This window comes from Colletotrichum gloeosporioides (assembly GCF_011800055.1).
Source record: "Colletotrichum gloeosporioides strain Lc1 chromosome Unknown consensus_11, whole genome shotgun sequence".
NCBI classification, from domain to species: Eukaryota; Fungi; Ascomycota; class Sordariomycetes; order Glomerellales; family Glomerellaceae; genus Colletotrichum; species Colletotrichum gloeosporioides.
This window is the reverse complement of record NW_025544656.1, coordinates 90839-212734: the sequence shown is the minus strand read 5'-3', so window position 1 is coordinate 212734 and position 121896 is coordinate 90839. Positions and strand designations below refer to the sequence as shown.

The following is a 121896-nucleotide window of genomic DNA, read 5'->3' as shown; positions in this document are numbered from 1 at the left end:
ACATGCTGTGGCGTAACTATTAGATCAAAACATAACCCTTGAATGTTTGCAACGTGGTACTGCGTGGGTAAGGTAGGGGCCGTGAACATTCGAGTCGTTTTGGACCTGAAGAAGGCGCGGGCCTTGCTCTCCAGAGAGCAGGAACGTGACCAGAGTTGTTCGATTAGTACAATCTCCCGAGGCCGTTGTCACGATGAAGCCAGGCCAGTCACCCTCCGAAGTATCTACATGCGAACAGGGAAAAAAATTGAATTAAAGCATCTTCTCTTGGTCCTCGGCATCTTCGCAGACGGGCTCTGCGACCATGATCTCGCCCCGCCAGATTTCCAACAAGTTGACTACCGGGAACAGCAACACCAGGATAGACAGGAACTGCCCGAATTCCCACCTCTCCTCGCTGTTGTCAGCGAGCTTGTAGCCCTGGGGGCCGGACCCAAAGACGGACGAGGCCATGAAGGAGCGCACGGCGGCACCGATCGCCGACGCCGTCATGAGGGCCAGGCCGCCCATGATCATCGGCCTGGCAAAGCGCTTTCCCCGCGAGTGGATGTACCAGCTAGCGCCCAGGAAGACGAGGACGTTTGCGACGATGACGGCGATCGTACCCGCGTAGTCGATGAACGAGCCCCCGCCGGTGGTTCCGTTGACGGAGGACCATACACAGCCGACGGGCAGCTTGGACTCCTTCATGCCCTTGCCCAGGCTCTGCAGGATGACGCCGCCATATGTGCAGTTGAGCGCCAGGTTGACGGTCATGAGGCTCTGTCGGAGAGTGCGGAGGAGCCAGTCTTGGCGGAGAAGTTGTCCGTAGATCAAGAGTGTAGCGTTGTGGACGGCCATGCTCATGTTGGAGAGACACCAGATGATGAAGAAGTGGTAGGGGACGATGCGATTTGTGGTGGCGAGCCCGAGGATGGAGATGGCGATGCCCTGGAGGATTTGCGTATCGGAGTAACCGTTCAGAAGCTTGCGGCGGATGCTGGAGGGACGTTCCTTCCGCTCGAACAAGACGATGGACCAGCTGAGGAGAAGGGCGATGGTGGCGGCGATGGTGAAGGAGAGCAAGACGGCCACTCCAGCGATACCGGCATTGCCAGCGACGGAGATGGTGGCGGGGTCGACAGAACAGTTCGGGGGGCTGAAGAAGGACATTTCGGCGAAGTGCGAGTGCAGGACTCGCGTCTAGAAAGAAATGAAGCTGGGTATCGAATTCGAGACGGGATTTTCGGCGGGCGGTGTTTGGGAAACTCGGAGATGGACGGGATTCAAGGTGCGGTACGGGACACTCTGATTAACGACTCGCAAATGCAGGCGCAGTGTTTAATTCCAAGTCTCCGTAAATCATGGCTCCATTATCGACGCTTCGGTTTGTTTGTTTGATTGACTTATTGCTTCAATGAAAGACTGACGGCCCTGTTTCGCGTGCCACCAGGGAGCGAAATGGTGTCTAATATGATGGAAGAAAAGGCATTCGTGCGTGAGGCGCGGCGCATTAACGTGTATGGTGAGGGTGGGCTGCCCCTTTTCTGACTGGACCCCACGGCGGCGAGGTTCAGCGGGTATGACGTACCAGTAAGCGCTGCAGCTTTTCGTCTGAAACGGCCACCCGCTGAGGAAGATCCCTGAAGCCGCTGGACGACTGGCTGACGGGTGCTCTCCAGCGGCCTCTGAGCGGCCGTGTTTGCGTTGCCGCTGGTGGCTGTGCCCCACTCAAGCCACCCGCTTCCCTTGTCTTGGTGGTCGCAGATCCCCTCGCATCCTCCGCGTCGCCATCTCACAATCCGAATCCATCCCGGCTGCCTCAAGGGCCCCTTGTCTTGGGCCACAATGCGAACCACCGGCGCTTTGCCTGGTGCCTGGACCCTTCCTCCACCGACAAAAGGGTCTTTTGTATTTTTGTTACTATTGGTTATTGTTTTCGTTGCGGCTGATTCGACCGAATTTGCTGCATCAGGGTTTCGCAGGGAATCGAGGCATTGAAGCCACATGAAGAGAGACACACAATTCGTGGTGAAGTTGTCCGACGACACTGTCTCAGGCCGGCCGGGGGGTATCGTCGATCCGGGGAGAGTGGACGGTCACGGACACTGAAGATCGTCATCAACCTCGTCGTTTTTCCTTCCGCTACCGTAGCCACGGACAAGCCTCAGTTTGTTCGACGAGATCGCAGCGATGGACATCTCCGATGGGATTGCCGCCGCTGGCTGTGGTCCAGCTTCAGGAGCACCTTGGCGACGTCCGTCTTCATCTTGACGAGCTCCTTCCGATTCTCAGGTGTCGCTTCGTATGTCGTATTAATACTGCAGAGGAATTGTTAGGCACGTCCATGCGAAAGCGTCCGACTCCTTCTGGGTTTTTGGGAACACCTACAAATTAGATACTGCCACACTGATATTCAGCATGATCTTCTGCGTCGCAAGCTGTTCTCTCACGTCGGTGAATTCCTTGGCTTGCAGCGTCAGCATCGTCCTCTTCCACAAGCCCAGCTTGCCCCCGGAACGGCCCTCGGTGGCCTTTTCCAGCTTCTCCTCCAGCAGACACAGGCTTTTGGCGTATTTCTTGAGGACCGTATCCAGGTCCCGAGCCGTGGACGGATGCAGAACTCCTTTAGCCGTGTCGTCGTTGCTGAGGTAGTAAAGCAATGTCTCGAGGATCGACAGCACTTCTTGCAGATCAGCCGAGAGGGTCGTGAGCACTCGCGGCGCGTCCGAGATGGCGTCAATCTGCCGGCTCACCGCAGCGCTGAGCTGGACGGCAGCCTCCAGATGGCCCGCGGTACTGCTAACGTCGACTGCGTCCGCCATCCTCCCACGCACATGTCTGTCGAGGCTTCTTCGATTGTGTGAACGGTTACAGACGACAGCAACCTCGCTGCGCTCGTCTTTTCGACCAAGACGAGGACCACACCAATCCTTAAGTAGCGAAGGCGCCGGGCGAAGCGGGTCCACGGCGCAGGAGGCACAGAAAAGCATCATGCCGGACTTCGTCCCCTGAAATGGCTGGAAATGGGTCGCTAACTCGGTGTTTTACAGGGGAGGAGCAAGGGTAACAGCGGACACCACAGCTAAATCGCTTTAGCCTTCCTGGAGTCCCATCTGCTCCAGGCGCACCCAATGGCTTCCTTGCGATCGAACTGAACGTGACGTACAGAATGGTACTTTTACCAAGGAAACGGGGACGAGTAGCCGTCATATGGTAAGCTGCATCTCGGGCCACGATTACACTTGCGAAGGTCTACTTTATTCATCTTCTTTCTAGGACAACAGAGTCTCTCTCTCTAAGCGTGGATGGTATCGGAACAAACAAGGAAATCGCTCGTTCAGTGTTATTACAAACAAAGGACAACAAAGGAAAATCTGTGAGCGTTTAGTGTTGGGCGGGCACATTGCTTTCGCCACCGTCCTCCGGGACCTTGCCCTCGGGCGGCGGCAATCTAACAATGAGCAACAATGTTAGCGCGATCAAGCAGAAGGCTGCGACACCCAAGTAGGGCAAGCCGATCCAGAGCCCTCCCATCTTCATGCCCAGGCTGAACAGGCCTGCGAGCAGCGGCTGCGCGTACGTCTGTCCTGCAGTCTCAACCAGCGAGATGATGGAAAACAGCCGGGTGCGATGCGCCGCGTCGACGTAGACGTTGCTGACGCTCTTCACGTAGCTGCCCCAACCGGTGCCCAGCGACAGGATGGCGAGGCCACCGATAAAGGACCCGACCGTTGGCGATGCGGACATGCTCAGGGAACCGATCAACAGCGCTACGGAGGACAGGCGGGCCAGGAAGAGGTCGCGTTGGTGGTCGTCCGACAGGCGCAGCGACTTGGGCATCTTGGTGGATGCGAGGAGCCTCGAGAAGGCCGGCAGGATGAGCACGATCGAAAGCAAGACGCCCGTGCCATAAAGGGACGACAGGTAGCCTGTCTGCGACAGCGAGACGTGGTATCGCTTCGAGGCGAAGATGGACATGAACTGCAGCGTCGACAGCATGACGGGGTAAGAGGTGAGCATCGCTACAAGAAGAAGTATGAGGGACGGCGACTTGAACAGCGCCAAAGACTCCTTGAGGCGGAGAATCGTGTGTTGAATGGCCCCAAGCGCGGGAGACTCAACCTCGGGCTCGTCCTCAATCGGGTCGTCGGATACCTGGGCAGCTGGCTTGGTCTCAGGAATGAGGTGGATGGTGAATATCAAGGTCGAGAAGAGGCCAAATGCGAGCCCCATGACGGGCCAAGGGCCGGTCTTCTCCATCATCCAGCCCGCGATGGCGGGGGCGCACAGGTTCCCAATCATCGACACCAGGTGAACCTGCATGAAGCTCTTTGCCCTAGTACAAGTGTTAGCTTCTCTCGACAGTCGACGGAGCAAGACTCGAAGACAAACCTGTTCTCGGAAGTTGTCACGTCGGCGAGCATTGAAAGCACGATGGCGCTCAGAACCGCATTTCCACCGCCAATCATGAGCATCGAAGGGCCAAACCAGAGGGCCTCCAGGGGAATCACCCGGGGAAACGCGCAGACCGTGGCAAACCAGGCCTGATCCAGTGCCATGCCGAAGATGGTCAGAGAGAAGACCATCTTGCGGCCGAGGCGATCAGCAACGATACCCCAGGGGAATGCACAGATGGCGCCGATGGAGGCCTGGAGAGCGCTGTACACCGCAAAGATGTATGCGACCTTGGACTGAATGGCGTCCTCCTTGCAGAGGCTCTCGTCAATGTTTTCGTTGCTCAGGACATCGTAGTAGTGGCGGCAGACAATGTCCTCGACCTTGCGGGTGGTGGGGATAGTCCACAGCCCGCCTGCGGCAGAGCCGAGGAGAATGATGGCGCAGAAGATGCCGACGATGACGTTCGGGTCGTGTACCTTGGGGACGTGGATGGTGTTGGCGGCGCGGATGAGGGAGTCGGTGCGGCCACGGCCGGCGCCGGGACGGCGTGGGCTGCCATCAGCGGCGATGAGGGGCGTCGACTCGGTGGGCTCCTCGTCTACGGAGTACCTAGACGGCGTGGCGGGTTCGTGGTCCCCGTTGAAGTCGTCGGATTGCTCGGCGCGGCGATGCATCTTGGCTGCGGTGTAACGGTTCCGAGGGCTTGGCTGTGGCGCTCCGATGCTCTCTCAAGAATGGGATGTAGTACAGAACAGGTACGAGTCAGTCCCTTGATCCAGGAGGGACTCTCCAAAGGAACGAAGGGGAGGGAAGACAGCTCAAGAAATATGAATGAGATGGCATCGCTGGGGCAGGGCAGGCAATGATGATGGTGTGGTGACAAGACGCAGAGTGCAATCTTATCCCTTTCCTGACGTGATGGGACCCCAACGTTCAGACACGCGGTCTGAAACTGAAAATAAGGCACTCCCTGCGGCAACGAAGTGCTTCTCGCTCTGCCGCCGGAGCTACTGCTGCAACCTCGACGTATCTGCGACTCGCGAGCCGTGTGCGTTTGCCGCGGAGCCGTGTGTTGCGTACCTGGGCTTGCGCAGTGCGTGGCAGCTTTTACTCAGGTATTTTGCGTGGCACGATAAGAAAGGGACACACGACACGATGCAGCAAGGGGCCAAAAGGTCCAATGTCCTGCCCGAAAAAAGCAGGTTGAACGAGCAGACGAGGAGGTAATATTCCTCCGTCTTACTGTGAGATGGCTCGCGAGTCGCTATCAGGGCCCTGCTGGGCGGACCTTTGCGCCAAAGTAGGAAAAGACAGCAGACGGGGGCAGACGTAAGTGCTCTGTCGTCATCAAATGCATCAAAAACCAAGCAAGAGAGGGAAGAAGGAATCTGGCCCGGCTATCAAAAACGATTTGCGGACGAATCCTGCGAATGAGCGGCCAAGAGAATGTTCCAAAGAAGGCAATGGGTGAGCTGTGAGAGGCGGCGGCACACGACAGGTTCGCCGCTGCAAAACAGCAACCAAAGCTACGCAAAGGAGAGGTAATAGGGCTGCATGAATTTTGGGGGCGCGTCAAAAGTCCCGACCGGCTGGGCGGCGGTAGCAGCTCGATGACATTTGACACACTGCCTGTCGCTGCTGCGGTTGCTGTACCTGGAGCTCCCCTCCCTATCTCTGTCCCTCTCTCTCTCACACACACGCAAGTCACAGTTCAGACACGCAGTACACCTATCCCACGGTCTTAAAGGTTAGTGCGGTTCTTGCGGGGCTTTCCATATAACGAAGCCCCGCAAGTACTACGCTAACCTTTAACACCGTGGGATAGGTGTAGAACGGGCGGGAGAGCTGCCCTTCGACGACGAGCTCTTCCCTGAGTCGCCAGCCCGGCAACCTATCAGATGGGGGCGGCAGCGTTCCCAGTTTCCAGGTTAGGCATGGTGCGACTTCAGGGATGGACGAGGAAGAGAGTAAGACTGATCGCTGAGGAGGAGCAAGAGAGCTCCCCCTCGGGATTGGGGGGAGCTCGGGGCGCCCAATGGGCGTGTTCGGATGCCGGCCGCCTCCCGATTGGGGATGTCATTCTCGGACCTTGCTGTCTGTGTGTGTTTGTGTGTGCTCCAGCAGTGGTTTTCAGCGGGTATTTGGAGTGAGAGCGAGTACGTATTTCTCATCACGACACATCACGACACCGAAGCAGAGAGCGAGAGAGACGGAGACAGATACAGAGCACTGACGTGGTCCCGCTTGCGTGGCGGCTTTCGACTGAGAGCATTCCCGCTGTCCAGTCTCATCGATTGCTGGTGTTCATCCGCGTTGTCGTCGTCTTACTCTCTCGTCGTGCGGTGACCTAAGAGATACGCCAACGCAGGTCCCAGGTCCTAGGGCAATGGCACTTTTGCACCGAGGCAAACAGATGCCCAATGCTGTTCCCCTCTTTTCCCTTCCCCATCTTCCCAATGACAGACAATAACAACAAGCGTCGGAATGGCAGAATCGTTGGGTAATGGGTAAGCTTAATGCGCCATTCGCAGCTCTGGGGTCTCTCCTGCTGTTTGCCGCCCCTCCTCTGCAAAGGGCAAGGGACGCGCGTTGGGATGCGCCGCGGTTGTTGGCGACGACAATGACCGCGTTTGCCTTCGCATTGCGATATTCTCTGCGGGCTGGGACCAGCACCTGAGTGAAGGTCCGCTGCGAGGAAGAGAGCGAAAAGAGTTCAGGAACTACGCATTGGCAATTCGGGGGACTGCCCTGCTACCCCATCTGTTGGAACGGGGGGAGATTGGGCCCTTCGCCCGGGTTCCTCCCCTTCGTCTTTGGGTGGTTCACGGCGGCCGCGTATCGGGCATCATCTAATATCCTTTGCTTTCTCTATCCTCAGTTCTCTCGTCCCAGGTTCTTCCTGACGGCCGGAACGATCCGCGGGTGCTGGGCCCCTCGACTGAGGACAAGAGACAAAGCACCAACGGTCCCAAAACACGTGCAAGACACGTCCGAGGCGCAAACGCCCAAACGGCGCCTCCTCAGTTCCCTCTGCCCTGCCCCCTCTCTTCTCGCTTAACTCTGTTCGGAACAGATCAGTCTGGCCCGGCGCTCGGTGCAGGAGATGACCAGTCCACCTCCCGTACGACTCCGCCTAGCAAGCCCCTGGTCCACGATGTGATTGATGCTCGCGGAAGAGAGATATGCTTCCCGCCAGGCACCTCCCGCCCTCGAGTGGGGGATCACGAAAGCAGAAGCCAACTCTTATCCACGGGGTTGTACACCGAGAGGGGAAGAATTTCAGGGCACGAGGTGTCAATGAACCGTAGACCAAAGTCTATTAGGAGCGGGGGAAGAGGGAAATGCATTGATTCCCAGCTTTGGAATGGCATTTGGCGCGAAGGGGTCTGGTCTGGCGTGATGGCGCGCTTGAGTTTGCGCGCTCTCCCACGTTGTCGTCCCTCGTCCGACTGCATTACAGTTATGAACGCTGAGTAACTGTCAATGCAAACCGAATCCAAATCCAAATCCATCCCGTCGCCGCCGCACGCCGCGCATGAGGCAGAAATTTCAGTTGTGGTGCAGGCAGGTGGGTGCAGGTATTCCCGAACTCTCGGGTTTTTCTCATTTCTCCTTCGTCGCTCCTCATATCCCACACGCACCCGGGCTGGGCTGGCTGGGACGGTTTTCCTGTTATGAATGCTAATGCTACGGTAGATGTTCCCTGCGACGAGGAGAAGAGAGAGAGCCCAAGTTCCAATTGCCCGGACATGGCCACCGTCTTGCCCGCCCGCTCCCAAGGCTGGCATGGCATGGCATGGCTGCCCCCTCCATCTCTGTCCATCGCCTTTCCCAAAACCGTCTTCCGAGCCATTTCACTCGTCACCGGCATGCTCCCCCGATCTCCCGGACCCAATTCCGCCCAAAGTGAGCAGCAGCAACAACCGTCAGTACCCAGGGCCCCGGGCTTCTCCTCCCCTTCGCGCCGGTCTGCTGCTGCTTGCTTCCCTGTCCATCTACCAACAGCATAAACATTCGTCCGGGGACTGGGACTCTCGCTACCTCCCAATACGAGCGCGCACATCCCTGGCGATAATGTAAATGAGGTTTGTTGTTGGTTGTCTTGGGAGGAGAACCGTAACCATCCTCCGTTTTTCTCTGGTTCTCAGCGAGGAAAACAACGCTCACCCCCCTCCCCGCGAGTACCTCCCTCCGTGAAGAGGTGATGAACCCAGGATTGCCCGCATCTCGCCCTATCGACCGGTACTCCACGACGAGTGCTACTATGGCGCAGATTGAACCTGGATACTGTCTCCTCCCCGCTGAACGGGTTTGACGTTGGAGATCATCACTGGCCCTGCGGGGGGCTTCGTCGTGTTGGCGCCCATCACCCCTCGAAGAGGTCGACGGAGGACCAGGCTGGAGGAGTAACCAGACCTTGTCGGTTCCCCAGCCAGCTGAGAAAGTCTCATGCTCCTTCTGCTCCTCGTACTGCTCATTCAGAAGTCTGAAGGAGCGATTTCCCAGTCACACTTTGATTTGACCACACGTTCGAACAGATTGGATGTGGCTGGGCTCAGAAGGAAGAAGACGGCCACACATTCGATAGACAAGCACATCCGTAAGGCATCTTCGCATCAACCCCCTCGTACCGTTGTGCTCGTCTGTTGGGCCATAGATGGGCAGACCCGCACCGCTGGCGAGGATCTGGGCGCTTGATAAACCTGATGGTGGTGGTCTCGTTCAACAAGTCGACGAGGTCCGGTTGGTTACAATCTTACCAACAAGCGAAACCCCCCTGCAGCCTATTCGTGAGTGCTGCGGGTAGGACGCACGCCTTGCTTGTGTGGCCAATCCGCATTTGCTCTACCCGGGACGGTTGGGAAGTAACCGCCGCGCTGCCGCCTTCTTCCACTTTGATGTGCCTTCTGCAGAGTTGTAGCAGTTCGAGGGACCTGGCGCAACATGAACCAGGCTGCCGTCTCAGTGGATACGTTGGACATTGGGGAGCCTCAATGGAGCCACCACCGCGAGATGTGGCGTTTGACATCATGGTGCGCATGCCACCGTGTCATTCCACGTCTACGGGGACCGGTGAACCACGGGCCGGGGGGCATAATATGGCAGCTCGTCCTGTCTATCCCGCCGGCAGGCACTGGGAGCAGAGCGTGGCATACGTATGGGTGGACCGTCCAGCTTGTCCACGGGGTACTCCGGAGAAGATATTGTGAATTGGAAAGCCAGGAGTCACTGCAACCGCGAAGCCAAGACTTGCTAGATAGCTGGGACTCGCGAATTGCTGCTTGTTTATGGCGTGTCAAAACACGTCTGCAGCACGGAAATAAGAGATCGTCTACTGGATGTGACCTAAGGTACTGTGGTAGTATGGCATTAATGCCACTCTGTGTCATTCATCGGTTCTCGCCCAAGTCCAGCCCAACGTCAGACCTCCGTAGTTCGATGCTCCACTTCAGAGGAGGGTCGAGACTCGAGTTCCTGCTGCTCGGGCGAGGTTCGCAATCTATTCGCCATCTGAGAATATCGCTGATCCCTGACTGTCCTCTCATCCAGGAGGCTCCGCTGCTTTTTGAGTTCTTACACTTGTCGTACCAACCACGATCGACGAGGACTGTGAGACTCGGCCGAGTGACAGCACCACTTTCCCAGATGTCTATCCATGTCTGTAGTTACGTTCGTCTTGTTAGTGCGAACACGCCGCCGGGCCTTCTCCCCGATACCCGGAAGAGCGAGAAGGAAGGCTAATGAGCGACGAAAGGCCCTCGCATTGTGTGTCCACTGCTATCGTCATGTCCCAATATCGGAAGACTGGTTGGGAAAATAACGTGGTCTACCCCTCACCAAAGAATCACGCCCCTGGGTGTGTGTCGTGAAGGCCATTTTTAGCATTGGCATTCCACCAACGCCCGTTGGCATGACGAGGGTTGCGATGTATGGGTGCTGTGACGTTGTGTATGTCCCTGCAGCATGAAGCTATTCCCGGTTCCAGCTCCTCTTAGTACCGTCAAACGTCAACATGAAGCGGTCAGCTGGCCGGGGGATTTCACCGGATTGAGCGTATGCAATTCCCCTGACAACCTCTCGAGGGCGGTTTGACGTTCAGTTCGCGGCTTTGGCATGGTTGACAAAGACCAGCAGCGCAGCAGGCCAGCTGGCTAAACGAAGTGAGTGACTACTCCCTTCCCCCATGCAACTCGTGATTGGTCAACCGGAGTTGACGCCGTTGGAGTTGGTTTCATTGGTTGCTTTCAGCATCTGGGTTTCCGTTACAGCTGCGCACGGGAACCATGTATAGCCCCAGATGGATATGTGGTCAGAGATTCGTGGTAAGGGGGGCTTGAAGCAAACTGCATATGCCTGGGCGCTTAGAAGAGGCAACTCTTTCGACGTGAGCACGGATTATCGCCAACGTCAGTCCGGTCCATGTGGACAAACCCCCGGTGCAACCCCTTCCAGGAGCGGTCGAGATTCAGCATGCACGTTACTTCCATCATGGAACATTCCAAATGAATTGTGTTGCTAGGCGAGCCCCTTGGACAACGTATCTTCATCTGGCTTCGACGCAAGAAAGCGGTTTTGGAACAATGTTTGTCATCCTGATGGACAACGCCCGCAGAACCCAAGACGGCTGAGATCGGCTGAGAGGGAGTTCTTGGCTCCTTTCATTCGCTCTCGATCTTCGCTCCTGGAAAACGTTGTTGTCATCGCTGGCTATGTTCAGGGGAGATCAAGCAGGAATCCAAGGCCAAGGGGCCTCTCTCCGTGTCCGCCTCCGTGTCCGTGTTCTCAGTTCGCTGTTCGTCAGGCCTCAATACGACATGTGCAGTAGGGAATCTCCTGTCTCCAACGTCAGGTTTGCTACACCAAGGCTGCATGCGAGCGACAGCCGTTGTTGGAACCATGTAGATCCACTGGACGTTTCCTGTTCGCTGGGCGGTTTGCTGATAGCATCAGCATCATACCATCCCTTTTGCCTTCCGACGTTATTCCATGCTATCGGTTTAGACATGACCATGATGGAGTCGCGATGGATGATTCCAAATTCCAGCGGCACCATTCAACAGCTCATCGGTCCTTCTCTGCGGCTGTCTTCAAAGCAGTGGCACAGCATCCTCACTTTGCCCAAATGAGTGGACATCGCCGACCTAAACCGCTCTGCTGGGTCGCCTCCTGGAATCTGCGAAGGATGACGAGCGCTGAGGTGCCTGCCGTGACGCTGTACGGCCACTCACCGTCTCCCCGAGCGCTTCCATCATATGTGACCGCCATTCAGCTGGCCAGTTTCAGGCCTCAATGCTGACTTCAGACTCCATTCAGGCCAGGCATGATATCTGACGAGTCTTCAGCCGCCCAGAGCTCTTCTCCTCAAGCTTCCTCGCCGCATCTGACGAGTCATCCCGCAGTGGCACTGCGGCGGCGTTGGTGTCACCGCCAATCTTCCCCCCCTTTTGGCCCCTCGCCCCCTTTTCCCGCGCCGCAATGAGCGGCTCGCCTGAAAACATCGACAGCGTGAATGCGTGTCCAGTGTTGATTCTGTGTGACTTGAGTCCTCGGATAGATCGATTTCTGTCCTACCCAGGATCGGATGTCTCTATCTGTGGACGCCCAGAAGAAGCTCCGTCGAAGTCGGCGACCAAGTATGATGCCACACAGCTGGTGACACCAATGAGACATGAACGATCGGAGAATTACTGGTCACCATCTTGTGGCTTGATCAGGTAATGCCCGACGCTGTGAAACGATCAACTGAATGAATGATGAGACGGTATGAAATGGAAGACCATTGTTTGCTGTGCACGTCCTTCTCAACTGACACCTGACATATTATCCACGTGGCAACGAGCCTGAGAAGACTTCAATTCAGACGTGTCGCGGACTGATGGGGGCTGAAGTCGCCAAGCCCTCCTCGTAGACCCTACATCTGACAAGGCGACTACGGTCAGTCTGCGCCGGCCGGCTTGGTTTGTTCTCTTTCGCCACTGTTCTCTCCTCTCCGGTGGCCCCTTGTCCCCCTCACACTGCTGGCGTACAACTTAGTGCATCTTGGTTCACAAGGGAATTAGAGGCGGAGACCAGATCGAGCCGCGTTGGCCCCGAACACCGAACATGCCTGCAAGCCCGCACACCATGGCGGGGACCCTGGTCAGCCGGTGTGCCAGCTTGCTAGCTTGCCAGTGTGCCAGTGTGTGTCAATATGCCAGGTATTTACGTCTTTACGTCCCGGGGCCCGGGTTGGACATGTCCGTCCGAGACCCTAGAGCAACGGAACGCTTCTCATAGTAGTAACTTCTGAGCAAAGAGACGTGACTTCAAGAGACGCAACGAATTAGACCTCGTGACTCGTACAGTGTCCAGTTAAAGGATAAGTTACCGCGCTTATCCCGGCAACTGCGCCAACGTCTTTGCGCCACCAACCGCAAGTATTCTCCATATCAACCTCATGCAGGACGCGCCCGTTGGGTGACAGAAGGGGAAGCAAACATGAACTGCAGGGCGGCCGACCGCAGGGGACTGATCATGCTATTAGCATGTAGGCCAGGCCAGGTCGTGGATGTCACGTACCCGCCAAGTGCTGTACCAGCAGGGGTATTTTGGAAAAGAGGAGGGGAGTGGGCAGAAAGAGGAGGAGCGAGAGGGTGAACATTAACGTCCTTTGCCTTCCCCAGATTGGATTCCCAGCTACTCGGGGGATGGTTCGCAAAGATTGAAAGAGGAACTTCAAGCTCCCAACAGCATAGACGAAGCTGATCGCTCCACGGACGGACCGCAGCGAGCCATCGGGGCCGGTCTCCTCCCCCGACGACCGTGGAATCGGTACCCATCCAGAACCGCGCTAGAGACCGGGAATAACAGGCGGGGGTTCCGGCGCTCTCCATTTTGTGTCCATGATCGAGGACGTCTCCAGTCCCGGATGCAAGCCTACGTCTTCCGAGCGTCGAGCGGCCCACAAGATGGAGGGCAGCGCTCAGATCAATCCCTGATATTGTCATTGTTGGCACTAAGGACCGTTGATGAATTTGCTTACACCCCTGCCCGGTGATGTTTCTCAGACCTCACAACCCCGGTCCGGTTGCCATCGAAACTCCAACAAGATTGACAAGGGTAGGGGAGAGCCAATCATGGACCAGGCCATCCTCGACAGGACCGCACCAACAGAGGTTGAGCACCTTGAACGAGCCTTGAAATGTGTGAGATGGTGGTATTGGACCCGACGGGACGGGTCGACATGCACACTAAATTACTATCACACATTTTGTCACATTGGACATACTACGTAATTTCCCTTTTCCCGTTCACCAGTACGGCGTATGCGACCTGCAGTTTGCTTTCTGACTAGCAGACTGGGCGCACTCCGGCGATTCGAGCGCCTGAGCATTTTTTTGATAGCCCTTGTGGATCTGCTCTCTCTTCTTCGTGTGTGCGTCCTTCGTGGATTCATTGCGACCTCGCAGTCTACGAATGGGAGAGACAAGCTGTGACCGGGGACCAGGAGGGTGACTTCAGGCGCAAGGTTGATGGATCCTTGCCAACGGTGCAGCCGATGACATACAAAAACCGATGCACATTTGGCCATCTTGCGCAGTTTAAAGGCTAGCAGCATACATAATCCATTTGTCCATCGCGTGGAGAACGATGCTAGGATACACAATTCTGCCCAGAAGACAGAGGCAGGGGTTGTTGGCTTCCGTACGCACAGGCTGTGTGGTGTTCATGGTCGTCCACATTATCCAATCATGCGAGTTTTCTCATTTCTCTCCGTCCATGAGACCAGAGACGCTTTCGAGGTTGTGCCAGAATGATTTCTTGAAAAAGTGACAGCTCCGTCCTCAAATATCAGACCGATGGAGCAGGACGGATAGATGACGTCCATAGGTCCGAGAGGTCGGAATATGAGGCGGCGACGGTGTTACGTTGTGCAACTTCTGGGACACGACTTGCAGACCAACTTCATTGTGAACCTGGAACCCGGGATGTTTTACCGGATATCTGGACTTTGCAGGAGGACCAGAGTCTGTGTCGACCTGGAGGGTATCCATCGCCCCCTCCTGTCCCCCCTTCCACCCTCCCCTCCAGGACTGGCGGCTCCTACCACCGGGGTCTAGATATTGATCGATCGTTTCTTTTCCCTGCACCATGTTCGCCAAGATGCCCCCACTTGCAGCCTTTTTTTTTGGACAGTCGCCGACGACAGGGACTAGCGGGCAGGCGTCCTCGAGTTGTCGAGACTCCAGCAGAGTTCAAGAACCTGGTCACCCGTTGGCCCACATCAACAAGCGTTGCGTGTAGCGAGAGAGAGAGACAAATGCTGGTGTACATACACCGCCAACAACAGCGTTGCATCGGACCGCAACTGGCAGGGCGTGCTCTGCGCCAGTCCGCAGTCTCTGCTGGCGCCGTTGGTCCTCCCGAAGATCCATGCCGGTGTGGTCCTAGCCGACGGTGATGCATCAGCACCTTACGAAACCCATGAATGCTTGCATGGTGGTATCTCGGACTTGAGCTGTAGGGCTTTGTGGGCTGACGATACCGTCGCTACAATGGATGGACGGTTCTAAAGTGGAAAGCTCATCGTGGTCGGATACGGTATCCGTTCGATGTTGGCGTCTTTTCCCTTGACAGTTTTCTTCTACCTTACCCCACCCCTTGTCACGTTATCGTTGTTGATATGCGGGTAGACATCCATCGCTTGTTAGGGTGCCTGCCGCCTTCCTTTTACCTTGAGCTTGATTTCTCTTTTCTCCCGGTCTGTGGTAGCGCTCCTGTCTCAAAGCCCGCGCTCTTTTGTCCAACATCCCTGGTACCTGGGCTCTGCTAGCATATAAGAGCCAGTGCGGAGAACTTAACCTCGTTCCTACCCTCTTTTCTTCTTCATCGGCCTCCTCATCCATACGACGAAGACACTGTGACTCTCTCCCACCTCATCCTTTGCAAGTTCGTCTCTTCGTCTTCGCCCATGTCGCTGTCGTCTGACTCCATCTAGGGACATCCGCACAGGAACGCTCAACCTCACTAGACGTCGGAGAGCCTCTCAAGATGGCCATCAGCGTCCAGGAAAGACGCGCTTCACAGCAAGCAGCTGAGCGCACGACCCAGCAACCTTCTCGAGGCTGCCACCAGCCAAAGCGAGCCCCGAACCTATACGACATGGAGACCTTTGGGGGCGAACAGAATCTGTACTCGTCTCCGGCGGAAACCTGGGAGCCCAATCCTCAAAGTCCCGCATTGGCCTTTCGCCGATCCGGACGTTCTCGTCACCCTTCAGTTGACGCCAGCCGCTTATTCACTCCGATAAAGCGACGGCTTCCACACCCAACCAAAACGGAAAACTGTGAACCATCCACGGCACCGATGGCCAAAAAGGCCCGAACACCAAGCCAAGACCTTGAAGGCTCAGAATACAGAACACGACTTCTCTCTGTCGATACACTTCTTCAACAGCCTACCGCGCTATTCCCTCCTCATCACCGATACGTCCAGCAGCCCACGCCTCAGCCTGTCCAACATCAAATACACTGTTTTGTTCCTTCACCATCCAACTCACCGATTCCATCTTCGCTCGTCGCAACTCGAACTTTTCCACCGCCTCATCACCAACCGTCCATGTACCCCCCTATGCAGAGCCATGGATATTCTGCGACTCCTCAGTCCAGGCTCATAAGCTGTGATGGGGTTTCGTCACCTATAATGCCCTCCGCATCGGCCAATGTACACGGCAATCATCAGTCCGGGCAATACGCCAATACCGGTTCCAGTCCATCATACGAGGGACAGTCCAACGGACAGTCCAACAGACAGTCCAACAGAAGCTCAATGGCAAGCTCAGCAAGCAACACCGGCGCAAGATCGCTGGATCGTCAGCCGGAGGAGAGGCTAGATCAAGAGCCTTCGATCAACATCGACGGTCTGTTACAAAGGCTGCAGAGTATGACCCCTGAATCCCGAGAGGAAGAGTTTGGTCAATTGGCCGCAGCAATACTGAAGAATCTCTTCGACTCGAGCCATTGGTGCAAACAAAAGATCCAAAAGTCCAGAAACGCAACCGAGACATTGCTGAAGGCCATCATAGAGCGCGACCGAAGTGAGCCCAGTGGAACTGGTCGCCGCGCCTGTTACTATTGCTTCGAGATGTTACGAGAAGACAGATTCGGCAAGGACCAGCCCGCCAACGCCATCCTGAAAGCCAACGGAAACTACAGACCGTTCAACGAGAAGCGCAAATATCCCGAATCGACAAACATTGAGCCCTTGCGGCAGTTCTGTATGGATTGCGGCGTCCGTCTCCACTTTTACCGGCGCTGCCGGCGCTTCGTTTCGGAGACCGGCGCGGCTTGGTGGGCCTGCCGCTGCCGGGTGCTACGCCTGGTTGTGGACGATGAGAATGAACCTTGCCCGGATTGCAACTGTGTTTGCCCGCTCAGGAACCCTGACGAAGATGATGACACCTTTGAGTCGGACGAGTCGGATGGGTTGGACCCTTGATTGACAGATGGCAAGCTTGTCTAAAGTCGCAGTCGGCTTGCGACGGCGATGCGTGAGGGGAAGAAGACGGCCTAGGAGCACTACGCTCCTGTCTACTGTATCATCAGCTTTTCTTTGTTTCTTGTATTCGGTTGCTTTCTGGCGAAATTTGTTTTGGCGCAGTCGTCGAACTTGAGAGGGTGTGTCTGATATCCACGGAGGACAACAGCACTCCGGCAGATTTACACGGAAAATTTGGATTGGTGGGAGGCAAGTTGTCTGAAGACGGTGAGGTATTTTGAAATTGGACCGGAAGGCTTGTTTGCTTTGTGTGTGAATAGATTTACTGCATGACTTTGGATTGCCCAAGTGTCTTTTCTATGACTGCCCAAAAGATTATTCTATGTACGCCGAACCCATTCTAATATGTCTATGTTTTGATATCGTTTTGGCCGGATCGACAGGCATCGATGCCAACTTAGTTGTAGCCTGATCTCCCCTTGGTCGACACCCCGTGATCCCGAGTACGGTTGTAACCGCTGCGACCTTGAGGGACCTCTCGATGTCGTTCGCTTTCTGCCATCTTGACGTACTGAGAGCCTTCGCGAGGTCTTCCGCTGGCGTCTCTTTGCCTGGGGCTTGATCTCGAGGTCTGGCGACTTGAGCTGCGGGAACTCTGGTAGTCCATAGCTAGCTAGTAACGATGCGGGTGACTGGAAAGAGGTGTGAGCAGGGTCTTCTCACAATCGGTCGCCAGGAGTACTCACATTGTGCAATTTAGAGTAATGTGCAAGATCGACTGGTGGGCGCTAATTGGCTTGGTGTGAATGCTGGGTTCAATAGGTTTGTCGATGAAAACACGTGCAACTTGGCAGCAGTGATAACAAGTAAATGTCCTTCTCGACAGTGCTTTATATAGAAAGAAAAGACTCGTATGAATAATGGAAGCCTTTGACAGTCACAGCTATTGGTGGCGACGCGGCAGGGACTTCCATGGCTTGTATATTCCTCCGACAACTGCGCCTTGAGCAAAGTTCACAAGGCGAGAGTATACCTGCGACTCTTGGAGCGGCGCGCCCTTGCATTGAACAGCGCAAAACCGAAGGAAGGAAGTTGATAGGTGCAGATAACTCCATGCTGCATGGAAACAGCCCACTTGGCATGTGCCTTTGGCTTGATGATTACTCGGCCGAGGGGCGCAAGCTCCGTCTGACCTGGGATTCCGTAGCACGGGTCCAGGCGAGACTGGTCTTCGACGCATCGCAGCGTTCGATGTTCGGACATGGAATGCCAGTAAGAAGATGACCAGAAATTGCCCGACCTGCGAAGCCTGTGATTCTTCCAGAAACCGGACGGAAGGGGACGCGGTCTCGTGCAGCGAAAAGGGCTAAACCGGCCGGTGGGCAGGGAGCTTGCCATGGCACCCGGAACCCTTCCTAGAGGCGCGAAGGTGACGGAGAGTTTGGACGTTTCCCACTCAGAAGGGCGAGGTTTGAGATCTTCGACATGCGAACCATGTACACGGACGGGCCACGGCAGACTGTGCCGAAAAAGCTTGTGGCTCACCCTGTCCTGGGCGCGGACAACGTCCGTCGATGGAATCCTACCGGTCTTCTCCCGTCCGTGAGCAAAGTATCAGTGCCGGCAACTTTCCAAGAAATCAGAATATCGAAGCAAAGGCCGCGAAAAAGCGTCTCAGGTCCGGGAAGAAGCTATGGCATGGAAGATGCGCGCCGCGAGGAGAGTCTGAAAAGTGGGCGGTGGTCAATTCGCAGACGAGGCGTCGAAGGATTCTCACCGGTCGCGTGGCAGTGACAGAGCTTCTCTTCCTGGCGTGGCTAATTCCCCTGGCTTGGCTTGCATCCTGCGAATCCTATCATGGATGATCCCAGAGAAAGACCTCTCTCAAGAACAGCCCTACCGTGGAGGCTTAAGCTGACAGCTCAAGTTCAATCAATCAAGAACTCCATCTCTGCGAGCTTTTTCCATGACAAGCTTTGCCAGCTCTCCAATACGCGTCATTCGCGTACCGAAGCGCAGACCGCATCGAAGCCTGGGAAAGGTATCCGCAGTTTTGTAATGAAACCATGCTGTTTTTCTCGGGATGGTTACCGGTATCATAGTTTTTATTTCTTGCGATGAGGAACAGTGACTCATCAACCCAAGCCCAACCGTTGCTGCCAAACAAGAGCACTTCCGAAAACAACCAGACAAATCTGCGGGCGGCTAAGTTCGCTTGATGGTGCTAGTTCTCACGGATGCGGCCCGGCAACCTCTTCTGACGTCAAGCACCCGTCAGAAACATTCTTTGCTTCCACAGGCTTAGCGGGAAACCGGCCATCTCGCTCGGACTCAGATACAGGATTCACAGGACGGCCCGTCGCTGTGTTTTGTTTGAAACGGAACCGGCACCCGATTCGAAGATGCAGGAAATCTGAAGCGGCATCCGAGCTTTCTCCCCATCGAGACCCGAGACTAGCGACCTTTTCGGCCCGCCGCATATGATGGCTCATCGATGTCGCTAGACAAGCTAACTCTCTTTCATAAAGTCCAGATCTGCCATCGTCCCGGAAGATGAGCAGGCACGCATCCACTTCAAGTCAAGTAAGTGGGACAAAAAGCATTACACAGAAGTGGTTTTTCCCTGCGTACCTACGTCCTGTGCGGTCAAAACGTGGTCGGAATAAGGGTCAAAGGAAGTGGTATTTCCCGTAGAAAAAGCAACGATAAAAGAGTGAGTTATTACATAATCTCTCGCTTGGTGTTTTGTTACAACAGAAGAGGATGGGGATACAGGTAGAAGTCAAGACATCCCTCTACTGGATACCTGATTCATACCTCCTCTGACCCCGAGAGTATACTTAGCGCCGTTCTCAGAAGATAACGAAGGAACGCATCGCGAATGGGATCGAACCATTGTTTCGCGAAAGGCTCTGGATCGCGAACACTTCGAGGACAGACGTTGCTGTGGAAAGTAATTTCTTACGGATGGTCATATCTACAAATTCCCCGAGACATGGGCTTTCCCCCCAAACCGTCAGCCCGGGGTAGCCAGTGGGGAGATGCCATCAGTGCCTACAGTATAGAGCTACATCTGAGTAGTAATGAGGGAATCTCGAGAGACCTCCAGAAGTAGAGGAGGCCGAAAACGTTAAGCATCTAGCCTCACAAGCGAATAAGAGGGCTGCCCCCAAGCCTTTACATCACCGTCCATACCACCAAGCAGAGCCCCGCAACGTCGTTGGACGCCGTTTTCGGACAATCGATCGTACCGACCAATCTCATTAGTGACCGAAAATGGGGTTGTTTAGTTGCCGCCAGTGACAGTTGGGTAGGACGAAGACAGCTTCGCTCCAGGTATTTTGGAACGGATGCCGAGCGTAGACGAGACCGGAAACATAAGCGGATGGAAATTGACGATCAGGACGAAATGATTAGTAGCTGTACGTAAAGTATTAAACAAGCAGGACGCTCGCTGTTCGTTGCCCATCTTCTCTCTCCACTATCCGAGCCTTTATTCTTCACACAATTCGATAGTCCAGCAGAGAGCATCGGCTTCAACATCACCATCACGATGCAGACTCCGATTTCCAACGTGTCCGCCAACAGGAGGTACCTGTCGATCTTCTTCGCTGGTGCCACCCTCCTCCTCCTCCTTGCCACGGTTCACGTCTCGCGTGAGGGTGTGCCGGAGTCTATCAAGCAAACGACAGGATGGAATAAGTGCGTCCTCTCGCCCCAAAGCCTCTCATCATACGCAACTGGTAGGCCTGTCATGCTGACATTTCAATCGCAGTGGCGGCAGCAATGGCCACACTTACAGGCCAGGACATGTGTCTACCTACGGCGGCAAGCACGACAAGCGGCCGACATTCGCCGACCTGGCCAAGGACTCCGGCACGGACAAGGTGACGGACCACAACTACGCCGTCCTGTACGACAAGTACCTCCCGGCCTTCCGCGACAGCCACGTCAAGATGCTCGAGATCGGTCTCGGCTGCGGCATGGTAAGTCCGACCCCCTACATCTGCTCCCCGTCCGCAAGCTTACGGCGTCGTAGTCTTACGGTCCCGGCGCCTCGTTCTCGACTTGGATCCAGTACTTCCCCCAGTTGGAGATCAACATCATTGAGTATAACGAGGCTTGTGGCAAGGCATGGGCTGCCGAGCATCCTCAGGCGGCCGTCCACTTCGGCGACCAGGCCAACCCGTCGTTCCTCCACGCAGCGGGTGCCGCTGCCACGGCCGATGGTCTGCTAGACATCCTCATCGACGATGGCGGCCACAGCATGCGACAGCAGGAAGTCAGTCTCCACGAGCTGTGGCAGTACGTCCGCCCCGGCGGTATCTACATCATCGAGGACCTACACACCAGCTACTTGACCTCGTGGCAGGGCGACCCATCCAGGACCGACGCGACGAAGCGCACCTTCATGCGCTTTCTCTATGAGATTATGGACGACATCATGAGCCTGCCGGCGTACGAGGCTCATGTTGAACCCGTCGGTGCCACCAAATACCCCTTCTCGCATGAGATTGCGAGCATCGACTGCATGGAGGCGATGTGTGTGTTGGTCAAGAAGGAGATTGGAGCGCGATAAATAGTTTGTTCAAAGGGATGCGACGAGGAGTAGCGGGTGGGATGGGATAGGAGTCCGGTTGTTTTCTCCCTTGTTTGACAGGATACTGGCTTGCATCGATTCAAGTACTTGTCGAGTCAAAGCCAGCAATGCTTAAATATAATTTATAATTACATCGCCCACAGTGGCGTCCAGCCAGCGCGAGAATACCATTAGGCATGTGGCGGCTGCTATCGCCAGCGATTGACTGGTGTGCGGGGGCTTCGTCTTCAGCTTAGTGAGTACAACGAAGCGTGGCGTTGGGGATAGTTTAGCCTAAGGAGGTGGCGCTTGTACTGGCAGTCAAGAAACGTGAGGTTTTGGAGATGTGCTGGAATGCACGGCACGCGTTGGAGCCCCCTTGAACTATCATGCAAATGTTTGGAATGAGGCCGGACCCTGGTGCACCCTTGGGTTGTGCTGGCTTGGGCATGCCGGGTCTCATCATCCCTGGCCTCCCGCCGAGAAGCCTCTCTTCTCCAACCCAACATCCTAATCCAAGATGCCCCTTGAATGTGCAGGAAGGAGGATGGAAGTCGCCCCTTCTTTCATGCGAATAAATGCACTTCCCTTTTTAAGCAGTGGAGGTACTAGATCGAGACTTCCGTGTCCGCGGCGGGAAGCCACGCTTACAAACATTCAAGGGCTGCAGCGTACATTCTGGCAACGCCCCTCCCTCATCCCGTCCTACTTAATCTACCTGAGCCCCCAGCTCTTCAATCTTCTTCTCTTCATCCTCCACTTTTTAAGAAAGCAGCCGGCCTTTCTCGTGGATCCACAATCGGAGCATCATCACACCTGACTCTCGATTCAGCAACCAACCTCCACCATGGGTTTGCCCGCCAACAACCGCCGCGTCGTCCAGATGCTCTGGCTGGCTGCCGGATTGCTCTTCGTGCTCGCATTCCTGTCTGCCATGAGCGGCTCCGCACCCCAGGCCAAGGCGTGGGCGGCAAACAAGGTCGGCTCCATCACCCAGCTCAGATCAGGCCGTCCTTCCCTGCGTGAGGCCATGGAGAGATCCGAGGCGATCTGGAAGAAGACGGTCCGACAACGTCACGAGATGATCGCTGCCGATTACGGTGATGCTTCCAAGATGCCCTTGTATGAATCCCCTCCCCGTTATCCCACGTCAACAGATCAAGAAACCCAGAGGGCTAACTATATGCCTTCACATCCATCAGGTTCCCTGCCCACGACTCGGAATCTTACAACACGAACCCGTACACGATCTGGGACTTTACCCCAGCTTCATGGAGCTGCCCTCACGAGGTGGAGCGTATTGGCCGCATGGGAGATGGCGGCAAGTGGGTATGCGGAATGTCGCACTACGTCAACTTCCCCAAGGACAAGCAGTGTGTCGTGTACTCGTTTGGTGTTCGTGACGAGTCTAGCTTCGGTAAGTTGCCCGCCACAACATTGAGTATTGGCGATGGTGTTTCCTGACAAAGCTCGCCATTCAGAGAACGAAATGCTGAGCCGCACGCCTTGCCACATCTGGGCATACGACTTCTCCGTTGTCGACTTTGGCGAACAGCTCGAGGCTTCCAACCGTGCTCGTGCCAAGTTCCTTCAGGCCGGTATTGCCGGAAAGACGGACCTAACCGCGGACCCTCCTTTCTACAGCATTAGCGACTTGATGGAAATGAACGGTCATCAGTACATGTACGCATTGCTGCCCACTCCTGACCTCCATGCTGGACATAACCGCTGACATGGCGACCTCACAGTGACATTCTCAAGATGGACATTGAGGAGGCCGAGTATGCGGCCATAGATTCTTTCTTGGCCGACTTTGCCGGCGGAGAGCTCCCCGTCGGCCAGCTCATGATTGAGATCCACTTCTTCTCAGTGAGGGACTCCAAGACGTACCTCGACTGGTGGGAGCGCATGGAAGCCCATGGCCTGCGTCCTACATGGACCGAGCCCAACCTGCTCGCCGTCACTCTGGGTTTGGGTGTGAATGTGGGTGTGAGTCCGAATCTCCCTCTGTTGGCCGAGTACACGTTGGTCAACGTCGAGGACCGCAACAATGTCCTCTTCCATGGCAGATAAAAGCCACGAGCATATGATATTTGGCGTGGGGTTATTTCAATGCTTCACGGGCGTTGTCGGTACATGCGAATGAATGACAATATGGGGACATGGATATTCTATTAGTTCAGTCAATGTGTGAATTAAGGACTTGTTTCCCCCCACGTTCGTTCGTCTATGACTTCCAGTCACAGACGTTGATGATCGTGTTCCGCACAGCTCATGACGTCGCGGCCCGTAGTCGGCGATATCACGGTCCCTTGACCCGGTGTTGTCATTCTATGATCCTTGACAGAGACGAAGCTGAGATGGAACTAAAGGCAGACGAAAATTCAATCGTTCGGTCAAACCTCGGCCACCTTCCAGTACCGAATTATTATTCTGTAAATGGGTGTAGAGAAGTCTAAATACTCCAATTCCAGGGATCGGTCGTGGGCGAACGGCAAAAAAGAAAAAGGGGAAAAGGTTTCGTTTCTGCTACGAAAACGCTGCATGTCAGCTTGTCAGTCCCGTGCGCTAAACCTCTTCTTCCCCAACGCTCCCTGGTTTCCCCTTGCGACAAGCTCGATCCTCATTTGCCGTGGTCGAAAGTCTGGCCTATCGTTGCCCTGGCTTCCCCTGGCTGTAATGCGGTCAGCCAGTCCGAGGAGGGTCGCGTCCGTCCCCGATGTCTGCGCGCGGCGACAAAGCTTATTTGGACCCTGCTCCGTCCAAGTTTTGACTCCGCAGCTGTAGACCGGATGGCGTCCGAGTGTCACGACGGGCGTAGGCGGAGTTTCTTGATGGTGGCAGAACCGTTCACGTACTGATGGGATGGCTTGAGTGCAAAATGGTGGTAAGTATGTCATTACGATATCTTTTTTGTGATGATTTTACATGATCAAACGTGCAGGGGGCTCTTTTTTCATTGCACCAAACACTTGCTGGGCAGTCCGCACGGTCCAGACTTGACATCCTTGTCGTCAAGTTCCTTCGGCGCCCGGCTCTCCGTCGCGGGCGGATCCTTCTTGACCGGAACCGGCTTGTCCGCTCCGTTGGTACCGTTGGTCGTGCCGTTCTCCACCTTGGCACCGTCCTTGCTGCCATGCAGTCAACCCACGTGCTTGGCAACGGTCTCGTAGAAGGACTGGCCCTGGATGCGGGCGATCTCGAGCTCCTTCTCGGAGGGCTGGCGAGAGCCATCGGCGCCGGCGAAGGTGCCGGCACCCCAGGGACCACCGCCGTGAATCTCGCTGAGGTCGGCCATCAGGGGGAAGGCCTTGGCGTAGCCGAAGGGGACGTAGATAATGCCGTGGTGGGCGAGGGTGGACATGGCGGCGATGGCGGTGGACTCCTGGCCGCCGCCGAGGGAGGCGGTGGAAATGAAGAGGCCGGCGAGCTTGCCCCAGTAGCCACCGGAGCTCCATTGCTTGCCGGTCTTGTCCCAGAAGGTCTTCCACTGGGCGGGGAAGGTGCCGTATCTGGTGGGAATGCCGAGGAGGAAGGCGTCGTAGGCCTCGAGGGTGGAGGGGTCCTCGAGGACGGGGATGTCGCTGGGCTTGGGAGGAGCGCCCATCTTGGTGAGGACCTCCTCGGGGAGGGTCTCAGCGATCCTGTTGATTGCGCAGTGGTTAGGTGGATTGCAAGCTTTTAGGGGCGGAGAAGGGTTTGTAGCAAAAGACGTACTGGAAGAGGTCGGCGGTGCCGCCGGCCTTCTCGATACCGGCCTTCTCGGCCTCGGCCAGGGTACGGATGTGGCCGTACATGGAGTACTGTTGTGAGGGCGCACGGGATTAGCATGGCGGTCTTAAGGGCAGGGTTGGAGTTGAGTTGGCGATCGCGGCGGGGTTCAGGGCGCCGAGGTGCGGGCAACGCGTATCGAGGCGTCATGATTGTGTGCGGGAGTCGTCATGTTGTCTGCAGAATCAGGCCTTCGATTGCAGCCAGAGGCAACGATGGGCATCTACTGCACACAAGGCATGCGGTAGACATGGAAAGGGAGACAGCTTGCCAAGCCACCGTTGAGATTGGGTGAGGTAGTGAGGTGGTAAGGTGGTAAGGTGGTGGGTGAGGTAGCAGGTGGGGGGAGGGGCAGAGAACGGGACAGAAGAAATTGCCCAATTAGGAAAGAAGAGCTATGGGTCGGGTGTTAAGTAGGTACTCACGTAGACGATGGCGATCTTGGGAGCCATTGTGGCAGGTGTGTGTCTCTGTAGAACGGATAGGTAGGAAAGGAGGGGTATCGATTGCAGTGAAGAGAGGAAATCAGTGCTCAACAAAGAGGAACTGGAGAGAGGCTGGAGTGAAGGGTGTCGTCTGTTGGGAAGGGGCACATCTTCTTATATCAATCTACCCAGTAGGCAAGACAAGGTAAGGTACGGATACGTTACCACGCAAGGCCGGCAGCTTGGCCAGGCGCGGAAACGGCCAGAGAGGGGCTGGAAGGGTTTGGATACCTTACCTTACGGCGGTGTTGCATCATCAAAGGGACGCTAGACTCGGGCAGGCCAGCCAGACGGGCGTCAAGGTAGGTACTTTCCATAGGTTGAGGTGGGATCTGAGGTGGACGATGACTTGCGGTTTCATCCAGCTTCAACGGCCAAGAGCTACATGCTGCTCAGCTAAGGTGCTGTAAGCAGGCGCGCGACAGTTGACAAACAGCCAGGTGCGGGTGCGGGTGGAGAGGGAAGGAAAGCAGCTGCCCTGCCCCTGCCCTGCCCGGCATGGGGAGCTACACCCCTCCAAGCTGGTCCATGCTCCGCTGCGGGGGCTGGCTTGTTACTGTGACATGAGCACCTGAGGTAAGGTGCGTAGGTAAGTACACTCCTTGGGTTCGTGATCTCAATGTATTCTACTCTGTACCTAAGTAGGTCAGTACTTTACCCGCCATACTGTTTCTGTGCAATGAAAGTCTCACTCAATACTCATCACAGGAAACAGACACGATGCGAATCAGAGCCGCGGGCGAGGATGGGTTGCGATAGGCACGTCAGGTCGCGATGCAACATCCAATTCAGCCATGATGCAAGCTACCCGGAGAACACCTCCATCTTGCCCATCGAACCCATGTCAGAAACCACCCGAGCCGACCTTGTTCCAGTAGCTGCCCTGCAACAGATCGCAGTGATCCGTGGTCCAGCAGCCGGGGGGGCTGAATTTCTGAAAGAGACGAGGGTGCTGAATAAGTGCTTAACAACGCCGTCAGCTATCATAAGCCTTACGAATACACAGGCAATCCCTTTCCTCGACCACCCTGTCGGCCGTGGGGTAAGGGCGGCACTTCCATTGCCACTTTAGTCTCACCAACCTGGCAGCCAACGGTGGGGTGGGGGAGGCTCTTCTTTTGTGCACAACTGTCTCTGGAGGAGCGCAAACACTTTCGGATCGCGGGTGTATCACGGATTGCCCTCTTGCCGTCCCCTCAAATTGGCATGACGAACCGCGAGACGAACCTAACATCAGAAGCGTTCCTCATTTAGAGTTGAGGCCCTCGAAGGTCAAAGCTCAGCCAGACGGCGGGATGGGATCAGGTACCAAAGCCTGTTTTCCCTCCATTGTTGCCAAGTGCCGGAGCCGAAGGCATCTTTTGCGAGCGACGTCCGGAGTTGGCGGTGACGATCGATGGTAGGACGAAGAGATTAGTCTTGACTGACAAATGGCAGTCCATCTCCTTCTACGGAGCTCAGAGCACAGTAAGCCAATGAAAGAAGGCTGGGGATTCCAGTGTCTGGGACATGGACTGCATGGAGCGTCTTTTCTTCATGACTTACACGTGGGACTCCTGTTCCCTCTGACCGACCATCGACGGTTGCGCCCATCGAAATCGTCGTCTGATATCCATGGATTGGATAGGTCCATCAGATCACAAAGCAGATGGTCGCAGATTCTGTCAACCGCCGTCAGCATTCAGTGGAGAGACACTGGACCCGACGACGGAACACGCTGCGGCACCACACACATTGTCGCTGTCATCCCTCGCGCGCGGGTCTGAGTTAAGCGGTTGCTAAGCTGCACCAGCGCCATGATCCAAGGATGAATCAGCAACACACAGCGCTGGACCCTCACCTGCCGCCGTGATAGGCCGCCCTCGCCGCCGCTGGTACGGATCCGCACATCGTAACCCGCAGTTGCCTCCGTAGGCACGCTCATGAATCGCTGGGTAATATCTTCGTCTTCATTCTCAATATCCGGCTTACAAGACTTAGGCCCTGTCCGCTATCGAGATCTCTCTCGATGTCTCGAGGGCTAGGTCCCGCTTGGCTTCGCTGACGGGGGTCACGGAGTAGCCAATGCTCACATCGAGCCTTATCCGCACCACGAAAACGAAACGCATGTCAACATACGATGCATCGACGGACCCTCACCGCCAACCTCGCCGCACTCTTACTGTGCAGCTCTCCGGCTCACAGATGCTCGGTATGGTGCGAAAACGAGTTCCACTCCCATTTGCCAAAATTGGCAAGCGCCCGCCGACCTTGATGGGGTCCGGACCGACACGCTGGATTTCTCGGTGAGTCGGTCGGTGGATTGAGGTGTGCGCTCTCACCTGGGACTCACGTTTCACGCCCGTATTCAGCAACGGCTTCACTATGCCAAACACTCTGCCTTGTGCATCTGTGATTAATATTCTTACCACGTCGAGCGAGAGGGGTGAGAAGTGACTTTTAATCCCCCAAAACGGAAGGGGCCATTAGGTGCATCCTCGGCCACCTTAGTGGACGGTGTCAGCATTGGCATCCAAATGGGAAACTCGTAAGTGTCAATCATTCATCTAATCTGATTACAGTGGCTCCATCTTTCGCATTCTGTCTCGAGTGCAAATCTTTAAACAAGCATCTCAAGTCTCACAATGGGCCAAGAAGCCTCCAAGCCGAAGCCCGGAACCAAGCTCCAGGTCATCGGGGCCGGCCTCCCCCGAACCGGCACGGCCTCCTTCAGCAAAGCCCTCGAAATCCTCCTAAACGGACCCGTCCACCACGGCGGCACCCAAGTCACCCGGGGCCCGGAATCCGAAATCCGCTCCTGGATCGCCGCCCTCGAGCACACTCCGATCACATCAGCCGAGGACGAGAAAGTCGTCCGGGAGACACTGAGGAACCACCTCCACGATGGCTTCGCCGCCGTGCTCGACGTGCCCGGCATGCTCTTCCTCGAGGAGCTGCTGGAGATGCACCCCGGCGTCAAGGTCATCTGCACCGTCCGTGACCCGGACGCTTGGGTCCGCAGCATCCAAAAGACGGGCAACGCGTCTCTGCAGGCCTTTCTGTCTTTTGCACTGTTTCTCGTCCCGACCATGCGCTGGTTCCCGCGGTACATTGATGCGATCCCCAAGGGCCGCTGGGGCGAGCTGTTCCCCCACGAAGCTCCTGTGCCGGACCGCGGCGTGTGGGACACCCATCAGGCGTGGCTGAAGAGGGTGGTTCCCGCGGATCAGTTGGTGTTCTACCACGTCAAGGACGGGTGGGAGCCTTTGTGCAAGGCTCTCGGAAAGCCGGTCCCGGATGTGCCGTTTCCGAACATCAACGACGGGGACGCGATGGATGCTTTTGCGAAAGAGCAGATCATGCGCGGGCTGGCTCGGTGGGCGGTTGTGTTTGGCGGCGTCGCGGCAGTGGCTTGCGGTTGGTGGTGGATGCGGTGACTCTACAAGTGCGTCTTGATAGCCGCGATCAACGTGGAACAGCTTCCTCTTAATATACACGATTGCATTGCATTACTGGCCACTAATTCAGGCCTTTAAAGACCGCTCTTGCTTCAGCTGGAAGATCTTGGCCAGCGTGAAGCAGAAACATCCCACCGTCAGAGCCGCCGCTCCGTACCCGATCATGGCCTGCCACTCAACCTCGCTGTACCCTCCCAGGATCGCGCCAGCAATAGGCGTGCCGATGAGGATCGAGATGCCCGACGTAAAGTTCATCATGCCCATGCGCGTCCCCACGCGGCCCAGGTCCGGCGACAGACTCACGATGACGCTCGGCGTGATGCTGACCATACCTCCAGAAAAACACCCGTAGATAATGGCGAACACAATCAGGCCCGCCATGTTGTTGATCCCCAGCCACGCAAACATCATAATCGCCGCTCCCGCAGCAAGCGACGTCTGCACGTAGACCGCGCTGATCTTGTCCGCGAGGTAGTTGGGCACCACGCGCCCGGGAATGCTCCCCGCGCTCAGCAGCGTCACAAAGTACGACGAGAAGGACGCCGGGCCGATGCCGCGGCTGACGGCGAACAGCTGGATGTAGAAGAAGGCAATGTACATGGACAGGAACGCGAAGAAGGAGCCGACCATGACCAGCATGAAGGCCGGGTCGCGCAGCGCCGTCCTGTCGATGAGCGACCGCTTGTGGCCCGACGGCGGCAGGCGGGTGTGCATCCACAGCGCCGGGATGACGGCCAGCCCGAGCAGGATGAAGCCCATGATGCGCGTCGCCCACCCGAAGCCGATGACGGGCTGCAGCCGCCCGAAGATGATGGGGAACACCATGCCTGCGATCGGGGAGCCCGTCGCCGCGATGCCGATGACGAAGGAGCGGCGCTTGAGGAAGTACTGGCTGAGGATCGCCGTCGAGGGGAGGAAGGTGAGCCCGCAGCCGAGGCCGATGCACACGCCCTGCGCGAGCAGGACCTGCCAGTAGGTCGTGCACAGCGAGGTCATGAACTGGCCGAGGAGGATGAGGAAGAGCCCCGCCCAGAGGAGCTCGCGGAAGTAGCCCGCGTCATACAGCGGGCCGGAGACGGGCCCGACAAGCATCAACAGCGCGCCCTGCAGCGAGCCGATCCAGGAGATGGCGGAGGGCGTTGGGGCGAGCGTCGTCTCGTAGTAGGTCTGGTACACGCCGAAGGTGTTGACGAGGCCCCACGTGGCGGCGAGGACGACCCAAGACCCGAGGACCTGGAGCCAGGCCTCGAGCCCGCCGTCCGGGACGGCGCCAGGGTCGGATGTCGTGGGTGCCGCTGCCGCGGAGGGCTGGGTTTCGGGGTCGTTGTCTGAGTTCGAGCCGGGCGTGAGAGTCGTTTCGGAGGGGTGGTTTAAACGGAGGCCCGGGGGCGCGGAGCCGTGCTTCTCATCGGCTTCGGCGGCCGGTTCTCGGGCCGAAGACATGTTCTAGGTTTTAAGAGCTGGGATTTTTGCTCGTCGTTTCGTGGTGATGTTGTCCCGAGAGGGGGATCGTTGGTTCATGCAAGCCTCCTTGGCGGATGAACCTTGCTCGTTGCGACGTTGCGAGGGCGATCCTTTCGAAGATCTAGGCGGGAAATCTGCCCGGCGGCTCAAGTCGATGTTGTAAGTGAGAAGGAGCGATTAAACATTAAATAAGTGTTTGCCCCCAACGAGCGTGGTCTTATCCTGATCTGACGCCGAGCAAAAGGAAACGAAAGGTCGGAAGATGTATTAGAAATCGGGAAGTGGAAGCGGCAGCGGCAGACCGACGGACATTTAAACAAGGGATGGGAAACAATGGAACTCTGCGTATTGCACCATTTGCAAGGGTCCACTGTTCCCTATCTTTGGGGCCATGTAAATAAATAAAAAATCTTTGTTGATGGATTTGAGATGCGCATCCGCCACCTCGTCCCGGCAGTGCGGACGCCAGGACATGGGAGGGTTGCGATCGGGAGGCTTCTCCCGAGGAACTGATGGTTTGGAAGTCTAGCTAGTACACCTTGGTACTAGTAAATGCATTCAGAAGCTGGGAGAATATGAAAGTGATACCTATCGTAGCCAGTCCCCGACAACTGAGAGCCGCGACTGGTCTATTTCCAGCAACAACCAGCTCGCCCAAAGGAGGCCAAACATGTTAGCAGGGTGAAAGCAACAAGAGAATCAGAAGCAAGCTTGAAAGATTGCCGACGTCAACTCCCGTCCTCTGCTCGTCTCCGCTGTATTCCCACCGGCTAGGCCGAGTCTAGCTTAGGCCTCCCGGTGCACTGACGACTGGACCCTTGGGAACTCGAATGATTTCCACATTTTGACGACGACGACGATAACGGAGGGCCCACGGGGAGGGTGTTCTCGGCGGTATGCGGCCGCCGAGGCCGGTGCGGACGGGCCCATGCCGGAGGCCATTTGCATCCGAGACATTCGGTCTGGTCTCGTTGGAGGTGATGTGAGTGAGGCTCATACGATGAAGTCAGCCAGAGCTGGCGCGCAAGTCTTGGACCAGAGGTTGAGCGGTGCTCTGGGGCTCCAGCTCTGACGTGGTAGGTGACCAAAAGCTTGCTGTACTCAGGAAGGAAGCTATCAGGTCAACTGCAGAATGCCAAAGTCAAAGAAAAAAAAAAAACACCGGGCCCAGCAGTGCTTCGGATGAAGCTTCCAAGGTTGCTTGCGCCAGGGCGAGGTCTCCACACCTGCATCCGAGGGTACTCAAGTAATGAAGTCGCAGCGGATATCATTGGGCAACTTGGCCGAGCGGTCTAAGGCGCCAGACTCAAGCGACGAGCTTATCCTTCCAAAGGATTGTATTCTGGTATCGAAAGATGCGTGAGTTCGAATCTCACAGTTGTCATTTTTGCATTTCATTCTCATCGGGATGGAGTCAAGTTACTTTACTTTTTGATTCGTGACGCTTACAGGCAGGCAATTTAATGCGAAACGATGAGTGGAAATAGTAAAGAAAGATCAATCATCAGCTGCCACTAGCTATGATAATTCTTCACAGGAAGGAAGCTAGCTGCCCAGTGGGAATTATGCTTAACTCGTTAGGCTTTGAGCTTGGCTTTGGCAGCCTGCAAGTGCGAATGTTGGCGCAAATCTTGTGGGCGCATGGGTAAAGTATCTCATTCACCACCGACCTCACTCAATCCATCCTTATTTTTGCGACCGAATTTCGGATTTCCACCATCGCAAGTATTATTACGAGAACAGAGGATACACGTACTTGGGAACTGGTCGTCCTCAAGTCCTTTCGCCCAGGGTACAGACGCACGGGTCACCGTCTCCCGTCGCTCCGCCGTTCTCAGACACAAAGTGTCGGATCTCCTTCAGATCATCGACCGGCCAGCGACGCCACGCACCGCCGTTGAGGGGGAACATCAGCCCAGAGGGTGTTTCACGTTGGCCGAATAATAGGGACATGATGTCGCGTCCTCGGCTGGCGGCCCAGAAGTCTGGGTTTTGGTTTTCTATTCTTCAATGATCGATTGAAGCTTTCGACAGTTTGAAGTGTGTCTTACGGATGCTCTTCGAGAAAAGGCAAACACACAACCATCGTCGTCAGTCCTCACTCATCAAGAGCTCCCTCCATCATACGACAACCGACGCCATGAACCACGGCAGCGCGCCTTACTCAGACACCCGCCGCGGCGTCTCGCCTCACAATGACTCTATGACCGACATCAGCGTGTCGCTGCTGAGCGAAGACGACAAGCCGTGGAAGCAAGCAGACATCGAAGACGGCGGTAGTTGTGCAACAAGACGAAGCCGGTGCGCCAAGAAATGCGAGGCCTTTAGGCGCTGGCGCTGGGTATTCGACACGGCTCTGATGCTCGTCGTCATCGGCCTCCTCGTCGAGAGGCGATACCTCCAGTCACCCGCCCGCGACAAGCGCCTCGAACCCGTCGGCGACCTTACAGGCTTCGCGCCAGAATGTTCGTCTCTTTCCATCCCAGTTGAACCTCCCTCACCATATTTAACACAAGAAACCTCATAGTCACCCAGCAAATAACGACCTTCCACCCGACGACAGACTTCGTCCCCGACGACCCAAAGTCGCTCTTCACCAACGCCTCCCTCCAGGAAAACTGGCTCAAGATGGTGCCCCGCGGCCTCGGCTACCTCGAGGTCAAGAACCCGCGCGCCCACAGCAACCTCCCCGTGCCGCTGCCCGAGTTCGCCCCGCGCACCGTCTTCACCACCTCCATGACGCACCAGCTGCACTGCCTCTACGCCATCCTCGAGAGCTACGCCGGCCTCTCCGTCAACGGCACCGCCGCCGTCGACATGCACTCCCACATCCCCGAGGGCACCGAGGGCGCCGACGGGCCCTGGCACCTCCAGCACTGCTTCGAGTACCTGCGCCAGGCCATCCTGTGTTCGGGCGACGTCGCGCTCGAGGGCACCCAGACGACCTTCCCCCCCGGGTTCACGGGCAGCGACGGCTGGGACGCGAAGCATGTGTGCAAGGACCCCAAGCAGGTGTATGAGTACCTCGACAAGAACCGCGCATTGGACGACCACTGGATTTAATGATATCTTGGGATGAAAATTGGAGTTTTGGGAACCGGGCTGTTTTTGGGTTATCGGCGTTTTGGGACGGGAGGTGTTCACTTTGCGACCAGAGCCCGCAAAGCATGGATGAATTCATTGAGATACTTTATATACACAGGCCGACCGAGGTCTTTTTGCTTAGCGAATCAAGCCATCTTTTTATTTTTATTTTCCACAATCGCAATCTGTGTTGTGAGCTGTTGCACAGCTATTTTGAAAGACGCTTAAAAACTAAAAGTGCATGTGAAGACTATCAAAGCAAAAAAAGCATCAGTCATGAGAATCGGCAAAAGATAATGGACGTTTAGGGGATTGAACCCTAGACCTTCCGCAGATGCGAGTATGCAAAGCGGACGCGCTACCACTGCGCCAAACGCCCACCAATGCGTTATGTGAATAACTTCGGATACTGTCATTCGGTCGCAAAGCAGTACATGTATGACAGGCGTCAATGTTGCATATTCACTTCGAATGGCGAATTTCGTTCTGGCTTTGCTTCTGATAATCGTCAGGTGCTACTGGTCAGTTGCTCTCCGTTTCTCGTGCTTTTTCGTCGATTGTAAGATTGATGCAGAGGATAGGATGTGTTGATGGAAACGACCTCTTGTGATGGGAACACTACCAAACATCAGGAATCCGGGTTGTGGCCTGCTGTACGGGACAGAAAGAGTGATTCGTTTGACACGAGCTACTAGAAGTGACAGTAAAATAAGCCGAGGGTTTTGGGAGAGTCTCCAAGCACCCGTTGATGATTCCCTACTTTCCCCGGCTGTCGTCCGATTGCCTCCCATAGGGCTGCTTGCACAAACTCAATAACCCATTCCCAGTACTTCAAGGTTACGTGCAGCAGAACCCTCACCCAGGGCGAATGTGTATCGTCGAAGAGTAAGAGAAATAGCGCTTTGTGAGCCTGACAAGCACAAATCCTGAGCACATCCGAGGCCCTTGAGTGTCTTGGCTACACTTGGTTCTGATCGTTCCTGCTGAGACATATACTGCGCATGGGTTTTCCGCAAGTTCTTCTACGGTCTCTTACTGTCGCTCGTCTTTGACTCGGTGGAAAACCGGAGGCAGAGTCAAGCATTGGGCCAAGATGCTTGGCAAGCGCAAACGGGTCAGGACCCAAAATCAAGACTAGGCCAAGCATCAGGAATTGACCTTCGACTTGGCCCCAGCAACTTGGCCATGTCATAAGAGCAAGGGTTACTTACATACAATGCAGATCATAAAGCATACCTTCCGTGCACTCAGGCAGTGCTCGACTGAAAATACTGTCGAGAGTAGTAGAATCAATAAGCACAAAAAGTCATGTTCAGAGTGAAAGCTTGAAATGATTGCTTCGAAATGTGATGATAACCTCGGGCGCGCAGGCCGCAGAGGTGCTAAACCTCCTGAACACGCTTTGGTATCCTTTATAACTCCCTGTCCAGGCCGAGATTCGCCCAACGCCGGTATCCAGTTTACTGGTAAGGTACTATACAATGAGTTTGGAGAGCTTGCCTCGTCCTGGCAGCACTCGCTCAGTGTGTATGTGATTTGCCAATTCAGGCCATATGTATCAAAAAAAGATCGCCACCAAATTTTCTTCCTTTGCACGGGGGCTCATTAAATCCAGCCGTCATTCATCCGGTTTTCTTTCTTTTCTCCTCTCCAGGACCAGCCGTCACCTCTCGTCATCACGAGGTCTGGCGCTGGACGGCTCGATCACGATCTGTGGTAATTGCTGTAGCCGAAGGCTTGGTAATTGTGGTATCTTCCTCTGCTGGCTCTGTTGGCTTTGCTGCCCAGATTGGCCAGGCGTGTGCTCCTCCGCGGCCAAGTCGGCCATATTTGAGGCAAGATTGTCTGCGCGTTGTTGAGAGGGTCCGGGATAGGTCGGAGGGGGTTCGACGTTTGGCTGAGGAGTGTTGCTTCTGGAGTGTTCATCGTCGAGGGAAACTTCGTCGTATCCGGGAGGAGAGTAGATGGGGATGCCGGCCTCTCCAACATCGGCCTCGATAATCTCAGGGCTCGAACCGGCTCTCGTGTCTAGACGGGGCGTATCTGGTCGCGAGTTCGCCCGGGATCTCGGCAGCCCAGGAGAGGGGAGGTCACTGTCGATACTCATGACGGAGCTGCCTCTCCTGTGGCCCGACTCGGCAACGGACCTGGTTGATGTGGCGGCAATACTAGCAGCGTCCGACAACAAGCCCATCCTCTCGCTTTCCTGGCTGTTGGCTCGAATTCGGGTGCCATCGTGACGTGCAACGCCAAGATCGGCGTAAGACACGCTAGAGACATTTCTTTGGCGTTCGGCCTTGATACGTTCATGCTCTTCGCGGAGGACGCCAACGACACTATTGTTGCTGGCGTTGCGGGCTTGCGTGCGGATGTTCTCCAGGGCAACGTGGTCGCCACGGTCTCGCGCTTCGCGACGCTCTCTCCTCCTCTCCTCGCGTTCGGCGAGTTCTTGTCGTCGAGCCAGGCGAATCTGGTACAGTGCTTCCATTTCTTGGTCACGCAGTTCCTCCTCATTCTCCTCCGTCGGGTACTCAATAACAACATCCACACCGCCACGCTCGCCCTCACGACCCAAAACCTGTTCGTTATCGTTGGCATCGACCCTATAAGCTGGCAGGGTCATGACTGAGCGAATAGAAGTGTTGCGGTTCACAGCGCTGTTGGGGGAGCGGCTGTCGGCCTGAGATTGGTTGGCGGAGGCATCAAAGCGCAGGGAAGTCGGGCGAGTACGGGAGCTGCGGGTGGCTAGCTGTTCGGTGGAGTTTGATTCTTCATCCTGAGCCTGTTGGTACCTGCTCCGGCCAGCGCCCGTGTTCCATATTTTGAGAAAGCCTCCACGGGAGGAGTTTTTCGAGGGCTTGCGATTGCGTCGAGAGGCGCGGAAGGAGAATATTACAAAGGCGACGAAGATAATGAGGACCAGGGCGGCGAGGATTGCCTGTATTGGCGATAGGTGTTAGTGGTGTTGTTGACTGGCACGAGCGGCTCGGGGCCATGGCATGATGGTGTACTTACAATGATGGTGACTTTCCTGGGATCGCTGTCGCCGTCACGGCGACGCAAGGCCCTTGACGAGTGCTCTCGAGCAGCTCCCAGAAACTGCAGAGGTATTCGCATATTGAGATACATGTTGGTAAAGAAACGAGCGACAAAGGATGGAGGGCGCAGAGCGGAAGAGGCGGCGGTTAAGAGGGCGGAGGGGACTAAGGTAAAGCGTAAGGCGAATTACGGCGGGGCGTCCCCGCTGCGCAGGGCAAAAAANTCCCAGCTGCGCAGGGCAAAAAATAAGCGTCAGAGCTGGGACATTGAAAACCGACAAGTGACAACAGCAGATGGAGAAGCGCAATACGGAGGAATTCGCGACGCGTGAAATGTAATCGAAGTCGGTTGCGAGAAGGGTTTTCTTCCGGTGGGTTGGAGGAACGGTACGAGACAGGAAGGAGGGAAGCAGCGGCGGGAAGCGCAGACTGCTGGCTGGTAGGTGTGTGTGAGTGTGTGCGAGAGAGGTGCGGATGAGGTGAGCGAGGTGAGGCAAGGTAAGGTCAGGAAGGAATGGAACAACAGGTGCAGGACAGAGGTGCAGGTCCCAGTTTGCAGGCAAGGTCCCGGGGGGGCAACCCAAAGGCCAGGTCCAGGTCCAGGTTCAGGACCAGGACCAGGTGCATTAGTGTACGAGGATGCCAGGTGGGACACGGGATGGGGATTGGAGAGGGTGCTAGTGGGTGTGTTCAGCCAGGAGGTGTAAGAGATGCCCTTTGGGTATTTAGGGACCGACCTCGCCTTATTATTAGCAGGAGCTGAGGGTGGAGGAGATGGGTTTGAATGGGGGAGAGGGAGAAAGAGAGAAGAACAGCGAAGGGTTGAAGGATACTAGGTAGGTAAGGATGGATGGATATGAATAAGGTATTGGATGCAAATGGATATGGAGATGGATTCCAGATTATGGATTATGGATTACGGATATGGGAAGGAGGGACGTGGAGGCAGCAGCGTCAAGTCACGGTCACAGGTTAACCGTCAGCCCGGGCAGGCAGGAGGAGGTCAGGTCCAGGTCCCGTCAGCACCACCGTTCGTTCATTCCCCCGTTTTGCAGTTCCAGCCAAGCCTTTTCCCTTTTTTTTTTTCTTTTTTTTCCTTTTTTTTCCTTTCCTTCGGTTCTGTCTCTCGTGCCTGAGGTGCCATCTCGTTCTCCTTTCGAGCATCTGCAGCTCCGGATGCAATGCAATGCTCGGTGCACGCAGTGCTTTCATTTCATTTCGCAGACTACTCCCAAAAACCGCAATCATCATCACCCACCACCAACAAGACAGTATTCCTACCTACCCAATGCTGTGCAAAGGCCGTCCCTCCGCCGACAACCCTGGGCCTCCAAAAACACGACCTCGACGGAAACACTAACGTCCCACCCCGGGTTCGTGTATGCTCCTTAGTGGGCGCCGGCGGCGGGAACAGCCAGACCCTGAGCCAATCAGCCGCCCCCTCTGCTGCGACGATGCGAGTCGTCGCGTCCTCTGCAAAGGACCCCGCGGATACAGCTCCTCGATGATATCAGACCAAGAGACACCGCCCGTCCCCGATGGCTGGTCCTGCGCCCGAAGGGACCGAACCGCCACGGAAGAGACGGGCGCCCAAGAGGCTATGCCCGTTGACACACGACGACGTCCACACTGGATGAGGCTCTCCGGATGGCAGGGGAAGCAATCAATGCAACTTTTGAGTTCGCAGAAGATGGCACCTGTCCAACTGGTGTTCGTCGAATGAACAACCCTCGACTATTGATCGATCTATTGCAGCCGGGAACATACGCGACAGGAAACACGAACGGGCGAAACAGTGCGGAGGGAAGAGCCCTGTCGTGTCCAGCAAACGGACCAAGCCGAATCTCGGGAACCGACCTCTCCATCAATGCGTCTCCCGCTTCCTTCGATTAGATTCAAGCATTTGGTATTCCCTCGGCCTTCACCGACGAACCACTTGACGCGCCCATCTCCAGCTGTATGCCGTCAGACCCTAAACATTCCCAGTTCAACATCAGCCATCAAGCCACCAAGCCATCGCCGCCTCATTGCCAGTCAGCCCAACCCCGACCTCCAGTCTCGGGGCTTGAGGCGGTGCGCCAGGCGGTGCTGCCGCCAAACCTGTTGGTCAATCGTCAGTGGTCACCACCACCCAGCCCTGCCCACTTCTCCGGCCCCTCGGTCCATGGCTGTCCTGGCTGCTGCAACGCTACAACGCTCCATTCGATCCCACTCTGTCCAAACGCTCACCTCAAAGTATCGAGACCCAAAACTTTTGGACCACCGCAGCGTCACTTCTCCATCGCGACCCCCATCTCGTCCTTGACACGGGGTCCACGCGTGACATCAGACGAAACACTGTCTTCCTCCTGGCGACGAGGCAGTTTTTGTTTTCGAGGGTGACGGATACCAGCTTTATCCTGTTCCAGAACACTGATTTCGCTTCTGTCACTTCCCGCGTAGCGACTCGACCAGCAATGTGGCGCTTTAGGAGTGACGAAGTCGCCATGCCGCTGGCCGTCTTGCTCTCCTCGGTCTTGTTACCCACATGAGGAAGGACATCAGCGCGCTCGAGCGTTCAGGGTCGTCTCCAGTTTTGCCCGTGCTACTATTTCAAGCAACATCATGACCCAAAGCGCAACAAGCATCACCGCCCAGTGACGACCCATCAACGAAATGTTCCCACTTCTAAGAGACTCCAAACACCAGAATCATTCGCTGATGCCTGGGATGCATTACCCTCCAGCCACCGCCCTCTCGACATGTTCTCATGACTGATATCCAAGAATGCGCTCTGCCACAGCCCACAGACGTTGCAGGGTTCCCCAGCCCGATTAAAGTGCAAAAACCAATCCTGTAGCCGCCAACCACACCGGTTGGCAGAGCCTAGGAGACTTCTGGACGACAGCAAGGATGCCCCGCCATGAGGCGCACCGCCTCATTCCCCAATCGCACTGTGGCTTTTGCGCTGTCCCATCGCAACCAACGGCAGTATGAACAGAGACCTGTTTGATCACCAGCCTCTGATATCTCGCGCATACAAAGTCATCCTTGCGACATGGTGCCTGTTGCCAGCCATGCGCTGATGTCCGCACACAATTGCGAATTCCATCCTGGCTCCAAATGCCCAAACCTGCAAGTTCTCCAAGCTGTGCCCTACTCTCAGGGACGGATGGCTGGTCTCAATGCAAGTCTCAGACAAGACGCACTTGTCTAAGACCTGCCTGCATGTCGTCTTAAATTGCCCAATCGCCTGGCCGTGCCCTCTCATTCGCAGCTCCTCGCGAGTAGCGCTGACATAGGCGGAACGGGGTGGCATCCCACTTTCGTCCATACTTGAGTCTGGCACTCAATCGACCTCATCGCAGGGCAGCCGGCCATGCCTCGGGTCGAACGAGATTTTGGTTGACGGTGGCGGCCTCTGGTGCGCCGTCCCCAACGCTTCACACAGCACCACGGAATCCGTCCCGCATTGAACCAGGCGCAACGCAACGTTAAATCGGCCTGTCGTCGTGCCACAATCTTCAATTATACGAGCAGCGGGTTTACCCCAACTGCCCCTCATTCCAACCGTCCCAGAGCCAACGCAGACTCGCAGTGCACACTTGCCACTCCCACGTTCCGTCTCAGCTCAGCTGGGATGAGCTTCAAGAAGCTTGCCCCCGAAGCACACACGGCACATATCTCTCTCAACCCGGGGAACAGCGAAACACACAAAATCTCATTGGACGCGGGATGGACGCTGTCGTCCCACGGTGCACTCTCTCAGTCATATGCGAAGTGTTTTTGAATGATGATCACCACCACACTTCGCAGCCTGCAGCGCGAATCCTCTGAGCCCGCCTTCATGCAAGCACAAAGCACAAAGCACCACCGCAGCAACCAACACAGCGCCCCAACGACGATCTGCCGAAGCAAGAAGAAACATGCAGCCGTCCTCACTGCGCCACGGGTCCTTGACGTCCGGCCCCCAAGGTCGCGAATCCTACCAGGCCACCACGTTGTTGCTGACACCCGTGCATGACGTATAACGCAGTCTGTTTGTCCAAAGGGAAGCGCTCCATTGTTGCATGCCGCCCAAATGATTTGAGTAATGTTTCCAGGCGTAGACAACGACATTCAGTCTTGTCACGATCGCATATCCTGAAGTAGCATGCGAAGCCACGGCCATGATGATTTGGAATGCACTCAGGGCCATGTGATGCCTGTCCTCCTTTCCTAAGGAAACTCGGTCACGCTGGTAAGCATCGATTCCAGACTTCATGTCCACTTAAGTAATATGAAAAGACGGATGTTTAAGATTAGGTGCAAGCATAGCATCATCATGACGATCAACGCGCCTGGCCGGACGTAAAGCGTGAGCAAAGTCGTTGCGATCAAACAAATTCATCGCGCAGAATTCATATCAAAAGCCCTCAATTATCAGATTATCTCGTGAGAAAAAGCCTGTCTTAGTAATCCACCACTCAAGAAACCATATTTCGCCTTCCAACAAGAAACAACAAGAACATGCTCATCCGAACTTCTTCTCAAACTTCCTCAGCATGCCCGTGACGCCCCTCTCAAGCCGCCCTGCGTTCGCCTCTAACTTGCCCGCCGGCTCCTGCTTGACCATGTACCCCTTGTACCGGGCCGCCTCCTGCTCCGTCGGCCGGTAGAGCTGCTGGTGCACCGAGTAGTCCACCGCCGCCGGCGACTGCGGCTGCGTCGTGTACGAGTACTGCGAAAACCCCCCGATCGGCGTGGCTCCGGGGCTCGCAACCGGAGGCGTGCCCGTCGCGCCTGGCGTCTGAGGAGGCGGCGTCGGCTGCTGGGTCTGTTGCTGCTGGGGCGGTTGCTGAGGCTGCTGGGCCGGCGCTGTCTGCGGCGGTGGAGGAGGAGGAGGGGGCTGCAGGCCCGGGGTGCCGGGAAAGTTGCTGCCGTAGGGGCTTGCCAATCCCGGTGAGGCCAGCCCGCCGTGAACGGCTCGTACGGGCATGGTCACGGCGCGCTGGAGCCCGGGTTGCGGGGGCGCGCCGAACTGCGGCGGCGGGGGTGGAGGAGGGAGACCGGTGGCCCCGACCTGGGCGGATTGGAAACCCGGGGGCGGGACGAAGCCGGGAGAGAAGGGAGCCTGGGCGTCGTATGCGACTGCGGCCGCCAGAGGGTCCACCCCGCCGTCCTCTGGGGGAGGAGTCTTTTCTCGGTGTCTGATTGCCTCGGGCGCGGCGGGCGCGGCGGGGTTGTAGGCCATCGGCACGAAGCTTGCTGGAGGTTCTTGCTGCGCCGGGACAGCGGATGTTGGGGGCCCCGCGAAACTGACGGGCGCTTGTTGCTGAGGTTGCTGGGGGCTGCCGTAGTGAGGATCCGAGATCGCGGCGTGCTCGAGCTGCTGCACGACTGCGCTCACGGGGTCGGCTTGGTGATGGCTGTGGTGGTGTGATGGCTGCGCCGGCTCGTCAAGGATCTCGACCTGCGCCGGCGGGAGGACTCTGCGGATGCCATTGACGAACTGGAGCGCGTCCTCCTGCTTCCAGAAGTAGATGTCGAGAGAGTGAAGCTTGTAGTGGTACTTGTTCTGGTTTTGGGGGTCGTAGGTCGGGAGATGCCACTCCATCTGGTCCGTCGTTTCGCCGACGGTGAGGGTTACCATGCATTGGTGATTATAGGTGTACTGTACGTGCGTTTTATCGAGGACTAGATACCACTATTGTCAGCTCTCTGGCTACGGCGGCGCATGGCGGCGCAACATACACCCGTCAAAGGCATCTTGATCATCCGTGCCTGGGTGATTCGCAATCTCAATGCGCGCGCGGCGGTCATTCGCGTTTTCGAACAGATAGACGTAGGAACCCTTATCGAAGCGGTGATGAGGGGGGTTATTCGTCGGCGGGCCGTAAAAGTAATGAATGTCTCCGAAGCTGTGAAGCGTCACAGGCCAGTCAGCCATGATGTTGGTTTCCCCTCAAGTCAAGCAGCACTGCTACTCTTGTTTTCCCTGCGTCTGAGATGATGGAGCAGACTCACAGAGTAGCCACGTTCTCCTCGCCCGGCCGGGTCGCCATCCTGGTTTTGTTGGAACCCGCGTTTCCAGGAATAGATTTTCTGGTCGTTGGGAAAAGGCAATCGGCCGAGCAATCAATCTAAACCCCTCCCTCCCACTCGCGAGGGTAAGAAGCACAGGAGCGGCGCAAGCTGTGGAATTACCCCGCCTCGGTCAAAGGCCAAGGGCGGCAGCAGGACGACAATAGAAACAGACTGCCGTTGGGAGGCGTGTGTGGTGTTTGGTGTGGCACGTTTATTGCGGATATTTTGCAAGGAACAACACAAACATGCTCTGTACGGAAGGAGGACAAGAGTGTCGGGGGGAGAGAAGGGGGAGGAGGGTTTGTGAGGGCTAGATAATTAAGGTAGGTCTCCTTGGAACCGGCCCATCCTCTTTCTCTTCCCTCTGCCCTGCCAGTCAGCTTTTTGTATCACTCGGTACTCGGTCGCAAGAGAGAAGAAGAAAAGACCCAAGCAGAGAGTCTTGCGACCATCCCACTGTCCCGCCCATAGCTCCAATGTGCCGGCGTCTATATGCATGCTGCTCGACTGGAGGAGCCTGCAGGTGGTCGCATTGAGTGGTCAACCGGGCGCTTACAGGAGGTTGAAAGAGCCAATGACACGCGACGGCCGGGGTGAAAGCGAGAAGAAGCACTCCCAGTCGGCTGCGGTCCCCACGTTCCTCAAAGTGGAGCTTTTTGGACCGTTGGGCACGGACCATCACTCGTCGACCAGAATCCTTAGTCATCATTCGACGACCGGCCGGGCTGCATTCCAAAAATTTGGCGATAGCTTCCATATCGCCGGTTTGGTCAGGTGACGGTCTGGAATTCGCAATCTTTGGAGCCACCCCACGCGCAGCACGCTCCTTTCCAAGGTCAAGGGTGACATAGAAACCAGTCAATCACCCCCAATTGAGGCTCACGCCGTAAGAACATCCCACCGATGTCCCGGAAACTTGATCGCGTCTAACTTGTTCCCGCCTAGAACCGCACCCTTCGGACTCCTCTCACCCCTCGACGCAACCTCGCCACGATACCCGAGCCCCGGTGCTCGCCCAAATCATCCTTCAAGATGGGTTTCACAAACATAATCAACGCGTGCTCGCACCTCCAGAATGCCTCCCGCGCCCGCCTCGGCATGACGTCCATCGTAAACTCCAAGCACAACCTCAACCTCGCCCTCGCCCTGCAGCGCGCAGGCTTCCTCTCCTCCCTCTACCGCGGCGGTCCCGCGCCCCCGACCCCGGAGCAAATGTCCGAGCCCCCGGAACCCATCACCACCGCCAACGTGGCCTCCCGCCGCCTCTGGGTCGGCCTCAAGTACTGGAACAACGAGCCCGTCCTCAAGGGTATCAGCATGGTCACCAAGCCGAAGCGACCTGTCAACATCTCCATCAAGGACCTCGAGCTCGTCGTTAGAGGGTTCCAGAGCAAGGACGGCCTGATCAAGGGCATGACGTTGGGCGAGTGCATGTTCATCTCCACCGACAGGGGCGTTTTGGAGGCGAGGGAGGCTTTGGCTAGGAAAGTGGGAGGAATGGTCCTATGCCGTGCAAGGTAAAATAAGACAGAAAAAGGAAACAAAAAAAGAATGACGGATGAGGTTTTGGACGAAGACGAGGACTCGGTCCGCAAACGGATGGACGAATGGCCTTGAAAATGGCGTCTTGGGGAAAAGGCACCAAAAAGGGACAACTGAGCGGTCGATTAGACGCCTGTTAGGAGACATGTCCTCCACGTACTGTACAAAATCTGTATTTTGTAGAAAACATGAACACACCATTTCACGCTTCACTTTGGCCAGGTCCTGTTACAACGCTTAAAGTACACATGCACCGAAGAGTATCATCACAAGAAAAAGGAGCTTCAATCGCCGAAGTGAAAATGCTTGCGAGTGGTATTCATTCTCTATAACTAATCTTAATCCTTGGGCTCCAGACACCAACTTATTGCTCCGGAACCCCTTAAAAAACTCTCACGAACGAAGAAATTTACGCCTTTTTGTCGGTCAGGTATCATGGTACACCCCAATCGTCTAAACTATACACTTGCCTCCACCCCTCTTCAGCACGCTACACGCTTCTTTATGCTGTCTCAGTCTTGACTTCTGTGGTCGCCGCGCTGGAAGCAGGAGCCTCGTTCTGCTCCTCGACGGTCTCCTCAAGGAGCTCCTCAAACTCATCCGGGCTCTTAAGCTCGTGGGTGTCTCCCTCATCAATAGACAGTCTCGCCGCTCGCTGCGTGAGCTCATCGAATTCGGGAGACTCGGGGCGATCCTCGTTGACGCCGTCGGATCCAGACGTAACGGCAGCACTGGGCTCGGGGTCAGAGGTCTTATCCGAAGATGACTCCTCAGGAATGGGCTCTGGTGTGACCGGGGCCTTGACTTGCTCGGGCTCGGGCTTGACCTCGACGGGCTCCTCGGCCTTGTCGACAACCTCAGCCACCTTCTCAACCGTCTCAACCTGAGCGGTTTCGGCCGCTACCTCCTCAATCGAGGTCTCCTTCTTGGTGAAGGGGCTTACTGTACGAACGGACTCGGGAGAGCGCTTGATGGTTCTTCTCGGGCTTCTCGAGACGGATGAAGCTTTGCCGCTGCCTTGCGTGGAGCTGCGGTGTCTGGGAGGCGTGACGGGGGCCTTCTCGGTGGTCTTGGAGCTCGAGCTCTGAGTCGGACGCATCATACGCGCCAGGAAGTTCTCGTCGACCTCCTTCTCCTTCTTGGTGATAGGGTGATCCTGGAGAGGCTTCTTCGGCGGGGGTCCAATGCTGGGCCTGGGCCGGTTGATAACCGAATTCTGGCGCTTCAGAGTCTTGTGCGGCCCGGCACCGGCGGCGCTCGCTCTGCTAGCCGGGCGGCCCTGGTTGCCGGAGGAGCGAGAGAGGGTCTCGCGGGGAGCTTCTCCCTTGACCTTGGAGACAGACGCGGCAGTCGGGGCCATGAGGGACGCCGGAAGTCTCACGGGCCTTGTGGGAGACTTGACCTTGGGCTTAACAAAGCCAGTGCCGCTCGGCGGGGTAACATTCACGGGGGCGGGCTTCTTGTTTGATCCCACCGTCTTCGCGCCAGTCTTTGGTGTGCTAGTTGCCGGCTTCTCGGGGGTTTTCTTGGCCGGGTCATGGGCTGCCTTGGGGGCGCTCAGCTTCGAGCCGGATTGAGGCAGCGCGGGTGCCTTGGTGGTGGTTGGAGACCTCGTGGGGGTCTTCGACCTCGCCTTGATTGCCGCAGGGGGCGCGAGGCTCTTCGGGGCAGGCTTTGCGGTGCTTTTAGCCTTGGCGGCCGGCTTCGCCGTGTCGGCGGCAGCTGCTGCTGTGCCGTTGGTAGGTGCGGAGGGGGTCTTCTCGGTCGGGTCTCCGGGTAGAAGCTCGGGCGTGGGCGTCTCGATGTCGACGTGCTTGTCGGGATTGTGGCTTGGCTTGTCGGTCACGGCGCCGAGGCTTCGGGTGGCAGCTTGGGGAGAGCCCTTCGTCGCGTCAGGGCGGCGAGGAGACTCGGGGATGGTCTCGCTGACAACACTGGCCTTGAAGCCGCCGGAAGTCTCCTCAGTGGCCATTGTCTTATCGGATTGGCCAGAGACAGACGCCTCTCCCTCGGTGTGGCTGCTCAGGCGCCGCTGAGACAAGCTCGACTCATTGCTGGGGTCTCGGCGAAGTCCGACTCTGCCGTCTTTTTCGACGGCTACGAAGCTGGTGCGAATCTTGGAGAGAGGGCGGGCTGAAGGCGGAGGGGTTTCGGTGCCGTCTGGGAGGGTGATGCGGTTAGCAAAGCTTCAGAACGGGACGCGATTACAAGAAGACAATATGGGTGCAATTCATAGCGGATAATGCTGCGGGGGCGACTTGCAAGCTGGAGCATCGGAGTGCAGCTGTGCAGGGCAAACGAGAGAAGAAGACTGGTAGGCAGCACTTACTGGAAGAAAGTCCAGGCGATCTGCCTCGATCTGGCGGGCTCGCGTCCTGTTTCTGCTCGAACATTGCCCGCAAGTTCTTGACTGCGGACATGGCGACGGTGTCGGGTCGCTGCCTTGCGACGAGGTACTCTGCTAAACTTTCGGTGGAAGCTGTAAGGGAGGTTGGAGTTGCGACGAGTATCTCGTTGGGCGATATGTTGGGCGAAGAAGGCGCGGCGCAAGATGCTCAAGGGCTATAAGGAGGAACTCGGCGCTGGAGTGTTTCCAGCACGCAGGCGCATGCCGAGTCAGGTTCGTATCTGCGGAGGAAGGCGAAAGCAGGCTTCGAAGTCGGGCAGCGGTCACGACGTGTGAGCTTTCGAAGTCGTGGGTTTGGGGGCTGAGTGGGAGGGAGAAAGTGGGAGAGAAGGGCAGGATTGGATTCGGGGGCGGCGGTGTCAGTGCAGCGAGGCGAGGCAGGCAGGCAGACAGACGATGGATGATCAGCAGCGTTGTGGGTATTTCGAGCTGGGTTTGTGTGGAGTTGTAGGCGGGTGAGAGACGGGAGAGCAGCGAGGTGCTATGCTAAATGCATGATCTGTTGAAGAGGAAGATTGCGAAAGCTGTCTTGTCTCGATGTCTGGGGGGAGTGCTGTGGTGTTGTGTGCTGCAAGTGGTGCGTGTGTGGTTGGGTTGTCTCAGTCAGAGTCTCTCTCGTCTGGTGTTTGGTGTCCAGTAGTTCCAGTCCCGTCTCCCCTCGGTGGGCGGTTTGTCCGTCCACTTGGTTCAGGTCCCGTCGGGTCTGTGGTCTCCTAGGTTCGGTGCGAACAGAGGAGAAAATGGAACGGCCACGGTCAGGGTGTGTGAGGTGCGGTACGGATACTCGTGGGTGCGGGTGGTTCGAGAAGGGGACAGGTGAGGTTGCTTGTTCATCAGGGCTAGCATTTAAATTACGGCCACCCCATAATCCCATAATCATAATCAGAAGGGATTGGATCGATCAAAAAGCCCACCACGCGGGAGGCCACTATTTGCCAATTCGAACGCACCAGACCACCGCGGTCTGCTCGTGTAGGGCCTGCTCGATCCTCGGCGTCATGTACTTACTATCTGCTTAACTTTGGGATAGATACCTCATCACCAAGAAGGAGAGTTGTACACTAATACCGAGTCACAGAGCAAGGTACACTCTAGCATTAGGGGGAGGGGGCGGCGTTGTGAGGGGTGTGCGCGAGCATTCAGGGGTTCCCATACATGCACATGCTCATTCGCTGCTACACTGCCAAACCGACCCGACGCCAGCTCACTGTCACAGAGTTAGCTCGTCTTCAACATGAGGCGGTGGGTGGGTGGTGTTGGCGACGCGTTTATGTAAGGACTGGTGGCATATGCAGTTTATGCCTGTATGCATCATGTACACTGCCTACCTTACACAGCTAACACAGCCAGCCAGACGGATGGTTCGCGTTCACTGCAACGCCGCGGTGCGCGTTCCCAGCCTCCCAGTCCCAAGAAAGAACATGCAGGAGCTCCAACGGCGGGCATCCACTGGCCATTCCGGCTGCTCTCGCTTGTCGAAATGCCTGCAGGGCCTCAAATGGGAGATCCATTGGCCCAGGGTCGTCGAACATGGTTCTGGAAGCTGCTCATTAACAGCCAGTGCCTCTTGGTCAGCGAGGGTCTCCCCCAGGCCTCCCTTTTTGAAGAATTGTCATTTGACACATGAAAAACACTGAGGGGTGGGCGGTGATAGGTCCCAGGATGCCAACAATATGAGGTACTCATTACCTTACGCGAGTACTTTTAAAGACACATCACAAGTCAAACACAACCTCACAGCTCACTGTTGGCAGCCGGACCCCCTTTTCCATCCATTCATCCCTCCAGACTCCGTTCCCCTCTATCCCTTGGCTTGGTGGTGCTTGCCCGTGTAGGAAAATGCCCCTCCTACCTCTCTCTGCTCTCACCTGAAGTGTTCAGGGACTCTGTCGTGTCTGTCTGCTGTCCCAGGCCGTGCGATGCCGCCGTCGCCGCGGTTTAGTCCGCAGCTGCAGCTGCATCTGCAGCTAGTGCCTGACTGTTGGGCGCGGCAGGATCGACAAAAAGGGGAAATTCGGTAGCAATGTCAGGTTGGCAGCCGTCGGATGCCGCCAACCGGGCGCAATGACGAGACGGCGCTGACAACTTACAGCGGTAGCTCTTGTAGCTTATCAAAAGTGAAGCACGCCTACAAACGGTCTCTGAGGTGATGGACATGAACTCCGCCGGGCGAGCTTTCTTTCTCTCTCTCAGGTCCATTTGATTTTTTTTTTCATTACCTAGTGGGAAAGCTAGGTATAGCTCCAATGCACGGTCTCCTGTTTCACNTTTTTTTCATTACCTAGTGGGAAAGCTAGGTATAGCTCCAATGCACGGTCTCCTGTTTCACAGTCTCTCTTCTTCTCATCCGCTGTGCATTAGTGCGTCTGCTGGACTGCGAGCTTACCGCCTCTTGCCGCTTAACCCGTTTATCAGAATATGCATTATTCAGAAAAGGGGCAACGGGCAGGAGCGACGCGAAACACGGCTCAACGGAGGGAGGGAAAGAAAAAAGAAAAAAAAGGTTGGCGTTCTTGTTTACTCAAGAGGCTTGCTTTATCCCTAGCTTATCCGGCTGCTCTGGCAACTGAGCCCTCCACCGTTTGACAATAAGAGACAAAGATCAAAGAAAATGACAATCAATCATCCTTGGGATCACGCAAAAAAGAAGATCGAAGAAAAAGTCATGTATCTGGAACGCGACTCCGGTCTGCAGCACGGCCCCCTTTTTGCCTTCCATTTCCCACCTCGGGAGGGAAGAGCTTCCCCTCTCGCAATGCTCTGGAAGCTCTCTGGAAGCTCTTCAATCCCGGCACGCCCGCGCTGTTCCCTCTGTTCTCCAACACGCTAGAAGCGAAGAATGTGGGGAGTCTCTCAGGGGTCGTCACATCCCCTCGGCCGCCAACCGGCGACAACCTTGCCCATATAATTTCCGTCTGTGAGGCCCCAAGTTTGCTGTGCTGCGTCAATTGACTCGCTCCATGCTCATTGCTGCTCGCGGCCTGACCTGACCCGACCAGGCACCGTACGGATGCACTACTGTGCCGTGCATTTGTACCCTTAGGGCAAGTTCGTTGATGAGGAGGTAGATCGTAGGGCCGGCTAATGCTGAAGGACTGTGGCCCGAGTACCCAGGGCGTGCCGCGGGGATGGGTAGCATTCCGGAAATCAAATAGGCACTCACTCAATCGCTGAAGCTCGCTTTCTGGCAATACAGGGCGAACAGCGCATCTACGGCCGACATCAGACCGTCCAATACCACCGTAAACCCGCTGTCCAAGATGAGATACGAAAGCGAATCATGCGCCTCGTTGCAGCGCTGGAGAGGACCAACAAAAAGGTCACCTTCAAAGAACCTGACGCAATGGCGCGGAAGTAGCCGCGGTTCGAAAGCTCCGATGTGTTGGACCCTGCTCCAAGAATAACGGCCGCCCGTTGGTCGCTCGCCGAACGGCCCTCGGTGTGGCTGGCCCGACCTCCGATATCGACCGTCCATGCAGGTTACTTTTTTTGCGTCTCGGCTGTGAATGAGTCGGGCTTCGTATCCTTCAACCAGAAGACAATCCACCCGCTGGCCGCCAATTGAAGCCCATCATGTCTGTTAGAACTCTCAGAATCGGTAGGACACCTTTGGGAAAACTCAATTGACCAAATCCGCATTTACTTAACATTTCCCAGGCCTGATCCCCGGTGACGGCATCGGCAAGGAGGTCATCCCCGCCGGCCGCCGCATCCTCGAGGCCCTCCCCGCTTCCCTCGGCCTCAAGTTCGAGTTCACCGACCTCAAGGCCGGTTTCGAGACCTTCGAGCAGACGGGCGCCGCCCTCCCCGACAAGACCGTCGAGATCCTCAAGAACGAGTGCGATGGCGCCCTCTTCGGAGCCGTCTCCTCCCCCACTACCCCGCGCAAGGGCTACTCCTCCCCCATCGTCGGCCTGCGCAAGAAGCTCGACCTCTACGCCAACGTCCGCCCCGTCAAGTCCGTCTCCACCGACCGCAAGCTGATCGACATGGTCATCGTCCGCGAGAACACCGAGGACCTGTACGTCAAGGAGGAGAAGACCTACGACGGCCCCAACGGCAAGATTGCCGAGGCCATCAAGCGCATCAGCGAGAACGCCTCCCACCGCATCGCCGCCATGGCCGGTGAGATTGCCCTCCGCCGCCAGAACGTCCGCGCCACCGGTGCCTCCAGCATCCACAGCAGCCCCCTCGTCACCATCACCCACAAGTCCAACGTCCTCTCCCAGACCGACGGCCTCTTCCGCCAGACCGCCAAGCAGGCCCTTGCCAACCCCAAGTTCTCCAGCGTCAACGTTGAGGAGCAGATTGTCGACTCCATGGTCTACAAGCTCTTCCGCCAGCCCGAGGACTACGACGTCATCGTCGCCCCCAACCTGTACGGCGACATCCTCTCTGACGGCGCCGCCGCCCTCGTCGGTTCTCTTGGTCTCGTCCCCAGCGCCAACGTCGGCGAGGGTTTCGCCATGGGCGAGCCCTGCCACGGCTCTGCCCCTGACATCCAGGGCATGGACATCGCCAACCCCATCGCCACCCTTCGCAGCGCTGCTGTGATGCTTGAGTTCCTCAACGAGGAGGCTGCCGCCGCCAAGATCTACGCTGCTGTTGACGCCAACTTGGAGGAAGGCAAGCTACTCACCCCCGATCTCGGTGGCTCTGCCAAGACTAGTGAGGTCGTCGCCGACGTTCTCCGTAGAATGTAAGGTATCGTGTCGGGATAAAATTTGGAATGAGGCAACTTCCGTGACTGGATATGGCAGTCGGCGCAGGCAGCTGCGTCTTTGATACCTACCATATTACTAAAAGTACTTGTTTGACCTAGCAACTCTGGGTATTCATCGCTCTTTCCTGCCGTGCAATGAGTGAAATTTCTCTTCCGTAGACCTTGCGCGCATGCTCCTGCTTAAACACGCTGTCCAAAGGGTCATCGCCCAGAAATTCCTCCCAGCAACCCTACAAATGCCAGCCATCGCCACTAGCATGAGCTTCGTGGCCTCTTACGCTTCCATCATCCCTATCCCTCCCTCGTCTCAGCCCCAGAGCCGGAGCTCTCTGGCATTAGACACCGACAACGGCGAAAATGCCAAGACTCACCACCGGCTGGCCGACTGGCTCAAGCAAAAAGCCCCACTGAAGCCATCTCGACACCATCAAGCTCCACAAGAATCAGCTTCGATGCCAGAGCCAGAGAAGATTGAAGCAGTTCCAACACCGACACCCACGTATGCGACAACCGAGAAAGCAACGAGAAAAGCAAACAACTGCTTCGGGTTGAGCTGCTTTGGTCATCCCAGTACCAAGCGTGATCGACGTCCAACACCCTACGTATACACATGGCAATCAACGGAGGCAGACAGTATGCGTCCAAGCAGAGCATCAAGCCGTGTTTCAAGGGGCCCGAGCAAGAGGATGATTGTGCAAAATGTTTGAGTATCGCTTGAAGTTTAGCATTTCCGCTGAGGATCCTGGGGATCGTTCGCTGGAGTATGTCATGGCAGCCGGGAGAAAGTTGGGAGGGACAACAGCCCGAAGTCTATCGCCAATAACAATAAACCCTATCACATCCTCTTCACGCAGACAACAGTAGTTTCGCTCTCTTAGAGTGTCGACACCAATAGCTGCAGAAAGCTTCCTCCAAAAAGGCCCCTTTTCATCAGCCCTCGACGTTAACGTCCCCCAGAGTCGCCATATTGCTAGGATTGATAAAAGCACAAGACGAAAACGGAGATATGATGGGGACGGTTGCATGGAAATGCACTTTGGGAGAGACGAGGTCTGTATTTCTTCAAAGTCTAGTTTCTATCATGAATCACGTACCCCCGCAAGCCTCTCTATTCAAGGCTTCAGGGTGATTTTCGTCCAGACTCTACATTCCTGGTGTATGACATTAGATAGATATACATGTATGTACGCCGCTCAAATAGGCGACATACGACCGGCCCTTCTCGGCGAGCTCATGACGCCGAGCGGCAGTCCGCTGTTGATACACGACGTGATGCCACAAACGGGCCACGGATTTGATACAAGACCCCAGTGGGGGTAGCCTATGTGGCTTACTTGGTGCGCTTGGCAGCCAACTCCTTCTGGTAGTTGGCAATGAGCTCCTTTCTGCGGGATTGTTAGCATGCATGATACACAAACATCAGGTGAGCAAGAAGACGTACTGGAGGTGGGGAGGAGCAGCGGCGTAGTGGCTGAACTCCATGGAGAACTCGCCCTTGCCCTGGGTGGCGGCACGGAGCTGAGAGCTGAAGCCGAACATGGCGTTGAGACTGCAGTCGGCGATGAGAGTGAAGTCTTCGGTGCCAACCTCGGTGTCGTGGATGGTGGCGTTGCGCTTGTTCATGAGCATGATGATGTTACCCTGGAACTCGTTGGGGGCGGTGATGGTGGTCTTCATCAGGGGCTCGAGGACCTGGCCACCGGCCTCGTCGAAGGCCTTGCGGAAAGCCATCTGGGTGGCCAGGCTGAAGGCGTGATCGGAGGAATCGGTAACGTGGGTGGAACCGTCGTTGACAATCATCTTGGTACCAATGACCCTGTGGCCGAGGAGGGGACCCCTCTCGGTGACCTCCTCGAAGCCCTTGCCACAAGCGGAAAGGAACTTGTCGGGAATGGTGCCACCAACGACCTGGGTCTCGAAGAAGTTCTTCTCGGGGTCCTCGAAGGGCTCGATCCAACCAGCGACACGGGCGTAGTCACCAGGGCCACCAGACTGTCTCTTGAAGAGGAAGTCGTAGTCGGTCCTGCGGGAGATGGTCTCGCGGTACGAGACGCGGGGCTTGCCGGTCTCGCAGTCGACTTTGTACTCGCGGCGGAGACGCTCGACGTAAATCTCGAGATGCAGTTCGCCCATGCCGGAGATGATGGTCTCCTCGGACTCCTCGTCGACGTGCAGACGGAAGGTGGGGTCCTCGCGCTGGAAACGGTTCATGGCCTTGGAGAAGTTGTCGGCGTCGCTGGTGCGCTTGGGCTTAATGGACAGCGACATGACGGCGTCGGGGACGAACATGGAGGACATGGTGTAGGGCAGGTTTCCGTCGGTGAAGGTGTCGCCGGAGGCGCAGTCGACACCGAAGACGGCACAGATCTCGCCGGCGCCGATCTCGTTGACGTCCTCCATCTCGTTGGAGTGCATGCGGACGATGCGGGGGATGCGAACCTTCTTGTCGGTGCGGGAGTTGAACAGGTAGGATCCCTTGCGGAGCTTGCCCTGGTAGACGCGGATGTAGGTGAGCTGGCCGTAGTTGTTCTCCTCGAGCTTGAAGGCGAGTCCGACGAAGGGGAGCGAGTTGTAGGGCACCAGCTTGACCTCGGTCTCGTCGCGCTTCCTGTCCAGAGCCTTGTTCTCGACCTCGGAGGGGTTGGGCAGGTAGTCACAGACGGCGTCAAGGACGGTCTGGATACCCTTGTCGGCGAGGGCGGAACCCATCATGACGGGGGAGAACTTCAGGGCGATGGTAGCACGGCGGATGGCGGCCTTGATCTGGGGAATGGTCGGGGTCTGCTCCTCGAGGAAGATCTCGGCAATCTCGTCGTCGACATCGGCAAGCTTCTCAATGAGTTCCTGGCGCTTCTCCTCGACGATGTCGGCGTAGCCGTTGGGGAGATCAGCGACCTTGACCTGGGTGCCACGGGGGCCCTCAAAGTAGTAAGCCTTCTTCTCGATGATGTCAATGACGCCCTGGAACTCGTTCTCGGCACCGATGGGGACCTGGATCGCGGCGGCGGGGATCTTGAGCTTCTTGTTGATCTGCTCGACGGCCTTCCAGGGGTTGGCACCCATACGGTCCATCTTGTTCACAAAGCTGATGCGGGGGACGTTGTAGCGCTTCATCTGACGGTCGACGGTGATGGTCTGGGACTGGACACCACTGACGGCGCAGAGAATCATGACGGCACCGTCGAGAACACGCAGGGCGCGCTCGACCTCGATAGTGAAGTCAATGTGACCGGGGGTATCGATGATGTTGATGTGGTATGTTTCGTCTTTTCCGTTTTCCTTCTTAGTCCAGTCGGCGAAGGTGGCCGCAGACTGGATGGTGATGCCTTTTTCTCTCTCGAGATCCATAGAGTCCATCTTGGCGCCGACGGAGTCCTTTCCGCGGACCTCGTGGATAGCCTTGATCTTGCCAGAGTAGAAGAGAACTCGCTCGGTACATGTCGTCTTTCCGGAGTCGATGTGGGCGGCGATACCGATATTGCGCACGCGGGAGAGACGCTGGGCCTCCTCGGGGCTCATCTTGGCGGCGACGACCTCGGGGGTCAGGGCGGCGGCATTCTCCTGGGCCAGCTTCAGGGCCTCCTCAGCGGCAGATCGCACGCGGGGGGTCGTGGAGAACGCACGCCTTGCGAGCTTCCATGATGCCGGGGTCGCTTGGGTGGTGGCGGCGGCAGGAGCAGCAGCCTTCACGTTGACGGCGATGCTGAAAGGCCGACTCGAAGGCTTTGCGCCTGTAAAGAGGCCGCCATTCGGCACTCTGACGGCCCTGGGAGCCCTCATCGTGACCAAAAGCGTATGCGGCGTATACAGAAGGGAAAGAATGGAGTAGGTAGAACTACGAAAAGAGGGAGATGGGACCCATTGGAGACAGGATGGTCTGATAGCGCACTTTTTTTTGCACTCCCACACAATGCATGCGAAACTTTTTTTTTGCAGGGGTCCGAATTCGCGCCGGCCGCGACGGCACGTGTTTTCGTGGAGAAGTGGGGCGTTCCCGGAGCTGGACGAATGGCTGCTGCGGGATTACGCCGGCCGGTTCAACGGCGACGGGTCAGGCATTTGGTGGTATTCACAATTGGCATTCTTTTCCTTTTCTGAAATGCATTGTCTTGCGGATTTTGATGTTTCTCGGCTATGAAAGATTGGCCTTGACGTATTTCTCGAGCTTCTCCAGAGCTTCCTTGAGCACCTCCGTGTGGCACACATAGCCAATGCGGACATAGCCCGGGAAGTCCTTCCCATCCCCGAAGCATCTGGACCCAGGTACGAAGAACACCTTCGTTTTGTTGAGAACATCCAGGCAAAACTTAACATCATCTACCGGCTTTCCACCATGGGTGAATTGGACAAATGCCGTGGTTCCCGCCTTGGGCTTGACCCAGGAGCAGACGTTCTTATGCTTTTCGATGAAGGCTTCTAGCAACGCCTTGTTCGTGTTAGCGAGCGCGACGTTACGCTTTAGCAACGGCTTCCAAACTGGCCGTGAAAGCGCATAGGAAGCGATCTGATCATCTATCTGGGACACGCTGATGGTGGTGTAGTCTCTTGCTGAAGCGATTGCCTGGATAAGGCCCTTGTCTTTTGATGCGATCCAGCCGATCCGGATGCCAGCCAACGCATAAGACTTGGACATGGAACCTGTGACAATAACCTTTTCGTAGCCAAAAGTGGTGACCGGGGGCGGCACTTCGGAGCCATCCTCGAAGAAATTGTGAAAAAGCGGGCGGTAAACCTCGTCTGAAAAGAGGATGAGGTTGTGAGTTTTGGCAAAGGCGACGATGTCCTTGAGCACTGTGGTGGGGATTGGTGCTCCTGTGGGGTTATTTGGGTTGTTGATGATTATCATCTGCAATACTATTAGTCAATAAAACCGCAGAGGACGAGAGGGAGGAATGCCTTAGTGTTGGACTTGACGAGACCCTCGAGTTCTTTGACATCCGGAACGAAGCCATTCTCCCCCTTCAGTCTCCATAGTGAGACGTCCGCACCCAGACTCTCGGGAACGCCATAGAGCTGTTGATACGTGGGATACACACAGATGACGTGGTCGCCGGGGTTGACGAGAGTGTAGAGCAACAGGAAGTTGGCTCCAATAGCGCCTTGGGTGATGAGAACATCGTCCTGTTCAAGAATACTTCGGTCGCCCGAACCATCACTGCCGCACAATTCCGCGACTCGTTGTCGGAGGGGATCAGAGCCGCGGATGGGTCCGTAGACGAGCTTGGTGGAGAAGTCGATCGGGCCTGGAGCGCTCTTGTCCTCGGAGAGTCCCATCAACTCATCCACGGAGACGGAGGCGGCGCAGGTTTCGGCGATGTTGAGGCATCCTGGGGTAGTCTCATACTCGTCCATCCATTGCTCCACCTCGAAGGCCGCAATTCGGACCATGTTGGAGGATTCCGCTGTAGGGAGCAATTGACAACTCGATGGGCAGTAGTGAGGACGGTTTCGGTAGACGAAATCACGGCGTAGAATTGGATTGACACAACGCCAAGGCCTTACGGAGACCGAATTCGAGGTTCTCAAACAGTTGCTGGCGGTAACTTTGAAGACCGCTTCGACCTTTTAACGTGGGAGTACGTATCGGGTGTTGCGTGTGAATTCTGAGAGCACGGGCGACATGTCAGACACCAGCGCCCTCCTCCCGCAGTCTAATGCATGACAACGACCCGTCAACAGGGCGCCAGGCGCGCATAGGAACCGGCAGCACTAAGAAACCAGCCGGAGGGTCCAAGGGCAGAGGAACAGACGGATCGGTTCCCCTAAGAGAGTTTGGAAATGGGTATTCAGATCCGAGCCAGGGTTGCATTGGTACAGCAGCTTGAGCAAGATCAGACTGCGTGGGCTTGGAGCTCTGACCTGCCGGAGTCACTTTCCGCCAGATGCCCACGAGACCCGAGTCACAAAAAAAAAAAAAAAAAGAGATAAAGCGTCTATGGCCGACTCGAATTGGTTTCATTTTACCAACCTTTTGATGACAGCGGACTGCAAGACGGTAAGTCGGATTGTAAACCTCTGTCATGGCGCCTTTGGATTTCACCGATGTAGAATGCTTGCAAGCCCACTAGAAACATCCCACAGGGGAATTCGAGTGCCTCGGCTGTGGCTTAGATGGGCTACTGCGCACGAGACCAGTCCTCTGATTGCAATGTTGAGTCGTGGCTGAAGTAACAACTGTTTGAGTTGGCCTGACACTTGGCCATGCTCTTCACTTCTTCTTCAGTTACAAACCACATTGGCGGACGGTCGGGTGGGATCCAGACATCCTTGTTGTGAGGCTTCTCCACACTTCCCCAGCTCCCGAATCCGCCCAGGATCTGGCGGCAGTGTCAGTCGTCACAGAAAGCATGATTTTGAGAGGGCGGGGTCCTGTCCTGGATGTTGACTATGTATTGTGTTTATCCGCGAGAAGACGCTGGCCATGTCGCAGCCAAGACACGCTGTTCTTTTCTTAGAGGTACGAGTCGTTGACATGGCGGGACAGATGCCCTACCTTGGGCATGTGTGGGCTGAAGATTAGCATGTCAGATGGACTGCGTAATGTTCTGTGCTTGTCTTGTCAACATGTGGCTTACTTTGCGCTTAGGACCGGATTCATTGCGAGGCGTCGTTTCAATGGGCAATTCGCCGCCAGATGAGCGGGTAGATGTTAGCAAGAGTGTAATGCTCATGGATCTGGCTCCTGGCGTGTTCCCTGTTCCTAGTCTCCCTCTCTCAAAGACAGGTACAGACAGACAGATTGTTGGGGGTTATTCTTAGCGTCAGTCTGCCCGCCGTCCCGTCCCACGCAGCTGGTTGCCTGAGCGGGCAGCGGAAAACAGCGCAAGCAACCAAGACCAGACACCCGAACTCTGTTGCGTTGTGGTTGTACTTCCATGTGGGAGCACTTGTTGGAGTTCAGCCACCCCACGGGACGCTGGTGCGTGTTTCCGACAGGCGCAGTGGGGTAGACGTGTCCACTGTGACGCCACCGTACAGGTGTCCAGGTCGCTGTAACTGAGGTGTGCGGCGCGTTGCTGGGCGGCGGAACGTGGGACGTGGGAGCCAAGCGGGCACGCGGGTTATTATCGGCCGTGTGTACGTACTCTCGTCGCCTACACTACAACACCCACGACCTAAGACCTTCTTGGGGACCTACCCCAGCTTCCTCCTTCAGCAAGGTACCGGCTCCGTCACTCGGCCAGCTTGGACTGCGGTGCCACAAGGTCACAGGTACGTCGTCTATCTGCCCATCTACCTACCTGCCTGCCTACCTATCTTCCGCTCTCTTCTTCCTGCCACCGCAGTCAACCCGAGCCAGAGCTTCTTCGCCATCCGCCGCTCTGCTGCTATTCATCCATCACTCCGTTTGCTAACCTTCATGTTCCCTTTTCTCTTCTGACATCGTCTGTTTCCTTTAGTCGCCTTCACCATCGACGATAACCCCGAGCCCGCTCTTTCGTCCGCTTATCGGTGCGGCGTCGTCTCTCCGTCGAAACGCCCATCATGGCTCCTCCAAGCCTGAGGAGCCTCCTCATCGGGGCCCTGGCATGTCTTCCAACACTCGCCATGGCCCAGCGTAACTATTCTACCGCCGACATGCTGCGAGCTCAGCTGACGCTGCTCGACGATCGTCCCGACAACTGCCCTCCCTGGTGAGTTCCATCTCGCCTCTCGCGACCTTGTCGAATCCGCTATTGGCACTTCGAACCGCTGTCGGGATTGCGACCATGACCCCAAGGCTGACAACGTTGCGCGCAGCTTCAACTGTCTCCTCCCCGCCCACAAGTGCACCCAGTTCGCCGGCTGCAATGACTATACAGGCAAATGCAACTGTCCCGAAGGTTTTGGCGGTGATGACTGCCTCGAACCACGTACGCCGCCCACTTCTGAACCGCTTTGTCGCACAAGCGAAGCGCATCACTGACAACCCCGACAGTTTGCGGTTCCCTCTCCCGTGGCGACAACACGGACAGGCCACGACGATCTGGCGACCTTTGCGAATGCGACGACGGCTGGACCGGCATCAACTGCAACGTCTGCACGAGTAACCAGGCGTGTAACGCTCTAATGCCCTCTCAAGAGGGTGGCGTGTGCTACCAGAATGGCGAGGTCATTAACCACAACTACCAGATCTGTGATGTCACCAACAAGAAGATTACCGACCTTCTGGGCGACAAGCGACCTCAGGTTACCTTCACTTGTAAGAAAGAGGAGGGTAACTGTGACTTCCAGTGTAAGTCCGAGCCGAGTCCTTGCGCTTCAAGCTCCGAGTCAACAACTGTTGCTAACCATCCTCAGTCTGGGTTGACGAGCGCGAGTCCTTCTACTGCCATTTGACCGAGTGCTCGTCCAAGGCCGATATCAACGAGAGCCAGAATAGCACCGATTACAAGTGCAACAAGATCGAGTGCAATTGCATCTCCGAGCGAATGCTTTGTGGCGAAAATGGTTCCGTCGACATTAGCGACTTCCTCGTCGAGGAGATCAAGGGCCCCGCCGAGTTTGAGTGTCTTCAAAAGAATGGAGGGATCAACAACTGCGCGTTTAAAGAGCCCGCAATGGACGATCTCATCCTTCAGCTGATCGGCGACAGCAGCATCCAGCTCACTTGCCGTTCCGGCGAGTGTCTGTATCACACCGAGGTCCCTGGCTACGAGCGCCCCGTCAAGAAGATCAACACTCCACTTATCGCCAGCATCATCGCGGCATGCTCCCTGTTTGTCGTTGCCATCATTCTTCTCACCTGGTACCTGTCTAGAAGGCAGTTCAACTATGGTGCTATCGCCTTGGATGACTCGGATGATGAGAGCTTGAAGCTTATGACCAACCACAAGCCCGCCTCTCTGTACTTCGAGAATGTTGCCTACGAGCTCAACGGCAAGAGGATCTTGAACAACATCCAAGGCATGGCCCATCCCGGAGAGGTCACCGCCATCATGGGTGCATCGGGTGCTGGAAAGACTACATTCCTTGATATTCTGGCTCGGAAAAACAAACGCGGTAACATTTCTGGCGACTTCTTCGTCAACGGCGAGAAGGTAAACGACACGGACTACAAGAATGTCATTGGATTCGTCGACCAGGAGGACACGATGTTGCCCACCCTCACGGTGCATGAGACTATTCTCAACAGCGCGCTTCTCCGTTTACCTCGCAATATGGGTCGAACCGCCAAGGAACAGCGCGTCTTCGAAGTCGAGAAGCAACTCGGAATCTACCACATTCGTGATTCGCTGATTGGCTCTGAGGAAGGCAAGGGCCGAGGTATCTCTGGCGGAGAGAAACGCAGAGTTGGTATCGCCTGTGAACTTGTCACCAGCCCCTCGATCCTGTTCTTGGATGAGCCTACTAGCGGTCTCGACGCCTACAATGCCTTCAACGTCATCGAGTGCCTGGTCACCTTGGCCAAGAACTACAAGCGAACCGTTGTTTTCACGATTCACCAGCCGCGATCCAACATTGTGGCGCTTTTCGACCGACTCATCTTGCTGGCGCGCGGAGGCGCAGTCTACTCCGGCCCCTTTTCGCAATGCCAGGGCTACTTCGACCGCATTGGATACTCATGCCCTCCCGGTTTCAACATTGCAGACTACCTAGTCGACCTCACGATGCATGCCGGATCTACTACGTCAGAGGATGATGGCACCCTCAACGCGGAAGTCGCCAGCCTGGGACCCAGCAGCACTACTGCTGTTAAGTCCATCGCGAGCATCCCTGGAAGCATTGCTGAGGACAGTGGTGTCGAATCTTCCACTTCGCGCCCAAAGAACAGCCGCCGCGACTCGGTCAGGATTCGTCAGGAGCGGGAGCTCTACACGCGTCGCAAGAACACCGTCGACACAGCGGCCTCCTCCGACGCTGGCGGTGAGGATGTTGGATCTTACAAGCTACAGAACCAACCTGCTGGCTTTGTTCCCACGATCAACGTTGAGGATCCCCATGATCTCCCCCCTGCTGCCTATATCGGTACCGATCTGGACATGTTGATCAGATCCTTTGCGGAGTCGGATATCGCTGGTTCGACACACGATGAGATCCAGCAATCGATTTCAGCTGCCCGAGGCGCCAACGGACAGAATGCGAACGGATACAACCCAGAGGGCCCTAACATCAACATCAGCGCTATCGGCAAGGGTTATGCTCGGGTCGGTCTTGGTCGCCAATTCATCATACTCTCCAACAGAACCTGGAAGAACCTCTACAGAAACCCGATTCTAATGTTGACGCACTACGCCATCGCCATCCTTCTCGCGGTCCTGTCGGGATACCTGTTTTACGGCTTGACTGACGATATTCCCGGATTCCAAAACCGCTTGGGTCTTTTCTTCTTCCTCTTGGCTCTTTTCGGGTTCAGCACACTCACGAGCTTGAACGTCTTTGCCACCGAGAGACTCTTGTTCGTGCGCGAGCGAGCCAACGGCTACTATCATCCCATCACATACTTTGCGGCCAAGCTTCTGTTCGACATCGTCCCCTTGAGAATCATCCCTCCCCTTCTCATGGGTGCCATCATTTACCCAATGACTGGCTTGGTCCCTGAAGCCGGCCATTTCTTCAAGTTCATCCTCGTCCTGGTCCTCTTCAACTTGGCTGCTGCCGCAATCTGCTTGTTCATCGGCATCATCTGCAAGGATGGCGGAGTGGCTAACTTGATTGGCAGCTTGGTCATGCTGTTCAGCTTGCTCTTTGCTGGCCTGCTGCTCAACCACAACGCTATTCCCAAGGCCGCTATCTGGCTTCAGACTCTGTCCATTTTCCACTACGGCTTCGAGTCTCTCATAGTCAACGAAGTCCTCCAACTCACATTGGTGGACAAGAAGTACGGACTAGACATCACTGTCCCTGGAGCTGCCATTCTCAGCTCCTTCGGATTCAACAATGATGCTCTCTGGACCGACGTTATTAGCCTCGGTGTCTTTGGAGTCGTCTTCATCATCCTTGCTTATGCTGCCATGCACATCCTTCTCGTTGAGAAGAGGTAACAGGCCATGCCTGCTGGCGGCAAAAGCACCTTTGGTATACGAGTGTACGATTATGGAGCATCAAGGCCGCCGACATCAAGAACGTGGCGGCTCCGGTCGTTTTCATAGAGATCCCGCAGACACATACAACAGTTTCTATTTCGACTGGCAAAAAAACTGCCAATGTGCATATGGGGTTCTTTGGCGTTGGAGGACATTTATGTCGTGTTAGTTTGATATCGATGGCTTTTTGTAATGCTACAAAGAATCTATGGTAGTACAAGTTGAATGCACCCGGGCCGACTTTGCACCCAGGCGTGACATGCCGATGCTGTCCGGTTCAAGCCACCACAACTGAAGATGTGAGATTCTACAGGGCTAAAACGTAATTTGTGTACGACCCGCCAGCTGAGCCGGCTCTTCAGTAATCTGAACCCTTCATCTTGCCACCGGTCAACTCCTCGGCAATTGTCTTCTGTCTGTTGACGGACCTGCTCCCTTCGGTCTGCTGCGAGTCGATGGCGTTCGTCTCTCTCTTGAACATTTCCTCCAACATGGTCTGCACCGTTGGGGGCGCTCCCCAGACGTCCCAAGCATTCTCCTGGTCCATGACCATAGACTGGCCCTGGCGCTTCCAGAAGTCCTCGGCGAACAGCCTGTCCAGCTCATCGTTCAGTTCCTCCTCGGTGACGATGAAGTTGGAGGCGTTGATGTACAATTCCATAAGCGCATCCCGTTTCGCATCGGTCTTCTGCTGAGCGAGGGCGGCGGTCTTGGCCTTGCTCGCCTCGGCACGCTCGTAACGGTGAGGATCAAGCTCCACAGACATTGTAGTCTTGAGAGATGACAGAACTGAGCTACGGGTGAGACGGTCGTCCTCACGCTCGGGGGCCTTGGCTGCGCGTGTGTTGTCAAGTCGACGCTGCCTCGAAGTGGCTGCTATGGCGTCGACGGTGGTCTTCTTGCGCTGGTAGAGTCCCTTGAGGGCGGTTTTGAGGTTCTCGCGACGGCTATCAGCCATGAGTCGGCGGTGCTCTCGGCGAGAGCCTGGCTCGACAGGCCTCTGGGATGCTTCGTTCGAGGGTGTCGGGGCCGTTTGTTCGAGGTATTCGGGCTTAACCTTGCGGTCCCCCTCCTTGCGCGGGAAGGGGTCGCGGGGCACGGGGAGGGTTCCCCTCATGACCTTGAGCTTCTGCTCAGAGGACTGAGATTGAGGCGGTACCGGGACCTGGATCCATTCGGGGGATTCGGGCGGCACTTTGAGGTTCGCAGTCGTGGCCGAGAAGGGTCGTGTGAGGTTCATGCTGGATCCAGCGGCGACGGGGAGCCGTGCCAGGCGCGCGCAGGCGCATCGTGATGACATTTTGGCCTAGTCGGCTTCGACCAACCGAATGGCACCGACTGTGAGGAGATTGACGGCGTTGGCAATGGAGTCGGCTCGCAGCTTGAGGTGACCTGCTGTGGTGGTAGGATCATGGACCTGAGAAATTCTCGATTGTCCAGGGTTTGATAGAAACACACCAGTGGCTTGACTAGAGGGGCAGATGGGTGGTCATTCCCCGTCTGCCAGCTGGTGAGCAGCACCAGTAAGAGATGACACCGGGGCGTGAATGTGCCAATTACAGTGGGGAGAGATGAATCGGAGTTTTGATTGGCTTGTCGGGGTCACGGCGCGTGCTTGACCCGAAGTCTCCAAAAATTTCAGTAACTCCACTAAAAAAATGCCAGGACCCCACCAGTGCGCAGAGAACTTCTTCTTTTGCGCGAGCTCCAACCTCCCTCTCTCAAACTTCCTTTACAACTCACCGACTTCAACTCCTGCCCAGTCTTCCTCCCTCTTCTCTTTCAATTTTACGACTGGGTGAGTTCGCGGTCACAAGAAGATGGGAACCGGCAAGAAAGAGGCGAACCGAAAGGTTCGCCAGGGCAAGACCGGCGATGGCATGGGCAATGTCAAGACCAAGGGCGAAAATTTCTACCGGTAAGCATGTTCACCTTCCTGCTTCAGGAACATGGCTTTTGGCCCCATTGGACGCGACCCTAACGTATATTTGCAGCTCTGCCAAGAGGGTGCGCCAATTGAATATCCTCAAGGATGGAAAGGCGCAGCGCAATGCCGACGGTGAGATCACCAAGGCCGCGTCGTTCCAGAGCCGCGAAGTTCCCAACGCCCGGATCGAGCCGAATCGCAAGTGGTTCAACAACACTCGAGTCATCTCCCAAGAGAGCTTGACAGCGTTTCGCAGTGCCATGGCGGAGAAGGCTGCCGACCCGTACTCGGTCCTCCTGAAGAGCAACAAGCTTCCCATGTCTCTCATCAAGGAAGGCGAGACCAACGGCCTCAAGAAGCACCAGGCCAAGATGACGATTGAGACATCATCATTCGGCAGCACGTTCGGCCCCAAGGCGCAGAGGAAGCGTGTCAAGATCAGCTCGGGCACCATCACGGACTTGATGGACGACGCGGACAAGAGCTTGGACACCTACAACGAGCGCCTCGAGCAGGCCAAGCTGCTCAGTGGAAACTCGGGACCTTCGGCGGACGGCGAGGACGAGGGTCACGTTACCATGTCGATCGAGCCCATCTTCAACAAGGGACAGAGCAAGCGTATCTGGAACGAGCTGTACCGCGTGTTGGATTCTTCCGACGTTGTCATCCACGTCCTTGACGCTCGCGACCCTCTGGGCACGCGCTGCAAGAGTGTTGAGAAATACCTCTCAGAGGAGGCTCCTCACAAGCACCTCATCTTCGTCTTGAATAAGACCGACTTGGTGCCTACCAGCGTTGCTGTAAGTTTTTGTCTCCTTCTTTTCCTACCTTTCCTTCAGACCCCAGTCGTTTTGTCAGGAATCCTTTCGCACTCTGTTGCCCTCAATGGAAGGTTCTCCGTTACACGCTGGGAATATCAAGGGTCGTCTCGCTGTCCTGGTCCTTGGATCAGGGCTGATGGGGTCCGTTTTGGATTTCCCATCATGAGATGAAATTGCATCACTTTGAGTTGAACTCTGCTAGTGCTCTTCCGAGCCTCGATGTGGCGGTTTTCTTAGTAGCGAAGCATACATATCATCACATATGACTGTGTCATTTGTTTTCTTAAGCGGAAACTAACAGGACACAGGCTCGTTGGGTGCGATACTTCTCCAAGGTCAGGCCCACACTCGCCATGCACTCTAGCATTACCAACCCCTTCGGCAAGGGAAGTTTGATTGAGCTGCTCAGACAGTACGCCAAGCTCCACAGCGAGCGCAAGCAGATCTCTGTCGGACTCATCGGCTATCCCAACGTCGGCAAGAGCAGTATTGTCAACACCTTGAGAAAGAAGAAGGTCGCCAACGTTGCGCCAATTCCTGGCGAGACCAAGGTCTGGCAATACATCACTCTCACCAAGAAGATCTGTAAGTCGCGTTCGCCCTTTTCGATGTTAATGTGCATCAGCTAACAAACCCAGACCTCATTGACTGCCCTGGTATCGTCCCGCCTTCTCAGACGGACACGCCTCAGGACCTGCTTCTGCGTGGTGTTGTGCGTGTCGAGAACGTCGAGCACCCTGAACAATACATCCCTGCCGTACTCGCCAAGGTGAAGCCTCACCACATGGAGAGGACTTACGAACTCAAGGGATGGAAGAACCACACCGAGTTCCTCGAGATGATTGCCCGAAAGAGCGGTCGTCTCCTCCGCAAGGGAGAGCCTGACGTGGATGGTGTCGCCAAGATGATCCTCAACGATTTCATGCGCGGCAAGATTCCCTGGTTCACTCCTGCGCCAGTGGATGACGATGCCGAGGCGGGTGAGGCAGTGGAGGGTCGCGGCGGTAGACTCGGAGAGATGCCTCTGAAGCGAAAGCGGGATGATGCTGAGAATGCTGAGAGCATGCCTGATACTTCGATGGGCCCTTCCACTGTCGCTGGTGACAGCGATGACGAGGAAGAGGAGGAGGAGGACGATGAGTTTGAGGGTTTCGGATCCGAAGACGGTAAGGCCGAGGGCGACAAGTCCTTGGCCGAGGCGTCTGAAGACGCCGGTGAAGCCTCGGACGATATGATCCCGCTGGATGCTGACTCTGATGACGACTCCGCAAGTGACAGTGAGGGTGGTGACGGCGCTGCCTCGGAGACGAGCTACAATACCTCGGTCCGTGCGATCTCGGATCGCGCCAGTACTAGGAGTACCAGGAGCAGCACTGCCGCCAAGAGGAGAAAGACATGAGGCTCTCTGAAAAGCTAGATGATGTTGATCCGTCGCGTAGCCGAAGTTTCGGCAACGTCGCCAGCTCGGGTAGGGAAACAGTCCAATCATCGTCGATCGGGCCGACTCAGGGACTCCAGATCCTAAAGTTCAGCGCCCGCCAGCGTGCGGTCACCGCACTGTTTGGTATGAGATCACAGGGCAACGGCAGCCGTTACAAACCTGATTGCGGCCTAAACCTGCACCCCGTTTCGATGTTGGGCGACCCGAATGCGGCTCTTCCGGAGAACCGCAAACCGCAAAACCCCTACTTCCCTGTTCCTCCCACCAGCCTGGCACGGGCTTTCAGCCGCAAGGTGTTTGTTCCGAGGCTCCGCACGCACGCGTCTGGGGAAGAGCTGAGCTTTGAAGTGTGTTTAACCGTATGATACCCATGTCTTCGTCGCAATCGAAACGGCAAACGAGTAGTTGCCCGTGGAACAAGGCCCCCTTTTGTGATTCAAGGAAACGAAACCTCGTCTGCCCCCGAATCGTCTCCAGCAGAGGACGACTCAGTGTCTCGCAAGGGAAGAAAAGAAAAAGATACCAAGAGTTAGAAAAAGATACACACACACATACCCAATGACTCTCGTTCATCAGTCAAGAGAAGAGAAATGATTCGTTCGATGCAAACTTTGTTTCTCTCCGGTTCCCTCTCCATGTTTCTTGTTTTGACCTTGGCCGTTCGCTTCACCGCCGCATCTTGCCGCGTAGTCCCTGGAAAGATCGGGCGACGGAGAAGCGAAGATGAGGGGATGTGAAGAAGAGGGGTGATTTGAATGGCAAGGTTTTGAGTTCTTGTCAGGACTAAGCAAGAGAGTTTTTTCCTTCTTCCTTTTAATCCTCCGAGTTTTATTCCTTGGCCCAATCGAACCAAGTCGTCGGAAAAGTCACCGCCTTTGGTGGTTGTATCTGCGTGGTTCGCCAGTTCGTGATTCTAACTTCTCGCACCCCCTTTTTCCCAGCCAAGATGTCATCTCGATCTGGCTCCATCTGAAGTTCTATAGCTTGATCTTTTATGATCTCCTTCGCTTCTGAGAGGTGGCAGAAAAAAAGACTGGAAGGGCAATTGCCTTTGAGTCTCCACGTGGATGCCGTATCCGATGTTTGTACGAATGCCGTATGTGGTTCATGAGATCATGTCTACCCAGGCCTCCTCCTCAGGCCCCCTGTTGGTTGTTCTCTCTGCCCACCCACACCCATCCCACACACACCCCTCTTTGTTGAATGACTCTCTCATGATGTTGACATCGTCGTCGGACATCATCGAACCCCCGCCAACCCCTCCCCCTCACGACCCCCTCGTCCCCCTTTTCCGCTCCGGCCAGACTTTTTCTGCTCTCGCCCGGCTAGTCAGTTGACGGCCGCCTCACGTTGTGATTCGTGTTCGCAGCCATGTCCCCTCTCTCCGATGTCGTCTCTCAAGCTTTCGAGGTGGTTCGAAAAGAAAAGCCTAAAAAAGATAAGAAGACTTCGTCCGTCGTCCATGCTCCAAGTGTTTGCCGTTGCCCCATTTCCCTTTTCTTTACGACAGCATTCGCTTTTTTCGTGTTGAGAAGACCACAAAATCTTCCTCACCTGACCCATTTCGACAGTAAACTCCTTTCCCCCAAGGGCATACTCCCCTTACGGGCCGTGTGACGTTCGTTTGTCACCCGTTTTTTCTAATTTGTATTATACCACTCAAAAGCTGTACATCCTTCGAGAGAGAACAGGAAGATGCGTCTGTCGGTAATCACTGTCGTTTCCCTGGCTACGAGCTCCCTTGCTCTCTCCCTCGGTAGCAGAGACGACGCAAATGCCTTGGCTGCCGAACACGGCCGCGGCCGTGGAGAAGGCTGCCGCGCTGGCGAGCGTCCAGGAGGCGGCGGCGGTGGTGGCACCAAGAGGGACAATGCGGACCCTCAGATCGACAACCACTTCCCGGGAGGTGGTTTCCCTGGAGGTGGTCATGGCGGTGGTAAGGGCCCCAAGGACTGCGACAAGCCCGAAAAACCGAAGCCGATGCCTCCGGGCCCGGACAAGCCTGGAGCAAGTGACGCGCCCATGCCAATGCCCATGCCTATGCCTATGCCGCCGGCCGGAGGAGGTGACAAGCCTAAGCCGATGCCCCCGGGTGGTGAAAACCCCCCGAAGACGCCGCCTGGACCTGACAAGCCCGGATCAAGCGACAAGCCCAAGCCAATGCCACCACCCGGCGAAAACCCCCCGAAGACGCCACCTGGACCAGACAAGCCCGGACCCGATAAGCCTGGATCAAGCGACAAACCTAAGCCGATGCCACCGCCGGGCGGACCTGATAAGCCGGGGCCTGACAAACCCGGAGCTAGTGACAAGCCAAAGCCGGCTCCTGGCCCAGGAGGCGGCGGCGGTGGAGGCGGAAAGGGAGGTGACGACTGCAAGGGCGGCCGTCTGAGAGATTGCAAGTCGTTCAAGTTCATGGCGAAGGGCTCTGTTTCCGGCTCCATTGGCCAGTTGGAAAGCGGACAGCTCAGAATCGGACTGGAGCCGGCGACTATGCACATGGAAAAGGGTGAGGTCAACGATGACAAGAAGAGAGGCTGCTGGTGGACTCGTAAGTAAAACTGGGTGTCTGTGATTTTGAAGAATCTGAAAACTGACTGTGTTGGTTTAGCTCCTACGGAGACTCTGCAGTGTGACGTTGGCCAGAAGCCCGACTCTGGGTTTTCGGTTGGCTGCGACGGGCAGATTACGTTCAAGAACCAGACTAAGTTCTTCCAGTGTGAGGCCGAGCAGCAGCAGTACAACGTCTATAAGAAGGCTGACCAGGGTGCCAACTGCGCTGAGGTCATGCTATTTGCAAGTGGTTGCCGTGAAGGAGGTGGCGGCGGAGGAGGTGGTGGAGGTGGCGGCGGTGGTGGAGGAGGAGAAGGAGGAGGAAAGGGCGGCGATAAGCCTGGAGAAGGCGGCGGCAAAGGCGGCGACAAACCTGGCGAAGGCGGCGGTAAGGGCGGCGACAAGCCGGGCGGAGGAAAGGGAAATCCTTCTCCCCCGAACAACGGCACGGGCATGCCAGGCATGCCGGGCAACGGGAACCCGCCTGAGATGCCGCCTGCGAAGCCTCCCAAGTCTAGGTTCAGGTTTTTGCAGCGTCTTTGAGGGTTCGCTTCCGGACGGGATCTGTGTTGGTCCCTTTTCGGGTGTTCGCAGGTTGCTTGCTGTGAAGGATTCGGGATGGCTTCGGGACTGGCTGCTGAAGCCTTGGACGGGTGCTGCCTTCGGTCATGGATGCAGGATATCTATGTGTCTTGTCTGGACTGTGCGAGGGTTTCCAGGTTGAGTAATGTAAGAGGCGTAAATGAAGCCTCAAGAAACGCAAGAGGCAACCACAAATTATTCAATATATAAGATTAGACATCGCAGTTCCACTTGTTTCGCATCGTTGCTTGATGATGCTTGGGCACTTTGGGGCATTGCAGGAAGAGGTAAGTGGGTGTGTCAACAAAGACAAGGAGCTGGTCTTCTTCGAGGTTGCTTGATCAGGTCGTCTAGCGGCTGTGTAGAAAGAACATGTTTGTCACGCCAAAGGAAGCAACGACGCAGAGCACCTTCCCAAGTCTGCCTGCCTTGAAGACCCACGCGAAGATAAACAAACGTTTTATTCACCAGGAGCTCGAGACTAGTAATCGCAAAACGTGTGACTCGCCAATATTCTTTTATGTCGAGGCAGCCTTTTCTGGAGCTTCCCACTCTCGACTCCCACAACCCAACTTACTACCTTCGTTTTTCTTTGTAACGACACTCCCGAGGACGTATCACGACCGCCATCGACAGTCCGCATTTGTTTCGACTCTCAATACACCACCTTGGCTAACCGGTTTGCGACACCCCTACAGGCAGCATCTGGTACTATTCTAGTCGCCTGGAGTTATTCTTCAACCAGCCGTACCCGTGGTCCCGACCAAGGCAGCCGAGGAAGTAACACAGAGTCTCGTTGAACGTGTCTCGTCACCAATCTCGACATCGCTCCGCCCCGCCGAGCCTCAAATGCAGCGCCGTGCCGACCAAGTCCGCAACCACCTGGCGATCCCGAACTCCCGCGCCGAAAACGCCATGCAAAACCGCGCTTCCGATATTCGGGAAACCATGGAGCTTCCTCGCCTAAAGCGTTCCTACGATCAGATGAGCGATTCGAGCCCCCAGCCCGTCTCCCCAGGTCCTGCCTTCCCGAGCGACCCCCTTGATCTGAACTTAGACAGCGCGTCTATGGCTTCTTACATGTCCCGGATGGAATACTCTCGTTAGTCTTACCTCAAATACTCGTTTGGAAATTTACTGACAATTAAAGCCAATGCGTCGCACTTCAGTCCCTCTGGTCGTCCGACGCAGAATCCGATGGTGGCCGCCCTCTCGTCAGGAAACATGCCCCGCATGCAACTTCGTATGAACACAACCTGGCGCCCAGAGTCACCGAGATTCTTTCTAACCTCTTCATGTAGACACCGATAGAAACAACCGAGCCAGCATTGTTCCATCTAGCAGTCCGCCGGGATCCCGTCAGTCAAGTAGCATGCCGTCGACACCTCGCCGCCCTTCTTCCCTCAGAAAGGTCGCATTCCCGACCTCTGATGGCATCTCGAACACTATGTCCAGCAACAGATCCAGCAGCACAATCACTCCGTCCCCGAGCCGATACGCTCCTGGCGCTATGATGAGCAGCAGCCCGATCCGAGAGACGAAGCTGGCAGATCCCTTCAAGCCCACCAAGGAGTCCGACGCTCAACTGCAGATGATGATGTTGCACCCCCAGCCCATTAGCGAGCATCAGAGCATGGTTAGTCGCCAGGTCGAGAAAGCGCGCGAGCTCGCAAAGGACAAGCACAAGGGCCCCTTCCAAGTCGGTCGCCACCTCTGCCTGATCGATCCTTACAATGGCGAGCCCGTTCAGATTGCCGTAATGAAAGCTGACGGTATGGGCAATGTCATCTACAAGGACAAGTTCGGAACGGACGTCTCCAAGATCTCGCCTTCAGGCAACGGAGAGCCGATGCCGGGTAAGAGAGGAGAGTTCCTTGGCTTCAAGGAAGACTTTGGAGCCTCACACCTTTTCGGCCCCGGATAGGGTACGGCCATGCCGAAGCAGGTGGAGGAAGACGTCAGCCCTTGGAGTAACAATGGAAAAGACGCATGGATGGGAGCTAAGACGGCTGATTACGAGGACATATTTGAAGGGGAGTTGTTCCAACCCCAGCCGTCTACCACCCGGTTGGGACCGACCCCGGCTTGGCTGAGGGAAGCAAACGAGATTCTGGGCATCGAGGAGGACGATCCCTTTTCGACTTTGTACGACGAACACCTGGGCATCCAATTTTGAGGTTTCGGCGGTCTTCCACTTTCTTCGAGCGAACCTTGGATGCGAATTTGGGCAGTTGATTGCTGGTTTGGACCTATAAGCTTGGTATAACCCCGACAGCATTTGTGCGTCATGTTGGCTTGTACTCGCGACTTGGACTCTGGCGATTTAATATGATGCCTTGGAGTTTTGGCAGAAAATCGGATTTGGGGACATTGCCAGTCTTCAGAGTTAATCAGGGTGTGTATGAGATGTATCAAAGTGTAGAAAAGATGATGTGTTTTACTACTCTCGGTCGGTTGATCTGGCTCATCTACGGCCGGCTGACCTTTTCAGCAACCTTTCAACGTCGGAAGTGATGTCAACCAATGGGAAACTCGTTCTGTTTCCTGCGGTTGAGCCGGACACGGGAGGGTCTGCGAAGAACTCCTCCACCATGAAGAGGTTGTCCCCAATCTGTACCGGCGCCGTGACTATTCCGCCCTGGGCTGCCGTAGAGTTATTGGGAACGGTGCCTAGGTGCTCAGCTGATTTCCACGACCCATCTTTAGACCGCAGCACGGTGATACCCTTGAGGTTCTCTGCGATGAGCAGGACCTTTCCGTCATATCTCGGCGGCAGGTATATCGCATCCGTGCTGTCCAGGCTGACCTCGGGCGTTCTCGGCACCAGCTCAGGCTTTCCCTTGTCGTCCTTCATATTGAACCGGTAAATCTGGCGGTCCTCGTTGTTGTTCGCCAAGAGGATATCCCCCGTCGCCGCGAGCCCGGAAAAGCCCATCTTGGTATGGTTGATCTGCTGCGGGAGGAACCAGGGGTCGACGGCGGACCCCTGGGGGTCGACTTTCATGATGGTTCCCGGGAACGAGCCGACGACGTACGTGTTCCCGCGGGGGTCGTGCTCGATGTCCTGGAAGCCGCCGTACTGGCCGTTCGTCACGGCGGTGATGTTCTTGTTCCAGAGGACCTGCTTCTTGGCGGGGTCGTACTTGATGATGAAGTTGTCGCCCGAGATGTCCTGGCCGGCGGTGTTGAAGGCGGCGGCGGCGTCGACGACCACGGAGACGAGCTTGGTGTGCGGGTCGACTTGGACGCCGCCGATATGGAGGGTTGGGTTGTGCGTGATGCCGTCGAAGGTGAGGATGTCCACCATCGAGTCCTTGTACGGGTCGTACACGGCTACGCTGGCGTTGAACAAGGACCTGGGACGGGGTTAGTGCGTGAGTTGTGTAAGAGGGGTCAGGCTCAAGTACCCAAAGTAGACGATACAGTTGTTAACGTCCCAGTCCGCATTTTCCGGGTATAGCTGGTACTGCTGGATTGTGAAGCTGCCTTTGGTGAACGGCGGGCAGGCCTTGGAAGGGTTCGGGGCCGCTTCTACAAGGACCAAGGAGGAAATCAAGGCTAGGAGGAGATATCCGCACGGGGGATGCTGAATGGAAAACATCGCAACGGAACAAGTAATCAACAGATCAAAAGAACGAAAACGGCAGAAAGAACTCGCTGGAGGCTCTCGACAGAAGGCTTCAGGATGGGGGTCGTCCGCCTATGTATATACCCCATTTGCAATGATGAGTTCAGCGTCTCACATTAAAGAAGGCACCAGGATTCAAGCTGACGTCCAGCCGGATGCCTGCACGACAAAAGCTGCCGTTCCTACGGTTCCCTCGGGGCCCATGTAATGTGCCTGAAAACAAAAAGCGGCAAGATCAACAATCCTCGAGGATTCCATGACCGTTAAGGTGGTGCTCGGGATGGGATTCCGAATGGACGGGGAAACCATGGCCATCGTAGGGAGACTACCTGGGCATGGTCCCCGGCCGATAGAACCGGCAGTTAAGAAAGGAGGTGTCCGGGCTCTGGAATGACAGGTTTGCGTGAGATGTTCCGTGTTCGTGGGGTATTGGATGAGAGACATGGTCGGCGCTTGGGGCAGGGGATTGCTTGTTGCGTGGGTTTGGGTGGACAGACTTGTCGGCGATGCTTTGTGTGTATTATTTATAGAGGATGAGAATCATCCTTCTCTGAAAGGAGAAGACATGCCGAAAGGAGGAAGAGCTCCAGAGGAGGAAAAATGTCGATATCATGTCAGCTTTTGTTAGTGGCTTGCCGAACCGTGTTTCTCTATTGCCAAGAGTGTAAGCGTCACCGTCTTCCCCTAACCCATCAAAAAAGACTCGAGGCTGCCAGGGAGAAGGACAGCAGCAGATTCTTCGAGGGATCTCGACAGACAGCAGAAGCCTGAAGGTTTGGCATACGGCAGGGATCTTGTGCCGGCGAAGGTTCAACGGCAGGTTCCAAGCCAATGGCACGACTGCCGAGTCGTCGTCGCAACGTGGAAACAGGGGCACAGTGGCCCGAAAGCGCTTACTTGCGCTGGTTTTCCACGGCTTGGCAGCAAATGACTTGCATGTCCATTGGTGTTTGACAGGGAGATGCGAAGCTGTGAATCTCTGTTTCGCGAAGCTGGAGGAGATGGATGAGTGGAGGGTGAGTGTGCTGTGCTGTGTTCCTCGCCGCTGCGAAATGGAACGTTGAAAAGAAGGGCCCCACTTGGCACTTCTGTTACTGTTAAGCTTTTGTTCATCTTCGCTAAACCGACCGAAAGAGGGAGGACGAGGGCGCTATCGGCGCTAAACGACCGGGCCGCGGGGTTAATTTACAGTGCTAAGTCTTCCTTCCATCCCTCACCCCAACTCGACCCTTCACATCAGCCCATCTCATCAACTTCGTCTATTTAATTCATCTATTAACCCTTTTCTCACCAGCATCGTCCTGTCTCAGCAGGAGATCGCCATCATACGCGAACCATCGTGATGACTCAAAACCCGGTCAGCGAGAAAAACTCTACTCACCAACAGTTTCTCCAATGCTGCTCCAATGACCTAGCCATCCTCCAGCATCCTTTTCTTCCGGTTGGCCGTCACGTTTGGCACTCAAACTCGCTCACTAATATCTCACCAAGACATTTGGTTCAGCCCTCCGAGGCCTGGTGCGTCAGATGAGGCATACATACTTTACGGATGCGAGAGCGTCGTACCGGCCCAAAAGTCCCCTGAGCCTTTCTGATCTAGACTCCGACTGCGGTCCACAACACCGAACGCGATGCGAATTGGCAGTGTTTCATTGCGAACCTTGGCTGCATGGCTGGTGCTCTTCCACCTCGGACTCTCGAACACCAACATAGCTCTCTCCCATTGCGGCACAGGCCGCGGCGCGCCTCGGTTGGCCTCTTGTCTTCACTAAAAAACGTGGGTATCGGACACATCAGTAAACAAACCGTCTTGGCGTTTACATCCTTTGCTACGCTCAACTACTACGCCTTCGGTTTGTTTGCCGGCTTTCGAGCATTGACTGATTCTGTAGCACATGCCCCATGGACATGGGAAAGCTGCCCAGGAAAGCTTACATTGCCGGTAGGAATCCTTCCGCACGCACCGGCAAACATCATTTGTCAATATACATCCATTCCCCTTATGCCACAGACCTCTGGCTATCCTGCCGTCCTGAATGGTCCATCGGCCAGGCACAGATTGGACGGCCCGTCCCACGCAAGATGTGGCGCACATATGAAGCGAAATGCCAGTCTAAATCCTCTACACGCCGAGGCAGAGAAACTGTTCGTCCTGTCCGTATCACGCAGTCCGATAACGCGCTACTGATGAACGATTTTGCTTCTTGTCTTATCTAGGCTTTACGAGTCCGATGCACAGCAGCATGAGCTTATGCGGGCTGACTGGCTGAAAAAGAATGATATGCAACGTCAATCTTAGCACCGCGCCATCGCACAGTTTGCGTCTTGGCCACTAGGGATGAAGTGTCTGATATCTTCATCCCAAGACATGGCGCTACACGATGCTACGTTGGCATTGCTCAAGCAAATAGCCCATTGCTTCAAATAATACATATTCCGTCTGGTCTTTCTCTTTTCTCGCCTCCCGTGCGGGCTACCACGCTGGGGTTTTTGGCTTGCCGTATTTACTGTCACCCTTGATTGTGTACACCTTGTCTTCCCTCCTAAAGTGCCGTGCATCGTGACGGTCCACACACCGTTTCGCAGACGACTCGAGATAACCGCACCAGAACCGCTTGGAAGCGCATCTACGTGAGAAATCCACAACGATGCGAGCAGAAGTACGAAACAGAATCGAGGAGCCAGGCACCTCGGACGACGAAACCGTCGTCGTCATCCAAGATGGCGTCGCCCTGAACGCTGCAGGTCACAGGGACCAGCTGTCGCGCCAGTACGGCCTTCTGGGACTTGCCAGCATGGCCCTCACCGTGGACAACGCCTGGGTAGCTTTGGGCTCGTCGATTTCGGTCTCTATTCGTGAGTCCACACTCAGTCCCGCAGGTTAAATGTCCGTAACGAACTGGGATTGGTCTAGTCAACGGTGGCCCACCCGGCATCATTTACGGCCTCCTTGTTGCCGTCTTCTACTACTCTTTAATCGGACTGAGTCTGTCGGAGGTCTGTACTCACCACTTCTATCCCTTGTTCTGAAGACATTGTGAGCTGCAACTGATGCAGCGTCAAGCTTGCCTCTTCGGTCCCGACCGCCGGCGGCGTCTACCACTGGGCTACCATCGCGGGAGGCCCTCGATGGGGACGAATACTAGGTTTCTTCACTGGGTGTACGTCGGTCTGCCGCATCGCGCATTACGTGAAGCGATACTAACTTACACACGTACCAGGGATTAACTTCTACGGCTGGATATTCGCCCTGGCATCGCTCATGCAGATCTCGAGCAACGTCGCCGTGAGCATGTACGCAGTCTACCACCTCGACACCTACGTCAGCCAGCCGTACCACGTCTTCATCGGGTACCTCCTCATCCTCTGGGGCTCCGCGTTCTTCATCGTCTTCGCCAACAAGTACGCGCCGCACACCCAGCACGTGGGCACCTTCTTCGTCATCGTCGGCGGCATTGTGACCATCATCATCCTGGCGACGATGCCGAAACGCCACGCGACCAACCACTTTGTGTGGTCCTCTTTCAACGAGAATAATGCCACCGGCTGGTCGGGCGGGGTCGCGTTTCTCCTGGGCGTCCTCAACGGCGCCTTTACGATCGGGACTCCTGACTCGGTTACGCATATGGCGGAGGAGATGGGCCATCCCAGGAAGGACCTGCCCAAAGCGATCATGTTGCAGATCACTCTGGGGTTCGTCTGTAAGTCTTCGAATCATCTTATTGAGAAACAGACGTTGGTTGACCTGTGTGACAGATGCCTTTTGTTTCGCCGTCGCCTTGTCGTACGCCATCACAGACATCACCGCTCTCCAGGGCGGCTTCAACACCTTCCCGTTAACCAACATCTACGTACAAGCCACGGCCGGGGATAACGGTGTGCGCAACCCGGGCGCAGCTTTCGGGCTTCTGTTCATTATGCTCATCTGCACCTTGACCTGCTGTGTGGGTCTGACGTTGACTGTAAGCAAAAGTGCCGGTTTACCTTTGGCTAGGGATTGACTAGGGGAAACAACCCCCCGTCTGAGTCGCGTCAACGACTAACCAACTCACAAAGGTTTCGAGGACCTACTGGGCACTGGCCAGAGACAATGCGGTGCCGCTGTCAGCTTTGTTTGGCCGAGTAAACGAACGGCTCAGCTGTCCCGTCTGGTCAACCCTGTTCGTGTGTAAGTCGGGTCGAAGTCTTGCAACGTCGCGGTGCTCATTTTGATTGACGTCCATCACAGGCGTGCTTGCTACCGGGATAGGCGCCATTCCGCTTGGCAGTTCGACGGCTTTCCTCGCCATAGCTGGGTCGTTTGTCGTTTTGACAACCATATCCTACGCCATTCCCTTCGCGGCAAACATGCTGTCAGGCCGCAAGTATTTCCCCAAGGGGCCGTTTCACCTAGGACGAGCGGGGTACGCGGTCAACGGCCTGGCCGTCCTGTTCATCGTGTTGTTTGATGTTCTCTTCTGCTTTCGTAAGTCTGCGTCTGCAATGTTTCCGTGTGTTTTCCCGGGCAATGAGGCTGACATACTGCGAACAGCCTTTGTGCTACCAGTGAGTGAAGCGTCTATGAACTGGAGCAGTGTGATTTTGGTAGGGACGGTGGCGATTACCGGACTGTGGTGGGCGGTGCACGCCGTCAAACATTACCCCGGCCCGAAGGTGATGGAGTTGTATATCGAGACCGACGGGATGGCGCTCGCTGCCACCGAGAAATCTTCGGCATCGGCGATGGCAACGGAGCTCAAGCAGAAAGAAGCAGAAAGCCTCCGGAGCTGAGGAATGATTGTACGGCCCACAACAGCCTTTGGATTGACTGAACAAGAGATGAACAAAAAGACGAAAGAGACCGTCCTCGTCCCTGCGAACTTTGTGCCACCCCAGAGACTGCTGACAGGAATTGTGGTCCGACATCTCAGCTGCATCCACGTCCACGTCCGGATCACGCAGCCGGAGTGGCGGGGGCGCGGATGGGCGGTGTTCGGGACAACCCGCCATTTGCATCGCGTACATCCCGCAAGCTGCGGATGACTAACTGGAATCAACTCCAGGAACCTGACGGCCCGCGTTGTCAGCTCGTTTTCGCTTTTTTGCGTGTACAGCTGCAAAAGCGTGCTAGCTTTGTGGCCGGTTTGCCGTTGACGCGGGGTCGAGGGCGCGATGTTCGAAAGCGGAATTCGGGGCACCACGGTCCGCCGTTGCAGCCCCATACGTTAAGGCGGATATTATGTCCAAGAAGGGCCGCTGGGTCTTTGATGTGACTTGTAATTCGGCTCACCACCTATTTCATTGGAAAGTTTGTTCATGACAATGAATTGAGTAGTCGGTGAAGAGCTGGTTGAGACTGTATTTCGCTGGTTCACAACAAATGAAGGTTGGATATTGGACAGATCGGTGGAAGCGAGAATGAGGATCTTGGTTCTGTCATCCCAGAGGATTTCCAATTGGAGAGCAGCCTCCCGCCCTGGATATGCAATGTAACGCAGAAACGGCGCACGCCTGTCATATCGGGCCACCCATCCCAAGACCAGAAGTGGTGTAAAGCAGGTGCCTTTTTCGCACCCGCCCCGGTGCTTTCGGATGCGTTCCCCTCGATTGCGGAGTGCCTAACTGCATCGTTCGAGATCAGGGTCCAGCCGTCCGCCGTGGCTTGACACAGGACGAGTCCTCGGGACGCCATTGATGGAATTTCGCAGTCACATGGCAAGAAGCTTTCGAGGGGAATGGAGGACGACGATCCGTCGAGGCTGATATTGCCGATCAGGATAGTTTGGGCGATGCACGTCGAGACTACAAAACGACGGCATCCCACCGGCGCATTCTAGAGTGCTTCTGAACAGTAGTTGGCAGGAACAACACCGACGCAGTATCCCATCATGAAGTCAGTCGTTGCCGGAGTGCTCTCTCTCGCGGCTGCCGCCTCGGCGCAGCAAGCTCTGTACGGCCAATGCGGTGGACAGGGCTGGACAGGACCGACGACCTGCGTGGCCGGCGCCGTCTGCCAGTATTCCAATGCCTGGTACTCGCAGTGCGTTCCCGGTAAGTCGTCGCAACATCGTTCTTGGTGAAGCACAAGAGCTGAACATACACAGGCACCGCCGCGCCGACGACGACCTCCCGGACCAGCACCCTCGCCACCTCCACCGTCCGCACCTCGAGCTCCTCCTCGGTCCGGACCTCCTCCACCGCTGCGCCGCCCGCGACCGGCACGGGCTTCGCCAAGGCCGTCGGCACCAAGTTCAACATCGACGGGGTGACCAAGTACTACGCCGGCACGAACTCGTACTGGATCTCCATGCTGAGCTCCTCGCAAAACGCCGACGTCGACCTCGTCATGGGCCATCTCAAGTCTTCGGGCCTCAAGATCCTGCGCATCTGGGGCTTCAACGACGTCAACTCGATCCCGTCCAACGACGTGTACTTCCAGTACCTCAGCGCGTCCGGGTCGACCATCAACACGGGCGCCAACGGCCTGCAGCGCCTCGACGCCGTCGTCGCGTCGGCGGAGAAGAACGGCATCAAGCTCATCATCAACTTCGTCAACAACTGGAACGACTACGGCGGCATCAACGCCTACGTCAACGCCTTCGGCGGCGACCACAACGGCTGGTACACCAACACGGCCGCGCAGACGCAGTACAAGAAGTACATCGAGGCCGTGGTGAGCCGGTTCAAGTCGAGCACCGCCATCCTCGCGTGGGAGCTCGCCAACGAGCCCCGCTGCCAGGGCTGCAGCACCAGCGTCATCTACAACTGGGCCAAGACGACGTCGCAGTACGTCAAGAGCCTCGACCCCAACCACATGGTGACGCTCGGCGACGAGGGCATGGGACTGCCCGGCGATACCTCGTACCCGTACCAGTACTCTGAGGGAACCGACTGGGTTGCTCTCTTGAACATTACCACGCTCGACTTTGCGACCTTCCACTTCTACCCCAACTCATGTAAGTTCCGGGGGAAGATTTCTCATTCGAAGGTTGATGGTAGCTGACATGAAGATAGGGGGGCTCGGGTACGACGCGGGTAGCAAGTGGGTGACCGACCACGCTGTTCAGTGCGTTGCGGCAAACAAGCCTTGCTTCTTTGAGGAGTGTAAGTGAATAATACTCTATGACACCCGTAGCCTCACTCGAGGCGGCGATCAAAGAAACACTTGCTGACACGGAGACTAAGACGGCACCCCCGAGCGGCACTGCGAGCTGGAGAGGCCGTGGCAGATCACGTCGGCGACGACGGCCGGCATGGCTGGCGATGCTTTCTGGCAACTCGGCGACACCATCAGCACCGGGCAGACGCACAACGACGGCAACACCATCTACTACGGCACCGACGAGTGGACCTGCTTGGTCACGAACCACGTCGCGGAAATTAGCTGAGCGGGACGATGATGTTGATGATGAGTGAGAGGCCCGGGAAGAGATGGGGGAGGGGGGGCAAAGCGGCTGGTAAAATCTCGCAAAACACCGTAAATAAGCTTCTTCTTCGTTGTATGTACCTATTTTGTGTTAATGGAGCTTTGTGTATGTTGACCGAAAAGCTGGAGAAAAGATCAGCAACCCCGGACATGGAAAAGTGACCACTGTAATTGCAACCGCAGCCAATCAGAGCCCAGGGGAATCGTCTGACGTGCCTCGGTGCCCCAGGAATCATAGAAGCGTCATCGGCGGCGGCCCCTGTAAAGCTGCTTATCGATAAGCTGTCGCCCGCGAAATAATCTCAAGCTTCCCCGGTCGTTCTCAGCGTTCCATTTGCTCTACACTTCCACTTCGCCAAAGCTGGTTCTCACCGACGACCAATTGACACAGCACGACGCAATGGGCGCATCATCGTCAAAAGCAGCACAAGGCGCAGCGCGCAAGTTCCCGACCCGCGCGCCCGGCGCCGTGCCGCCCACATCAGCGAGCAGGGCAGCTCCGGCTCCCCCTCCTCAGTCGCAGCCCAGCACACATGCAAAGGCACAGGCTGCGACGTCCAAGACAGATGGTAAGCTGTTCTTCCTGACCAAATGGCCCGAAAAGCTTCGCTGACACGCTGTTCTTTCAGATGTCCTCGCGGACTCAATCAACCCCGAAGTCAGCGAAGAGTTCTCCTCCCGCCTGCGCCAGATGGGTGTCGTGCAGCCCAACCCGACATATTCTGCCACTTCGACGGCGTCGCTGCCAGCTCACGCGGCTGCCATTTCAAATCCGGGGCCCTTGTTCCCTCCCACGTCACGAAACGCGACACTGGTTACTCTCGAGGCGAGGCGCGCCTTGCAACAGCGAGCTGAAGAGGAGTTTGAGAATATGGGCAGGAGCGGGAACGACGGCAGGACGTTGCTGGACCTCAATACCATCGTGCAGATGCATCTGATGCGCGAGAAGGGCCATTCGTCAGCTCAGATTGAGGAAAGGTTCAACCTGAAGAAGGGCATCGTGGAGAAACTGGGTCGTCCGGGCATCACGAGTCCCGCTTGAGAGAGACCGAAAAAGCTAATATAAAATGTGATTGTATTATATGTGTAAAAAAACAAGATGATACGCTAGACTCCTGATATCGATGTACTACGACCAACCAACCCAATAAAAAGACACTTTTCTCCCTTCTTAACCATGCAACGGTCTACCAGGCGCAGTGGCCTCCGTCAATGCGCAGGTCGCTGCCCGTCATGAAGGTGCTGGCATCGCTGAGCAGGAAGACGGCGGCGCCGCGGTACTCGCCCGGGCTGCTGAGCCTGCCCAGCATGTTGTGCTTGGGCCACTCCTCCTTGCGCTCCGGGTAGGTCTCGAAGAGCGCCTCGACCATGGCGGTCACGATGTAGCCGGGCGAGATGGTGTTGACGCGGATGTTGTGCACGCCCCATTCAGCCGCGAGGTTGCGTCCGAGTTGCAGAACTGCAGCCTTGGAGGCGTTGTATGCACTGCAAGCCGCGTGTTACGTCAGTCTTGTGTCACCACCAAAAGAACCTCTTCGCGAACCCTCATTGCTGTTGAGGGGAAGAGAGGGGTAGATGTGAGAACTTACGGGCAGATCAATCCCCTGTTGGCGACTGTGCCGCTCATGCTGGCGATCAGAACGATGCTGCCGGGGGTGTTGAGTCTGATCATCTGACGAGCAACGGCCTGCGCGGTCATGAAGCAGCCGGTGACGTTGACGCCCATCATCCTGTCGACATCCTCGGCCTTGTACTCGAGAGCGGGAGTCTCCTGCTGGATACCAGCGGCGGCGATGAGGCCATCGAGACGGCCGTGCTGGTCGGCGATGCCGGCGACAATCTCGTTGAGGGAGGCGACGTCGCGGACGTCGACCTGGTGGTAGGTGAGGGTGGTGGCGAGCTCCGTCTCGGCTCTGAGGGCGACCTTCTCAAAGTCGGGGTCGGGCTTGGGGAGACGGTCGATGGCGTGGACTGTGAAAGCGTGTGTTTTAGTGTCGTGTGCCTGAATGTGTAAGTTGGCTTTTAATGATTTTCTTACCAGTTGCGCCGGCCTCGAGGAGAGCCTCAGCTTGTGTGAGACCGAGACCTCTGGCACCACCGGAGACGACAATGACCTTGCCGTGGAGGCTGAACTCGGGGAGGACGCGGGTCATGGTGGGCGATGTGAGGGGGACGGCGGCCTTGGGAGTGGTGTTGAAGCTCCTGACCGGGTTCACGACCGGGTTCACGACGGTTTGGTTGAGGAGAGGCTCAGCGGCCAGAGGAGCGACGGGGAGAGGTTGGGTTGCGAGCCTGGAATGCGCCTTGTTGAGCTGGGCGCCGAGAGCGAACGGCCTCAGACGGGTTACGTACCGAGACATCTTGTCGAATTGACAGTTAAGATATGTGCAAGTCCAAGAAGGATGGAAGTTTGGCCTGGAAGTCAATGGCAAGTGGTGATCCGTTGGTGGTGGAAGCCGGTGGTTGTCTCTAGGAGGGCAGCCGGAGGAGATGGAGGAGCGACGTCGCACGGTCGAGGTATGTGGGTGTAAGTGTGTGTGTGTGAATGAGCTTGAGATGAAAGCGGCGGCGGCGTCTAAGACGGGAGGGCGGAAACTTTATCGACGAGGAGGAGGAGCGTTTGGTTGCTTGTGTGTGTGTTGTAAGAGTGATGAGTTGATGAGTGTGTAGAGTGACGAGCTGTTCCTCAAGTGCTGAGAGCGGTTCGTCTTCTCTCGTCTTTATACCTTTTGGAACGACTAATATCGTCAACTTTGGCATGCCGGGCTGGGTTTCCCGTTCCCCCGCACAGCCAATGCCCAAGACAGGTCTTCCCCCCTCACCCTTCACCCTGCCTTCACCCACGCCACGCCACGCCCATCCAGGATGGGATCCTTTCCTCCCGTCATGCCAATCCAATTCTCAGATCAGCATCCCCGAACCGAAGCTCAATGGCACGGCACCGAACCGCACGCGCGACAGTTGCACCAACAGAACATCTGCTAGCGCCGAAGCAGGCATTGGCATCGACAAGGTCTGGTCTCTTTGGGTTGATTGGTGCGCCCCAGGGGGGTTGTGTTGTTGTTGGTCACTAAGGTAGACAGACACATGTCCCTGGCTGGTCCGGATGCGGACTGGGCGACTGCGACAAGCCTCGTGTCGTCTGGCCGGACGTCCCGCCCTCACTTTCGCCTCAACCGTGTTTTCTTTTCTCTTGCCCTATTCTTTTCTTAGCATCGTCGGATGTCAAGTGAGCAGCAAAAAAGTGGAAGTGGCCCACCGTCGCGGCCGCGGGCTCGGTGCCGCCCCGTTGTTCTAGGTCCATGTGAACTGCATAGTATGTGTGTGTGTCTATCTGTCCGTCCCAACTGCGCGTCGCGGCCGCATGAGCTCTTGCAGGTCTCTCCCAGGTAGGGGGGAAGGCTAGAACATCCAAACCAGAGGGTCCGCCATTTTCCGAGACAGGTCATGCGGTGGTTGTCAGATATCAGATTCAAGATCCTCGCCCATGTTCCTGTAAGCTCTTTAGCTACGGTACTAGGCCAGCGCCCCGGGGGGGAGGGGAGGGGAGGGGAGGGGAGGATGGGAGGGGAAAGGAAGCGATGGCGAGACGGACGACGAGGGACGAGCTACCAAAAGAAGCTCAGAGACAGCAATTGGAGGCGCCCACCACCCACGAGCTTGGGATCCAAGCAATCAAGCAGGCACAAGCAGGCATCCTGGAAGCGGACACAGGACCCTGGGCCCCGCGGCGGAAACACACCGGCGGGATCCGTTGGTTCACGGTTCACACGAAACGGAGACATGATTCGTCGGAACGTCGGGAGACAGGGAACGTTCCGTACTGTCCAAGTAAAGCTCTCAAGGCTTGCCTCAACTGTCAAGGATGCGAATGGAACATTCTTCCATTACTAGGTACGGAGTATGCTAGAGCCAAATCTCATCTCACCCAGTATCCTTACTGCGTAAGTGGGCTGTGAAGGTGAATGATGGATACACGGTAAGGTACTGCTGGGTCTGCTGGGTCTGCTGGGTCCCGGCTGGAATCCCGGGTCAAACACTATTGGGATACTACATCGAGAGTAGCAGCACTGGGCTGCAGATATGGGTCCATCGTGAACCCTTTTTCTGTCTTCGTGACCACTGCGCAGGGAAGTTGGACCCTGCTGTCTGCCGCGAAATAGAAGTCCAGACTGTCACGTCGAGCAATGCAACTCCACGCCCCCCAGTCCAGGCCATCCGGGAGTGGATCCAGTCTGGGGGAATGCGGAGTGCAGCCAGGGACCCCCCGCCGGATTGCCCAAAAGGGGAATCCGAGGGCGAATCCCTTTCGGGGTGAAAGGGGCCCCCAATGTTTCCTTTCCTTTCCTTTGCCTTTGTGCCACCATCGTGATCTCCCTCTCTGGGAGTTGACCGTTGACGGCCACAAGTCCGTTCGGCCAGACGACCCAGAGACGAGCTCATCAAACATCCCCGACTCCTGCGCCACCAACAAACTCGGTCAGACCAGTCAAATTTTGATGCCATCGTGACGCATGACTCCGTTCGAACACGCAATGCAACAACCAAACACGAGCCGATGCAGAGCCAGAGCCTGACCCTCTCTCGTCTCTCCTCCCGACCCTCCCTTCGCTTCTGTTGGGCTCTCACCAATGTCAAAGCTTCTTCCATCTCCTTCTCCTGCCTCTGTCAGTGTCCCGGCTCTATCGCAAGCTCCATCTCCGGCTGCGGCTTCTGCTTCCGCCCGCCGCTCTCCATTCCCACTCCTCCTCTCACTCCTCCTCTCACTCCTCCTCTCACTCCTCCTTCTCCTCCTCCTCCCATTGCCACCGTCGCAGTCATTTCCTTTCCCATTCCCAGCCCGAGCGACCACTTGTCCTCGAGCCGCTGCACACCTGCATCGCCCTCCTTGGCGATCCACTGCTGGACCGCCCAGAACGATTTCAGATACGATATCCCGAGCACAAAGTCCTCAAACCCGATCGACAGCCCGGTCACGGCCATTTTCCTCCGGACAAACCTGCCCTTGGCGTCCGCTCCCGCGTTGGGTGCCGCCACCAACATGATCCACAGGAAGACCCCCGGAATCTTCTTCCAGGTCACCAGACTCACCCGTCTCATTGCCATGTACGCGTCTTCCAGCACCTCCTGATCGTCAAACTTTGAAATTTGGCGGACAGACCTCACCGCCCAACTGTAGATCAGCCCCGCGAGCCTGACTGTCTCAAGCACCCAGTCCGCCTCTGAGCTGGCTTCTGTGGGCCGCGAACGTGACGCTCCCAAATTTCCCAGCTTATCGTACAGCCACGATGCCGTGCTTCGGATCTTCGGGCTTCCTCCTGTCGCCAACCCTGCGGCCGCCGAGGTCACCGACATCGTGAGAAAACGCACGTCGTCGAGCACTCGCGCTGCTTCCACGCACAACCCAAGCGTCTCCGCAACACTCTCGAAGCTTGTCGGTGAAGCCAGCAGTGGGCTGTCGTACCCGTCCGGCCACGTCGTTGGAACTGGTATTTCTTCGTCCCGCACGGCGTCGTCCTCCTGCCAGTAGAGGTCGGTCTCGAAGCAGCATGCAATCTCATAATCGGTTCTGGTCATTGATCGTGAGTATTATTGCGGCGGCACCCTGACGATGCTGAGCGCGGCCTTACAGAATCATGATACTCTCGCCTACGATGTCTTTCAGCCCTCTCATTCCATTGCGCAGCTTGATCATGCGTTTGATGCCTCTCATGTGAGCAAACATGCTCTCATCAGCGCCCCAGAACCACTGCAGGGCAATTAGTCATGTCCTTTGGAGTCCATCCTTCTCTATCCGACATAAATGAGCAAGAGACCGTGTCTCTTGCAAACTTACCTCCATGACCACCAGATTCACAACGCTTCGTACCATCTCCACGGCGATTGCGTCAAACGGGCGCTCCATATACTCAGCGATGATTGACAAAACATGAGCTTTCAGGGCAAGTGATTCTGGATTCTTGGTGATCTCCAGCCCATATTCCAACGACTGAGTTGTCGACGACATGAGAATGCCAATATTCGGAAACAGCGGTGACTGAAGCATCCAAGGAAGAACCTCTGCTAGGAACACGGGAGGCTGGCTTTGCCCATCGATTGACACCATGTTCGGAGCGACGACTTGGATGTCTAATCAGTCCCATTAGCCAGGATGCGAGTCATTAGTGCAGCTCATCGACTAACAGAAATGAAGAAGCTCCGTGGTTCTGGGACCTTGAGGAAGCGGCATCCCATTGAGCGTTGTCACCTCGGTGAGAATGCCTCCGATGGACGTGGGACTGTTGTAGAAAAAGGCCATCGGGTCGCCGTTTCCGTCGAGGAAGAGGTTTGCCCGCGCCCGCGCCCGTGCTATGATGGCTTCATTCTCCTGTCGCTTTTCTTCAGATGATCTCCTAGAATCTGTCCAGGATGAACCCCCACGAGCTCCAGACTTCTTGCAGACTTCCTTCGCTTGCGTCTGCAGAGCCACAGGTCCCGGAGCTTTCAAGGGCGCAAACGTCTGATTCGCAAACGAGTCTTCGGGTCGTTTGCCGGACCCCACAGAGAAGGACGACAGCTCAAAGGTGAGGACCCGGTCCTCATAGGCGGGCTTCGGGATCGACTCGACCTGCGTGATGGTACACTCCACCGGAGGGAAGCGCCTCGAGCAGTTCACGCAGGGGGCATCTGGCCGTCGGATTATGCACTGCAACCCCTTGTTCTCAACACCGATTCAGACGGTAAGGTAGATGGGTGGATCGCACAGTCCGGGCCGAGCCGGATTGACTTCGAAAGGACGGCGATCACTCACCTTTTGCTTGCGTTTTTGACACTCGGTGCACGACTTTTGCACTCGCATCCGCCGCTTCGGCGGAGGTTTTGATGCTTCTGCCATGGTGACTGAGGAAACTTGACATGACGAGAGGTGAAACGTCGCATTCTGGTCGCACTGAGCAGCTGAAATCTAAGACGGCTGAAAGAACTTGCAAGGAGGTCGCCTGGCCACTAACACGCTGTTGATTCAGCCACGGCTGAGCGAAGATGAAGGGAGCGTCTGGATTAGAAGATATTGAGGCGCAAGGGAAGTGGTATTGCACTTAGGCGGATAGCTGCATGATACTGTTGCATGGGTGAGTGGATTGATGCATACCCAGTATGTACGCTGCGTCTTTGCTGCGGCCATCGCCAAAGGCGGCTGTTCTGGAATTCCCCTCACCCTGTTGTGTCTCCAACTCTCATACGAGCGACAGAAACCATCGGCGCTTGACTCGGGATGCGAATTAGATTCAACCTTCCTCCACTTTTCTTGATTATATGTAGCTTCAGATCTCCCAGCCATTTATTTGAAAATGTTCTACCTCTGTTGAGTTCCCACGTCCGTCGCATCGGCGGGCCGACAACAGCGGATGATGCGTTGCACCGCAATCGCCAACAACAGCCCTGCCGCAGTATCGACAGAAATAACCAGCCAACACAATAATTCGACTCCGACAGATTTCATTGGCCGAATTGAATGATTCGACATCGTTATACTGAATGAATCAGCCAGGGGCGCTAGATTCACAAGCCGTCGTCCTCCGCACCGTTTTCGATTGCCAACCGCGAGCAGTCTCCTCTCCTTCAAGTCGATTTTCTGTCTCGGTCAATGTTCGGCTCAGATTGAGCCAGGGGTTTCACTCAATGGCCATCCCAAAGGAAGGAAACCAAGAAGCCTCTGGCGTTATCTTGGGGTGGGGGCAAGCGTCTTGTCGCGGCTCGTCAATGCCATTCACAAATGTTGGCGCTAGACTTGGAGTAGGTCGCCACTGGATCGCAAACGAATGAGAGAGGAGCAGCATGAAGAGCACCAAGATCGTCGCGGCCAACCGCGAAAGGAAACCCGAGCCCAACAACACGCGACACTTTGCCATCACATGTCGTCGACCCCTCAATCGCCGATTAGTCGCCAGCTGATCAACGACAATGGATGAATGGATGACGACAGGAGGATTGCAACTACGATTTCATGAAGTGCGCCTCGGACATGGGACGTCGACGCCGCACGGAAGCGACCAACAGGCAAGCAGACGTCTCGGTGCTTGTTTGCCGGAACTGCGATGTAAGTAAGAAGGCGCGCAACCAACGGGAGGAATCCTGCAGCGCGCCGTAGCATGTAATCGAGGTTGCCGTCGAGCGACCGGAAGGATTGCGGCCCAGACTTGCTGAAGGCTTGGTATGAAGTCATACGTACCAGGCGATTGAAAGATTTTGCAAACTTTTCATCGAGAAGGCGAGGCTTCCGGCGGCTCGAACACTCGAAGCAGGGGACAATGTCCGGCTCCTGGTGCTTTAATCCCGCGGGTGTGACGAGTGCCGCGCCGCGCGCCGAGACCGTGTCCAGGGGGCCTACCGATTTTCTACCTCTCGTACGGCCGCTTACTGCGTCCTCAAAGTCGGAGGCCCCGCCGCCGAGCACGAGGTCCGCTTGGCGGTGCCGCTGATCATCACCCGACTGCCACCAACGTCGCCTTGGCGGCCGTCTTGGAGGCTGACCGGCCGTGAGAGACTGTCGACGTCTGGTTTTCGACGCGGCTGGCCAGCATCTGGTTTTGTTTGGCGGCTCTGGTCAATGTTCGCCGTAGTCACTCATCTGGTGCACTTAGCAGTAGAAAGCGTTAATGCTGGAGCAGCTGAAGACCCGACCCGGATGTGTTTGTTGACAGCTTGCAAGTGAACTTCTATGGCAATTGAACTGTACAATATCGAGAGTTCAAAACACCGAATGCTGGACGACGTCATCTCAGCTTTGAAGTGCAGGAAATGCAGCAACGCGTAGAATATGCCGGGTGCAACTTCACTTACCGTCTCTCCGAATGGGCGAAAGACCCACCACATTTCCCTTCCTGGTGGTCAACCAGCACGAGATGTTACACGGTGTTACCGCCGTCGAGGTCGCCCATGTGCAGGAGGCAACGCCTTGCTCCACTAAACACTCCTTGGCTTGGACAGAACACCCGCACATATTCGACCAAGCGGTGGTCAGATGGCCCAGTATGCAGCCTCGACTTGACCGCCGACTCCCAGACTCCAGTCTTGGACGTTCCACTCATCCATCTTCGTTGAACGCAGAGATTGGTGCCCGGCCGTGTATGCCATCATGAACCAAGAAAGACCCCTCAATCTTGGAGCACCGGGGGCCCACATGCAACGTCTTGTCGATACCATGAGGAGGGTAATGCCCATGGGGTTGGATGTCTATAAACACCTTTCATCCCTCCTCTTCTCCATACTCCCCTCTTTTCTGCTCCTCCATGATCATTGTTGATCCCCGAGACTCGGCCCACCAAACAGACTTGCGTCTCTGCAATATTGCTTGGTACACAGTCCTCTGATCTGTCGCAATGCCTCCCTCCAAGGTAGACACGGAGTCTCCTCCGGCGGAGGACCTCCATACCGGCACTCGCACGTCGGGGAGCGATGGCCCTCCAGACAAGGCCGCGCGAACCTCCACCGCCGCTCTCCTCCGGAACCCCTTGGTGGGGTTGAGTCACGACGAGCTCATCAAAGATGTCGACACATTCACCGACAAGTACGGCTTAACCGAATACAAGGAAGAATTCCGAAAGGGCGCTCTGGTTGCCCAGGCCAGCAATCGGCCTGACGGCTTCGAGACTATCACGGCTCTCAACGAGGAAGAGAAGGCAATGCTCCGGAGAGAGGTCAACCACCGCTGGGATCAGCCATTCATGCTGTACTTCCTCTGCTCCCTGTGCGCCGGGTCGGCCATTGTGCAGGGGATGGACCAGACGGCAGTAAACGGAGCCCAAGAGTTCTATTACACGACATTCGACATTACAGACCCATTGATGCAGGGGCTGATCAACGGCGGTATGCTTCCACCCAAACCGTGCCGAGTAGTACATGTTCTGACAATCCACGTAGCCCCATACCTTTGCAGTGCTCTCTTCGGGTGTTGGACGAGTCCTTATCTCAACAAATGGACTGGCCGGCGCGGAACTATTTTCATCTCATGCTTCTTTTCCGTCGTGACGGGATTCTGGATGGCTGCCGCCGACACGTGAGGTCCCTCTCCAAATCATAAATATTGGCTGTGACTGACACACGTGATAGATGGTACAATCTCTTCATCGCTCGCCTCGGCCTTGGTCTTGCCGTTGGCGCAAAAAGCAGCACAACCCCTGTGTACAGCGCTGAAAGTACACCGAAAACTATTCGCGGGGCGTTGACCATGATGTGGCAGATGTGGACAGGTACAGATATCACCGCAATCTCGAAAAGTATGTTTGACTAACACGTCGAAGCTTTCGGAATTGCCCTGGGATTGATCGTCTCAGTCGCGTTCCGACATACCGACTTCCTCGGAGAAGATACCCAGTGGCGCTGGATGCTTGGAAGCACATCTCTTCCCCCATTGCTTGTAATGTGCCAGGTAATTGACCTCTCTCTATATAAATTCACCCTTTCTGACTCACTATCAACAGGTCTACTTCTGCCCCGAGAGCCCGCGCTGGTACATGGAGAAGGGCAAGTACGACAAGGCCTTCAGGTCGGTACGCCGGTTGCGCAAGCACGTCATCCAGGCAACCCGAGACATGTACTATGCGCACAAGCTCCTCGAAGTTGAGACCCAGGCCCGTAGCGGCCGCACCTGGAAGGAGTTCTTCACCGTCCGGAGAAACAGACGCGCTGCGACCTTTTCCTACTTTGTCATGTTTATGCAACAGGTATGTGATGGATCGGCACTGCCAAAGTCCTCATGCTAACGAATGATGTGACAGTTCTGTGGAATCAATGTTGTGTCAGTACTTTCCCACCCTTTCTGAGAATACAGAGCCGGGCCTCAGAAGCCGGCCGGACCGATGATGAGATCCACTCGACATCCGTGGCGGGGCCGGAACCGGAGCTTTCGCCCGAGAACCCTTCGGCAGCCCGTTCCGCCAAACTTCGCCAGTGACGGCAGCGTATTTGGCTGCGCTCATGGCTCGACTATATGAAATAAAAGATCATACAGCTAACACATCCACAGCATGTACTACAGCACGGCCATCTTCCAGGATGGAGGCTTCACCAGGTCTGAGGCGTTGCTCACCAGCATGGGCATGGGCCTCATCAACTGGCTCTTCGCCCTTCCAGCATTCTATACCATCGACACATTCGGAAGAAGAAACGTAAGTTCATTCCTAGCGCTGGCAGACATATTACTAACGTTCACGCAGCTCCTGCTGGTCACCTTCCCCTTAATGTCCCTCTCCCTCATCTTCACCGGCTTCAGCTTCTACATCCCCGAAGGAACCGCGAAGCTCGCCTGCATCGCCACCGGAATCTACATCTTCGCCGCCGTGTACTCCCCCGGAGCCGGGCCGGTCCCGTTCACGTACTGCGCCGAGGCCTTCCCGCTGCACATCCGCGACATCGGCATGAGCAGCGCCACGGCCGTGACCTGGGGCTTCAACTTCATCATCAGCTTCTCCTGGCCGTCCATGTCCAAGGCCTTCACCCCGACGGGCGCGTTCCTGTGGTACGCCTGCTGGAACCTCTTTGGTTTTGTCGTGGCGTACTTCTTCCTCCCCGAGACGAAGAACCTGACGCTGGAGGAGCTCGACAGCGTCTTCTCGGTGCGCAACAGGGACCATGCAAAGTACTACACTTCCAAGATGCCTTGGTACGTGAACAAGTACTTGTTACGACGTGATGTGTCTCCTTTCCCCGCGCTTTACGAGGTTGATGATCATCACGAGCACCATGACGTGCAACCGAAGGCCACTGTTCAGCACAGCGAGAGTGGCTTGATCTCGGGAACCAACGGCGAGAAGTGAAAGATCTTCATTTGATGTTGTAAAACTATTTGTCTACCGCAATATGTAATGCTAGCTTTCAAGGGAGGTCCGGATCTCGTGTTTGAATACCGCAATAGAACCAGCACTAGGTTGGCTGGTTGCTCTTTCCGGGACTTTCTGCCTTCTTTTCACTGCAGCAATCTTGTGATAAACAGACCATGATCGAATGATAGTCAAGGAAGAATTACACCCTATGCACACTTCATATGACTGGTCATCTTCTACGCCTGTTCTTTTCCTTCACCCAATCGATCTGGCCATTTTTGTTCCCCTCGTCTACGCAGTGAGTGAGATCAATTATCCAGAGAAGCTTGTCATCTTGTGTCGGATGACAGTTCGCCAATGGACATAATATTATTGCCCACATCTTCGTGAAGTGGCATTTCGGGCTTGGACCGGGTCTATTGTTTGAGGGATACTACACAAGTCGTATTTGGAGATCATGGATAGGCACGGCAAGTGCGAGAACGATAGCGGAAATGGCCAAAAAATGGATCATGACACAGACGGGGCAATGATGTAGGGGGCCTCGAGGCGAGGTAGATGAAATGACGTTGGTGACACCGCCCGAACAGTGATCAAATCATACGACAAAGTCCCGCGTCCCTGGATCCGGAGCCAGCCATCAAAACCCACACGGCCCAGATCAGATCCCTCTGCACCCATCCTCCTCCACCCCCCAGCCAGAGACAAGGAACCACCCTGCTCACCCCGCAACACACTGAGGCCTGTCAAAGAAGAACCACTGCACGATCCACCGTACTCCGCGCGTGGGCAGCAAGATCCAGCACGGTGCCTGACACATACATGTATGCGTGACACCTGTCAAGAGCCAACCGAAACCAAAGTCGGCCGGCCCCAGGTCCACGGAATTGGCCTCCCCTTCCGCCGGCGCCAAGCGGCCGAAATTAGTGCCTGCGTCGAAGCTACCGCACCCCACCTGCCCCCGTCAACCCCACGTTTCGGGGGAACGGATGTTAGATGCCAAGAGTTAAGCATAACTTACAGACACGGCGCCGTCGAGGACACTAGCAAACGGGACCAGGCTCTGCTTTGCAAGGCGTCATCGGGTAGCACCATAAGTTGGGGTTGTGGCTCAGCCACTGGCGCCGGTTTTATTATCCTCATGTGACGAGCATGCCTCGATGGCTAGAAAGAGATGGAGAAGGCCAAGTGGGCCAAGACAGTCCCCTCCTCACCGCACTAGGACATTCATCTGTCTTATAGGGAGGCTTCTTGATGGTTCTGCGACAGTAAGAGACAGCGGTGCTGATGGAGGCTGCTGCCGGAAAGGAAGAACTCGTCATCGGGGTGTATTCACAAGGGGGTTCATGGCATGTTAGTGGTCAACCCTCCGCTCGCTATAGGTAGTTTAACGGAGACTTGTCTAATGACATGAGCGAATGTAGAACGCCGGTTGATGGAGACGAAGCGTGACTCCAGAACAGGCCGATACAAGTAAGAACTCATGCTCATCAAGAACTCATTCGGCGTGGATATTCCTCTATCTCCTGTGATGCAATTCTATAGCCACTGAGGTACCCGATTGTCTTTCATTTTCACTCATGACCCTTCCTTCCCTCGCATATAGGCTGCCGTCGCATCGTTCATAACTCCATTTAAGAGTAGATGAGAATCCAACCAACTTGCAAAGCAAATACTCGCTAAATCGAAACAACAAACACAGGCTTCTTAGACGGTGTAACGGAAGAAGGTGGCGTTGTCACCCTTGGTGCGCTCGGCAGCCTTCTCCTCGGTGGTGTACTGACTCGGGTCCTTGTACTCGCGGTCTCGGCGGGCGTTCTCGCGACGCAGGTAGATAGTCATGAACGTGGAGAGAATCATGGACATTGTCATGGTCGAGAGGAGGGTGCCGTGTCCCGGGTAGTAGTGGGGCTTGTCCTTGGCCTGGTACAGGAAACCGGCGATGGCACCGCCAAGATTGCCGAAGCCAACGTGCATGGCGATACCGACACCTCGCTTGACAGACCCGCCAATGTTGTTGCCGTTCCAGGCAACACCCTGGGGCACGTTGGGGTAAATGCCAGAGGCAGCAAAGAAGCAGCCGGCGTATTTGACACCGTTGCTCTTAGCTGCGAGAAGCATGATGAAGCCGATGATGCTGACAGCGTTAGGATGTGGTGTGTGGTACCAGAGGACAAAGGCGTAACTTACCCCACAGCGCAGAAGAAGATCATGTAGATACCTCTCTGTCGGTGACGATCAGCCAACCAGCCTCCGCTGATACAGCAGACGCACGCTACGACGTAAGGAGGGACGGTCTAAAGATGGTAAGTATGACTCAACTGTATCGCTGAAGGGCTTGATTTACCATGAGCTGAGCAGTGTTGTTGGTGTAACCCAGACCCTGAACAATGGTCGGGAGGAAGAGAGAGTAGGAGTACAAAGGAGTGTAAATTCCGATGGTGATAAGCTGGTGAGGAAACCATACGTTAGCCACGCGACCCAGGAGGATTGGAACTTCTGCGATAACTATTACTCACCATGTGAACCCAGATCTTCCAGTCCTTGAGCGCATCCCAGAAGTAAGCCATGTCAAACTCGTCGGCGAGAGCGGAGCGGTCCTGCTCGAGGCGGCGGGTGACTTCCTCCTTCTCGGCGGTGGTGAGGAACTTCGCGGTAGCGGGGTAGTCATTCATGATAAAGAATGCAGCAACGGCTGAGAAAGAGCAACCCCGTTAGTCTTGAAGCATCAGAGGGAAGAAAGAATCAGGATACTTACCAACGGCGAGAGTGATGATACCCTCGAGAATGAAGATCCAGGCCCAGCCAGGCTTGCCGCCGACGCCTTTCATTTCGACGATGCCGCGAGCGAGACCTCCGAAGGCGCCGGCCGCGGTAGCAGCGGAGAAGAAAATGGCCATACGGAAACCGCACTCGTGACGACGGTACCACATTGTGATGCTGGAAATCAGTTCGTCAGATGAGTTTTGGGGGATTCTGGAGTGTTTTCACACTTACTAGTAAGTAATGCCGGGAAACAGACCGCCCTCAGCAAGACCGAGAGCCATGCGCGCAGCCAGGAGACCGGCGTAGTTGTGAACGAGACCCATAAGGGTGCAGCAGATACCCCAGGCAATCATGATGGAGGGAATCCAAATGGAGGGGCGGAAACGCTTCATGGCCAGGTTGGAGGGGATCTCAGCGGCCACGTACCAGGGGAAGAAGACGGAGAGTGCAACATTGTAGTCGAGACCCTTCATGCCCAAGTCTGTCTCGATCCCGGCAAGACGAGCGTTTCCGATGTTGGTACGGTCCAGGAAGGACAGCAAATACAGCAGAGCGAGGAAGGGAATGAGAGCCCAGTCCATCTTGCGCAAAAGCCTCTTGGTAGCGGCTTGGTCAAAGCCGCTCCTCTCGGGATCGCTGACGTACTCGACCTCGATCGAGGGGTCGATGACGCCCTGGGACTTGATGTCCTTCTCAGAGGTTGACGACATTTTGAGAGTTATTTAGAGGTGCAACGTTTTGAAAGATGAGGTTGCGACGAGCGAGATGTCGGAATAGCGGGGGAGCGCCGGAAGATAAGTGGCCGACACTTGACGCGGGAAGGATTCGAGTGCGTGTAAGTGCTTTGACGAAGCGTGAGACAGCTCACACGAAAGTTGCTGGGTGTCTCGGAAAAGAGAGCCAGGTGAAGCTCGGAAGCCAATCAAAGTGAGCGCCTCTCCAGGTGAAGAGAATGCAGCTGAGTAGGGGTGCTGCAGTTATCCGCGGCTCTAGAGCAATGCAAGCTTTCGGCTTCTAATATTGGCACTCTGGCGAAATGAGACGAGGCGTTGGTATTGTTGAGAAGGGCGGCCTGGGCTAGCGACGGCGGAGGGGGAAGGATGAAGCCCGAGACTAATCGTCTTGCTTCTGTCTCACTTGACCTTAATCGCGAGAGAAACAAACAGGGCGATCAGTTGCAAGAGCAGATGCGAAAGCAGGTGCAGGTGCAGGTGCAAGAGCGGCGCAGATCGGGCATGAGAAAAGAAGGAGAAAGGCAGGAGAGATCCGTGAGAGGAAGATAGGACCCCGGACGAAGCTCTCCTCTTTAAATGAATCCGATGGCACCAACCCCATCCATATATCCATATGGTCTAATGTCTTGGCAAACTGCTCAAAATTCATGGTTGTGGGAAAGCAAAAAAGTAAAGAGAATAGCAAAAAAAGGTCCGGATGTCTCGCCGGGCTGGTTCCAAGCAACCCCTAACTTCTTCCTACCTACCTTAGGTACCAGACCAGGGTGTGTCTGTCGCTGAGGTTCTCTGTGTCTGTATGTGAAGCAGCCCGAGGCCTGGTCATTTCTGCGGTCAGTCTGTAAGGCGCGGTACCTTTGCAAGTATGTACATGCACCCTTCGCTACCTCATCCCCGAGACGGCGAGCTAGAAGCGTTGCTACTCTGCCGCTTCTCAGGATTCGGATCCTGTCAGCTTATCCCGTTTTGGCTCTTGAGCTGCCCCGTCCGGGCCAGTCATAGGCTGCCCGGCGCCACGCCTATCTCGCCTTAGTGCAGCTGAGGCAGTCCCGCCATCGAGGCCATGTATCCCTACCTTACCTAGGTACCTACTGTACATTACCCTGCCTTACTTACCATGACCTGTGCGCAAGATACGGCGCGACGACGTTGATGACCACCGAAGCATGCGGTGGGCGCGCAGCAGTAGCGTGCGTCCAAGATAATCATAGATTTGCCCAACATATCTGGACAATCACCGGCGGACACGACCGTTTGCTCACGATCCATCAACCAGAATAGCGCCTTCAGCTGTGTCACACATACGTAGTCTGGTGCGTAGTTGACGAGGCCCTCAGGTCTCTGGGGTACGAAGAGTGTAATCATGGAAGCAGAGTCACACATCCACATCCAAAGCAAGCCAACGGCCGCATCGTTGCCACCCGTCCCATGTCTGTCTGCCCCGTTCATCCACTCAGTCAGTGTCCCGCCAAAGTCCCTGGGCTGGCAGTTCCAACTTCCCCAAACAATCTATGGGGGCATGCTCCGCATCCAATCTTTCCCCCGCATACCAATCTGATTTCTTCCGCCTGGCCTCAACCTCTTTACCCCGTGGGAGTGCAGCCGCCAAGAGGGCCAAGCTGGGATCTCCTAGCCCCAGCCATGCCTCCAGCTCGGCTGAGTGGATATGGACCTCGAGGACTTTCGTTTTTTTTTTTTTTTTGAAATGAGGTTTTGGGGCAACATTGTCGCTAGCCTCCTTTGCAACAAGTAATGCTGGCCTAAGCGTTTTCAACGAACACAAGCAGAACCCTTCTCCCTTGCCCACATCCCATCCCATCCCATGCTCCACAAAGCATAAGTCAGGACCCAAGCAGCTGGCGTGCTAACCAATCCCCATGATATTATCGGACTGCTCCTTCTTCCTTTGGTCATGGACGCGGTTCTGCATCTATGATACCGTTTATGCAACCGGATTTTCCACAAACGACAGAAGGACTTCACAGGCTTCGGAATGCGGCTATCCAGCCCGGAGGGTAACATTGGCCTGTGGGCTCCTCAAATTCGCCATAGCCAGGAAAGCAGCATTTCGCGAACCATACTGCTGGTTGAGACAGCGTAAGCCCCAGAAATGTTGAATGCAAGACAACGCAGGCATGCGCGAGAGACACGGACCTGGACGGTGCTACGACAGACGCGAGCATCCGAACTCTCCGCTCCGCGAGCCAAGGCTGCAGTGCCACTTAGCTTGGCCTTTACAACTCCATCCATCGCGATGTTCTCTACGGTGACAATCCCTTCGCCATGTGTGGGTGTGTGACGGCATAGACTCTCGGTATCCGGATATTGGGGATGCTTCTAAGCTCAAGCTTCGAGGACACGGTTCCTGATCCCAGAGCACGGGATGCCGCAGCCAAGAGGGTCTATTCCATGGTGCCTTTCCACCGAGACGACAAAGATGTTCCCTCTCGTGCTGGCAGCCACCAAGACACCAAGCGTCACACAGACGACGGGTAGTATTCCGTCGCGATGAGAGGCATGCCAGACATTTCTTGGCTGAACCTACAGCCACGTGTACCGGAGTGCTAGAGGAATTAGCGCCGGTCAAATGGAATATTTTCCTCAATCAGAAAGCCATCAACACTTGGTGATACATGGACAAGAGATTTGGGGGCGCACGGTGGCAGGGAGATGGGCGGGTAAGGGAACAGGCTTGTAGCGAGGGGAGGGTAGACGCCACAAAAAATGAAGCTGGTGAATGCAGTCAAGACGGGAGAGGCATGAGGCACCTTGCTGGGCGCAGACGGGACGGGATGTAGGCGGCGATGGGAGAGAAGAATGGCTGCGAGGTAAGGCGGTGGAAGCCGTCGTGGACATGGATGGGAAAAGATGAGGACAGGATGAGGACGTGGTCGTCGATGTCGTCTAAAAGTCTTGGCTGGCAGGACCCCGGACGAAGCGAGCCAAATCAGGCAGCACGACCGAGTTTCCGACAGCTTGGCACAGACTAGCCTGCTCCGCCACCGTTCCCCGCCAACTGTTGCGCAGGCAAAGCAGGCACATGTTTTGACAGGACACGGGGTACGCCCGCATTTCGCGGGCTTCTTTGGAAACCTGAGGTCCCTTTTCCTGGGGATTCGGGGCCAGTGGAGACCTGGAGTTGGAAATGACGGGGGGGGGGCCGTTGCCCGGTGCTGGTTTGGACTTGCTTCCTACGGTAGGTACCCTAGCATGTACCACATACGGATAGTTGTATCTGACTGATCAGCGGTAAGACAGAATGACATTGGATACGAACAGGGGGAGCTCGGGTCAGGGAAACGTGGCTGATGAAGGCGCTTCAGCTGGCTGTCGCAGCGGATACGGGAGAAGAAACGTAAAGCGGGTTAAACACACACGTCCTCAATGCTGCATGCTGGGTAGCCGAGTCAAAGAGAGGCTCCCTCGGCCCTAGCGTCCGCCACACTCGCTGGTGACAGGACCAACTGCCCGTGGTGTAACTGAAAATGGCGACGGAAGCACCAACTGAAGCTCACAGACGTGAGAGAGGTGGATGGTGTATTCGTACGACGGTAAGATAAGATACGTCTGGAGGTACGTATCGTTACCCCAAGATTTTAACTGGTGCCGCCCCGCCAGATTAGGTTTAAGTTTAGGCACGTTGGGTCGAGAACGCCCACCCGCCTTCATCTTTGGGGGAGCTCCATTTGTCGAAAGCGCTGGCTGAGATAACCATGAGCTCTGAATGGCCAGCGTTGAGAAGCTCGGTTCCACATCGCTCCAACCCAGTGGGACCGGTTCGTCCAGTCAAACCCCCGGGAACTGAGATTATGGAAGGAGCGTGGGAGCCAACCTGGGAAACTAGAACCTCCCATGGAAGGTGGGAGGAGTGCTCCTTCCTGCTCGTCTTGCGGCAACTCGCACGGCTGAATTACTGATGGATGGCTCCTTCCTTCCTCGAGGCAGCAAACCGGTGCAGCAATCTTTTTTGGGACTCCAATTGCAAGCATGTATACTTGCTCATGGCGCCAGCGTTGACTGGCTGAGGATCTGGCCGGTCGCTTGGTTGCTGACGAAACACAGATCAGAAAGTGATTGATACGACGCTGACGGAGAGCCCTCACTCTCTCGTTCGCTCTGGCATCCGGTGCCCTGTACGTACGGATACAGGTGACAGGATACCATATCTGCATCCAACCCGACCTCGTCCATGGATGTGCTTCCCTGCCCTGCACGAGACCAGGATATCCACAGGGACGCGTCTGTCCCAACCGGGGGGCTCATGGGGTAACCGGGGACAGCATGGGTCAGCCCCCTTTTTAGGCCAAAGGCTTCCAGACTTCCAGACCGAATCTGCGAACCAACGTCGACTCTCCAAACTCAACAACATGAAATGGCCTTGGCGATTCTTGGCAACAGAACGCCATCTCCCCTCCCCCAGTCTTCTGAGCACTCTCCAGTCTCGCTGTTGCTGCAGCCCTCTTCGGTTCCCTCCCACTTCTTCGCTCATGTCCACACCCACAGGCTCCATCCTTTTGGACTCTCCTCCGGTTTCGCGTCCGGCAGTCTTCTGTCGTCAACAACCCCTCAACGTTCGAATAAGCCAGACTGAACTGGGAAGAACCCGCCACTAATGCCTATCACTACGGCACTGATTCTACTTCCCCCGCGAGCCAAGATCGCAGCCGGCTTGATCCACTGCTGTGTCTTGTCTATCTTCCAGTGCGCAACGGCAAGATGCTTTGGGGGGCACAAGACAGCATCTTTTACAGCACGAGGCTTTGATGCCTATAGTCCGCTCCCTTTGCCGTACGCCAGACCTTGAAATTGTTCATTAACGGCGAGATTGCAGGCTCGTCTGGCGCTCGCTGCCTGTCCAGTCCAATTCGCCATAGCAATGGCTGTCCCAGGGTCCATTTCGGCCAGGAAGCCCTGACTCGTTCCCAAGCCCGACAGTGAAGCGTTACGCATCAGTCCCAACAGACCGTCACCGTTGGCTTTCGCTTCCAATTAGCACGAGGTTCGACCCCAGACACATTACCCCAAGCGGGGATGAAGTGCTCGATCAGCGGGCATTCTGAACGGCTTGGCAACTTGACAGGGCCTTGGAATCTCCAGGTCCATCTAGCATCGACGCCTTCATTTTTCGATCCAGTGCATCCGTCGGACGAAAGGCTGTCTCGGCGCCTAGGCAGCCTCAAAAGTCACACCGTCGACCGCGCGGGGGAGAGGATAACGGCGAAACTTTGGAGGGAAGATGGTTCCCGTCATTGATACTAGCCGATGATGGTCGTGTGCTAGTAACTGCCATCATGGGGGTTGTGCCCCTCCCCTGCACGAATCCCTCGCCCCAGGTGCCCTGAGACGTGGCAGCAGAAAATGATGGCTGTCTTCTTATCGAAGGGTGCCGATCTTCTCTCGGCGCGCAAATTCGTTGGCAGTAATGGTAGTGGTGGGCTCCGTGAGCGGCCAACCTGATGTTCCCGAAGAATTTTGCAAGACAAATCCAGGCACTAATGGTGCAATCAGATGTATGCCAGGAGCCAAAAACCAGGACTTTTAACCCCCGCCACCACTATCTCAGAGGCTTTATTATACTACTATAACTAGCGATTAAGGTATTAATTTACTACTTTCTTAATACGTTATTTTACTATAAATAAATTATTAATATAAGGTTTTTATTAGTATTAAATTTTTTATAAAAGAAGGTAAGAGATAAGGGGTTTATTAACTCCTATATCTTCTTTTATAATTAAATAGTAATAGTAATAATAGCTATTATAATAATAATCCTAAGTACTCCTTTTAATAATAAAGAAGGTAATAGTATTTAAAATAATATAGGGATCTCTAATACTAGAGAGGATATAAGGATACTCTTATTATTACTATATTAATACTATACTTCCTATTCTTTATTAATAGTAAGGGTTATTTAATCCTATAAAGTTTTATAGCTATTCTTTATCCTAACTTAAGAATAGGTTAATAAGAGGAACTTACTTAATAATTAAAGCTTATATATTAACTATATAATAAGTAATATTTTACTATAGATATAGGTAGAGTTCTTAAAGCTATTAGGATATACTTAAAAGACTTTTATTAATAAGTTTAAGTTATTATTATATAAATAGTATAAAGTTAAAAACCTCTTCTACTTAAGTATTAAGTATAATAATAAGTTTAATATAATATATATATTAAAAAATTACTAGTAAAATTTTATTACTAAGAACTCTTATTTATAAGTTATTAGAAAGAAAGGCTTCCTATTTATTAATAAATATAAAATCTTATAGCTTAACTAGGTATTAATAAGCTAGTTTATTATTAAAATAAGTAGTATTAATACTATTAAGATTACTTCTAATAATAAAAATAAAGTAGAAGAGGTTAAAATAACTCTTAGTAAGCCTTCTTAATACTAAAAGAGAAAGTAGTTAAACTTTAATAACCTTAAGGATAATCCTATAGTAAATATTACTATACCTATTATAGCCTTATTAGTAAAGCTAGTTTAATACTACTTAATAAAATAGAGTAAAGAGAGGAGTTATTAGTTTAATAAATTTAGTAAGTATATTAAGTAGAGGATTAATTAACTTAGAGAGGTAATCTCTACTCCTTATAAAATAAGGTTAAGTAATATTAACGTAATAAGCTATAATTTTTAAATATTATTTAAGTATTATATTAAAGCTAGCGTAGTATTATATATTACTTAATACTTTAGAGCTTATATATTAGAAGTAGTTACTTAATTAAATATTAAGTTAATTAATAAAAAAGAGGCTTTTTTAGCTAAACTATAGTTAAATAGGCTTAATATTATACTTAATAACTAACTATTAATTTATTTATTAGTATTTACTAATTATTAAATAATATATAATTTTTTTTATAATTATTAGCCTTTTTTACTAAGTTAACTATATTAAAAAAAGAGCTCTTTTTCTCTCTACCTCTAGTATTAACTCTAATATTAAAGTTAATATTAATATTAATAACTTACCTTACTAGCTAACTTTACGCTATATAACTACTTTAATTATATTATTATTATTACTACGCCTACTATTATTATTATCCCTCTTTTAAACCTACCTTACCTTAAAAGCTTCTTATACTTAGATTACTATATTATACTATACTACTTTATTAGTTTTTATACTAACTACTTTATTTACTTACCTTCTTACTATCTCTAATACCTAATCCTATATAAAGTTAAGAGGTATATTATCCTACTATTTAAGAGTAATAAAGTTATAAACTATAGTTACTATATATATTATTCTAATTTAATCTTTATAAAAGTACTCTACTAAATAGTTCTTAAGTAGAAACTACTACTTTTTTATATTACTAAAGAGGTTTTTAATTCTTACTTTTCTATTAATATAAAATATATTATATACCTCTTTTATTAATATTATATTAATATAAGCCCTTATTTTAGCCTAATAATACCTCTTACTGAGGAAGAGTATTAAGATACCCCTCTTATAGGTAAATCTAATATCTCTAAGGTAATACTAACTTACTAGTAGGTTAAATAATTAACTATATACTTACTATATTAATACTATATTATTTATAAATCCTTTTATACCTATTAGTATATATATAAATATTCTATTAAATTAAATTATATAAAATATATTTTACTATAGCTAACTTTTATAACTAATAAACCTCTTTTTTATCTATATAAGTATATAGGTAAATAAGAGAGTTTTATCTATTACTTTAATATAGTTTATAAAGTAGCTATACTTATCTTTTAGCTTAATCTAAAGTAATATATATAAAATATCTAGCTACTTAATAACCTTATTATAAAGGGTAATAAAGTTAATAAGTACTTATTAATATATCTCTAAGATAATACTCTATATTACCTAAAATTTATTTAAAGTTATATACTAATATACCTCTTAGCTTAATATATATAAGTTAATTATTAGCTTATACTTAAAGCTTTAATACTAAGTATTCTTAATAAAGTTATAATATTATAGCTAAGCTATAATATTTATAAAGTTTCTCTTTAAAATATAGAATATCTAATAGAAGTTATTATAGTTACTATATAATAGTAAAGTAGTATACTTAGATACTTACTTTATATTACTAAAGTATTAAATTACTTAGAGGTTAAGTTTATTAATAATATTATTAATTAAAGCTATAATAGCTATAGCTATAACTATAGTAGTAGTACTAATAATAATAGTAAGTTATTAAGAAGTATTTATTTTAATACTTAGAATATAACTAATATAGAATAAGGATATATAAAGTCTACTTTAGTACTTAAATCTTAATACTAGCCCTACTTTTTAATATATTAAGCTAAATAGTAGAATCCCTTAAGACTATATTAGCTATTCCTAAAGTATACTATCTTATTTAGGGTCTTATAGAGTAACTTTTTATAAAACTAGGCTAGTACTAGTATAAGGGGGGTATTATTAGATTTAGTAAAGTACTCTAAAAAGCCGATAATTGGGGAAATTATACATACTTACATCATCGAAAAACCCTGGTTTTTGGCTCCTGGCACACATCCGATTGCACTATAAAGACGACATTGACAGGGCTCCTGGTGAGAGGCAAGACAATCTGCGTGTCTTGGAGAACGTACAAATCCACATCCGCCGTGCTTTGACGAGATGAATCCATTCCTCGTTGACAATCAGCCATGCCAGCTTGTGCTTGTAGGCTTAGTAAACGGTCTAGACCTGGTGTCTCGGGCTAAATCAGCATGGTCACAAAATTGGCCACTTTTGTCTGCAGACAGATCTGCTTCTGGCATACGTCCCTGGCGGGAGACATCTCCAGAAACCTAGGGGTTTCTCAATGCTGCTAGATCATCTAGCGTACGGCGGCGCATGGACAGCTCATGTACCATGGAAATTGCACCAACGAGTTAGACTGCTTGGGAATCGATACCGGTGGTGTGGGGGGTTCGGAGTCCGTCCCCCGGCTCCCTTCCTCCCCCGTGCCGTGACCCCTAGTCTCCCGCCTCACCGAGTTCACCGACGCCACCCGTTCTGTCGCACCAGATCAAAAGTTCCGGCTCACGCAAAGGAATGGTGCGAACCCTGTATTATAAGCCATTGGACATTTTGTCTCTGGTGGAGGACCTATTTCGTGCGCCGCAAGCCTGTCGTGCTGCCGTGTAGCAACCCCGACCGGGCAGTCCGCGAACTTGCACCTCGCCGCCGGCTAATTCCAACCTCGCAGACAGCCTCGGTCACATCAATATTTCAAGTCCAATGCCTCCCAGGGTGGTCCTCCTGCACCAGTCGCCGCGTCTTCGTCCCGGTTGGTTGGAGAAATAGGTGGCATTTGCCGGAAAGGATCCGTTTTCGGGTGCGATGTGCGAAGGTCCTGCAGAGTCCCCTTTTGCTGACCCAGGGGTGAAGGCTTTTCAGCTCGCTCCTTCTGACGGTACACAGCATGCGCCCATGGGTATCTTGTCGTAGGTTACGGTAAAGCCAAATTCATCAGCCTCACGGCAAAAAGGTCTTCGGCTCGTCTAATTGATGCCAGATTTGTGTTCTTTGCCAATGGCAGTGTTGTGTGACGAGGGTCTCAATTGCGCTCCGGAACACATACGGGCCTAGACCAACCGATACCTACTTATCCATCATCATTGCAGCATCATGAAGTTCATGCAAGTTATCGGACATGCTTCTGAGTGTAAGTCGAACTTAGAAACAGCCTATTTATTTGCAAAGACCAGAATGCCAAGCAACATTACGAGCAACACGCCTCTATCTTTACATGTGCATTCCTGTGTAACCATCCTTCGACCATGTAAAACTCCTCGACGCCAAGCCCTTTCGACGTTATCATAACAGCTAGCCATCATAGGCCACAGTATAGCTTCGCACCTATATTTTCACTCCCGAAGAAATAAACCGACTTAAAGAGCCTCCACGGCTCTCAAAAGCACCTCAACACCCTTCTTCCCGACCTCATCGCCACCATTAAGCAGTGACGCCACATCACTGAGAACACCAAGAGGAATGTAGCAACCCGACTTGGCTTTCTCCAGACTCTCTTTAAGCCTGCTAGTGTGCTCCCATTCTTTGGCTGCCACCTCAGCTCGCTCGATCACGCGGTTGGAGATGCCGCACATCGCTGCGCAATGCATTCCGAAACTGCCCTCCGCAACACCTTCCTCCAACTTGTAGAGGAAAGTAACACGACGCTCTTCTTCGTCAACGTGAATCTGCATACGACGAGGCACAATCTCTGGGTGGTTTTCAAACTCAGTGGCGAGAGAGTGATAGTGAGTCGCGAAGAAGCCAACGCAGCCTACATGGGTTGCAACATGATGCAGAACGGCCTGCGCAACGGCGACACCGTCATAGGAGCTAGTACCGCGTCCGAGCTCATCCAGAATGACCAGAGACCGTGGTGTGGCTTCCGACAAGATCTTCTTGGTCTCCGACAGTTCGACAAAGAATGTTGATTGAGATGCAAAGATGTTGTCATTAGCACCAAGTCGTGACATGATTCGATCAACGGGGGTAAGTCGTGCAGACACAGCGGGCACGTAGCATCCGATCTGCGCCATGATGACAGCAACACAAGACTGTCATGAAGTTAGCATCTAGTCTCGAAATATATAGCACAGGATTCTTACCATTCGCAGAACCGTCGATTTGCCAGCAGCGTTGGCACCGGTCAACAAGTTGATCTTGGCAGAATCGCCTCCCAACTTGACATCATTGGGGATGAAGTCAGACACTGTGTTAAGCATACAGGGGTGGCGAAGTTCTTCGAACTCGACAACGCTCCTGTCTTCGTCCACAAACTCCGGGCGGCAACTAGGCTCACCCAGCGATGACGAAGCCTTGGAAAGACTGACAAGGCAGTCGAGCTGAGAAATGATTCTGATCGACTGCGACCACGTGTCGTAATCGGCATCGAAGCGCTGGAAGAAGCGCGTAGCAACCTCCTTGACGATCTGAGAATGTGTCTCCTCTGCTTCCTGAAGCTCACGGACCAAGTCCGTCAGCTCTTCAAAATAGTAGCGCTTGACGCTTGCAGTCGCTGACATTTGACGCCAGTTGTTTGGCACCTTGACAGCCTTGGGTGCTTCGATCTGATAGATCTCCTTGCCGATATCCGTGAACTTGATTGTCTTGCACTTCAACTCCGACTTCTTTCTTCCAAGAAGCGATTGCAATTCCTCCTTAATCTCTTCGATGCGATCTTGGCTGTTGTCGAAGTCTTCCTCAATACCACGCTCCGGAATGAGAAGCTTCTCGTCTCTGGCCTTCTTCCGATCGAAAGCAGTCTTCCAGTACGACAGTGGCTCGTTGAGATTAGGCATGGATGCGAGAAGGCGATCGATGAGGCCGTTGCCGCCGCCAAAGGCACCCAGCAGGCCCATAGTGTACTCAATCTGCTCAAAGCCCTCCAAGACACGGACGAAATCTTCTGGCTTGCAGAGCGTTGCGTGAATTCGGGAAATGAGACGCTCCAAGTCCGGCATTTTCGTCATTTGAGACGAGAACTGTTCTCGGACGCTTCGATCGGAGTTGAGCATGTCGACAGCATCGAGTCGCTCATTGATACGCTTGATATCGCAAAGCGGGTGGCAAACCCACTGACGGAAGAGTCGCTTGCCGAACGGGGTGACACACCGGTTCAGCAAAGTGAAGAGCGTACCTTCTGGGCCGCCGTTCACAGTGTTCGCAAAAATCTCCAAATTGATCAGGGTCTGACCGTCCAGGATGAGAGTGCCGTTGCGGCGGATGGGAGTGTACCACTCGAAGTTGCCTTGCGACAGCAGGCTAGCCTCAATCTTGAGAAACTTCAGATAGTGGATAAGACCACCTAAAGAAGACATCAGCAGGTCCTTGTCTTTGGTCTGGGCCAAAGCATCAGGCCATGTCTCCTCTCCGTCCTCGTTGGCAAAGTAGCTCCCACTGGATATTTCCCGGCGGCTCATGTCAGCGTCAAGGAACTCAGTGACCGGCTTCAAGTAGTTCCAGATGGTCATTGGGGAAGTGTTGTTCTTGAGGATGCGAAGAGCCTTGGTTGAAATTCTCGACTTCTCCAGAATGAGCTCTCTGGGGCTGGTCTGCGCAACGAAAGTCTCAAACTTGGTCAAGTCGGCATCGTCCTCGAACTCCGAGATGAAGAACTGGCCAGTCGCGCAATCCACAAACGTGATGCCAAATGCGGGGCTGCCGTCAATGACGGACTCCTTGATACACGCGCAAAAGGTCGCCAGGTCATCCTGCAGCATGCTACCATCCACCAGAGTGCCGCCAGTCAAGACGCAGGCTAGCTCTCGACGAATGATCTTGTCCGCTTTCTTCGCCTTGGCAGTCGTATCGCCTCGTTCTCTCATCTCCTTGCCAAGCGCGGATTCCATCTGATCAACGCGAGCAACCTTGTAGCCTTTGGCAACGAACTGGTTGACCCACATGTCGAGGGAGCTCTCAGGAACACCGACCATGCGCATGTTGACACGGTCTGTGAGCTTCAAGTCGAAGAGTTGGTGACCGATAGTGGCATCGTTCTCATACAGCTCGTAGAACTTGCCCTTCTTGAAGAAGACAACGGTATCCCACAGTTTTTGCTTGATTTCCCAGTACTGCTTCTCAAAGGGAGAGAACTTGTTCCACGCTCCTGGAGGAATGTAGACTGAGGAGGGATCGTACTCGGGATCGCCAGGGGATTTCTTGTTAATGTCTTGAATGTTGGCCAGCCAAGGATATCGGGCTTCGGGCTCGGTGGCGTGAGCCTTCTCCTTCCGTTTAGAAGCGGCTGGTCGACGAACCGCCGGGCCCTGAACAGAACGAGGAGCAGAGGAGGCAACGCTGTTCGGATCGTAACGCCATTGCTGAGCAGTAGAAGTCGAAGGCAGCTCCTCCATCGTCTCGTCCTCATCTGCGGTCTCTTCCTCCTTGATTGGCGAAGAGACTGTTGTCTTCTTCCTCGATTGTGTCTTCTTTGTAGTCTCGGGGCGCTTGCGCTTCTTAGAGCGTGAGGGAGCATCCGACTCGTCGGATACGACGAAGTCGTCCATTTCTACATCGCATTAGAAACATGGAGGGTTTGTGCAAGGGACTTCATCCTTACCTTCGTCCTCGTCGGGTCCATCATTACTGGCGGCATCCTCATAATCGTCGCCATCATCAGCTGGAACAGCGGGTGTCTTAGTACGACGACGCGTGCCTGCGGCTCTAATGCGATCGAACGGGTCATCATCTTCGTCATCGGACGGCTCAGCGTAGTTGACGGCCTTTCTTCCCTGTGAGGACGCCGAGTCAGCATGCCGCCTCGCAGAACTAGCGTCGTGGCAAACATACCTTTCGTGTAGGGCTAGAGGAAGGCAGAACAGGTCTGCTACGAGACACCTGCGGGGTTACAGTCTCAGCGGGAGTAGACGGTGATGGCAAGGAGTCCTGAGCTACCTTGAGTCCTGTGCCGTCCATATTCTCCTGGGAGCTCGAGGGCTCCATGGCGTCACTGCTGGGGACGGGGGTCATGCTGGGAGGTTGCTTGACCTTGGGGAGTTCGTTCGTCCGGGTAGACTCTCTGAGGCATGGCGATGAGTCGGGGCCTTTGGCCGCGGGCTTGGGGGTCGGCTTGGAGGCAGACTTGGAAAAGAACTGTACTATAGTCTTCTGAGTTCCTGAAGACGACGACGGCTGGCGCTTCAGCGAGGGAGTTTTGGCCGGCGTGCGAGCCGCTGGTGATGATTTGGGCGCCATGACGGCGAGTTGGATTGGTGAAAGTGAGGTTGTAGGTCAAACGAAGGTAGTCAGTCGTGTAGGAAGAAGAATCGGGATTCGGTGTGTTCCCGGTCTAGTTGGGATAAAGGAAGGTTAGACAAAAGTAATTAGTGGAAAGAAGAGTGGTCAATTGACAGATTTGAGAGCTCTTGAGTCGACTTGGGAACGCCGCGTTCGACGGTAGCTCTGGAAAGACGAGCGAGAAGGCAGAAGATCCGAAGTGTGGGTGGGTGTGTACCTTTTTGGGACTGCAGCAAGTGCCGTGCCCCGGCAGTGCTGGGAATCGCGTCGGGAAAGATCGTGGAGTCGCGTAACCGCGTCCTTGCCGCGTCTGGCTCAGAGCTGTGTTTAATTGAACGACCGGGGGGCAAGGAACTCCTGACGTTCCACGCAGGGGCCAGGAGCAGGCACTCGCTTAACATTTTTGGAAGTGGAGAAGACATAAGCACGAGCCAACAGCATGCTGTATCACTATGCGCGTGTGCATAATTACGACATCCCGTTTGTCAGATCCACCCGGACCCGGCTCGGTGGGGTGTGGTCCCGGCCGAAGCCCGGCTAGGTTCCGGTGTAGATTAGCGCTTCATCGGAGGACGATAAACACACAAACAAGACTCGTCCACGAAAATTTTCAGTATTTACCATGTTTCTTTCTTTGATCACACGTCTTGTGAGATACCTAGTTAAAGAGTGTACTCCTTTCCCCCCCCCCCCCCCCCCCCCCCCCCCCCCCCCCCCCCCCCCCCCCCCCCCCCCCCCNTCCCCCCCCCCCCCCCCCCCCCCCCCCCCGGGCCTGCACTTCCCCGGTTCCTATGTACAAAACTGAAGCCTGTCATCCAGTTTGGCTAAGAGAGTGTTGGAGCCGTCCAGCTGGCGTAATCCTGCAGATTGACGTTAACGGTACTACGCTCAGTGATCGATGGCTTCGTTGCTGAGTTGAGGAGGAAGTAGTTGATGTATTGCGTGAGCTCCGAGTTTTGGCTGCTCGGGAACTGGCAATGATTGTGCCCGCCAACCAGAGAGAAACCCATGTTCTCGGGCACGCCAAGGGCCTGGTAGATCTGTCTTCCGGCCTTCATGCATCCTGTGGTCGACACGGGGCCCAGCCAGTCAATGTCGTTCTCCGCAACATACAGGCCTCGCGGCGCCACCAATCCTGCCAGCAAGTGGTGGTCTTCTGGCATCTGAGATGTCCTCGAGGTCCAAGTGTTGAAGTTCGACGAGAACCAAACATTCTCTCCAACGATCTGGCCTGCGGTTTGGATATTTTTGCCCTTGTTTTTCTCGCTGTCCGAGATGCGCCAGCAGGCTGCGCCTCCTGAGCCGGACTCCTGAGGGATGGTCAAGGCGATACGCTTCTCCAATGCACCGACAACAAAGGCACCCTTGCCGTTGCGCGAGCAGCCGGTGACTCCAAGACGCTTGGCATCAATGCCAGTGGCCGCAGTACCGAGTTGTTCGAGGCCATCGATGATGCGACCAACTCCCCAGGCCCAGGCAGTCAACGCCCCGGCACTGTGTCCGCTTCCAAACAGGTTGTAGAAGAGTCCCTGGCCACGACTGGACTGTCCGTTCTGAGCAGCGAACTGGTCATTGTTGAAAGTGATCTGGGCGACAGTGCCAGGAATAGGGATGCTTGCGCCCCCGATGCCAATGATGGCGGGGAACGGTCCGCTTCCAGAGGGCTTCTGGATGGAGGCGCTCATGCTGATAGTAGAGCTGCCTTGGATGACCCTCAGATTGAGCGTGTTGCCAGAAAGGGAAGCTTCGACCTTGCTCGGGGGCCCAGGGAAATCTCCGAGTTCGTATTGCTTGAAGGCATTCTGAATTTCGGTCTGCCGGCAGGCCCAGTCGGTCTTTGTAGTGACCTTGGAGCCGTCTGCGAACGTGAACGGGTCTGGAAGTTTTGCATCATTGACTACTGGGACGTTCGTCTTCGCCTTGCTGCAGCCAGCTTGGCGTTCGAACAAGTCCCCGGCAGGCAATGCCAGAACAGAGCTTGCAAGCAGTGTGACTGCGAGACGCAGGGCCATTTTGTGTTGTCGAGAGGTAGGGAGACTGGAATTGACGGAAGGGCCTGGTTCCGAATGGATTGGTGAGACAATCATCGTGTATTCAAGCTCTTGAAGGGCCATTTTATCTTCCAAGCCCCGACAGAGGCCCGGAGAAATGGAAGTACCCACGCGGGGAAAGTAGCATGAGCTTCTCGTAGACGCATGGATCTGTAGCAAGCCTATAAGCTAAGAATTACTTGCCATTGAAAACCGACGGCTATGTTTACAGCCTTAAGACGTTGAGGGGATATTCAACCACTGGACACGCACCTCATTGCCAAGTCGAATTGACTGCCGTCAACTTCCCCGCCGACAGCTAGACAACAACATGCCTTTTAATATATACACCACCGCCGACAATCCCAACTCGGACATATCGGAGGGAGGATTACCTTTTCAGGGTCGGCTAATTTGTCAAACACTCTGTCGAGCTCTGATCTGCGCCGGCTGAATTCTGCAGCCATGTAACGCTTTAGTGAGGATATTTGTAGCATGGCTTACGGAACAAAGTGTTTTCATATGATAGGGTGTCCAGCCTCGGGCGGGGAATTCGCCTCCATGGCCCTTATCTGACATTTCTTGAGCATGACTGTTGAGGACCGAGGCAAGGCAAGATTACGTACGTCGGCCATCCATGCAGGAACGAATTGCGATGGCATAGCATCACTTGAGTTCGATATGCATGGTATCCGCCGGCATTTCTGCAGCAATGCCCCAAGAAAAATAGAGAGGCCGAATACACGAAATATTGTCTTGAAGGGAATACGTCGAATTGCATCGAACATGGATTCCTTTCTCGGGGTCGGTTGAAACAGCCATCGACTTGAGTCTGGTACGTACCGACCTCATGCGCAGCTACGGATAACTCATCTCATCATTCTGAGGACCCATAGAATTCGGACGCACAGGTCGTGAGGTTTTTTAACGCGCTGATTTGAGCTGAAAAACCAATCAGCAGAGCTCTTCGGTTTCAATCCCAGTCTCTCTCATGCGACACGTGCATGTCTGAAAGAATACCAGGCAAGCCCAAGGCCCCAGCGCAACAAGCGAATCCCAACAATAAATCACATGTCTATCTACATCGGGCTCGCAAGCTTGGTTAAAAGCCCAACAACCTGGGATGCTCTTGAAGTAATCTCGACGCTGTGTCACTGTGTTCAATCAATTCTTACCGCCCTTGTTATTTGTTGCCGTTCGTCGCCGTTCGTCATCACGTCGACAGCTTTATTCTCAGTTTGATCGCAAACGACACAACACCAAGCCACAATGCTCGGACATACGCTGCACGAACTCATCTTCATTCGTATATGCATATTCTTCCTGCAATACCCCATCATTACATACGCATCCGCTCTCGCCGTCTGCCTCCTGGGTCCCAAGCTCGGCTCACCAGACCCGCGATGGACGGCTGCTGCTTTATGGGTTGTCGGTTTCATGTTTGTTGAATTAGCGTATGCCTTATTCATCTGGACACCGTATAAGATCCGCCTTGGGGAAGCCGCGAAACATCCAGCCCCGTTGTCGCCGGCTGCGAGACGCGCACTTTTTGAACGATGCATGGCCACAGTTCCGAACCCGGAGTTGTACCTCCGTGGGTGGTTCCTGGGGTCAGAGATCAAGGACATTCGCCGTGACAATGTTCACGAGTTTCTTCTCTGGGCCTTCTTTGACGAAAGCGCTGAGGATAACCCTACTTCAAGCGAAGTTGAGGAGGAAGTGGGCCGATACATCAGCCGGACTGAACAACTGCTGGGTAAATCATTTGAGGACGGTCGTGGCCCTGCGCAAAGTCTACGGCTTACTTTTGACGACATCGAGACCAAGTATCGCAGCTTTTGGTGGTACGTCATGATGGCTGTCGTGGACGCCGGCACCCATGTTCTCCTCGTGTTCAATGGCTTTGAGTACTACGCTCAAAGCAGAGAAGACACCCTTGCCGTCTTCCCACCACGAATTCAACAACTCGCTGCCCAGCGTCGCTCTTCGACTGGGCTGAGCTATTGGCATCGCCCACATCAACAATCTGATCGACTTCCTATTATCTTCTTCCACGGCATAGGCATAGGGCTTTGGGTGTACATTCGTTTTCTCGCTGAAATCAGTGCCAGTAAAGTCAGAGGGGATGGCCAGGTTGGGGTTATAGCTCTCGAGATTTTGCCGATATCCTTCCGGTTGACGAAGCCTCCTCTGGGCAAGGACGCCTTTCTCGAACAATTCACCGAGATTCTCGACCGTCATTCGTGGGACAAATTTGTTCTTGTTTCTCACTCATATGGGTCTGTTTTGACAACGCATGTCTTGCGCTGTCTGGAGTTGCAGGCGAGAATCCCACGAGCGGTGCTCATCGATCCCGTGAGCATACTGCTCCATCTCCCCGACGTGGCATTCAACTTCACACGGCGTCAGCCAAAGCGCGCCAATGAGTGGCAGCTATGGTACTTTGCGAGTACAGACCCAGGGGTTGCCCATTGCCTCGGCAGACACTTCTTCTGGAGGGAGAATGTCATCTGGGCCGAGGAGCTCGCAGGACACCATCCAGAATTGGAAAAAGCAGTTCGAACTGACGGATCAACGAGCGATGGGCGAACCGCGACAAGGAAGATCACCGTCTGCTTATCGGGGCAGGATTTGATAGTTGACAGCCATGCTGTTGCCAAATATTTGGCAGACGGGAAGTCAAGCGACCCCGCATGTGCGCAGGGCGAAGAGAAGCAGGGTCGGCGCAATGCTGCCGGAGTGGCTGGTTTGGGAAGCGAGCATCGACATTCAGCTGGGTCGGACATAGACGTGCTCTGGTTCCCCTCCAGAGACCATGCGCAGGCGTTTGACTCAGTGCAGGACAGAGGGCGTATTGTCGATGTTGTACGAGAATACTGCGAGGAATGACAGGCAAGCGGCTCGGCAAATACACCATGGAGAAAATGAACTTGCGCGCGGGAAAGGGAAAGTCGCTTCTCAGTGGTGACTCCTAGACTCGGAGTGTTGTACCATGTGACACCACAGGAAGCCAGCTGTCAAGGCAATCCAACTTCATTCGCAAACGGTCTCATTTGGCTCGGTCACCACCCCAGTCTGTTAGGCCTACTACCACCGGCTGCGAGCCGCTGCGGGTGATGACCCACGCATTCTCTTGATCTGTTTCGTTAAGCAGCTGGTGTTCCGTCCAAGCCGGAACGAATGCGAAGTCACCGGCTTCCATATCATGTCGCTTGACCTCTTGCGCCGCGCCCGGGCTGACAAGTAGAACTCCGGTGCCGGAGGTTGTGTAAATAATGGTATCTTGGCACATATTAGAGACCCATCACAAGGGGGCGGGAGGGCAGTACAGTGACAGGTTGGGGGCGTGAAAGAGGGGATAAAACGGGGGCACGATTCTGACCTTGCTCGCCGTGATGACGCACAGAGGATGTAGTGTGCGGTTGGAGAGTCAAAACTGCTTAAAATAGTTACACAGGGAGCTCCATCAGTGAGGAAGTATGTTGCGTGCTGGTTGGGCAGGGGGAGAGGCAGGCTGGATCGGCCGGGTGTAACATACCAGAAGCACAGAGCTTATCGCTTTTGCTGACAATAGCATCGGCCTCTTTGGCGGGGCCTGGTTCTGGAGTTGTATCGGGCGCGCGTAGCGTTGTTGCTTTTGTGATGTGAACCGAGGAGGATGAGATGATCATGGGAAGCAAATCGCTGATAAGAGGGATCAAGGACGACATGGTTTCCTGCAGGATGCTGGTCAAGCGGGATTCCGAGGTTCCGGTGGCCCTCCAAGGTCGGAACTGCAGAAAGCGGTCTGGAAGTTCAGGCGTGTCGTCTTGACGCGCTCCGGAGACAGGAAGAGGTCGGGTCGGGGTTGGTAGGGCAGCCCTCCAGTGGCGGACGGAAGCTATCACCAAGTAGGAAGGAGACGTTGGGCGGTCTTGGAGGTGAAGTGGGCACTCCGGCAACGGCTACAGCGAATGGCCGGGATTCCAAGACACCGAGCGACTGTATTGCTGGCTAGATGACTTATGGTAGCCCCGAGAAAATCGGAATGCGAGTGTCACACGCGTTGATGCGAGACGAGACGATGTGACAAGGTGCTCAAGCAAGCTGAGCTGTTGGAGCAAGGCGCGTCCGTCGTGAAGGAGGTGTTGTGGTGGGGAGAGCCAGCGGCAAGGCCGACTGCACGGCAACGTTGACAGCGGGTGATGACTGCCAGAAGGTAGTCGATTCTGACGTTGGATGATGGTTCAGATATGGTTGCCAAGTGAGGGGCGTGGTATGGATGTTCTTGGAGCGAGGCTAGGGAAAATGATGTGATTCCCAGGACGAAGGATAAGCGTAATTAAGCCTGGTCACAAAAACCCAGGGGCCGGTGGGAAGCGAGGCTTCAAATGGGAGGTAAGACAAAGTTAAGGTTAGGTAGCCTTGGATTGAGGTGAAAGTTGTTAGGGTCGAGGGTCGAGATTCGCTGGATCTGAGGGAATTGGTATGAAGTGAGCCGTAGCGTAGCGGACGACGGAGTGGTAAGAGGAAGGAGACGTGGATGGGAGCCCCGCCATGTCTTGGGTGCCTACCTGCCTAATTGGGCAGGCTGGTGAACATTCTCCCTGACCTGCATGCGCACCGTTAGATACATATACAAATATATATATATATATGCATAGGGGGCTAATCCCTTATGCGTCAATACGTCTGTAGTTGCATCTCAGACAGACCAACAAAAGAGACTGGGCCGGTTTCAACATGGACCAATGGATGTTTCTTGCTGCCATTCTGCAAAGGATCCTCTCCAGATTCCACTCGCAAAGGTTCCCCTAAAGCCGGGCTTGGCCAGGGCCTTTTGACGATGCATTGATTGCACGACAAGAGAACCGCCGGCTTGGCCACGCCGAGGTTGTGGATCGACTGACTGGCTGCAGCTGCACGAGCACCAGATGGAACAGGATCCAGGCTCGACATAAGAACGAGATGTTCGTTCAGTCTGCTGGATGCCGGGAGCAAGTCTCCAAATGGCAGCCTGAAGGGCGGCAACAGGCACCGTGGTGTTGCTCCAAGCTGCTGTATGCACCGCGAGAGGACCACAGGACCACCTCCTGGGCAGGCTTATCGATGGCGTTATCGCTGGGCCAGGCCCGGTTGCATCTATCGGGCATAACGTCCGATAAGCGAGAGCTCACAGGGTACTCAAGCCATGAAATGAGGTTGGAGTGTTCAAAGGGCAGCTCAACGCCCGACTGCAAGCTTCAAGCTTCAAGCTTCACGTACCTCAATTGGAGGCCGGCATACTGCCGTACGCCTACCCGCAATAGCATCGGCTAGGTATTCGCAGGTAGGGTACTACCTAGGTAGGTAGGTAAGGTGTGAACGCAACCATGTGCGTACCTACATCCAATATGGCCAAAAGCTCCCCGCAATCTGCTCCCGGCTCCCCGTGCCCCGTGCGCTGTGACCCAGCCCGGTGAGGTGCTGACGGGAACGTATCCTCCCGGGCTGGTTTCCAGTGAGTGAGAGGTGCAGCAGCAGCAACAGCAGCATCAGCACCGGCATGCATATCCTGTACCCCAGCTAGCACCGCTGCACCTCATGCAACGCCCCCGAGCAGCCTTCCTCTTCCGAGAACCAGATCCCATCCGCCGGGCACTGCATTAGTCGTGCCCCGACAACAGCTGCACACCTTACCAGGCTCCTGGCATGCCGTAACCGGGACTTCACAGCTGCTGCAACAGCAACCATCACCAATTGCTAGACCAAGGGAACCTCTGGCCCGACCGCGACGAGGACTGCCACCTTCACACCCTCACCCCGGCTCGTCGGAGACGGAGACGGCGACGGAGACGTGGAGACACAAAGTCTGGAGTCATGACCCCAACACTGACGACTCCACGCCTCCCACGCATCATTGTTGCCCGACCACGTCCTCCATGACTTGTTGACTTGACACCTTGATAAGCCACCCGTCCTCGAACCACCGCCCGACAGACCGACCGATCAAACCGACGACCTGCACCATCCTACCTCGACAACCTGCCGCCAAAGCCAACGAATGCCCAGCAACCCCTTTTGGCTGGTCCCGCCTCCAAGGCTGTCCCCATAAAGCTGTGCCTAGTCCTTCCGGAAAGGAAAGCCATAACACCTACTTGGCCAGCCTTCTTCCTGCCCTGGACATTGCACGACGCTGTTCGCCCTGATCGGCAACGGTTGCCGTCTGTGTGGCACACGACTCCTTGCCTTGCTTTGTTCCTGTCCAGACATGGTCACATCCGACAAGATGGCTTCTACTCCTCCCGTTTCCAGCTCGGTCTCCGACGACGCTGCCCCAGCACCTAGTACCACATCAAATTCGAGCAGCAATTACGGCGGCATCGACCCGGAAGTTGAGTCGAACCTCTATATCCTACCATACGTATCCGACGAAGGTTTGCGAAGCGATGTTACGGACCGCCGGAAAACAATTGGATCACCTCAAACCGACTACTACCCGCTTCCAACTGAAGTTAATAACGTGACGCCTGCTGGTACGCTGTCCTCCATACCAGTCTCCTTGTCCAGCCGCCATCTGACTTGCAACTCATTTACTAGACATTTATCCTCCGCCTGCCGACGGCTGCCTACTCCTCTCACTGCCCTCTGAACTCATAGACTCAATCCTTGCATACCTGTCGCCTTGCGATTTGGCCATTGTCTCCGAGACTTGTCGTAGCCTCCATGCCCACGCCGCATCCGACGTCCATTGGTATCAAAGGGTGCAAACGAACGTGCCGGGCGTAAAACTCGACACACCGTACCCGTGTAATACCTACCGCGAGCTGTACACAGCCCATGATCCAAGATGGTTTCTACCTAAATACAAGATCTGGTTCTGCGACCGCGACCTCATGGGCAAGATGATTGTCGTGAGATACGACCCGCGGAGAGGATGCATTGAAGGATACCAGCTGCTGGCCATCAGCAATCGCACTACGTACCAGCACTGGCCTGCCGATACAACCGTCATGATCCATGCGTTCGAGCCGAAAGTCAAGCTCCATTTAGACAAACCGGTACTCCAGTTCTACCCAAATTACCGAGAGCAGTCGCGCAACTTTTATGAGGCGATGAAGAACCGCTTTGCCGCTGAAGTACCCATGGTAATTAACGACCGGTCCGATGCCATGTTCAGCAATTTTCTGATGGCTCGGCCGCTCGATGCAGCCACAGCCACTTCGAGAATGGGAACGCTCTTCCCATATGGCAATGTTTGGCCTCCTCCAGCGATTCCAGCTCGTCATCGTGTAGCAGGGGTTGTCTCAGGACTGCACGGTGACGACCTCACGCCAACAGATCTGCCGACTCGAAGAGCCGAGGCTTCTGACCAAGCCTTCCGCATCCGGCATTGGATGGAGATGGCCGGTGCCCCGACAGCGGGGCTGTTTGTCGGCGCGGGCCCTGCCGGCCTGATACGGGCTCTTCATGCCAATCTTTCGGCGCGAGGCATGCCGGGAGTGCATATCGGCGAGGAGGTTGTCACTTACTCAACGCTGGATCCCATCGTCTACACGCCGACGCCGCTCAAGCCATGGCGCGGCATTTGGGTAGGCGACTACAGCGGTCACGGCTGCGAGTTCTTGTTGATCAACCAACCGGACGACGAAGAAGTATCTGATGAGGAGCTTGGTCTGGCGCGCTCTGCTGATGAGTCGGACGATGAGTGGACACGCCGACGTACGGATGCGAGAGTACACCGAGGCCGTTTGGAAGCAATTAAGCTCACCGGGGACCCCAATGTGCCAAGGGGAGAGTATACCTTTGTTGCCGACGACCTTGGCGAGGCAGGCTTTGTTGGGCTAGCCCAGGAACCCCCCTTCCAGGGTACACGAGTTGTGAAGAGCAAGGGACATGTGGCTGGAACCGGTTTCATGGAGGGTTGGTGCCAGAGTCCTCACTCCATCGATGAATATATGCTAACGGCTCTTTGCTTTGCAGACAGGTACATTGAGTCTCAGCTCATGCTTATTTCCCATGATAGACTTGCGCAATACTGGGTCACGTTTGGTCACATTAGTTTCTTCGAAAGGGTCAATATCGACGAGTTCATTACACCATGAGCCTCAGGCGTAAGACTTTTGGGAGTCATGGCATCGAAGAAGACGTGGAAGTGTTGCGTCCGTGTAATGAGTTGGCGGGCTTCGCTGCCGATGCGAACGTTACAGATTTGTACATCTTAGCCTTGAGATGGGGATTGAATGACTTAGCAACGCCTCCAAAATACAGAATGCTTGTCAGCTCTCGCCCCTCAAATAGGGCTCGTTTCTACAGAGCTTGCTAGGATTGGTGTCGCAATCTGTCGTTGTGAACTGAGCTACAGCTTGACCTCGACCCCGCCACCCCGCTAAACACATGTAGAGGGAGACTAGCGCCATGCGAGAATTCGTTTCCTGACGATTTTCTTCGCTTCTTTGCTCCCGCTTTTATCCGACGTAATGACGAAAACTTTACAATCTTGTCCAGCTCGAATGGCATTCCAATTGAACGCCACCCCTCATTGTTTCACATGCAACTTATTCTGGGTGGATGAGGTAAGGCAGGAACTAGCCAGACGGTCCATTTCTCTACTCGCACGCAAAAGTGGCAGTCCCTTAGTCTCTCATCTCAACGTCATTGCGGCTCGCTTGTCCCCCCATTTTTTAAGCCTTACCAAACTTGGCGCATCCTTCCGCCTTAAAAAAGTGGTGGAGGTGAGCAAGGATCCGGGCGTTGCTTGACTTCCACCCTTGAACCACCCAGCTGTAAACCCGCCTTCAGAACGTTGTCTGCCGCCAAAGTTCCGCACCTTGGGACGACACCTATTTTACTTTTTCAACCCCAATCGCGACGTTATTCACGATAGCATCACGCGACTAAATCAGTCTACTCTTGCTGTTGACTTGCTCATCGAGGTCACGGACCGAGACAGCAAACATTAGGCTTGCAGGTTGGAATCCTGAAACATTACAGCACAGTCCCCGGATTCACACGTTCGGTCTTGTGACGACATCCCCGTCCAGACTGAGATCGCGTTCACTCTCATCACCGTCAATATCAGCAAACACCTTTGACTACGGCGGAGAGCTGGACCAAACTCATTGCCCGAAGATAAGACCCCTCCCCTCCACCCACCATGTCAGACATGTACATCCTTAGGGTGACGGCCGGCCCGAACTACGACGCAGATTCACAAACCGAAGTCCCAGTCAACACCCCAAAGCCCGTCAAAATCAGCACGCCTCTCGCCGACATTGAGCTCAACGTCCGTATACAAAACTACGCCGGCCTCCCCCGCAAATCACCAACAACCTCAACCTACTTTTCCACGGAGCCTCACTCCAGCAACAATGACCAGTACAGCATCTCCTTCCGCTTCACGCCCAAAAAGCCCGAGGGCTCCTCGGAGCAGGGCATCTCCGCCGCCGACCTCCAGTTCGGCAACGACTTTGACCACCCCATCAGGGACCGTCTGCCGCCGGGCTTCAACACGGCCATGAACATCGTCAAGTGGTGGATCGACCCCGGCCTCGAGGGCGACGCCTATGCAGACACCCCATATCTCTACGGGCCCGCCCTGAGTTCCTTCAACGTCATCCACGCGGGCGCGGGCACCTATGATGAGGAGAAGGGAGGTCTCTGGTTTGAGGAGGGAGGCGACGAGGACGGGTTGGAGATGCGGGAGACAGTCGGTGCGCCCGCGACGTCCAAGGAGCGCATGAAGTGGGCGCTGAGGAAAGACAGCAAGGAACAGTGGGTGTTCGAGTACGGCAAGACGTACGGCATGGACTTCTTCAACCCGTACCTGGACTTCTCCAACTTGGCTCTTCGCTTGCCCGGTTTTCAGCTTGCCATCATGAAGTACTGGGACGGACAGGGACTGAGGTGAGTCGAATACCCCTTTTCTCTTTCAGGCTTGGCCGTTCTTGTGTGTTTTACCTGCGAGTTTACACCCCCTTTGATTCTCATGGTACTTACTCCCTTCCCCTGGGGGTGACTTTGGAATTGGAACTGGGATC

The 121896-nt window shown here is 54.9% G+C and overlaps 35 protein-coding genes and 1 pseudogene across 36 annotated transcripts in view; 19 read left to right on the top strand and 17 right to left on the bottom strand.

Annotated features, from left to right (window-relative positions):
* Positions 1-252: 252 nt before the first annotated feature.
* Positions 253-1152, bottom strand: GCG54_00013731 (uncharacterized protein; the record flags this gene model as incomplete). The annotated part of the gene is made up of 1 exon (XM_045413579.1): positions 253-1152. One exon carries the CDS (start codon positions 1150-1152, stop codon positions 253-255), a length of 900 nt encoding a protein of 299 aa, XP_045269650.1.
* Positions 1153-2146: 994 nt separating this feature from the next.
* On the bottom strand, positions 2147-2804 carry GCG54_00013730 (uncharacterized protein; the record flags this gene model as incomplete). Its single annotated transcript, XM_045413578.1, has 2 exons — positions 2147-2300; positions 2371-2804. The coding sequence occupies 2 exons, from the start codon at positions 2802-2804 to the stop codon at positions 2147-2149; spliced, it is 588 nt and encodes a 195-aa protein (XP_045269649.1).
* Positions 2805-3366: 562 nt separating this feature from the next.
* Positions 3367-5054, bottom strand: GCG54_00013729 (uncharacterized protein; the record flags this gene model as incomplete). The annotated part of the gene is made up of 2 exons (XM_045413577.1): positions 3367-4318; positions 4375-5054. 2 exons carry the CDS (start codon positions 5052-5054, stop codon positions 3367-3369), a joined length of 1632 nt encoding a protein of 543 aa, XP_045269648.1.
* Positions 5055-16062: 11008 nt separating this feature from the next.
* GCG54_00013728 (uncharacterized protein) lies at positions 16063-16857 on the top strand (the record flags this gene model as incomplete). The annotated part of the gene is made up of 1 exon (XM_045413576.1): positions 16063-16857. The coding sequence occupies one exon, from the start codon at positions 16063-16065 to the stop codon at positions 16855-16857; it is 795 nt and encodes a 264-aa protein (XP_045269647.1).
* Positions 16858-20410: 3553 nt separating this feature from the next.
* Positions 20411-21436, top strand: GCG54_00013727 (8-demethyl-8-alpha-L-rhamnosyl tetracenomycin-C 2'-O-methyltransferase; the record flags this gene model as incomplete). Its single annotated transcript, XM_045413575.1, has 3 exons — positions 20411-20559; positions 20633-20843; positions 20897-21436. 3 exons carry the CDS (start codon positions 20411-20413, stop codon positions 21434-21436), a joined length of 900 nt encoding a protein of 299 aa, XP_045269646.1.
* Positions 21437-22283: 847 nt separating this feature from the next.
* GCG54_00013726 (uncharacterized protein) lies at positions 22284-23509 on the top strand (the record flags this gene model as incomplete). Its single annotated transcript, XM_045413574.1, has 4 exons — positions 22284-22558; positions 22639-22853; positions 22918-23119; positions 23185-23509. The coding sequence occupies 4 exons, from the start codon at positions 22284-22286 to the stop codon at positions 23507-23509; spliced, it is 1017 nt and encodes a 338-aa protein (XP_045269645.1).
* Positions 23510-24392: 883 nt separating this feature from the next.
* GCG54_00013725 (Minor allergen Alt a 7) lies at positions 24393-25659 on the bottom strand (the record flags this gene model as incomplete). The annotated part of the gene is made up of 4 exons (XM_045413573.1): positions 24393-24563; positions 24588-25080; positions 25154-25239; positions 25633-25659. 4 exons carry the CDS (start codon positions 25657-25659, stop codon positions 24393-24395), a joined length of 777 nt encoding a protein of 258 aa, XP_045269644.1.
* Positions 25660-28316: 2657 nt separating this feature from the next.
* GCG54_00013724 (uncharacterized protein) lies at positions 28317-29108 on the top strand (the record flags this gene model as incomplete). The annotated part of the gene is made up of 1 exon (XM_045413572.1): positions 28317-29108. The coding sequence occupies one exon, from the start codon at positions 28317-28319 to the stop codon at positions 29106-29108; it is 792 nt and encodes a 263-aa protein (XP_045269643.1).
* An 87-nt stretch (positions 29109-29195) lies between these two features.
* On the bottom strand, positions 29196-30572 carry GCG54_00013723 (Aspyridones efflux protein apdF; the record flags this gene model as incomplete). Its single annotated transcript, XM_045413571.1, has 1 exon — positions 29196-30572. One exon carries the CDS (start codon positions 30570-30572, stop codon positions 29196-29198), a length of 1377 nt encoding a protein of 458 aa, XP_045269642.1.
* A 2161-nt stretch (positions 30573-32733) lies between these two features.
* On the top strand, positions 32734-33656 carry GCG54_00013722 (Oxidase ustYa; the record flags this gene model as incomplete). Its single annotated transcript, XM_045413570.1, has 2 exons — positions 32734-33058; positions 33121-33656. 2 exons carry the CDS (start codon positions 32734-32736, stop codon positions 33654-33656), a joined length of 861 nt encoding a protein of 286 aa, XP_045269641.1.
* A 1684-nt stretch (positions 33657-35340) lies between these two features.
* GCG54_00013721 (uncharacterized protein) lies at positions 35341-36806 on the bottom strand (the record flags this gene model as incomplete). Its single annotated transcript, XM_045413569.1, has 2 exons — positions 35341-36615; positions 36693-36806. The coding sequence occupies 2 exons, from the start codon at positions 36804-36806 to the stop codon at positions 35341-35343; spliced, it is 1389 nt and encodes a 462-aa protein (XP_045269640.1).
* Positions 36807-41207: 4401 nt separating this feature from the next.
* GCG54_00013720 (uncharacterized protein) lies at positions 41208-42738 on the bottom strand (the record flags this gene model as incomplete). Its single annotated transcript, XM_045413568.1, has 3 exons — positions 41208-42370; positions 42428-42594; positions 42701-42738. 3 exons carry the CDS (start codon positions 42736-42738, stop codon positions 41208-41210), a joined length of 1368 nt encoding a protein of 455 aa, XP_045269639.1.
* Positions 42739-43792: 1054 nt separating this feature from the next.
* On the top strand, positions 43793-44281 carry GCG54_00013719 (37S ribosomal protein S8; the record flags this gene model as incomplete). Its single annotated transcript, XM_045413567.1, has 1 exon — positions 43793-44281. The coding sequence occupies one exon, from the start codon at positions 43793-43795 to the stop codon at positions 44279-44281; it is 489 nt and encodes a 162-aa protein (XP_045269638.1).
* A 523-nt stretch (positions 44282-44804) lies between these two features.
* GCG54_00013718 (uncharacterized protein) lies at positions 44805-46722 on the bottom strand (the record flags this gene model as incomplete). The annotated part of the gene is made up of 2 exons (XM_045413566.1): positions 44805-46462; positions 46632-46722. 2 exons carry the CDS (start codon positions 46720-46722, stop codon positions 44805-44807), a joined length of 1749 nt encoding a protein of 582 aa, XP_045269637.1.
* Positions 46723-50282: 3560 nt separating this feature from the next.
* GCG54_00013717 (Homoisocitrate dehydrogenase) lies at positions 50283-51412 on the top strand (the record flags this gene model as incomplete). The annotated part of the gene is made up of 2 exons (XM_045413565.1): positions 50283-50307; positions 50367-51412. 2 exons carry the CDS (start codon positions 50283-50285, stop codon positions 51410-51412), a joined length of 1071 nt encoding a protein of 356 aa, XP_045269636.1.
* A 1350-nt stretch (positions 51413-52762) lies between these two features.
* On the bottom strand, positions 52763-56820 carry GCG54_00013716 (Elongation factor G; the record flags this gene model as incomplete). The annotated part of the gene is made up of 4 exons (XM_045413564.1): positions 52763-52817; positions 52874-55320; positions 55586-56244; positions 56304-56820. The coding sequence occupies 4 exons, from the start codon at positions 56818-56820 to the stop codon at positions 52763-52765; spliced, it is 3678 nt and encodes a 1225-aa protein (XP_045269635.1).
* A 2097-nt stretch (positions 56821-58917) lies between these two features.
* On the top strand, positions 58918-62396 carry GCG54_00013715 (ABC transporter G family member; the record flags this gene model as incomplete). Its single annotated transcript, XM_045413563.1, has 4 exons — positions 58918-59066; positions 59173-59285; positions 59351-59647; positions 59713-62396. 4 exons carry the CDS (start codon positions 58918-58920, stop codon positions 62394-62396), a joined length of 3243 nt encoding a protein of 1080 aa, XP_045269634.1.
* A 400-nt stretch (positions 62397-62796) lies between these two features.
* Positions 62797-63738, bottom strand: GCG54_00013714 (uncharacterized protein; the record flags this gene model as incomplete). Its single annotated transcript, XM_045413562.1, has 1 exon — positions 62797-63738. One exon carries the CDS (start codon positions 63736-63738, stop codon positions 62797-62799), a length of 942 nt encoding a protein of 313 aa, XP_045269633.1.
* Positions 63739-64096: 358 nt separating this feature from the next.
* GCG54_00013713 lies at positions 64097-66585 on the top strand (annotated as a pseudogene). Its single transcript is given in 5 exon segments — positions 64097-64236; positions 64256-64356; positions 64433-65165; positions 65495-65771; positions 65825-66585. Coding segments are annotated over 5 exon segments (2012 nt in total).
* A 1737-nt stretch (positions 66586-68322) lies between these two features.
* GCG54_00013712 (uncharacterized protein) lies at positions 68323-69723 on the top strand (the record flags this gene model as incomplete). The annotated part of the gene is made up of 2 exons (XM_045413561.1): positions 68323-69178; positions 69239-69723. 2 exons carry the CDS (start codon positions 68323-68325, stop codon positions 69721-69723), a joined length of 1341 nt encoding a protein of 446 aa, XP_045269632.1.
* A 786-nt stretch (positions 69724-70509) lies between these two features.
* GCG54_00013711 (uncharacterized protein) lies at positions 70510-71686 on the top strand (the record flags this gene model as incomplete). Its single annotated transcript, XM_045413560.1, has 3 exons — positions 70510-70864; positions 70913-71005; positions 71064-71686. Coding segments are annotated over 3 exons (1071 nt in total), but the record flags the coding sequence as incomplete, so codon positions are not given.
* A 9-nt stretch (positions 71687-71695) lies between these two features.
* Positions 71696-71938, top strand: GCG54_00013710 (uncharacterized protein; the record flags this gene model as incomplete). The annotated part of the gene is made up of 1 exon (XM_045413559.1): positions 71696-71938. The coding sequence occupies one exon, from the start codon at positions 71696-71698 to the stop codon at positions 71936-71938; it is 243 nt and encodes an 80-aa protein (XP_045269630.1).
* Positions 71939-72226: 288 nt separating this feature from the next.
* Positions 72227-73363, bottom strand: GCG54_00013709 (uncharacterized protein; the record flags this gene model as incomplete). Its single annotated transcript, XM_045413558.1, has 2 exons — positions 72227-73118; positions 73170-73363. 2 exons carry the CDS (start codon positions 73361-73363, stop codon positions 72227-72229), a joined length of 1086 nt encoding a protein of 361 aa, XP_045269629.1.
* A 2675-nt stretch (positions 73364-76038) lies between these two features.
* GCG54_00013708 (Choline transport protein) lies at positions 76039-78160 on the top strand (the record flags this gene model as incomplete). Its single annotated transcript, XM_045413557.1, has 8 exons — positions 76039-76246; positions 76305-76387; positions 76455-76551; positions 76612-77091; positions 77147-77352; positions 77447-77558; positions 77619-77855; positions 77922-78160. The coding sequence occupies 8 exons, from the start codon at positions 76039-76041 to the stop codon at positions 78158-78160; spliced, it is 1662 nt and encodes a 553-aa protein (XP_045269628.1).
* Positions 78161-79257: 1097 nt separating this feature from the next.
* GCG54_00013707 (putative mannan endo-1 4-beta-mannosidase F) lies at positions 79258-80757 on the top strand (the record flags this gene model as incomplete). The annotated part of the gene is made up of 4 exons (XM_045413556.1): positions 79258-79420; positions 79474-80325; positions 80384-80473; positions 80555-80757. 4 exons carry the CDS (start codon positions 79258-79260, stop codon positions 80755-80757), a joined length of 1308 nt encoding a protein of 435 aa, XP_045269627.1.
* Positions 80758-81195: 438 nt separating this feature from the next.
* GCG54_00013706 (uncharacterized protein) lies at positions 81196-81837 on the top strand (the record flags this gene model as incomplete). Its single annotated transcript, XM_045413555.1, has 2 exons — positions 81196-81364; positions 81425-81837. 2 exons carry the CDS (start codon positions 81196-81198, stop codon positions 81835-81837), a joined length of 582 nt encoding a protein of 193 aa, XP_045269626.1.
* A 145-nt stretch (positions 81838-81982) lies between these two features.
* On the bottom strand, positions 81983-83155 carry GCG54_00013705 (D-arabinitol 2-dehydrogenase; the record flags this gene model as incomplete). The annotated part of the gene is made up of 3 exons (XM_045413554.1): positions 81983-82280; positions 82385-82766; positions 82834-83155. 3 exons carry the CDS (start codon positions 83153-83155, stop codon positions 81983-81985), a joined length of 1002 nt encoding a protein of 333 aa, XP_045269625.1.
* Positions 83156-85271: 2116 nt separating this feature from the next.
* Positions 85272-87669, bottom strand: GCG54_00013704 (uncharacterized protein; the record flags this gene model as incomplete). The annotated part of the gene is made up of 6 exons (XM_045413553.1): positions 85272-85460; positions 85605-86364; positions 86426-86544; positions 86632-86924; positions 86979-87402; positions 87586-87669. Coding segments are annotated over 6 exons (1869 nt in total), but the record flags the coding sequence as incomplete, so codon positions are not given.
* Positions 87670-90154: 2485 nt separating this feature from the next.
* Positions 90155-92590, top strand: GCG54_00013703 (Arabinose-proton symporter; the record flags this gene model as incomplete). Its single annotated transcript, XM_045413552.1, has 8 exons — positions 90155-90641; positions 90696-90831; positions 90885-91024; positions 91076-91203; positions 91256-91498; positions 91553-91572; positions 91801-91942; positions 91991-92590. 8 exons carry the CDS (start codon positions 90155-90157, stop codon positions 92588-92590), a joined length of 1896 nt encoding a protein of 631 aa, XP_045269623.1.
* A 1713-nt stretch (positions 92591-94303) lies between these two features.
* GCG54_00013702 (putative transporter) lies at positions 94304-96072 on the bottom strand (the record flags this gene model as incomplete). Its single annotated transcript, XM_045413551.1, has 6 exons — positions 94304-94733; positions 94787-94893; positions 94944-95045; positions 95116-95291; positions 95355-95536; positions 95594-96072. 6 exons carry the CDS (start codon positions 96070-96072, stop codon positions 94304-94306), a joined length of 1476 nt encoding a protein of 491 aa, XP_045269622.1.
* Positions 96073-106012: 9940 nt separating this feature from the next.
* GCG54_00013701 (DNA mismatch repair protein msh6) lies at positions 106013-110269 on the bottom strand (the record flags this gene model as incomplete). Its single annotated transcript, XM_045413550.1, has 5 exons — positions 106013-106687; positions 106739-109140; positions 109192-109363; positions 109422-109804; positions 110086-110269. The coding sequence occupies 5 exons, from the start codon at positions 110267-110269 to the stop codon at positions 106013-106015; spliced, it is 3816 nt and encodes a 1271-aa protein (XP_045269621.1).
* Positions 110270-110692: 423 nt separating this feature from the next.
* Positions 110693-111880, bottom strand: GCG54_00013700 (4-O-methyl-glucuronoyl methylesterase; the record flags this gene model as incomplete). Its single annotated transcript, XM_045413549.1, has 1 exon — positions 110693-111880. The coding sequence occupies one exon, from the start codon at positions 111878-111880 to the stop codon at positions 110693-110695; it is 1188 nt and encodes a 395-aa protein (XP_045269620.1).
* A 1287-nt stretch (positions 111881-113167) lies between these two features.
* GCG54_00013699 (uncharacterized protein) lies at positions 113168-114787 on the top strand (the record flags this gene model as incomplete). The annotated part of the gene is made up of 1 exon (XM_045413548.1): positions 113168-114787. One exon carries the CDS (start codon positions 113168-113170, stop codon positions 114785-114787), a length of 1620 nt encoding a protein of 539 aa, XP_045269619.1.
* Positions 114788-114947: 160 nt separating this feature from the next.
* GCG54_00013698 (uncharacterized protein) lies at positions 114948-115608 on the bottom strand (the record flags this gene model as incomplete). The annotated part of the gene is made up of 2 exons (XM_045413547.1): positions 114948-115180; positions 115437-115608. 2 exons carry the CDS (start codon positions 115606-115608, stop codon positions 114948-114950), a joined length of 405 nt encoding a protein of 134 aa, XP_045269618.1.
* Positions 115609-118145: 2537 nt separating this feature from the next.
* Positions 118146-119961, top strand: GCG54_00013697 (uncharacterized protein; the record flags this gene model as incomplete). Its single annotated transcript, XM_045413546.1, has 2 exons — positions 118146-118392; positions 118457-119961. The coding sequence occupies 2 exons, from the start codon at positions 118146-118148 to the stop codon at positions 119959-119961; spliced, it is 1752 nt and encodes a 583-aa protein (XP_045269617.1).
* Positions 119962-121013: 1052 nt separating this feature from the next.
* The window catches only part of GCG54_00013696 (uncharacterized protein), a gene marked incomplete at both ends in the record, with an annotated part of 1259 nt that continues 376 nt past the window's right edge, over positions 121014-121896 (top strand). Inside the window, 2 exons of the mRNA XM_045413545.1 lie at positions 121014-121762; positions 121792-121896. The exon at positions 121792-121896 is cut by the window's right edge and continues 376 nt beyond it. Of these exons, the coding sequence (XP_045269616.1) occupies positions 121014-121762; positions 121792-121896 (854 nt within the window). The remainder of the gene's footprint in view (positions 121763-121791) is intronic.